The sequence below is a fragment of the Haliotis rubra genome, unplaced genomic scaffold, assembly GCF_003918875.1.
Source record: "Haliotis rubra isolate DU_JTF1 unplaced genomic scaffold, ASM391887v1 Scf52, whole genome shotgun sequence".
Classification (NCBI taxonomy): Eukaryota; Metazoa; Mollusca; class Gastropoda; order Lepetellida; family Haliotidae; genus Haliotis; species Haliotis rubra.
The window spans coordinates 173698-308526 of record NW_025767213.1 but is presented as its reverse complement, the minus strand read 5'-3'; the positions used below and the strand labels follow the sequence as shown (position 1 = coordinate 308526).

The 134829-nt window shown below is 43.4% G+C and overlaps 3 protein-coding genes across 15 annotated transcripts; 1 reads left to right on the top strand and 2 right to left on the bottom strand.

Moving 5' to 3' along the window:
- Nucleotides 1–29667: 29667 nt before the first annotated feature.
- LOC124292494 lies at nt 29668–103654 on the top strand. Of its 13 annotated transcripts, none has more exons than XM_046729587.1 (4): nt 29668–30052; nt 47599–47912; nt 80556–80813; nt 99160–103654. In XM_046729587.1, the coding sequence occupies exon 4, from the start codon at nt 99654–99656 to the stop codon at nt 100695–100697; it is 1044 nt and encodes a 347-aa protein (XP_046585543.1). In that variant the 5' UTR covers nt 29668–30052; nt 47599–47912; nt 80556–80813; nt 99160–99653; the 3' UTR covers nt 100698–103654. The 13 variants fall into 13 exon arrangements, with proteins under 13 accessions (XP_046585543.1, XP_046585542.1, XP_046585545.1 ...); XM_046729586.1 differs by lacking the exon at nt 29668–30052 and adding an exon at nt 45625–45680; XM_046729589.1 differs by lacking the exon at nt 29668–30052 and adding an exon at nt 45646–45676.
- Nucleotides 54281–55738, bottom strand: LOC124292561 (putative uncharacterized protein DDB_G0286901). Its single transcript, XM_046729701.1, has one exon. The coding sequence runs from the start codon at nt 55736–55738 to the stop codon at nt 54281–54283; it is 1458 nt and encodes a 485-aa protein (XP_046585657.1).
- A 5182-nt stretch (nt 103655–108836) lies between the features above and the next one.
- LOC124292542 (B-box type zinc finger protein ncl-1-like) lies at nt 108837–118915 on the bottom strand. Its single transcript, XM_046729665.1, has 2 exons — nt 118648–118915; nt 108837–112010 (listed from the first exon to the last, which is right to left on the bottom strand). The coding sequence occupies exon 2, from the start codon at nt 111964–111966 to the stop codon at nt 109723–109725; it is 2244 nt and encodes a 747-aa protein (XP_046585621.1). The 5' UTR covers nt 111967–112010; nt 118648–118915; the 3' UTR covers nt 108837–109722.
- Between the last annotated feature and the right edge of the window lie 15914 nt (nt 118916–134829).

Sequence of the window (134829 nt, the reverse complement as noted above, 5' to 3'; positions counted from 1 at the left end):
GGAAAGTGTCGTGCCGTTGTATTGTAGAGGGAGTGAGGCGGTCGTGCAGGAGTGATGTAGAGGAAGAAGGCTTTATAGAGGAAGGCGGTCTTTGTGGTGGAAAGGGTTTTGGAAGATAGAGTTATTATAGATGAAGGTGTCGGATTTGAGGATATGGTCTTGGCCATCTCATAGTCAGATACTATGCTACTCATTTTCGATAGTCACACAAGGTAACTGTGCAGTAGATAGAGTTGAGACATTTCCTGGACAAGCTGCTCATCCAGAAGGTATTTCTTTTCTTCCATCTTGCCATCCAACATGGTCGTTCTACAAAGTAGGCTGTAATACATTGATCAATCACACGCTATAGTTCATCTAGCCTCCACTAACCTCCGTACGTATCACATCTAAACTGGTTGTGTGTTCTCCATCACCTGTATGGTTCTGGGCATTATAATCCTGTATATTGGTGCCGTCGCCGAAATCGGGCGGAAACCAACGCCTCCAGCAGGATACTGGTTGATGTGGGCTCCAGGAGAGACGCTGATATGTTGTGTCACGCAACTCTCTCTTTCTGTGTATCGATTTGTGATAAAACTGCCAAACACATGGCACAGGCAAGTTTTCTATATCAATTATCTCTGTCTCTAATTGACATGTAAAACTGCAGATCTATATTTCCCACTCAGACAAGGGTAGTAAACTGTTTTGATGACAGAATAATGTGCGGGATGGAATGTGAACTACACGACTCTCTTCTATTGTATTGTACAACGGATCCATTTTTACATACACAATGCCATGTACATGTTACGTATACGTGGCTTTTACTGGATCTAACAATCGCCATCGCCGCATCACAAGAACGTGTGTTCAGCGCTAGACTAACGCTTAGTCTCTGAATATGTATAATTTTGTATGTAACAAATAAACCCATTTAAATTGAAAAGGGGGCTTTAGCATTGCAGAGAGGGTAGTCTGTAAGGAAATCAATATGGTTCAGGGACTATGAGACAGACTAGTACAGCACGTGTGTATCATTCTGTGTAGGCAAATGCGAGTGATTGAGTGAGTGAGTGAGGTTGTACACCGTATTTAGCAATATTCCATCAGCATAAAGGCGGGTAACCCTCACTGTACCCATGTGGAGAATCGAACCAGGGCCTAGATTTTCGAAGCTCTCTTAGTGCTAAGATAGTCGTAAGTTAATGTTGATGTATGGCACTTACGACTATCTTAGCGCTAAGAGATCTTCAAATATCTAGGCCCTGGACCTTTGGCAAATATGAAGTAGTGATAACCAATTACAGTATAGTATAACCAATTGTATGTAACATGAATGAACATAATCCACGTTTAGTGTAATGTGGCATTCAACTCTTTATGTTTATTCATGAGAAAACTTGTTCACGTGAAGGGAGGGAGCTGTAAATACGCAGCTGTAAATATATTGAGTGAGTGAGTGAGTTTAGTTTTACGCCGCACTCAGCAATATTCCAGCTATATGGCGGCGGTCTGTAAACAATCGAGTCTGGACCAGACAATCCAGTGAGCATGAGCATCGATCTGCGCAATTGGGAACCGATGACATGTGTCAACCAAGTCAGCGAGCCTGACCACCCGATCCCGTTTGTCGCCTCTAATTACAAGCATAGTCGCCTTTTGTGGCAAGCATGGGTTGCTGAAGACATATTCTACCCCGGATCTTCACGGGTCTGTAAATATATAATGAATTATTATGATAATAAAGTATATTATAGACCCGTGAAGATGCGGGTTAGAATATTGGTCTTCAGCAACCCATGCTTGTCGTAAGAGGCGACGAACGGGATCGGTGGTCAGGCTCGCTGACTTGGTTGACACATCCATCGTATCCCAGTTGCGTAGACCGACGCTCATGATGTTAATCACTGGATTGTCTGGTCCAGACTCGATTATTTACAGGTCGCTACCATAGAGCTGGAATATTGCTGAGTGCGGCGTTAAACAACAAACAACAAACAAGCATATGGTTTTACCTCTTGCATGTAAGATATCTTTGACGTACATCTTAAAGTGATAGTTAAGTATGTTTATTGGTAGGAGAATCCTTTCCAAGTGTCACTGCCTACAGTTGAGGTGGTGATAAGTCACGACTGTTGGTTGTCTTAAATTGTATTTAGATTTCAATAATGAGATGCGTCACATGTATCAACATGTCAAGATATAAATCATGATGTCAAAAATATATATTTATATAAAAGTATTCGTCAACTGCGTGTGTTGTTTGTGCACGTAAACTTTCCCACGCTTTCACAGTCTCACAATATCATGTCTTTCTTAGGTAAACAACTAAAGTCAACTCTAATTAATGACCCAATGAATATTTTTGCATAAGCACTTAAAACTTCTGAATGACTTCCGATCCTGCCTATATAATTAGACAGACGGCAGGGAAATGCAATTTGAGCACCAATGAATTTAGCGGTATTATATGCCAGCCCAACGAACAAATATAGGAACACAATAGAAACCAGTAAGTTGATGAATGTTATTTGTTTGTCACAGTCAGCAATAGCCAGGCCTATTCATTAATCAGGTTGACAGCATGAAAGCCACCGGGGTATGGCGGTGCAAACCCAGCCATTGTAACCACCCAATCCATATTTGTGGATTCACAAACATCCGGGGCATAGGGATCGAATCCCTGACTTGAATAGCCACATGGTGACGGCGTATATGTTGGTGAATGTCCGTAAGTCGGTGGGCGTGAAGGTTGGCGATTGTTGGCGTGAGGGTTGGCGATTGTTGGCGTGAAGGTTGGAGATTGTAGGCGTGAAGATTGGCGATTGTTGGCGGGAAGGTTGACGATTGTTGGCGTGAAGGTTGGCGATTGTTGGCGTGAAGACGATTGACGATTGTTGGCTTGAAGGTTGGCGATTGTTGGCGTGAAGGTTGCGCGTTTTAGGCGAAAGGTTGGTTGTTGGCGATTGTTGGCGTGAAGGTTGACGATTGTTGGCGTGAAGGTTGCGATTGTTGATTATTGCGTGAAGGTTGACGATTGTTGGCGTGAAGGTTAGCGATTGTTGGCGGAAGGTTGGCGATTGTTGGCGTGAAGGTTGAAGGTTGAAAGGTTGGAGATTGTTGGCGTGAAGGTTAGCGATTCTTGGCGGCAAGGTTGACGATTGTTGGCGTGAAGGTTAGCGATTCTAGGCGTGAAGGAAAACTGGCGATTGTTGGCGAAGGTTGAAGGTTAGCGAGATTGCGGCGTGAAGGTTGGCGAGATTGTTGGCGTGAAGGTTGGCGATTGTTGGCCGTGAAGGTGAGCGATTGTAGGCGGGAAGGTTGGCGATTGTTGGCGTGAAGGTTGGCGATTGTGAGCGTGAAGGTTGACGATTGTTGGCTTGAAGGTTGGCGATTGTTAGCGTGAAGGTTGACGATTGTTGGCGTGAAGGTTGGCGATTGTTGGCGTGAAGGTTAGCGATTGTTGGCGGGAAGGTTGGCGATTGTTGGCGTGAAGGTTAGCGATTCTAGGCGGGAAGGTTGGCGATTGTTGGCGTGAAGGTTAGCGATTCTAGGCGGGAAGGTTGGCGATTGTTGGCGTGAAGGTTAGCGATTGTTGGCGTGAAGGTTAGCGATTCTAGACGGGAAGGTTAGCGATTCTTGGCGGAAAGGCTGGCGATTGTTGGCGGGAAGGTTGGCGATTGTTGGCGTGAAGGTTAGCGATTCTAGGCGGGAAGGTTAGCGATTGTGAGCGTGAAGGTTAGCGATTGTTGGCGTGAAGGTTGGCGATTGCTGGCATGTAAGATGTTGATTGTAGGCTTTTATGTTGAGATTGTTGGCGTGAAGGTTGGCGATTGTTGGCGTGAAGGTTGGCGATTGTTGGCGTGAAGGTTGGCGATTGTTGGAGTGAAGGTTGGCGATTGTTGGCATGTAAGTATTGATTGTAGGCTTTCATGTTGGCGATTGATGGCGTGAAGGTTAGCGATTGTTGGCATGTAAGATGTTGATTGTTGGCTTTTAAGGTGGCGATTGTTGGTGTGAAGGTTGGCGATTGTTGGCAAGTAAGATGTTGATTGTTGGCTTTTAAGTTGGCGAAGGTTGGTGATTGTTGGCGTGAAGGTTGGCGATTGTTGGCATGTAAGATGTTGCTTGGCGGCTTTTATGTTGGCGATTGATGGCGTGAAGTTTGGCCATTGTTGGTATGTAAGATGTTGGTTGTAGGCTTGTAAGTTGGCGATTGATGGCGTGAAGGTTGGCGATTGTAGGCGTAAAAATTGGCGATTAAATTGTTGGCGTGAAGATTGGCGATTGTTAGCATGTAGGATGTTGATTGTAGGCATGAAGGCTGGCGATTGTTGGCATATAAGATGTTGATTGTAAGCTTTCATGTTGGCGATTGTAGGCGTGAAGGTTGGCGTGAAGGTTGGCGATTGTTGGCATGTAAGATGTTGATTGGTGGCTTTTATGTTGGCGATTGATGGCGTGAAGGTTGGCGATTGTTGGCATGTAAGATGTTGATTGTAGGCTTGTAAGTTGGCGATTGATGGCGTGAAGGTTGGCGATTTTAGGCATGTAAGATGTTGATTGTAGGCATGAAGGTTGGGGATTGGATTGTTGGCATGAAGATTGGCGATTGTTAGCATGTAAGATGTTGATTGTAGGCATGAAGGTTGGCGATTGTTGGCATGAAGGTTGGCGATTGTTGGCGTGAAGGTTGGCGATTGTAGGCGTGAAGGTTGGCGTGTGTTGGCGTGAAGATTGGCGATTGTTGGCATGTAAGATGTTGAGGCTTTTAAGTTGGCGATTGTAGACAAAGATGTCTGTTCAGGATTGAAAATATGTGAGTGTAGACAGGCTGGCTGGCTAGTGGGCAGTTGACGGGTTGGTTGGTGAATGAAGACAGGCTGGTTGGCTAGTGGACAGTTGACGGGTTGGTTGGTGAATGAAGACAGGCTGGTTGGCTAGTAGGCAGTTGACGGGTTGGTTGGTGAATGAAGACAGGCTGGTTGGCTAGTGGGCAGTTGACGGGTTGGTTGGTGAATGAAGACAGGCTGGTTGGCTAGTGGACAGTTGACGGGTTGGTTGGTGAATGAAGACAGGCTGGTTGGCTAGTGGGCAGTTGACGGGTTGGTTGGTGAATGAAGACAGGTTGGTTGGCTTGTAGGCAGGCGACGGTTTGATTGGCTAGTAGGCAGTTGACGGGTTGGTAGGTGAATGAAGACAGGCTGGTTGGCTAGTAGGCAGTTGACGGTTTGGTTGGTGAATGAAGACAGGTCAGTTGGCTAGTAGGCAGTTGACAGGTTGATTCGTGAATGAAGACAGGCTGGTTGGCTAGTAGGCAGGTGATGGTTTGGTTGGCTAGTAGACAGTTGACGGGTTGGTTGGCGAGTGTAGACAGGTTGGTTGGCTAGTAGGCAGGTGACGGTTTGGTGAGTGTAGACAGGTTGGCTAGTAGACAGTTGACGGGTTGGTTGGCGAGTGTAGACAGGTTGGTTGGCTAGTAGGCAGGTGGCAGGTTGCATGGTGAGTGAATAGCCAAGAGGCAGTTATGAGCGGGGGTGGGGTGTTGGCATATATAGTATGACCAGAAATTATTGAGAATTTAGGAATATGTTTAATTGGATTTCTTGTATAAACAACCTTGACCAGCTATCAAGTGCTTGGTTTCATTCAAGAGAGACAACTCCGTTAATCATTTTTCATTAGTTTGTAAAGAGTTATCCCCCTTTGTTTACTTGCTAGCAGGCGACATTTTCAGTGATCCTCAGTATGGATGATTTAGAGAAGATGAAGTTGATTTTAGAGTATTATAACAAGGACTTCAGATCAGCTAAAGTGATTTCAAGTAGAACAGGCATCCCTTAGTCCACTGTTTATCGTGTTTTGAAAAATAGTGCAAATGGATATGGCACTGAGCACCAGGGAGGCGCAGGTAGGCCCAGAAAATTGACTGTCGGTTACAGGAGGCGGCTTGGTATTCTTGTTTCTAAAAACAAACGCAGGAGTTTAGAAAACTTAAGGCTGGATATGATTGATAGAACTGTGGCTGTCTGTAACGAGACAATTAGAACTGAGCTGCATGCAATGGGTTGGCAGAATAGTCGAGGAATTCCATCACCGATCATGAAACGCCCCTCTGTGTATTTGAAGGGAATATGGACAATGAGCGGTACACAGATATTCTCGAGGGACATTTACTTCCATCTGCTCACGTGCTCTATGGACATTTTCGGATTTTCCAGCAGGACAACGACCCAAAACATCGTTCAAAGCATTCACAGGCCTGGTTTCGGACCCAAAATATGACATTATTAGATTAGCCAAGCTATAGCCCTGACCTAAATCCAATAGAAAATGTTTGGGGACTTATGAAGGGAAGTGTCAATAAGAAAAATCTGACAAATATTGCTGAAATGAAAAGAAGTGGTCCGATATTGTGACTTCTTTGATCAGTAGTATGCCCCGCCGCATTGAAGCCTGCATTGCTGCCCATGGTGATTTGACAAACTGTTCACCTGTCTTTGAATCTGGAGTTATGTTCTGCTAATATTCACATTTAATACGTGAGTAATGAGTGAATTTTTAACAAAAAATTACAATCTTTAAATTCTCAATAATTTCTGGTTGTACTGTAGGTTCGCGTTTGGCTGTTGGCAGGGGTGTATTCTCATGAAGTCACCAGTAGGGTGAACACTATTCGCACAAGGTCACTGGCGATTTTGCTTTGCAGTTTTTAATCCAATCCTTGGCAGGTAAGATAGTGAGTTAAAGCTTGTAGGTTATTACGATTAGCTAGATTGGTTGGCTAATGAAAAGTCCGCGTTTGTTTAGCCAATAACGTCCAGTTCCTGTCTTTCAGCCCGGCTAACGGATGTGCACTGATCACGGTATTAATGTTTCACTTTATCACCCTCTCCCGCATAGAGACACCAACGCCCCAAGCACTATACTGGAAGGGTTACAAGCCTCGTTGTGACACAGGAAGTTGGCAGAGAGAAATGGCGGCCCCCATAACCTTCCATCTTCACATTATCTGCCCGCCCGCTGATCAGCGTCATAATTTCATTTAAGTAAAGTAGTCATGGCATAACTACATGCAAAAGGCGTGACTTTAATGTGGTTGTTATTCTATGGGATGAAATGATGTCTACACGCTCTTTCAGTTGCTCATTTGGCGAGCCGATAAATCGCTTAGAATTAAGTGATAATTTATCGCAGAATTAGTAGGAGCAGAAACCATATAATAATCTTTATGATTACGGCCAACACAGCATTGATCATTCGTACAGTTACAGCGCCACAGACCATGTAGTATCAGAGATGCCGATGTCGTAAATATAAACGCTAACGACCGACGGAAGACACGGACAACGCGCCACATCATACGTCAACTCAGAGACCATATTATATATAATAATCTATCATATGGTCTCTGGTAAACTTGACCACCAGTCAGGTAAGCTAAAGTTAGCAGTTTCTGTTCTTGTCTCCACCCCTCTTAGGGAGTCCGGAACAGAAAAGATCCCTATCTACATCATTCCTACCGTTAGAGCCAAGTACGACTTGGACAAGTGCTCAGGCTCAGTGACTTGTCTGAATGTACGCTGTCGTTGTCGTTGCTCATGATGTAACCAGTATTTTACCTGCACATGCTGCTGACTCGATTACATACATCCCCTAGCTTGAATATTATAGCTGGAATATATCGGAGCAATATTTAGTTGAGCCCTCATCTGACCGTTTCCACTATTTGTTATATACTGTGCACACAGAAAATTCCTTCAGAATTGGAATACAATACAGAAAAGACGACTCGATGTAGACACTTTATAAGCTGAAGTATCGGGCCTCAACAGCATGTCAAAAGAACAATATCCGTAACGATGACGTCAGAAGTTCAAAATTGAGTCGGAGGTCACACACGTCGAAGTCACAAAGTCAATAACGGGTATGACCATCATGCGCGCGAAGCACAGCAGTGCATCGACGACGCATAGGGGCTACCAAATTTTCCAAATGAAGGCCTGAGGAATGGTTTGGGACGTGGTCACTGCCGTCTGGAACCTGTGTCTGATATGAGTCACCCGTATCCATCTGTCCTGTCTTGGCGTCGTTACTCGGGGACGCCCAGAACGTGGGTGGTCGGCGATGTCATAACTGTTTCCCTAACGCCTGACCAATGCAGATATCGTGTTACGATGGCATTGGAAATGTGCTGCCACCTGTTGTTGGCTCATACCTGCTCGAACCATTCCAATGGCTTCATGACGTTGAGCACATGTTAATCTTGGCATGATGTGCATGTGACTTTTCATGTGAATTTGTGAACGTTTGAATGACCAAAGATCAAGCTTTCGACAGTGACATCAATTTCTGAGTTTCACATGTTGTGTGCAGCTGCACAGACTGCGCCTGTAGTAACACATTGCAAGTCCATAGGCCACCATCAATGACGTCACGTTGCCTGGCACCTGCATGAGCGTTTGATTGTCTCCAATACTTGCTATGTTCACACCTTTATTTATGCATAAATACGCTGTCTGCCTATCTTTATATTTTCTGTGTGCACAGTTTCTTTATTATGTGGCGAGTATAGCTTGAATCTATCGGAACAATATTTAGTTGAGTCCTCATCTGACCGTTTCCACTATTTGTTATATAAACCAACACAGATACTTCACAACGATAATGCCCACGTGGGGTGTAGACAGCAGCTAAATGGTCCCCAGGCTGGTCTGAATCTGCACCAGTGAAAGGTTCCATAGCTAGTTGATCCTGTGCATTCACCATGACATTTACAGACCATCTCCCGACATTTCGTGTCAGTCATCAATCGGGGATCCCCTGTCGGGCTGTAGTGGAGCGGGACACTGAGGCCTACTGCACACACAACTTCCATTTCAGGGATTCAGGTGATCAACTGGTCAGGGCGATGCTGCCCGTCGAGATGACGTACCCATCGCTAAACAGGGGGTAGAGAAGGAGGCAGATTTGTTTTGCATGCAGATGAGCAAGTACAATACAATATTTCACGAAATAGACTTAAGCAAAACAAAACAAAACAAAAAAGAAACAAAAACAACAACAACAGAAGAACAAGAAGGATCCTCAAGGTAAAAACTGTTTTTGCGTGTTGTGCCCAGGAAGGACAAGTGGTAAATTGGGAGTGTTGTGCCAAGGAAAGGCATGTAGTAAAGTGGGCGTGTTGTGCCCAGGAAGGACAAGTAGTAAAGTGGGAGTGTTGTGCCTAGGAAAGGCATGTAGTAAAGTGGGCGTGTTGTGCCAAGGAAAGGCATGTAGTAAAGTGGGCGTGTTGTTCCAGGAGTAAAGTGGGAGTGTTGTGCCTAGGAAAGGCATGTAGTAAAGTGGGCGTGTTGTGCCCAGGAAGGACAAGTAATAAAGTGGGAGTGTTGTGCCTAGGAAAGGCATGTAGTAAAGTGGGCGTGTTGCGCCAAGGAAAGGCATGTAGTAAAGTGGGCGTGTTGTGCCCAGGAAGGACAAAAAAAAAGTGGGCGTGTTGTGCCCAGGAAGGACACAACAACAACAGAAGAACAAGAAGGATCCTCAAGGTAAAAACTGTTTTCGCGTGTTGTGCCCAGGAAGGACAAGTAGTAAATTGGGAGTGTTGTGCCAAGGAAAGGCATGTAGTAAAGTGGGCGTGTTGTGCCCAGGAAGGACAAGTAGTAAAGTGGGCGTGTTGTGCCTAGGAAGGTAAAGTAAAGGCGTGTTGTGCCCAGGAAGGACAAGTAGTAAAGTGGGCGTGTTGTGCCCAGGAAGGACAAGTAGTAAAGTGGGCGTGTTGTGCCAAGGAAAGGCAAGTAGTAAAGTGGGCGTGTTGTGCCAAGGAAGGACAAGTAGTAAAGTGGGCGTGTTGTGCCCAAGGAAAGGCATGTAGTAAAGTGGGCGTGTTGTGCCAAGGAAGGCATGTAGTAAAGTGGGCGTGTTGTGCCCAGGAAGGACAAGTAGTAAAGTGGGCGTGTTGTGCCAAGGAAAGGCATGTAGTAAAGTGGGCGTGTTGTGCCCAGGAAAGGCATGTAGTAAAGTGGGCGTGTTGTGCCCAGGAAGGACAAGTAGTAAAGTGGGCGTGTTGTGCCCAGGAAAGGCAAGTAGTAAAGTGGGCGTGTTGTGCCAAGGAAAGGCATGTAGTAAAGTGGGCGTGTTGTGCCCAGGAAGGACAAGTACATGTAGTAAAGTGGGCGTGTTGTGCCAAGGAAGGACAAGTAGTAAAGTGGGCGTGTTGTGCCAAGGAAGGACAAGTAGTAAAGTGGGCGTGTTGTGCCCAGGAAGGACAAGTAGTAAAGTGGGCGTGTTGTGCCAAGGAAGGACAAGTAGTAAAGTGGGGCGTGTGTAAAGTGTAGTAGTAAAGTGGGCGTGTTGTGCCCAGGAAGGACAAGTAGTAAAGTGGGCGTGTTGTGCCAAGGAAGGACAAGTAGTAAAGTGGGCGTGTTGTGCCTAGGAAAGGCATGTAGTAAAGTGGGCGTGTTGTGCCCAGGAAAGGCAAGTAGTAAAGTGGGCGTGCTGTGCCCTGGAAACTCCAAAACGGTAACGAGGCCGTAAAACATCGGTATAGTAAAACTACTTTAAATGTGCACTCCCATCAAAAAACAACACCCATTATCTTCAAAATGAATAAATCCACAAAGCAATTACATCTGTGTCCGAATACAAAATAGACAATAAGCATAAAGTATACCGAAATTGCAACCAAGAAAACAAAATCCCACGCTATAACGCAAACCATTGCCAATGGGTAAATCACATTATAATCAGACAGTTTATGAAAAGCATATGATGAAATGAGCTATTAGTGTAACTTAATGAAACTCAATTCTCTTTACGTGTCAGGCGAGTAGACATTCATCTTTCGTTTTCAGCGCTGTGATATTTTTACATGAAACATCAGCCCGGAAACAAACGACAGCACAGTTTATTGCTCGTATTTCTTAATTAAATACAGATCCGCGGTAATCAAGGTTGACATGGCTATCAGCGTGTTTCTTGGGTCACACAATTAGCCCCAACATCTTCCCTTAAAGTGATCATGATCGTGTTATAGCGACATTATACACACAATTAGCACTGCAAAAATGATTTAATACGGGTTGGAAACTATCACGTTTCTAACTGCCCTTCTAATTTGACACGTTGCTTGCGTCAGCATCATGAGTCACAATTTTGCTGGAGACGTTGACGGGGACGAGGAAACGTGCAGCGCTACACACGTTGCGTGGCGGGTAGTCTGTAGCGGATTATGGATTCCGGCTTCCGGCTTCAGCTCTTCAGGTGTAGGGATGCTGGAGCTGTAAGGATTGGAGATTGGATGCTGGAGCTGTAAGGAGTGGAGAATGGATGCTAGTGCTGCAAGGGGTGTAGATGGGATGCTGGAGCTGTAAGGAGTGGAGATTGGATGCTGGAGCTGTGAGGAGTGTAGATGGGATGCTGGAGCTGTAAGGAGTGGAGATTGGATGCTGGAGCTGTGAGGAGTATAGATGGGATGCTAGTGCTGCAAGGGGTGTAGATGGGATGCTGGAGCTGTAAGGAGTGGAGATTGGATGCTCGAGCTGTGAGGAGTGTAGATGGGATGCTGGAGCTGTAAGGAGTGGAGATTGGATGCTGGAGCTGTGAGGAGTGTAGATGGGATGCTAGTGCTGCAAGGGGTGTAGATGGGATGCTGGAGCTGTAAGGAGTGGAGATGGATGCTCGAGCTGAGGAGTGTAGATGGGATGCTGGAGCTGTAGGAGTGTAGATGGGATGCTGGAGCTGTGAGGGAGTGTAGATGGGATGCTAGTGCTGCAGCTGAGGGATGGAGTGTAGATGGAGATGCTAGAGCTGCAAGGGGTGTAGATGGGATGCTGGAGCTGTAAGGAGTGGAGATTGGATGCTGGAGCTGTGAGGAGTGTAGATGGGATACTAGTGCTGCAAGGGGTGTAGATGCTGAGTGTAGATGGGATGCTGGAGCTGTAAGGAGTGGAGATTGGATGCTGGAGCTGTGAGGAGTGTAGATGGGATGCTAGTGCTGCAAGGGGTGTAGATGGGATGCTGGAGCTGTGAAGGGGATGCTGGAGCCAGGATGCAGATGCTGGAGAGCTGGAGGGAGTGTGTAGATGGGATGCTGTGAGGGATGCAAGGGGTGTAGATGGGATGCTGGAGCTGCAAGGGGTAGATGGATGCTCAGAGCTGCAAGGGGTGTAGATGGGATGCTGGAGCTGCAAGGGTGGAGATGGATGCTGGAGCTGTGAGATGGGGTGCTGCTAGAGCTGCAATGGGGTGTAGATGGGATGCTATGGGATGCTGGAGCTGTAAGGAGTGTAGATGGGATGCTAGAGCTGCAAGGGGTGTAGATGGGATGCTAGAGCTGCAAGGGGTGGAAATGGAATCCTGGAGCTGTAAGAAGTCGAGACGGGATGCTAGAGCTGTAAGGGTGTATGAATGGGATGCTCGAGCCCTAAGGATGTGGAAATGGGATGCTAGAGCTATTCATTTTGCGTGGGAATAAGATGTGAGTTGTGAGGGGTGCTGTAGGGTTGTGAGAATGCTGTAAATAGAAAATACATGCTTTAAGACCTTCGTCTGAGAAAGCGGTAGATCGTCTAACTGTATCCATCTCGTTAGTGGGCACCGCCTTGGTTATTGCGGAATATGCATAATGGCCGAAGCCCAGATAACAGAAACTGTTTTCGCGATTAAAACATAATAAACCATATTTTTGAAATAGAAATTGGGGTACATGTTTCTGATGACTTTATCTTTCACCCAGCAAATTATTGCAATTGTCTAGTGTTCTCCTTTAACGTTCCAAATATACTCACTCAAGCACAAACAGTTATGAAACATCGGTACTTTTATCACTATGGCGTACACACCGTTAAACCTGGGCAGCCCCGTCTGCATTAGGTTACCTGAAAATAGCAGTCAATGTTACATAAACAACGAATAACTAGCTTTTGCAATTCATTCGGAAAATACCAGCGACGATAAAGCCGCAACAGATTGATCCCTGGCTGCTGAGATTGTGCTTTGACAGAGATGTAGAGGAAGAAGCGACCTTTTGGTCTGCAGACGTTAATGCTACAGAAGTAGACGCACGGTTAGCATCAGATCCTCATTAGTATCAGGTTCCATAGATATGTAGCAATTGTCGCTCGATATAGAGCAGGATAGAATTGCAGTAGGGTCTGAACTAAGAAGAAAATAACGTTTAATGTCGCTGACAACAGACAAGTATATTTATTGTAAGGGGAAACTTCAAACATCAACAACGTTCGAGACATCCATGAATTTGGTTGTTCATCGTGAGTGAGTCGGATCAGGGCTCCAGATAAGGGTCGTATCGGCGTATGTACGGATATAAAATAAGCACGATACGGTAGTAAATAATTTAGAAAACGTAGCAGATACGCACCACAGCAATGGTGTACGGTCTTAGAATCCTTTATAGACGTATTTATCTGAAAATGTCTTGTTCTATTGATTATTGCACTGTTGTGGTGCATATATGAAACGAAACACAAGATTACTGATACTCCATTAAATTCCATTCAGTACTCTAAATGTATTCTTAAGGTTTTCCAGTACTCCTGAATTGGAAAAATAAGGAGTATACGTACCCCTGATGTTGAAAAATTGTCTGAAGCCCTGCGGATTAACGCCCATGGAATAGTTTTTCGGGTTTTTTAACTTTGAATCAGATTGCCGTGTAAAAGTACAACACGTCATTAAGGCAGGTGTCCAGATTCGCAAGGTTCTTCACGTCTTAGCAGCGGCTGTCAGTGCTGAAGTACAACAGGAATATGCTTGGTACAATTTCGTCATTAACGCAGGTTTCCAGATTCGCAAGGTCCTTCACGTCTTAGTTGTCAGAGCCTATTACTCTGTTTGCTATTTTGCCCCACCCTCTAATCAGCCTTTGTGTTTCCATGTGTTATATCGTTATATTCACTGGTTAGAGGAATCGTGTAACAACTAGACCGCTGTTGACGTCAACACCCTTCCCAGCAACCCTAGTACACTTCCGGGGCTTGGCTGCCGCCTCGTGATGAGGTGCAAATAAGTTCAGAGGCCTCAATAGTGGTATCCTGTAGTTATGATAAGGAAAACACGATTACTGTACAAACTGACCTTGGTGGACATTTGTCAACCGGGTCCACTCGACCTATGTCTCTGACAGCAAGTATGATTACACTGAAAACCGTCTTGTACCGACCGATCCCTCCGCAAGTAGTTCGTACAACATAAACGTCTTTATAAATGTGAACAGGAATTAGTTATACAGTTTGATATACGTAATTTATTAAGGGTCGCCACTGCCTCAAGCGTGAGTTGTGTTAGGTTAAAATCACGGAACAAGTGAAACTAATGAATCCAGTTCTAATACAAATAAAAACAAAACCCAGGTCTTGATGGCCTTGGGGAATGAGTGAGTGAGTTTAATTATTTTTTTGCCGCACTCCGCAATGTTCCAGCTATATGGCGGCGGCGTGTAAAGTCTGGACCAGACAATCCAGTGATCAACAGAATGAGCATCGATTTACGCATATTGGGAACCGATGACATGTGTCAACCAAATCAGAGAGCCTGACCACCATATCCCGTCAATCGCCTCTTGGGTCCCTTGGGGAATGAGGTGTGTTGAACGTGTGGGAGTGCTGAATGCGTGAAAAGGATTATCTCCCTTTGTTTGAGCTGACATTGTAAATGTAACACGTGTTACCGTGGCCCGTGTCAGTGTGCCACATTGTCAGCTGGTGTGCAAAAATAACATAGAAATCTATGCATATTGTTGAAGCAACGCATTACTCACCAGACATGACAGATTACGCCGTGTAATAATTATTGTTAACGCAGCTGTTTCCGTTAGCAAGACGAGGTCCCGACACACTCTATAAGGAATTGAACGCGGACCTATTTCCCCGGTGACATGGCAAACAACACCAACCCCGATTTCAGACTATACAGTCTGGACAGGGAAGGTATCTGTGTATATGATGCTGAAACTGATCGTGGGATACATATGGCGTGTAGAGACGGTCCCAGTTGCGTAGATCGATACTCATGGTGTTAATCACTGGATTGTTATTAACAGACCGCCGTCATAGCTGGAAAATTGCTGAGTGTGGCGTTATACAACAACTAAACTAAACCAAACCAAACATATTTGCTCACTTTGAGAAACAAAATTTTATTCAAGAACATTTGGGTGACTTGTTTATTGTTGCGGTTATTTGGACATTATGACATTTCAAACAAACAAACAAATCAACAATGTAGAGACGGCGGCAGGGCTTCCTCATGGTGATGCACTGACGTAGAGATGTTGCGCAACTCGTGGAAATTACCCCGCCGGGCCTGTCGATAAGATAAACACTTTACATGACAAAATGTTTATTTATTGTTTTCTTTCTTATCTTTGTCCGAAAACCATCGTGGCATTGAGGCAGGCTGTAATTACACTCACAAGCAAAAGAAGCAAAGCCCCTAAACAGTTATGGTTAAACTTAGGCTCGAACAGGAAATAAACAGTGTACATGATGCTGAAAATGTTCCCAAGTCATGCACAACCAGGCGCAATTTTAAAAATTCCTTGTTCAGTTCACTGAATGCGTTGTGCAATGGTTTCAATGGAAATTGGAAATTGTGTGCGCAGCATGACCGCGGGGTGCAATATGGGTATAAAAACAGCTTGTTCACAGTTGTTCAGTGCGTAATGAGCCTAGACATCATCATGCCACGATTATCGCCATTGATGTGGGGGCAGACCAATCCAGTGACCAGTCGTTAGACAGTCATGCAACATTCCACATCGTGCTTGATGAAAGTTTGTTTGTTGTAATGTTTAACGTCGCTTTAAGCAATATTCCGTCTATAATTAGAGTCTGGAACAGACAATACAGTGAGGTGTAAGTGTCTCCGAAAGAAGGGCGACTTAGCGTTGACAGGTGCCATCAGTTCAACATGTTTTGCTGCATGTCGTTTGTGTATACTGTGAAATAAACAAGAAAATCGGTGAGTTACCGCTACAAATTCTGAGCAGGGATTTTGGCTCGGAATCGAGAAATTACGATTTTTCGAGCTTCAGAAGACCCTAGCTCCTAAAGTACTGCTTCGATTTTTGTGCTGTATGTCCTATTTTGTAGGTAAGTCTATTGGCTTGGAATGTGTTCATACTTTATATGGGATAAATACAGTGAAGTTTATTGAATTCGCCCTGAAACGAACTTGGTGTGTTGACCTCGTTACATCCCTTTCCTTTTATATAGTGCTGTGTCCCCGTTAGTGACAGTACATACCTTGATGGCGGTTTTTAGCGTTACAAGCCCCTGTGTACTGTACATCCATGGGCTCAGCATACAGTACAGCCTTGGGGCAAGGCTATATGTGCCATAGACTCGCACAAGTCTCTCAGGTAAAAATAATAGCTTAAATAATAATTGATAATATATATACATGTATATAACAGACTAGCGTCCTTAGACCTCTAGACTCTCCTGTTTGAAGGATAGAATTTCTATACACCCATGTACTCAGCATACAGTACAGCATTAGAGCAAGGCTAGATGTGGTATTGCTCACTGTTTATTTTAATGATAAAGCCCTTCATTTGGAATGTATTCCCTGAATGTCATCAGAGTTTCAGTTCAGTTGTCGTCATACATACCGTGTCATATGCAAACGATGACTAATAACGTTACGCATTTTAAAAATTTCCCCATAATTTATCGTATCATATTTAGCTGTTGAACGTGATCGTCAAAGTCAACCCCATCTACGAAAAATACACACCACATCGTGATATGTAAACTGCCGGGGAAAAGAAAGTATGCACTTCAAAACTGGACTTGATCCAGAAAGATTCAAAAGAATTAAAAAAGGTTTTCAGGTTAATATATATGTATAATAATGTTATGTTGTCCTTGGTGTAATAATGACAAATAATATAAAAACTACGTACAAACCATAATGATCTATTTTTATAAATAGAGATTTTTTTCTGATGGAATATTATGACTTAAAATATGAAGTCCGTATTGGCGTATTACTGACAAATGCACACAATATCTGTTTTGCCAAAACATATTTAAAGTAAACGCCCAAGAACAACCAGTTCCCTTATTCAAATATAAACGTATGACTTTCTTAGCACTACGATGACCATGTACCTGAAAACACTCCGCTGGTCACGAGAGACAAAATAGTGGTGAAACGTTTGAGAATGGATAACTGAAAGTCAGTGATGACAGGAGAGTAAACACGAACTGCCCATTGATAGCACTCGCCATTGACTGACAATGAAGACTCGTGGCTATATGGCCAAACACTAAGGGACCGTTCATAATTTATGGCTAGTGTGTGTGTGTGTGTGTGCGTGGGTGTGTGTGTGTGATGATGATGATTTTTATGGAGAAGCATGTACAATGTGAATGACCCCCCCCTAAAATCTATGTACAAAATAAGTGACCCCCTGCTTGTCATGTACAAAATCTATATATGACCTTCCCACTCACCTTCCCATAATTTCTAAGCATAATTTTAAAATATTTTCATGTACAAAATTGCTGACACCCCTGTACATGTGTACCAAATTGATGACCCCCTAGCTCCCCAGAACAGAATGGGTGACAACCTCCCCCAAAATCCCTCCATCAAAAAATCACCTCATCACCCCCAGCATAAATTATGAACGGTCCCTAACCATGCTAAATGTTGTCCCACTCACAAGGAGTTGTTTCGTTTGTGTGTGGACAAACATCTTACTGATATTGCGAACGTCATACTAGGTATGGCGATGACACGCAGTCAGCCAAGTGACCTGGTGCAACTACCTACGATCCAGTCACCTAGTGCAACTACCCGATCCAGTCACCTACCCGTCAACCTCACCTAGTGCATTAGTCACCTGGCGCAACTACCCGATCTAGTCACCTGGTGCAACTACCCGATCTAGTCACCTAGTGCGACCACCCGATCCAGTCACCTAGTGCAACTACCCGATCTAGTCACCTAGTGCAACTACCCGATCCAGTCACCTAGTGCAACTACCCGATCCAGTCACCTAGTGCAACTACCTGATCCACTCACCTAGTGCAACTACCTGATCCACTCACCTAGTGCATCTACCCGATCCAGTCAGTCGCCTCGTTGTTTGTATGACGTCACTGACATGTTGCTTCACGTTCAGAATAAGTCAGTAAACATTGAACCCTTGCCACTTCATCCATCATGCTGTGTATATGCACTCACTGTTTATACATGTATCGTAACCCTCGTAACAGCTCTCTCTGTATTAATGTAAATAAAGTTTGGTTTTGTTCTGTTTCGGTTAAGGAGGGCGACCGCTGTCAGTGCTTATGATAGTGTTTGTTTAAACCGTTGGTTATGTAATCGTGAAAGTGTCAGCATCTTAGTTCTATCCATCGGAAACATCTTAAGGGCGCCCATTATTTTATATTCGTGAAGGGTCGGGGCAGGTATTTTTTTATTTTTGTCGGTGACAGATTATGTTCTCACTCACTGCATGAAGACAGTCAGATATTTTCCATTTCAGGGGGAAACAAGACAAATTTATGGACAAAACATACCCCCCCAAAAAAACCAAAACAGAAAAAAAAACAAAAAAAACAAAACAAAAAAAACACAAAAAAAAACAAACAAAAAAACAAAACAAAAAAACCCCCGAAAAACAACAATACAAAACAAAACACCCCCCAAAACAAAACAAAACAACAAAACAACAACAACAAACAACAACAAAAAAAAACCCCCAAAACAAACCCAACCAAACCCAAAAACAAAACCCAAGACAACAACAAAACCCCCAAAAAACAACAACAAACAAAACAAAACAAAACTAAAAACTAAAATAACCACCAAAAACAACCCCTTGCACAAAAGTCTTACACGCCGAAAGTGACCGAAACACCGTTCAAAGCAGCGTTCAACAAAAGTCACTCACTCACCCCATGCTGTGACCTCCGTATTGAAGGATCGTAAAATCATATGTTTCTCTGTCACGATCACAGATGACCCCTCACCTTAAACGCCCATACTGACCGTGGTGAACGGATTCCCATGACACGTAAACACATCTGTCACACGTTCCGCCCAGTTTCTCTATCTGAAAGGATTATTGATAGCATCATTATGAATTGCCAGTTTTCAGCTGTATTAAGTTATCCACGTCAAAGGAGCGGCAGGTCGACCCGGTATTCCTGTAGGACATTCCGTTCCCACTCCCTAACCTTTCCGAGAACGAGGTCGGCGTGATATTCTGGAGAATATAGACATATGACGAACATCAATGATGTAGACAAACAGTTCGGATTAAACAAACCCAATACGTCAATGCGTACTGTTTTTGCAGGATCTTCCCCAGTGTGTTGCATGCTGGGAATTGACCGGAAGTGGATATGGGGTAGGGCGATCGGCGGCCTGTGACTATTTAGGGAACACTTGCCATGGAGAGTTGCTAAACTGAAATTTTGTCCCAGAAATATCATATATCAAAATAATTTTTAAAGAAAATCAAATATAAGGAACGATCATTCGTTAATTTGAAGCTGAGAGCTGAAGAAATCTAAATGGCCCAATCATTCTAGACTTGAATTACTTCCTTTTCAAATATATTCTCTTGATTCTTGGTGGTAGACTCGATTTAGAGAGTTGCCTCCCTTAGCTGTTCGATGAAGGTGGGTTCAAGTCTAAACCAGAGACCATATCTGTAAATGGTCTGTCTAAACGATTTATGTTCTTTGTTCTGTCAACACCGTGTTCGTGCGGGTCACCAAAGTATTCCAGTTTACAACCGGGTTCGGCCTTCCTCCACAATAAAAATGACAGGTCGTGATACCACTCACATTCTGTAAAGGGGCCATAAACTCAGCCCCTGCTGATGTTATTCTTGCAACACCTATCATAACACATACTCAGACTGCCTAGGTATACAATATCCCATGTTGCGGTTTCAGCAAAAACTGCATGTGATGGATTTCCGATATCACCACCTGGAGAGACGCCTACGCAATATCGATTAGTAAGATATAGAACTTTTTCACGTTATTTATCACGTCAAAATATCTATCGCCGTTTCCTCTCGATCACTTTGATCATCAACATTAACTCTAAGAATTTGAATGTTCCACATTATTTTCTAAAGCTTAAGGATCTGGTTTATTCTTAAACTTCATAATGCATCTCATCAATGCAACTGGATTATAACCTGGGAGTAGCTTGACGGTAAGAGAAGAAATACAACATACAAGCAGTGTCCGGTCACTTGTAGATAGGGAGCGTGGTTATAACTGCTTGCGGGCGATGTACACCTCAATTCTTAGTCTGTCTCACAGTCCCTGAACCACATTATTTCCCCAATTACCTAGTCTAAAGCCCTAAATGAAGTAAGTTTAGATTCCCCCAGGTTCTGAATATCCCATCTGAGTGTGGCTCCTTTTCAAGTTAAATGAGTTTATTTATTCAGTATATTAAGAGATAAAGCGTTAGTTTACGCACCTCTGACACAGAGGTAGTGCGTGTTATAGTGTGAGGGCACACAGAGGTAGTGTGTGTTATAGTGTGAGGATGCACAGAGGTAGTGTGTGTTACAGTGTCAGGCTACACAGAGGTAGTGTGTGTTACAGTGTCAGGCTACACAGAGGTAGTGTGTGTTATAGTGCCAGGCTACACAGAGGTAGTGTGTGTTATAGTGTCAGGCTACAGTGAGAGGTAGTGTGTGTTACAGTGTCAGGCTACACAGAGGTAGTGTGTGTTACAGTGTCAGGCTCAACAGAGGTAGTGTGTGTTATAGTGTCAGGCTACACAGAGGTAGTGTGTGTTATAGTGTCAGGCTACACAGAGGTAGTGTGTGTTATAGTGTCAGGCTACACAGAGGTAGTGTGTGTTATAGTGTCAGGCTCAACAGAGGTAGTGTGTGTTAAAGTGTCAGGCAACAGAGGTAGTGTGTGTAACAGAGGTAGTGTGTGTTATAGTGTCAGGCTCACACAGAGGTAGTGTGTGTTATAGTGTCAGGCTACACAGAGTGTGTGTTATAGTGTCAGGCTACACAGTGGTAGTGTGTGTTATAGTGTCAGGCTACACAGAGGTAGTAGTGTGTTGTATAGTGTCAGGCTAGTGTCACACAGAGGTAGTGTGTGTTATAGTGTCAGGCTACACAGAGGTAGTGTGTGTTATAGTGTCAGGCTACACAGAGGTAGTGTGTGTTATAGTGTCAGGCTCAACAGAGGTAGTGTGTGTTATAGTGTCAGGCTACACAGAGGTGTAGTGTGTTATAGTGTCAGGCTACACAGAGGTAGTGTGTGTTTAGTGTAGTGTGAGGCTACACAGAGGTAGTGTGTGTTATAGTGTCAGGCTACACAGAGGTAGTGTGTGTTATAGTGTCAGGCTACACAGAGGTAGTGTGTGTTATAGTGTCAGGCTACACAGAGGTAGTGTGTGTTATAGTGTCAGGCTACACAGAGGTAGTGTGTGTTATAGTGTCAGTGTGCTTATAGTGTCAGGCTACACAGAGGTAGTGTGTGTTATAGTGTCAGGCTACACAGAGGTAGTGTGTGTTATAGTGTCAGGCTAGTGTGTGTCAGGCTAGGCTACACAGAGGTAGTGTGTGTTATAGTGTCAGGCTACACAGAGGTAGTGTGTGTTATAGTGTCAGGCTACAGAGGTAGTGTGTGTTATAGTGTCAGGCTACACAGAGGTAGTGTGTGTTATAGTGTCAGGCTACACAGAGGTAGTGTGTGTTATAGTGTCAGGCTACACAGAGGTAGTGTGTGTTATAGTGTCAGGCTACACAGAGGTAGTGTGTTATAGTGTCAGGCTACACAGAGAGGCTACACAGAGGTAGTGTGTGTTATAGTGTCCAGGCTACACAGAGGTAGTGCGTGTTATAGTGTCAGGCTACACAGAGGTAGTGTGTGTTATAGTGTCAGGCTACACAGAGGTAGTGCGTGTCAGGCTGTAGTGTGTGTACAGTGTCAGGCTACACAGAGGTAGTGTGTGTTATAGTGTCAGGCTACACAGAGGGTAGTGTGTGTTATAGAGGTACACAGTGTGTGTGTTATAGTGTCAGGCTACACAGAGGTAGTGTGTGTTATAGTTTCAGGCTACACAGAGTAGTGTGTGTTAGTGTAGTGTGTATTTATAGTGTCAGGCTACACAGAGGTAGTGTGTGTTATAGTGTGTAGAGGTAGTGTGTGTTATAGTGTCAGGCTACACACAGAGGTAGTGTGTGTTACAGTGTCAGGCTACACAGAGGTAGTGTGTGTTATAGTAGTCCAGGCTACACAGAGGTAGTGTGTGTTATATCGTCAGGCTCAACAGAGGTAGTGTGTTACAGTGTCAGGCTCAACAGAGGTAGTGTGTGTTATAGTGTCAGGATAAAAGTAGTTACAGCTACAGGTAGTGTACTTTATATTGTCTAACCATGCAGACCCAGTGTTTGTGTTACCCCAGGCCGCAGAGAGTGTGTAGGCGACAGAGAAAGGATGTGCTTATGAATTCCTATTGATTTCCTATTATTCTGCCATCAATTGTACATTATTCCAGCGTGTAGCAGAAAGTGTAATTATGTCCGTGTTATAGACCAGCAAATAACCGCCTCCTTGTGTACGTGTCGGATGTACTTCGCCAGGCACTTTGTTGGCAAGTTAGTAATTGACATCGTCAGAAACACCTGATTGTTTCACTGCCACGTGTCAAGGAGAGTTTCATATCAACAAACAATCGTGTCATCCCAGGCTCTGACAACAAGACCCAGGTACGAGGACTTCAGCACTTCATCCTGGTGAACACCACGTTACTATGACTACCACACGGTCATCTATCTACACACACACACACACACACACACACACACACACACACACACACACACACACACACACACACACACACACACACACGCACGCACGCACGCACACGCACACACACACACACGCACGCACGCACGCACGCACACACACGTATATATATATGTGTGTGTGTCACACACACATATATACACACAAACACACAGGCACATGATGGGGAGATATATAGTTGTGATTACGTTTTATAACGAGCTCCCTTATAACATGCTGACCTTTATAACGACCTGTTTTTGTCCCCGTCTTTTTCTGTATATTTTACTCAAAATACATATAACGAACTACAGGTATAACTGATTTTCCTTTAGTTGTAACCGTTGTTGAATGAATGATACATGAATCATGATAAAACAATAAAAGAGGAGGAAATATCTATCAGTTGGAAATTATGACACATTCTTCTGAAATCTGCAACATCGGTGGCTATGGCCATGGGTCATAACAGTATTGGGAATGCTTTCGAGTACTTCCGGTTTGACAGGAAGCAAGCTGGATCCAGACACGTGATCACTTTTTCCTAGTCTGTCTCACATTCCCTAAACCACATTATTTTCCCCACTGCCATGCTCTCTCTGCAGTGCTAAAGCCCTAAATACAGTAAGTCTAGATTTCCTCAGGTTCTGAATCCCTGGTCTTCCTTGGGCTCCTTTTCAATTTAAATGGGCTTGTTTGTTACAATCAAAATTATATATATTCAGAGACTAAGCATTAGTCTATTGTTTCACCAGCAAGGCCCGGCTGCTAAAGCGTTGTTTTACACCACAACAACGGGACACTGAAATTGAATCATATATACTGGAAAAGAATAACTACGATCAATTTTTTATCATAAAGAGAGTTTTAGAAACGTCTAGCTGTACTCATGTTCAGCGTGTACGACAACGCCTGCTGCTGATGCAGGTGCGTTAAACGTACCTGGGTTATACACTGTTATATTCTGCCTTACGGATGACACCTATGACACCTACTGGATCCTATCAGCTATATATAATCACATCCAGTTTCCAGATCCTATTGTGTTGAGATCCTGTGAAAGCTGGTCCATGACAGCTGCATCAATTATATAGAAGTAGAAGCCACCCTATGCCACCCAATCAGTCACGTGATACGTTTAATGAGGCCCTCGAGAGTGGCTAATTTTCTCACAAATAATGTCATAATGAATGATTCAGAATCAGGTGAGAAATTAACCGATTAATTTAAAGCATAATCCTTGACATGGGGTCAGAAGGGCTGTCAACGACTTATGTACACAACCTATATTCAGTATGTCACGGTAGTAATGAGAATACCTTGCTAGAGGTGGGGAGGGAATGCGAATAGGCCGGAAGAGTTGAGAAAGGATGTGAATAGACTTCTTGAGGTGAAAAGCTGATGCGAATAGGCTGTTTGAAGTGAGAAAAGGAGAGAATAGGCTGCTAGGGGTGAGAAGGGACTGACAATAGGCATCTTGGGATGAGAATGAGGTGAGAACAGGCTGCATCAGGTGAGAAGGTGATGGAACAGTCTGCTTGAGGTGAGAAGGAATAAGATTAGGCTGCTCGAGGAGAGAAGGGATGCGAATAGGCTGCTTGAGGTGAGAAAAACTACATGAGAATAGGCTGTTTGAGGTGAGACGGGGATGAACGTAGTAGCCTGATAGATCTGGTATATTTTCTCTGATCTGACTAAGGGATAGGACGGGAACTGGGGTGAGCGTGGTATTTAATAATAACTCTGAAGTTTGTAGCAGATATGGATTTTCAGAACATTAGTAGAATAAGCGGGTGCCTCAATAAAGCTTTCAAAAAGTTTCATGTGGGTGACATTTTAAAATGTGATGCATCATTGACAAACATATGTTTGATGGATACGCTCACCTTTTCGCTAACATCTGGTTTCACCAGGTATTTGATAGTGATTCATATACACTTGTTCTGTTATCGTCTTTCGTGATGTCGATCTCTGCATTGTCTCGTTTATTTACAGACCGCCGCGATACAGCTGTATCGCTAAGTAAAGTCTTAAACGAATAAACAAAAACACATGCTCGTAATATAGTCGGAATTGTGCAATCGACACTGCTTTCAGCTTTCAAGGATGCGGAAGGGATTTTGTCATTTTTTTCACGACTTCAATTATATTTCAAACCTAAAATGAACATTAGAGACCTTCCCTAAGTCGGAGGACACAGGCCTCGCATGTTTTCGGAACCGAGCAAGGTAAAATTAGATATCAAGTTTCCAATTTCATTCACAGTGGCATATAAATTAGAAACATTTTTTATATTAAAGTTTATTGAACTAATATTTGAGTCATAACGAATTAACGTGGATAAGACATCCATTGTCGACATCCAAAATACAAATCATGTGTCCTTTTAGCGACTCCCCGCCTTGTGTGCTTTTAACGACTCCTCAAGTTGTGTCCTGCTAGTGACTCCCCAACTTGTGTCCTGTTAAGGACTCCTCGTGTTGCGTCCTGATTGTGTCCTGCTATTGTCTCCCCGTGTTGTGTCCTGCTAGCGATTCCCTGAGTAGAGATTCCCCAAGTCGCGTCCTGCTAGTGACTCCCCAAGTTGTGTCCTGCTAGCGACTCCCCGAGTTGTGTCCTGCTAGCGACTCATCGAGTTGTGTCCTCCCAGCGACTTCCCGAGTTGTGTCCTGCTAGCAACTCCCCGAGTTGTGTCCTGCTAGCGACTCATCGAGTTGTGTCCTCCCAGCGACTTCCCGAGTTGTGTCCTGCTAGCGACTCCCCGAGTTGTGTCCTGCTAGCAACTCCCCGAGTTGTGTCCTGCTAGCGACTCCCCGAGTTGTGTCCTCCCAGCAACTCCCCGAGTTGTGTCCTGCTAGCGACTCATCGAGTTGTGTCCTCCCAGCAACTCCCCGAGTTGTGTCCTGCTAGCAACTCCCCGAGTTGTGTCCTCCCAGCGACTTCACGACTTCCCGAGTTGTGTCCTCCCAGCAACTCCCCGAGTTGTGTCCTGCCAGCGACTCCCTGCGAGTTGTGTCCTCTCCCCCGAGTTGTGTCCTCCCAGCGACTCCCCGAGTTGTGTCCTCCCAGCAACTCCCCGAGTTGTGTCCTGCTAGCAACTCCCCGAGTTGTGTCCTCCCAGCGACTCCCCGAGTTGTGTCCTCCCAGCGACTTCCCGAGTTGTGTCCTCCCAGCGAATTCCCGAGTTGTGACTCCCGGAGGGTTGTGACCCGTGAGGATCCGGGTTAGAATTGATCTTCAGTAACCCATGCTTGTCCTAAGAGGCGACTAACAGGATCGGGAGATCAGGTTCACTGACTTGGTTGACATATGTCATCGTATCCCAATTGTGTAGATCGATGCTTATGCTGTTGATCTCTGGATTGTCTGGTCCAGACTCGATTATTTACAGACCGCCGCCATATAGCTGGAATTTTGCTGAGTGCGGCGTTAACCAACAGCCAACCAACCGAGGGTGGTGTCCTGCTTGCGACTCCCCGAGTTGTGTCCTGCCAGCACACGTTGTACAACTCCATCGCGTCCTCTCCCTCACTGGGATATTGATCCGGCGCCTCTGTTAACTGTTGTTTGAGAAAGGCAATCATGGTATTGTGTCTTGTGATGTAACGTCTGTGACAGCCCCAGTGAATAATGTCCCTTGAGTCGTCGTTCCATATTCCAGTATCTAGGCCATGGATCTGCCTCCCGCTTCATCTGATTTGCCTTTTCGGAACTTCAAGCATCCTCCTTTACCATAACGTACGGACCATTAACTTCTGGTCTAAATGGAGGACCACAGCTGGGCTTTTGATGGCGATGTAGCTTTAGATGTGTGAATATGGGGTCAATGTGTACCACTTCTTTGCATATGACCACTGACCACGGACTTAGTGAACGCTCACCAGATTAACGTGTTTAAAGGATGACTGTTATCAGAGGTGGTTTATTTGGTTTCAGGTCTCCGCTGCTATCCACGATAAGGAGTCCATTTCCTCCAAGGTCTTGATAAGCGTGTAGTATGTGAAACTGGAGCATTGTCTCGCTGTTGTTCGGAAGTCATTAAGTGGTAGACTGATATACATCATAGAATGTTTGATAGTTGTCAATAAAACTAGTATTTGATCGACTACAATCAAATTGGCCTCACCGCACAGGACCGCAATAGTAATGCCGGGTCGCGTCCACTTCGGAATTCGTACCCAAACCTATTGAGGAAGACATCTATTCCCCATTCTGGGTGAGTTAACTTAGTGGGTTAGCAATTAGGTGGGTTACTCTCAGAGGTTCTGGTTGGAACTCCGAATGAATTTCCACCCGAAACAGTTCCTGTACTTTACTAGGGAAATGGAATCTCCATGTTACATGTGTTTTAGGTGAAATATTGTATTTTGAAAAGCAATATTTCGAATTTATCACAACGTGGTACTGAATTTGAAACTTGACATGATGAGGCTCGACGACGTCGACACTTATTTTGCATAATTTCCATCATAACTACTGATGGGTATCAAAGACTCATCCTATCTCTGAACATCAATGAATGTGATTTCTTTGGCACAAATATACTACAAACATGGTTGGTGTTATCTGGTTGCAGGTTCCCGTCTTACCCCAGGCTTCACTGAACCAATATAGTTTTCACTCTAAAATACCCAGACACAGATGACTTTGAATTTGTTTCAGGAATGAGTAATGGTTAAACAATCAAACTTTTCACAACAGTTTATTCTATTTTCACATCATAATAATAATAGTGTTCGCTCGTCACGCCTCAGGTCCGGGTTCGATTCCCCACATGGGTACAATGTGTGAAGCCCATTTCTGGTGTCTTCCGCCGTGATATTGCTCTAATATTGCTACAAGCGGCGTAAAACCATACTCACTCACTATCTCAAGAATATATAAACTTGGTATACTTTCTTTTGCCCTCCGTGTATATCGCCGATATAGAGACCAGGGATAGTGAGGTACATTCGTGACCAGTGTAATCTCCGAACTGTTGATACGTGTTAAGTTAGGTACAAGTTAGGTATTGAACTCTAGGTACATGTTGTGTATTGAACTATAGGTACAAGCTGGGTATTGAACTATAGGCACAAGTTGAGTATTGAACTGTAGGTTCATGTTGGGTATTGAACTATAGGAACAAGCTGGGTATTGAACTATAGGTACAAGTTGAGTATTGAACTATAGGTACAAGTTGAGTATTGAACTATAGGTACAAGTTGAGTATTGAACTATAGGTACATGTTGGGTATTGAACTATAGGTACAAGCTGGGTATTGAACTATAGGTACATGTTGGGTATTGAACTATAGGTACAAGCTGGGTATTGAACTATAGGTACCAGTTGAGTATTGAACTATAGGTACATGTTGGGTATTGAACTATAGGTACAAGCTGGGTATTGAACTATAGGTACCAGTTGAGTATTGAACTATAGGTACAAGTTGGGTATTGAACTATAGGTACATGTTGGGAATTGAACTATAGGTACAAGCTGGGTATTGAACTATAGGTACAAGTTGAGTATTGAACTATAGGTACAAGTTGAGTATTGAACTATAGGTACAAGTTAGGTATTGAGCTATATGTACAAGTTAGGTATTGAACTATAGGTACAAGTTAGGTATTGAGCTATATGTACAAGTTAGGTATTGAACTATAGGTATAAGTTAGGTATTGAACTAGAGGTACAAGTTAAGTATTGAACTATAGGTACAAGTTAGGTATTGAACTAGTGGTACACGTTAGGTATTGAACTATAGGTGCAAGTTAGGTTTTGAACTGCTATACAGGTTACGTACTATTTCACATGATGTTAGGGCCGGAATTACTAAAGCAAGCTACTGTAGAGGGAGAATGATTTCTGTTTTTGATTTATTTTTAAAGACAAGAGAAACATGTTTAGTTCAGTCAACAAGAGAAACATGTTTAGTTCACACAACAACAAGAGAAACATGTTTAGTTCAGTCAACAAGAGAAACATGTTTAGTTCACACAACAAGAGAAACATGCTCAGTTCACACAACAAGAGAAACATGTTTAGTTCACCCAACAAGAGAAACATGTTTAGTTCACCCAACAACAAGAGAAACATGCTCAGTTCACACAACATTGCTGAATAAGAATCTTATTCTTCACAGTCCATCAGTTTGTTGATACAGTGTAACCTGTTTTCGTGACTATTTCGCATCTCAATGTTCAATTTAACAAAATAGTTTAAATCGAATTTAGTTAATTTGAAAGAATACTCCTTTTAACACGCGAACGAACATGAACTAGTTCTTGTTGACATTACATCTCAGTAGGCACAGAAAATCAATAACTCTCTCACAATAAAGATCTCCAATGCATTGGGAAAAGAAATGTGTGAAAGTCAAATGATTTTAACGGTGTTGGACGTACACCGTTGAGTGACGGGCGCTTCAACGTTGGCACATGAATATTGCATAGGTGTAAACGTAACATACACCATGAATACAGGCAGATAGCAAGACCCTCATACAAGATTTAACCTCCACTGTTTTGAAATTTCCCCAATAGCATCTGTTGCTTGACAAGTGCGCTGCAGAATGCACCTTACTTCCAAAATGCTTTGACAATAAAATCAATAGTCACAACAGCGAGGGTCAGTGCATCTCTGAGATGGGACGGTCGACCTCATTTCCTTCATAACCAATGTGGCTAGAACAGGGTGAGTCATTCGGGGACGGCGTTCGTAATGGATTCTCCCTTTTCAGCTCGTGCATTTCGCGCCACCATGTTAACTTTACCACGCACGGTGACAAAATGCTGCATGGCGGAGGTTCCTTGTTATTTCTGTAAGCTACACCGTATTGAGGGATCGAGTTACCATTAAGCCAAGCCGTTGCTGGATAGTACCAGGTTGGTCAGGCTTTGCAAGGAATCCATCGACTGTCACCAGATTATGGCTGGGGTTCCGGCAGCGTCGTGAACGGTAATCTGAGTGTGCATGTCTGAAAGGGATGCAGCCGTGGATGTTTAGGACCATATTGGAACCACGTGCTGGTGCCAGCATCATGTGAAGATGGAATATATTGATGTCCTGTTTGTGTTGTGACCTAATGTGACAATACGCCTGGGCTTCCTTGGGCCATCATGAAACAAGGTTTTGCAGAAGATGGACTTCTCTGAGGCCTGTGTATTTTGTTCTAAGTGCACGCAGACTTGTTCTTTTAACTGTATGGGGAAATACAGCCAGGTGGGGGATTAACATTTCTCTTTGTTCACTGAAGATAGACGAGGTAAGTAAAATCCGAGCTGGACCAACACATATAGTACCTGGAAATACGCACTATTGAGTAGTAAGCAACCATCATGTCTCTTAATGTCAGAGAGCTAAAAAAGAGATGAATCGAGGCTGCAAAAGCTGAAAGGGGTATCAAAATGGAATAGTGGCAATTGTTTTTTATGACATATGTACTCTTTTGTCTGTAAATACATAAGGTCAAGGGCAAAGAATAACCCTGGGATCACTGAAAATTAGTGTTGACACCAGGTATTCACGAAAGAGAGATTACATGGCGCGTAGTGTCTCCCATCAGCTCAGTATGCAGTGTACAACGGCGTTGTTGATACTGGTTACCGTATGTGTTATGTGTCACTGAGATAATTACCGGCTACTTATTGGTACAGCATGTCTCCACCAGTGCACCACAGAGGCACACGGAACAAGATGTTTTCCACAGCGTACATAAGTTCCAAAATGTGTTGCCTGATGAGGTCAATCAATATCTGTCATCATGCGTTGTCTGCTGGAGATCGCATCACCTACTCGCTCTGAACCGGTCTGGTGAGCGAATAGTTGTAGGAAATACACGGAGCAGGATCTGGTTACGTACTGTTGTGAGAAATGACTGGTGCTGTGCGCGAATATTAGACGGCGCGAGAAGTGTAACCCAAAATATTAACATATGTTACATCGGACCACTTTGTAAAAGGCATTTTGCATTCAGTTTTCGGTCACGGAAGTTTTGCATTTTTCAGAGGTACACTTCAGTGGAAACCCCTCTGAGTGGATTAGATCGCTGGCTAGATCGCTGACTAGATCTCTGACTTCATCGCTGACTAGATCGCTGAGTCGATTAAGTGCCTCAACTTCCGATTGCGCATCTACCCAAGATATTTGAGAATACTGTTTTACTGAGAAAGGGTAACCTGAAATAAAGATCTACCATATCTTTGAACAGAGGTAGAGTTCATGACGGTAGACCGTGCTCTACTTTAGTCCCCGTCATACAGATGTGTGGATAGCTGTAGGAACTGGTTCTAAGTATCAAAACGGCAACCGTCAGCAAACGTGTGGATAAGGTTTATTATTCATATGCTATCTAGCTTTTGATATCATTCAGGCTAGCGTAGGTATTTAGATTCTTTACAACACTACACGCTTCTATAAGCTTAATTTGGTCCGCCTAGGACAGTTGCCTCTCAATATCCTTGACATTGGTCATAACAGTAGCACTTTGGTGTATGTACAAGACAGTGAGTGATTGAGTGAGTTGAGTTTTACGCCGCACTCAGCAATATTCCAGCTATATGGCGGCGGTCTGTAAATAATCCAGTCTGGACCAGACAATCCAGTAATCAGCAGAATGAGCATCGATCTGCGCAATTGGGAACCGATGACATGTGTCAACCGTGTCAGCGAGCCTGACGTCCCGATCCCGTTAGTCGCCACTTACGACAAGCATGGGTTACTAAAGGCCAATATTCTAACCGGGACCATCACGGGTTGTACAAGACAGAGGTATACAGTAGCAATGTGACGTAGGTACAAGACAGAGGTATACAGTAGCCGTGTGACGTGTGTACAAGACAGAAGTATACAATAGCAGTGTGACGTGTGTACAAGACAGGTATACAGTAGCACTGTGACATGAGTACAAGACAGAAGTATACAATAGCAGTGTGACGTGTGTACAAGACAGGTATACAGTAGTAGTGTGACGTGTGTACAAGACAGAGGTATACAGTAGCTGTGTGACGTGTGTACAAGACAGAGGTATACAGCAGCACTGTGACGTGTGTACAAGACAGAAGTATACAGTAGCTGTGTGACGTGTGTACAAGACAGAGGTATACAGTAGCTGTGTGACGTGTGTACAAGACAGAGGTATACAGTAGAAGTGAGACGTGTGTACAAGACAGGTATACAGTAGTAGTGTGACGTGTGTACAAGACAGAGGTATACAGTAGCTGTGTGACGTGTGTACAAGACAGAGGTATACAGTAGAAGTGAGACGTGTGTACAAGACAGGTATACAGTAGTAGTGTGACGTGACGATCTGTACAAGACAGAGGTATACAGTAGCTGTGTGACGTGTGTACAAGACAGAGGTATACAGCAGCACTGTGACGTGTGTACAAGACAGAGGTATACAGTAGCTGTGTGACGTGTGTACAAGACAGAAGTATACAGTAGCTGTGTGACGTGTGTACAAGACAGAGGTATACAGTAGCACTGTGACGTGTGTACAAGACAGAAGTATACAGTAGAAGTGAGACGTGTGTACAAGACAGGTATACAGTAGTAGTGTGACGTGTGTACAAGACAGGGGTATACAGTAGCAGTGTGACGTGTGTACAAGACAGAGGTATACAGTAGTAGTGTGACGTGTGTACAAGACAGAGGTATACAGTAGCAGTGTGACGTGAGTACAATACAGAAGTATACAGTAGTTGTGTGACGTGTGTACAAGACAGAGGCATACAGTAGCAGTGTGACGTGTGTACAAGACAGAGGTATACAGTAGCTGTGTGACGTGTGTACAAGACAGAGGTATACAGTAGAAGTGAGACGTGTGTACAAGACAGGTATACAGTAGTAGTGTGACGTGTGTACAAGACAGAAGTATACAGTAGCTGTGTGACGTGTGTACAAGACAAAGTATAAGTGACGTGTGTATACAGTAGCTGTGTGACGTGTGTACAAGACAGAGGTATACAGTAGCACTGTGACGTGTGTACAGGACAGAGGTATACAGTAGCTGTGTGACGTGTGTACAAGACAGAGGTATACAGTAGTAGTGTGACGTGTGTACAAGACAGAGGTATACAGTAGCAGTGTGACGTGTGTACAAGACAGAGGTATACAGTAGCACTGTGACGTGTGTACAAGACAGAGGTATACAGTAGCTGTGTGACGTGTGTACAAGACAGGGATATACAGTATCTGTGTGTCGTGTGTACAAGACAGAGGTATACAGTAGCACTGTGACGTGTGTACAAGACAGGTATACAGTAGCACTGTGACGTGTGTACAAGACAGAGGTATACAGTAGCTGTGTGACTTGTGTACAAGACAGGTATACAGTAGTTGTGTGACGTGTGTACAAGACAGAGGTTTACAGTAGCACTGTGACATGTGTACAAGACAGGGATATACAGTATCTGTGTGTCGTGTGTACAAGACAGAAGTATACGGTAGCACTGTGACGTGTGTACAAGACAGAGGTATACAGTAGCTGTGTGACTTGTGTACAAGACAGGTATACAGTAGTAGTGTGACGTGTGTACAAGACTGAAGTATACAGTAGCTGTGTGACGTGTGTACAAGACGGAGGTATACAGTAGGTGTGTTACGTGTGTACAGGACAGAGGTATACAGTAGCTGTGTGACGTGTGTACAAGACAGAGGTATATAGTAGGTGTGTTACGTGTGTACAAGACAGAGGTATACAGTAGGTGTGTTACGTGTGTACAGGACAGAGGTATACAGTAGGTGTGTGACGTGTGTACAGGACAGAAGTATACAGTAGCTGTGTGACGTGTGTACAAGACAGAGGTATACAGTTGGTGTGTTACGTGTGTACAGGACAGAGGTATACAGTAGGTGTGTGACGTGTGTACAGGACAGAGGTATACAGTAGCTGTGTGACGTGTGTACAGGACAGAAGTATACAGTAGCTGTGTGGCGTGTGTACAAGACAGGTATACAGTAGCTGTCTGACAGTGTGTACAAGACAGGTATACAGTAGCAGTGTGACGTGTGTACAAGACAGGTATACAGTAGCACTGTGACATGTGTACAAGACAGTGATATACCATTAGGTGTTGAAAGTAAACGTGAATGCGTCTGATCTTTTTCTCAGTGAATCTCACTAAAACAGTAAGGGAAAGGTCATCGTATGGTTCCATAATCCCCGGTGTTGTGAAGAGATCAGTCTTTGTGTTTGGAAAGGTCACAGTCTGTGCTTGAAAGTAACAAATCTTTGACAGACATTATCGGAGGTGACTGTAAGACGGCTTTTGCGAAAACAACCGACGAGAAAAACGTTATTTTCTGCATGAGGTTACAACGTCTAGAAGCTTGGCGACTTTCTGACATTTCATTTTGAATTCAATAATGGTGTTGTCACGTAATGATGGGAAACCTCCTGACAAGCTTCAGTTTTGACATTAACCAAGATATTTTAATATTTTACACTGTATAGATTGTGATTGTTTCTCTGATAATGCAGAACACGTGCTAATTAGCATGATTGGAGAGGGAGCGGTTGATGGAGTCTGGAGATTAATCTCCATATTGTCTCGATCCCTCAAATGCCGGCACGGCAATAACACATGGTGTTCAATACAGACATGGTGAGTTGGAACACTGACTCGAGGATGTTCCAGTAGGGAAGTGGCGTTAGGCTCGGTGAGGACTATACAGTCTGGTATATCATGAGACTCTCCATGCCAGGAAATCATAAAGGATATATAACACTTATATACTCCAGTCTGCCATCTGGTTGCGTTGTCTGGAACACTTCATTATCTATTTCGGCCTCCATGATTTTATTCTGCGCTGTTGGGCAGTGGAACATTAAAAGTCAATAACGTAATTTCCTCTGGGTCATACTGTAGTCAGGCTGTTGGCTATTTAAGTCACTCAAACCTGGAATCGATTCTTTAATTTGCCAAAAAGTTCGGAACTTCAAAGTGTGTGTTTCATATCACTCGACTACAAGCCCCATATCGTTTGATTTGACTCACTCGAGGGACATGAAACAATCTGTGCTCTTAAGTCTGGCTCGTCGTGTTGGATCACATGGTAGCAATGGCTCCCCAGTGTGGATTGTGCCAGATTTCAGATGATCGGTTTTAGATTTACTTTTATGTATACAGTTTCAGAAAGACAAAATCTGTCCACAGACTTTCGAATGGTCAACCTTTCACTTATACTGACCAATGTTTCAGCAGCTCCAGTCGGTGCTGTTTACAGATCACAAGTTTTGAGATACAACAATCTAACGCTTTGTCGTTGAAAAAATATTTATTGAGACAAAAAAATACATAAACGGGAAAGGAGCCTCGGTGGGCGTTGGTACTCAAAACCGGGGATGGGGTGGATGGGAATCAGTTGGTACTCAAAACCGGGGATGGGGTGGATGGGAATCAGTTGGTACTCAAAACCGGGGATGGGGTGGATGGGAATCAGTTGGTACTCAAAACCGGGGATGGGGTGGATGGGAATCAGTTGGTACTCAAAACCGGGGATGGGGTGGATGGGAATCAGTTGGTACTCAAAACCGGGGATGGGGTGGATGGGAATCAGTTGGTACTTTTGCATTGAAAAAGGTTAGATGGACCCAAATTGATATGGTTCTGTGTCTGTCGGACAGACAAGAGATACAGTCTTTGAATGGATTTAGAAGTGATACAAAAAGGTGAAATTGTATAAATGTCAGCTTCTTTAATTTGAGGAGCACGACGTTTCGGAGTATATTCATATGTCTTTATCAGTAAAACTATACTCCTAAACGTAGGGTTACTCATAATAATGAAGTTGAAATCCATAAAGTCTCACCTTTAAGACAAGAGATACGATCGAGCATGTTGTATCTACCAAGGTTTCAAAGAACGCCATTCAACTCTTGCTGGCTTGTTTGGTTAAGGTTATGACATTCAAGGTATCAGTAAAACTTTCAAAAGGTTGAAGGTAGCCATTGTGTTGACATTTCCAAATGTGACGCATCAGGGATAACATGATATCAGATGCATTTCTATATTTTGTCATAAACAATTTTTACCCTTTTTCCAAATGAACATTTGACTTGCCTTTGCGTGTGTTTGTGACAGGTACCTGCAGTGTGGCAGGATAAGCCCGCCTTTCGCAAACACCTGGAATAATAATTTAATATATTTATGGGCTTCTAGTATAGTATGGTGCTGCTATTGCGGTACTGACATACTTGCGTTGTGTTAACGTGGGAGGTTACAGTGGTAACTGAATTAGGTTAAATTAATAGTGTTATCGGGAGAGTAGTGCTATAGCGTCATTAAACGGCGTGATGCCATGTTATCAAGCAAGATTGATCATTGACAGTAAATGTGGTGATAGTAGGTCTTATTAAATGAAGTTGTAGAGTTAATAATTGAGGTGATGCCATGTTATTAACTGAGCGGGCGCTATATTGTGGTACCAAGTGAAAGGATGTACTGGTGTTATGGGAGGTGTTATTTAGTGTTATCAAATGAATGTATGTAGACTTAGTCATTATATATGATTATCTCAAGCCCTTATTAATTGGGATAAAGAATATTAAGGACGGTTATGAAAAACTCTTTATTTTGTGGTGATATTATGCTGTTATTATGTTGTATTGTTCAAACGGTTTACGACGAGAGTGGTGCAGTGGAGAAGCCTATGGTAAAAATGTTTGCTTTTGTGAAAGCTCTGGGATCCCCGTTGTGATATTGCCGGGAGGGTGTTAAACGGCGTTAAACTATACTCAGTGTCATACAACGCTGGTAACATTTCACACAGTTTATGTGATGTCTGTATCTGCTGGTAACATTTCACACAGTTTATGTGATGTCTGTATCTGCTGGTAACATTTCACACAGTTTATGTGATGTCTGTATCTGCTGGAAACATTTCACACAGTTTATGTGATGTCTGTATCTGCTGGTAACATTTCACACAGTTTATGTGTGATGTCTGTATGTGGTAACATTTCTGTATCTGCTGGTAACATTTCACACAGTTTATGTGATGTCTGTATCTGCTGGAAACATTTCACACAGTTTATGTGATGTCTGTATCTGCTGGAAACATTTCACACAGTTTATGTGATGTCTGTATCTGCTGGTAACATTTCACACAGTTTATGTGATGTCTGTATCTGCTGGAAACATTTCACACAGTTTATGTGATGTCTGTATCTGCTGGAAACATTTCACACAGTTTATGTGATGTCTGTATCTGCTGGGAAACATTTCACACAGTTTATGTGATGTCTGTATCTGCTGGAAACATTTCACACAGTTTATGTGATGTTTGTCTGGTATCTGCTGGGTAACATTTCACACAGTTTATGTGATGTCTGTATCTGCTGGTAACATTTCACACAGTTTATGTGATGTCTGTATCTGCTGGTAAACATTTCACACAGTTTATGTGATGTCTGTATCTGCTGGTAACATTTCACATTTCACACAGTTTATGTGATGTCTGTATCTGCTGGTAACATTTCACACAGTTTATGTGATGTCTGTGGTATCTGCTGGAAACATTTCACACAGTTTATGTGATGTCATTTCACACAGTTTATGTGATGTCTGTGGGTGATGTCTGTATCTGCTGGTAACATTTCACACAGTTTATGTGATGTCTGTATCTGCTGGAAACAAGGGGAGCTGGAAACAGTACAAGATCAGTCTGCGAGACAAGGGATTGTTGTTGTTGGTTGTTGACAGGGCCCATCAGCCAGATCCATCACATACCCTTAGCTAGTGCTGCGCTTGTTATGGACAGGTAGACATGACGGGAACCAGCGAACAGCGTGAGTGAGTATTGGTTTTACGCCGCTTTAAACAATATTCCGGCAATATCACCGCGAGGAACACCAAAAATAGGCTGCTGACTTTGTACCCATGTAGGAAATCGAACCCGGGTCTTCGGCGTGACGAAGGGCTGCTAAAACCACTAGGCCCCTCAAACAAGAGGACAGATCTGTTATCAGGACTATCTGTTATCAAGGAGTGCGTTCATCCATCCACTGAGGCAACCCCCACCGAGGCAACCTCCACCGAGGCAACCTTTGCTGAGGCAACCTCACCTCAGGAAACCTCCACAGATGCTACCGGTACTGAGGCAACCGGTATTGACGCCAGACATGGCTGAGCGAGTATGGTGTGTGATGAAAGAAACATTATACATTATAGTATATGTTGCTGTCAACAGCATCCAGCAATATTGCAGCGTAAACACCAACCTCCACCATTCAAACGTGTGGTTGATGTTTAAAGCAACGTCGATGTCGTCAGCATACAACCGAGTCACCTAGCCTGACCATCTGCTGGCCACTTATGACAAGAAATAGTGCTGGAGCCTATTCCTAATGGGTTCCCCTGATCAGTGTCGATATGGAATCTCTCTAATAGGATCAAGGACGATTGCATAATCTTGTTACAATTAGCGTTGTGTCGTAACGCCTCCCGTAAAATGAACTTGATATCATAACAAAGATTATTGCTGAGCAAGGCCAGAGACCATATACCGGTATATGGTTTCTGGCAGGGCCCAGTTGCACAAAGCGATCTTAGCGCCACGTTAATGGAAAGTGCCCTACTCTAATATAGACTTAACATAGTCGTAGCGCTAAGATAGCTTTATGCAAGTGGGCCATGGTTATTTAACAAACAGACAAACTAAAGACATTGTCTCACTGTATATTTCTATTTGGTCATCTCCGAATGTGACCTACACCCTCACTCATATCAGCTAAAGGTCAAGGACGCATCCAAGCGGTTGAAGATTCATGTATGTGGAGTCACCAGGTATCAACAACAGTGGCTTTAGGATTGTCACAAAATGTCAGGGTCTTAGGTCACGACATTTGTCACTTTACGGGTCGAGCCTGGGAACTGCCACCTGGCGGCAGTTGTGGACACTAGTTTAATGCTGAATTTAATGACTTTATGATTGTCACAAAGGAAGTACCAGTCTGTCTCGCAGTCCCTAAACCATACTATTGTCCCTGCTATCTTACCTTACTGAACTACAAAGAAAAACACTAAATGAAGCAAGTCTAGATTTCCTTCAGATTACGAATCTCGCTGGGGCTCCTTTTCAATGTTATTTGTTGCCAACTAAGCGTTACCTGTGTTGCGATTTCATAGACCGGACCCTATAGGAACTTCATTAGACTGGCACAAAGCTCTGTGCAATAATTATTAGTTTAAATCATAATTTCTAGATTATATAAATGATATTAGGAACAAATTGACTGTGGAAAAGACGTTCCTAGAGTGTACGATCAGCTTATCTAGACTTGTACATTATCAGGATAGAATTACGACACTGCCCTTGACATCTTCTTCAGTACAGCCTCGGAGCAAGGCTACACTTTCTACTAAGCCATCTGTGAAGTTGTCCGTACCACGATTTGGACATGGGGCCATACAACTATGGTCCTGGTACACGCGTCTACATGACATGAACCTGACAAGACCATGAGTCAGTCGATCCCCGGATGATCCAAGTGATTTATTGTTGTACAATGAGGATAGGCCATACAGTCAATGTCCAAGAGCGTGTTCAACATGGCGAGAGAAGACGGATCCGGTTGTTGATCCGGAAGTTTAGTTCCGGTTGTTGAAATGACCACGCGACCAACTCACATTGGTGTGAGGCCCTCGACCGCAGTTCAACTACTACCATAAATCTATGTCTTGGTTTAAAAGAGAAGGCTGTTTGCGATAGCGTTGTGAAATGTATAGGGTGTGTCACCGTGCCCTTACGGGTTGCCTTCGTCAGTTATTAAACAGTGCTTTGTTTGTCTATTTGTTGTTTTACTCAGCAATACTCCAGCTATATGTTGCGGTGCTCTGTAAATAAAAGAGTCTGGACCAGACAATCCAGTGATTGATATACATGTACGTATCGATCAACCGAGTCAGAGAGCCTGACCACCAGACAAGCATGGGTTGCCGAAGATCAAGTCCAACTTTTAGTTTCATGGTTGATGAAAAGAGGTACCAGGTCGAAGTGTGTGTGAGACTGGACCCTTCTACCAGCTGTACACTGTGACAAACCGACTCTCATTCAAGCTGACCCATTCTGACCCAGATTCTACATGGAAATGTTAGTCGAAAGAATCATCAGTGCAACAAAAAAGGTGGACAACAAAAGACGGAACCCAGTCATACATCAGGCGTTTTGCTCCACCAACCTCTGCAACACATTCTTCCTACAATAATTCCTAATTGAGAAAATAATACCCCGGTGAATAAGAACACGCCCTCAATTATCGTAATTAAGGAAAGACTCTTGTACTAGGTTCTACTAGTTAATTAGTTCCATTTCCTCGAGTAACTGTTTTACTTGATCACATGTAACATGTGACCTAAATAATATGAGGCCTAATTCTGACCTGGAACGAGATTTTCCAGATGCTGCCAATTCCGAAACATGAACTCTATCGATCCAGCTTTAGAAACTCTGCACCATAATTAAGTCAAGTAGAATATCATCACCTGACGAATAATTAATCGCTGTTACAAATGAAATATTTTCCCACAAATCAGAGCCGCGCGCATGGCAACATCAAACGTGGGAACTTAGAAACAGTATCGGCATCTCAAAGACCGAGTGTGGAGCTTAATTGGATCATTCATCACGTGTCAATAGAGTAATTAGATCTGCATTCCTCCAAACACCGCCGTGGCTTTTCTGACCAACAACAAAGCCGTGTAGTTTAGCTTGCCATATAGCCGCATACCCGGAAGTGGACGATCTGCAGGGGGCGTGGTTGTCCTTGAACTGAACCATTCTCGCACGCCATGTACGGATCTTTAGTGAGAAATGACAGCAGTTTACCGGAATATTTCGATGAAAAGAAGAATTCTTAAGAACTTTGTACCACCACGGACGTAAATTCCCGTGATAATTCTTAGAATACAGGAAAATACAAACAGACATGTTATCAATGTATTATGTATAGCGGGATATCATCAATTGTGCAGTTTCGTTTCGGCTAATATTTCAGTCTCCAACTGTAATAGTTTAGTATGTTAAATTGTGTTTAAATCATGTCTTCTATTATTGCAAACTAACCAGGGAAGCTTTTCATTTTAGATCATGTTCTTGATACTGAAGAAATCTACACTTGACAATCATTTAATCGTTTTAGATTTTTGTACATGCCGTCTGTATTATTGGCCGTTTCGTGATGCCGTCCCAGATTCACAAAAGCATCCTTCATGACCTTATCTTGTATAATAGACTCTTCACGTCTTCCACGTGTTTCTCACGTGTCGTGTTATCCTCTTGACTTCCACTTAGCCCCCCGTGACGACATGGCGTCCGTGTGTGTCACGTCACCTAGGGGACCGAACATCTGGTTGCTGGTACAGGTTCATATCCTCAACAACTTACATCCAGTACTCTCAGTCCCCAAATAGGGTGTTGATAAACTTGCACAAGTCTCGAAGGTAATAATCAAATACGTTTAAAGGATAATTTCGAAAAATTATCAATAAAAATTAACACATTGTCCATCTAATAGACTGGCGTCCTTAGAAATAAATACTATACATACATGGGCTTAGCATTCAGTATAGCCTCGGAGCAAGGCTAAGTGTTGATATGATTATAGGATTGTATAGTGTCGTGGCTACTTTGTTGTTGTTGTTTGTTTATTTTTTTATTAACGCCGCATTCAGTAATATTACAACTATATGAGTCGGTCTACAAATAATTGAATCTGGACCAGACAATCCAGTGATTGACATCATGAGCATCAATCCTCGCAATTGGGAACCGACGACATGTGTCAAATAAGTCAGTGAGCCTGACCACCCGATTCCGTTAGTCGCCTCTTACAACACGTGGCTGCTCGGTCGGTGACAACTGCAATCGTTGTATCATTAATAACATTGTTTATAACATATAAATAGATGTCTCGTTAGAGATTTATAAGAATGCTCCGCTTTACATGTTTCTAACATTAAGTGAATACATGCATGTTCAACACATACGGAATCATTTAAATATATACATTCCTTTCTGTTTGTGCGTATGTCACATGACCGTGTCTACTTAAATATCTAAACAATACACATTTGTACCAAAATGTATGTAAACATATAATTCTTCTGTTTTATAGACCTAATACACTAGACAAGCGTCACCGTTTGTTTGACCTTCGCTGTGTCTGTAAGCTGAAGATCTGATGAAAAGTAGATGGTTTGCCGTCGATGATATTGTTGCTCTTCCATTCAACCGCGGGCCGACATCTTGCATGCTAAAATGTAATTGACGCAATCACAAACATCTGTGAAAATAGACAGTGAACCCTTTAAACTGTGAGTGTAATGAGCGTGTAACCTCTCCTGGTAAATCGCCATCTTCACAGGATCTTATGTCACGGGGAAGGGTGTTTATTGGGACACGTGGCAAGTCTAAAGCCCAGCTGTAAAAGTTTTTATGTTGAAAACATGGTTGAGATGTAGGCCTGAATTACAAGGGGGAAATGGAGTGAGGTAACCCCATAAAAGCTAGCTTACAGTAGTGTGTATTCAGGTGTAACAACTTACTGTCAACTGGCTCCATCTATAATCGGGTCATGACGTCACGTGCTTAAGGGAATGACTGGTTACATTGTGGAACTGCGCATGCGATTTTATTGTTTGTAGATCATGCTCACGTTATGAACCGATTAACCTGATACTTTGTTTGGCGTTAACCTCTTTATACTGTTCGATTTCGAATAATGAGGTCTTGTATTCATTGTGTAGCTGGAGAGTTTCTGGGCAATGATCGCTTAAAGAAACAAACAGGTTTAGGAGCTATTTAGTTTTATTCTATTGTGGACATTGAAAAAGTGGCATAATATCTCCTTATCCCTAATCTTTATACAAAGTGTAAACACTTCACCCAATCATTATTTGTTCAGAACATCACTTGTTTTAGGGTCTCCGATCCCGGGTATTGAACAGCATCAATGACATAATCGTCAACATGTTTAATCTCTCTAGCACATGTAAACACTTAACCCAATCACCTGCTGTTGGAGTTGATCTTGTATACCCTACAACTGAAGTTTGCAGTGTTATACAGGACAAGAGGATATATGAATTGCTAACACGTGTTATATATGTATTGTTTATATATGTGATATACATGTTTACACATGTGATATATATTTTGTTTAGTTGTGTGATATATGTATTGTTTACACGTGTCATATATTTACCCAGCAAGAAAGATATCCATGTGTTTACCCTTCTGAAAATGACATATTCTCAGCACTCCTTCTTTCTCACGGGGGCGGTGGGTGGCCTTGTGGTTAAATCGTTGGCTCGTCACGCTGAAGACCAGGTTCGATTCCCTACATGGGAACCATGTGTAAAGCCCATTTCTGGTGTCCCCTGCCGTGATATTGCTGGAATATTGCTAAAAGCGGCGTAAAACTATACTTACTCACTCTTTTGCACATATTAGATATAATTTTAAAAAAATCTAAAAATGATTGTAATTTCAGAGATTGCGAGTAAATGTCGGTCCAACTCCAGATTGTCCGATTTGCAGTGTACCACTGAGGTTCAATAACAGTTTACTATCATCCGGGTCAGAATTGGTCATCAGCAACCCATGGTTTCGGAGGGGTCGGCTAAGAGTATGGGGTTGGCAAGACTTGTTTGTCAAGTTTGTCACCGTATCCTAAATGCGTAGATCGATGCTGATGATGCTAATCCCTAAATTGTCTGGTCCAGACCTGACTATTTTCAGATCGCCGCCATGTAGCTGGAATATAACTTAGTGAAACAAGAGACAAGCAAAGCGAGAAACAAACAAACAAACAAACAATACCCCTGTACTAGATTCCTTTCCCGAGACAAATTAAGACCGAAAACGAAACACGGACATAACGTGGACATGTAGCACATATATAGGTTTGGGGTTGAAAACCTGATTGTGCATGTTATTTATGCGGAAGCTTTTATGCATCATCCCGACGTAATGTAGATAGTTGTTATCACCACCACCGCCAGATCATCCAGATCATTATTATCCTCCTCCTCCTCCTCCTCCTCCTCATCATCATCATCATCATCACGAACCCGTGAAGATCCGGGTTAGAATTGGCCTTCAGTAACCCATGCTTGTCGTAAGAGGCGACTAACGGGATCGGGTGGTCAGGCTCGCCGACTTGGTTGACACTTGTCATCGGTTCCCAACTGCGCAGATCAATGCTCATGCTGTTGATCACTAAACTCACTCATCATCATCATCATCATCATCATCATCTTCATCACATCACCACCATCATCATCATCATCATCATCACCATTCTGAAAATGAAAAGGATTCTGAAAATGAAGAAAGTCTCTGGGCTCCTTTATATTGTGTTTTATTAACATTATTAGGTCACTGTATTTTCTGTAAAATATGTTCAATTCAGAGACTAGATGTTAGTGTATTCCCACTGCCTCTGTCGCCGATCTGATGGATCTGGATCTACTCACAGAGCGCGATGTGAGATGTACACTGCCGGGCAAAAGAAAGTATACACAGAAAGTATACAAAGTATACAAACATCAATGTTTGATGGTGGAAAATATACAGCAAACAAAAAACGGTTATACAATGGTGGTGTATGTGATGGGCATATCACTCATGTGGTACGGACTTATGTTTCGGTGACTGTTGTCAGTCTGTCACGCCTTCATAACGTTAAATCGATTAAAGATGACGTCATTAATCACATCACATTTTCAGGAGTATGCTTCTTTTGCCCTGCATTTAGTTGCAACAAAACAAGGCACGTCTGATTTTGTGCCAATGCAGCTTAAGAGTCCAGTCCAAGTATCAGCATCTTTAATTTTCAAGATGTTATTAATTATATAACCGTAATGGGGTTCATTGTAACAAACAGCATCAATATGCCTCACACTGCTGAATGGCGTAAACTTCGGTTGTACTCTTTTATTGTGTTTTTTTCGTTTACTATATTACGAGGAGTAGATTCAAGGCTTCTACTTAATTTAAACTATTTAGTTTTAACATTTCTCTTAAAAGGTGCGTTTCAGTACATTCAATTTTGTTGTCAGAGTGTACATTTATGTGTATAAATATCCATCGTACATGAACATACAGAACTGACACGCAGCGGTAACACGACCTACAATGGTTTGGAATATAACATGGGCGAAATAGTGCATGTGGAGTGAAATAGATCAATGGCGGCACAATCAGTTGTGTGTGACTGACACAAAATCTCGCTTGATAGAGACTCAAGATACCAAGCTTGAACTACTGAACAGAGGAGCATCCTGGGTCCACAAAGAATTTTAATTGAAAGATGTGTCTGCCTTTCACAACGTAACCTATTCATCATTGGTGAATAACGTCGCCCGCAGCACACAGGCAGTTCATTTGGGTAGACAGTCACGACCAGTTGCTTTATTGGGAAGACACACATCTATTAATGATACAAACCGACACAAAGGCAGGTGAAAATTATACATTATTGTGAAATATTTGAACCCAGTTTAGGTCACGAATGTACTCCCTTCAGACAATATTGACCGCAAAAGCCAAGCGACCGTCAATATTCACAGTATCACCCCGTGCGTTATAACTCAGCGGAACACTGGGCAGCACCATTGTCCGGCGTCCTAATTCAGCTAATCATCTCATATTGCGTGTAAGGACCACTGTGTAATACTGTTCCCTTCACCCGTCTTGTATTGAACGCCCGCGGAGCTTTGTAAACAGGTTTGAATACCGAGGGAATGTAGGCGTAGTGAGCATGACACAACACACGGCGACCAGCCAATCGCTGAGCCGCTACTTCAGGGGACTGAAATTATCGTCTGCTCATTTGGTATCGTCTGCAGTGTTGGGGAGATGCTCAGGCGAGTGATACACATATGTAGGTGAGTTTTGCTGTTTGATTTGAGTGGAGGTGACTCTCTGTGGTATGCCTGGAACACGCATATCTCGTCTGTGATACCAGAAACGTTCTGAGACGTACTACTTGGAGATGTCGTCTCGACCACGTGGTAGCTAGTTCCAGGAATGGTCAGTCGTTGTCTCCGAGGTGCTCGTCATCCGTTATAGCCGATATCATCAACATAGTGACTAAGACTGTATATATTCCGTACAGCATACATGGCAGTATATATTCTGTACATAGTATATAGTATTATATCTTCGGTATGGTATCTGTGACAGCATATATATTTTCTGCGATATCTGTGACAGTATATGATCTGTATGGTATCTGAGACAGTATATATTTGTTGTGGTATCTGTGGCAGTATATATGATTTGTATGGTATCTGTCTTTGTTTATATTCTGTATGGTATCTCTAACAGGATATATTCTCTGTGATATGTGTGTCAGTATATATCCTCTGTGATATTTGTGACAGTATATATTCTCGGTGATATTTGTGACAGTATAAATTCTCTGTGGTAGTTGTGTCAGTATATATCCTCTGTGATATTTGTGACAGTATATATTCTCGGTGATATTTGTGACAGTATAAATTCTCTGTGATATCTGTGTCAGTATATATCCTCTGTGATATTTGTGTCAGTATATATCCTCTGTGATATTTGTGACAGTATATGATCTGTATGGTATCTGTGACAGTATATATCGTCTGTGATATTTGTGACAGTATATATCCTCTGTGATATTTGTGACAGTATATATTCTCTGTGGTAGTTGTGTCAGTATATATTCTCTGTGATATCTGTGTTAGTATATATCCTCTGTGGTATCTGTGTCAGTATATATCCTCTGTGATATTTGTGACAGTATATATTCTCTGTGGTAGTTGTGTCAGTATATATTCTCTGTGGTAGTTGTGTCAGTATATATTCTCTGTGATATTTGTGACAGTATATATCCTCTGTGATATTTGTGACAGTATATATTCTCTGTGGTAGTTGTGTCAGTATATATTCTCTGTGGTATCTCTGTATATATTCTGTATAGTATCTGCCATTGCATATATTCTGTAAATGTCCTGTACATACACGCGATATGTGACGTGTGGGCGTGTCAGCAAAATCTCTCATATTTACCTTCACGATGTATTTGACATTGATTTGAAAGCTGTTACACCACGCGTATTCTGAAACCACCATGGTCGCACACTTAACGTGTGTGTAGCAGTCTAGTGTCGAGTGATATTGCTCTTGACGGTGATTTGGCAACACAACAGGTTAAAATGATGAAAATGATGATGATGATGATGATAGTGATGATACCTATTATTATAATGATTCTATTTGATCATAATGTGTGTACATCATCTAAGTCTATATACAAGACCACGCATGTTTGGTCGTACAGACATGTTAGACGAGTTCAGTAACGTAGGAATGTGTCTGTGTGTTGCTAACCCGGCAGTAACCCCCTCCCGTGTAGACGTCGTCATGGCGTAACAGCAGCGGAGTGTAGACGCCTGCATGTACAGGCACACATATAACCGTGATTACCCAACGCTATACAAGAATCATTATGTCCGTCAGTAACAAGGACAGTTTCAGCGTTGTGAGACGCGCAGGAGGGTATGACTTTGTGAAGACCATCCTTAGACAAACACAACCGCATATATGTCATATGAACTGACACGTGTATCGTTATAACACGATGGAGAACACTATCTAGACTCGATTTAATGTGAATGTCGTATAAGAGACACTGACATCAGCTAATGATTGAGCGTATACATGAATAAGCCTTGCACATACTGTGTTCAACTGAGCGTTAAAACGAAATCCAGATATAATGAGGTTAAATTTCTATGCATGTATGTAACCAGTTTCGTTTCCTTACAGATCCAGCATCAGGAGCCTCTAGTACAAGTGTTGTTTCCAAGTAAACCCTGTCCGTGAAGTACTTTAAGCGCATGAGTCGGCAGTTGTGGATGAGGATACTATTACCCTAACGACTGCTCACATTTGGAAAACGCGTGGAATTGTCAGTTGACGTGTGACGGGGAACGTAAAATCACACTAAGTGTAGAAGTTTCTTCCGCCTTCTCCTTGCAAACAGGAAGGCTTCACGTTGATGACTGCTGATAGGGAGGTTGTGTCACAAACACTGGATTAACGTGCGCAGCGGAGACTAGGTGCTACTTACCTAACACTGAGTAAGTATTGATTTTTCGTTCTGTTGTGCATAATACAGTGTCAACACATTGGAAAATGGGACATTCAGCTTTGGGCTATTATGTAAATAGTTATAACAGGGGTTTGTAAATAGGTTGTGTGACTGGGCCAGGTCCATAGAGCGACCCTAGCTGTACTAGTGCCGTAATTCAGGGTTAAGATGTGGGAGCTGGGATCGTCTTGGCACTAAGCTGGCTTTGAGAACGGGGCCCTGACATGCATTCATGTATGACACCGATATAACATTGCGATCAGGGGTTTCATATAGACTAACAACTAGTCTCTGAAATGAACCTATTTTACTGGAAAAAACGTTCATAGTAAAAAATATATATATAATGAAAAGGAGCCCTGAGACTTTCTTCTGAAGAAATCTAGACTTGCCACATTTTCTAGACTTGCATGGGCTTTCTTGGATATATTTGCTTCAGGGTCTGTACGAGAGACTAGGGTTTCATACAACTGAACAATGAAAGACATTTGAAGGTACATCACGTACAAGATGGTACATTCATTAGATGGGAACGGAAATTGATTTACAAGATTACTGCGCTTCTTAAGTGCTTTCATGTGTGCTGCTGTTTGTACTGGTATGGACAATGCCGGTTTCATAATGTTTGCCCACTCAAAATCCCATGCCGCAGTGAGTGAGTGAGTATGGTTTTACATCGTCTTTAGCAATTTTCCAGTAAAATAATGTCGGGTGACACCAAAAATAGGTTTAACGCATTGCACCAATGTGGGCATCGAACACGGGTCTTCGGCGAGACGAGCAAACGCTTTAACTACTAGGCTAAGTACTCCACCGTCCCGCTTTTGATACCACAGTCATAACATTAACTCCGAGTCCTTGTTTTATCTCCTTAACCTTGAACGTCAGGCAGGGAAATATTAAGTACCATATTTCAAGGTTTTTCGGTTTGACGCAGCCAGGGTATGAACCCCGACCTTCTGTTCTCTGGACAGATGGTTAATCCAGTAGGCCACAGAAGCCACCGTTACACTCAAGTTGAACGCCTGTATTAGACTTTCACAAGTCTCTAAGGTAATCACTAATAGTTTAAATGATAAAACCACAGACATAACAGACTGGCGTCCTCAGACTGTCCGCATGTCTAGACCTGCCTGGTTAAAGGATAGAATTACTATTCATCCATGGGCTTAGCGTTCAGTACAGCCTTAGAGCAAGGCTACTCCTGTATATACTTCAGCACCTATATCCGTCGGTAGCCAATCTTGCAATTTGTACGACCCGCATTCAATCAAGGATATACTGCGACAGACTGATGTGTTTATGGTCTGCACGTGATCGGTTAACAATGTGTTGCTGTAGTTTGTTGAGTAGATACAGCTTGAATAAGCGTGACATAAGGAGAACGACTGGAGTCAAACAGCTTTGTTGGTAATTTGGTACTTTAACACTGTGATGCTTGAACCAATGCCTCCAGGATTACATAGTCTAGGGCTTGATGACTATTGCTGGAGTGACTGGCCTGCCTGGTATTCTGATGACCGACTGAGTTTGGTTTTACGCCGCTTTTAGCAATATTCCAGCAACATCACGGCGGGGTACACCAGATATGGGCTTCACACATTGTACCCATGTGGGGATTCGAACCCGGGTCTTCGGCGTGACGAGCCAACGCTTTAACCATTAGGCTACCCCACCACCCCGGTATTCTGATGATGATGATGATGATGATGATTATGATGGTCACATTGATGTATCATAAATTGTTTTCCTCTTCTGACTAAACTGCGAGCCTCATCGCTGACACACGTAAGCATGACTCGAAGAATAATCATCTTCTTATATTTTTTAGGTTTTATTTCGGGAGCTTACTAATTTATAGACTGCCAGGCATAACGAAATATACACCCATGATGGCAGCTAAAATGAAACAAATTAGGAGTACATGTATTTGTGATACTAGTCTCACAGCTGTGTTTTCTACCTTAAGTCTGAACTGTTTCGGCGACTGTTGTCAGAGCACTAACGTTTTCATAACGCTTGTAATGATTTTGGTTAAGTCCAAATTCAAATGTATACTTTCATTTGTTGGGTATTTGAAAATATCTGGGCTCACAGTTTAGTTTTGGTTAAGAAATATCTGCTTTTACATCTATCCATGAAGAAATACATTGTAGATATCTCCATACCAAAGCACCCAACTCGGCCCCTTGTCAGTGCGTGATGTGGCGGTACGATTCTTAACTCCGAAATCAGAGCTCGTTTTTCATGCTGTCCCCCCTGGTTGTCCTCGACCAGAGGCAGTTAGTTACTAGTTACAATCACCAGTGACATAGCTGTACAGTGGTTGGTGACTGCAAATATAAACCCAGGTGTTCTTATGTGTTTTCTACATCTCCAGAGAGCTTAAATGGTCGTCGTCGGGCGAATGAGTGACATCAGAATGTGTCAGAACATTTATTTGTTGAAGTCATGTTCAGGGTTTGACAACAAGTCGTTCATTTTCCCGCAATGACAAAGTACACAATAAGTCGTGACGTCACAACGTGCACATTCCTCCAAGACCGAATCCTCGGCGTGTCACGTAAGGTTGTGTAACTGAGGAATAGTTACCTGGAAGAATGCACGACCTTAACGCTTGGCCTGGCTAGGACATCACGGCTTCGCTTCCAATCAACATTGTTTGCGATACAAAAGTAGTGGCTGAAGGTTACCTGTTTGAACTGATATGCTACTGTGAACTTTACACGTTGCAGACAGAATGTCCATATTGTGCTGTCACGCTCGGGGTGTGACGTCAGAGATTTGTGCGCCGTGACACCTTGTGTCATGATTCTCGTGAAACAGCAGTGTGTCGAGACGCACACTGATGTCACGCCTTGTACCAACGTCAGACTGTGACATACTGATGAAGAGACAAACAGAGACTGTCGGGCAAATACGTTCACCATTAAGCGGGCCCGGGCAATTCGACATGCAGAGTTGTGTCCCTTTAACGTGCAAGAAACCTATGGTCGTGGTTTCAAACTCCAGACAGTGACACACTGACTGTTCCAGGTTTGCCAGCACGTAGTCTGTCACCAAGCGAAAAAATATGTAGAGGAGCCCAACAGAAGTTTATAATGACTGGGCAATTCTAGACTACCTTAGTTCTAACTTGTTTGAGTGGCATTTTAGAAGTTGAGACGTACAATATATAACAAGTTTTATGGATAACAACTTCTTTATTTTCGTGAGTGCGACGTTTCGATACAGATTCTTGTACCGTTGTCAAGCAAGAGTGATACATGAAGTGTAGGAGCTGCATATATATACTGTATATAACAATGAAACAACATAATAGACAAAGGAAACAACATAATTGCCATGATTGGCTAAGCAGTAAGCTGATGAAGCCAGTAAGTACATAAAGGATAGTGAGTGGAAGCCAGAGATGTAGTTACAATGAGATGTTTATACAATGGATGCGATGTTTATACAATAGACTGGGCTTGGTGGAGGAGTGGATCATAAGCAGATGGAATGAAGTATCCTTGGTCACGGTTGATGGTAGGCTTGTGGCGTTTGATGTGAATGGCTTCTGTGAGCTTGCGTTTAGTGAAGTCCATTTGGTTGTTGGCGAGAATGGTAATGTCGGACCACTCTATTTGATGATTGGGGTTGGCTTTGATGTGGTCAGAGATAGCTGATTTGGTGTCGGAATTAGCAACAGAGGTGCGATGTTCTTTGACTCGGGTGTTGATGGGTCGGGATGTTTCACCTATGTAGCATTGTCCACAATCGCAGTCTATTTTGTAAATAACACATTTCGGGTTGTTGTTGTTGACGGTGGGTTGTTTTCTTCCGTTGGCATGGAGGAGGTTGTTGAGGCTGGAGGACGCTGAGAAGGTAGTGTCTATTCCTGCCTGTTGTTTCAGGAGTCGGCTGATTTGGTGTGATGGTTTACCAATGTAGGGAATGGATATCTTGATGGGGGCTGATTCTAGTTTAGACCTTTTGGCAGGAGGTGAAAGCGTTGCTTCGATGGTTCTGTTGACTATTTCAGGTGGGTAGTGGTTGCGTTCCACAAAGACTTTCCTCAGGTGTTCAATTTCTTCCTGTAGGTTTGTAGGTAAATCTGCCAACTCCTTCATCAATGATTCAACTGACTTCTGCTCCAAGATCCGTGACATCACCAACCCAGGTCCAATCATCAGCTACGACGTTGTGGACCTATTCACCAATGTACCTCGGGATGAAGCCCTTCAAGCACTACGTCACAGAATTGACAACCTCCAACAACCCCTCAACACCAGCCTCTCTACCGACTCTATCATCAGCCTCACCTCCGCCTGCATCAACTCCACCTACTTCACCTGGGGCGATGCCATCTATGAGCAAATCCACGGACTTCCCATGGGCTCCCCACTATCCCCCATCCTAACAGAAATTTACATGGCCGACCTGGAAGAGAAGGCCCTAGAAACTGCACCCTTCAAACCGTCCTGCTGGTACCGCAAAGTGGATGACACCTTCGTCGTCCTCCAACCTCAGCAAGATCCAAAGCAGCTCCTCGCCCATCTCAACAGCCAACATCCCCGCATCAAATTCACCATTGAAACAGAGCAGAACAACCAACTACCTTTCCTTGATGTCCTTGTGTCCCGCACCTCCTGCAACCAACTCCAGACCTCCGTGTACAGAAAACCAACTCATACGGATCAATACATCCACTACAACTCCAACCACCCACCTAAAGTCAAGACCGGCGTCATCTCTACATTGACCAGAAGAGCCAAAACATCTGCTCAACAAACCTACAGGAAGAAATTGAACACCTGAGGAAAGTCTTTGTGGAACGCAACCACTACCCACCTGAAATAGTCAACAGAACCATCGAAGCAACGCTTTCACCTCCTGCCAAAAGGTCTAAACTAGAATCAGCCCCCATCAAGATATCCATTCCCTACATTGGTAAACCATCACACCAAATCAGCCGACTCCTGAAACAACAGGCAGGAATAGACACTACCTTCTCAGCGTCCTCCAGCCTCAACAACCTCCTCCATGCCAACGGAAGAAAACAACCCACCGTCAACAACAACAACCCGAAATGTGTTATTTACAAAATAGACTGTGATTGTGGACAATGCTACATAGGTGAAACATCCCGACCCATCAACACCCGAGTCAAAGAACATCGCACCTCTGTTGCTAATTCCGACACCAAATCAGCTATCTCTGACCACATCAAAGCCAACCCCAATCATCAAATAGAGTGGTCCGACATTACCATTCTCGCCAACAACCAAACGGACTTCACTAAACGCAAGCTCACAGAAGCCATTCACATCAAACGCCACAAGCCTACCATCAACCGTGACCAAGGATACTTCATTCCATCTGCTTATGATCCACTCCTCCACCAAGCCCAGTCTATTGTATAAACATCGCATCCATTGTATAAACATCTCATTGTAACTACATCTCTGGCTTCCACTCACTATCCGTTATGTACTTACTGGCTTCATCAGCTTACTGCTTAGCCAATCATGGCAATTATGTTGTTTCCTTTGTCTATTATGTTGTTTCATTGTTATATACAGTATATATATGCAGCTCCTACACTTCATGTATCACTCTTGCTTGACAACGGTACAAGAATCTGTATCGAAACGTCGCACTCACGAAAATAAAGAAGTTGTTTCCATAAAACTTGTTATATATTGTACCTTAGTTCTAGGTTGAAATTAAGAACTGTTCTGACTTGCTTTTCGATCACATTTTATTTCTTTCTCTCCCCTCTCCTTCACGCACACACACACACACACACACGCGCGCGCACACACACACACGCACACGCACACACACAGAGAAGATAATTATACATTTCTGTGATTTTATTTCGGTCTTGTCAGCTCCATATTCGTTACATGGGTTTCACCACGGTTTATAAACCTTCCTTACATATCCGACTAACCATGATGTTACGAAACAAATCAGGCTCATTCACTCAATATTAACATTAACCCGTGGCCTATGTTAAAAAGAATGTCACTCGTATTCTTTACCACTAATCTCAAGTTCAAGCATCGCAGCCCTGATGGTTGATTGACGAACCAAGGAGCTACTGTGGTACGTTTCTAGTTTAGGTTTACGGTACGCTCTGCCACATCTAATCACCTAAACAATTAAATATTCATCTTGAAATCAGATACGGCTACTCTTGTAGAAATTATACACCTCAACAATCTTGAGGCTCTCTCTGATGATGAGGGCAAGGGTTGTCTCTTGTTCTTCTTGTGTTTGTTGTTGATGGTGGACCTGGTTTGGTGATGCTGTATAATCGATGGCCACTGGTGATGATGACCATGCAGTTTGTGATGCGGGCCATGTTGTTCACTCTTGTGCTGTTGTTTGGTGTGCTGTTATTGTTGTCAGTGTTGGTATTGATAAAGATGTTATTTGTGATTGTTTGGTATTGTTGGTTGTTTTGGTCACATAATGTTCGTGTTGACGTTGTTGGTGTCGTTGCTGTTGATGGCTGGGTATTGTTGTTATTGTTGATGCTGGCAGTGTTTTGGTGTGTTTTGTGCTGTCCATGATGTTGGTGCTGTTTGTGTTGACGCTGTCAGTGTTGTTGGTGTTCTTTGTGTTGACGCCATCCATGATGTTCATGCCGTTTGTGTTGACACTGTCAAATTTATTGGTGCTGTTTGTGTTGACGCCGACCATGTTGTTAGCGCTGTTTGTGTTGACGCTGACCATGTTGTTAACGCTGTTTGTGTTGGCGCCGACCATGTTGTTAACACTGTTTGTGTTGACCCCGACGATGTTGTTAGCGCTGTTTGTGTTGACGCCATCCATGATGTTCATGCCGTTTGTGTTGACACTGTCAAATTTATTGGTGCTGTTTGTGTTGACGCCGACCATGTTGTTAGCGCTGTTTGTGTTGACGCTGACCATGTTGTTAACGCTGTTTGTGTTGGCGCCGACCATGTTGTTAACAATGTTTGTGTTGACGCCGACGATGTTGTTAGCGCTGTTTGTGTTGACGCCGACCATGTTGTTAGCGCTGTTTGTGTTGATGCCGACCATGTTGTTAGCGCTGTTTGTGTTCACGCCGACTATGTTGTTAGCGCTGTTTGTGTTCACGCCGACCATGTTGTTAACACTGTTTGTGTTGACGCCGACCATGTTGTTAACGCTGTTTGTGTTGACGCCGACCATGTTGTTAACGCTGTTTGTGTTGACGCCGACTATGTTGTTAACGCTGTTTGTGTTGACGCTGACCATGTTATTGGTGCTGTTTGTGTTGACGCCGACCATGTTGTTAACGCTGTTTGTGTTGACGCCGTCCATGTTGTTAACGCTGTTTGTGTTGATGCCGACCATGTTGTTAGCGCTGTTTGTGTTGACGCCGACCATGTTGTTAACGCTGTTTGTGTTGATGCCGACCATGTTGTTAGCGCTGTTTGTGTTGATGCCGACCATGTTGTTAGCGCTGTTTGTGTTGACGCCGACCATGTTGTTAACGCTGTTTGTGTTGATGCCGACCATGTTGTTAGCGCTGTTTGTGTTGACGCCGACTATGTTGTTAGCGCTGTTTGTGTTGACGCTGTCAGTTTTATTGGTGCTGTGTGTGTTGACGCCGACCATGTTGTTAACGCTGTTTGTGTTGACGCCGACCATGTTGTTAACGCTGTTTGTGTTGACGCCGACCATGTTGTTAGCGCTGTTTGTGTTGACGCCGACCATGTTGTTAGCGCTGTTTGTGTAGACGCCGACTATGTTGTGGTTGCTGTTTGTGTTGACGCCGTCCATGTTGTTAACGCTGTTTGTGTTGATGCCGACCATGTTGTTAGCGCTGTTTGTGTTGACGCCCCAAACATGCTGTTAACGCTGTTTGTGTTGACGCCGACCATGTTGTTAACGCTGTTTGTGCTGACGCCGACCATGTTGTTAGCGCTGTTTGTGTTGATGCCGACCATGTTGTTAGCGCTGTTTGTGTTGACGCCGACCATGTTGTTAGCGCTGTTTGTGTTGACGCCGACCATGTTGTTATTGGTGCTGTTTGTGTTGACGCCGACCATGTTGTTAGCGCTGTTTGTGTTGACGCCGACCATGTTGTTAACGCTGTTTGTGTTGATGCCGACCATGTTGTTAGCGCTGTTTGTGTTGACGCCGACCATGTTGTTAGCGCTGTTTGTGTTGACGCTGACCATGTTGTTAACGCTGTGTGTGTTGACGCCGACCATGTTGTTAACGCTGTTTGTGTTGACGCCGACCATGTTGTTAACGCTGTGTGTGTTTACGCCGACCATGTTGTTAGCGCTGTTTGTGTTGATGCCGACCATGTTGTTAGCGCTGTTTGTGTTGACGCCGACCATGTTGTTAGCGCTGTTTGTGTTGACGCCGTCCATGTTGTTAACGCTGTTTGTGTTGATGCCGACCATGTTGTTAGCGCTGTTTGTGTTGACGCCCCAAACATGCTGTTAACGCTGTTTGTGTTGACGCCGACCATGTTGTTAACGCTGTTTGTGCTGACGCCGTCCATGTTGTTAACGCTGTTTGTGTTCACGCCGACCAAGTTGTTTACGCTGTTTGGGTTCACGCTGTCAATATTGTTGGTGCTGTTTGTGTTGACACCGACCATGTTGTCGACCATGTTGTTGATGTTTACCACATCAGTGAGTGTTGTTGATATGTTGGTAGTTGTGGCTCAGTTATCCCACCCTCGTGTTGGCAACACATTGAGTGACTAGCTGGAATCTGAAGGGAATCCTGTAGCGGGTTGAACCTATGTTAACTGCTCTATATTATGGCTTTTTTCCACCCAAGCGTAATAATTACAAAGACTTCTACAGCCAAATTCTCACAATTTCTGGCCATGAATAAGCCATCGCTTTCAAATCTGGTCGTGCGAAAGTACATACATAATTAAAGGGTATTCGCTTTGATGGGACACCGACCTCGAAACACAGCTAACATTCCAAGTGGGGACTTCAACATTATTTGCGTAGAATGTTCACAGCAAATCTCCCCATATAGCGGGCCATTATGTTCAATACCTCCTCATGGCGCTATGTGGCATATTTTGTAACGCTCTTCCACGGTCAGCGTGACTTTCGAATGAAACATGCCGCATTTTATTATCCGTGCGAGCATTACAAATTCAAATACCCTGAGCAGGATGGTAACTCTTAGCAAACAATGGCGAGTGGTGAGAACTTGAATTTTATATTTATGACAGCGTAGGCTTTCTCCTCGGTCGCGTCACCTCTGACCCTGTGTAACAGGTATCGGGGATGACGTGGACGGCCGTCTTCATCCCCACTATCGCAGTCGTAGTCTGCTGATTCATTGTGAAGTGGAGCAAAAAGGGCGCTCATCGGTTAGAAGAGGAGAAGAATGACATCGTGATTTGCGTTTAAACGAAACCTATGGAGAACGTTTATACAGTAAAAGTGAACAAGTCTGTGGGGATTCCAGGGGCTTGCACCAGGATGACAAAACAGAGTGAGTGAGTTTAGTTTTACACCGCACTCTTCAATATTCCAGCTATATGGCGAAGGTCTGTAAATAGTCGAGTCTGGAGCAGACAATCCAGTGATCAACAAGCATGCGCATCGGTCTGCGCAATTGGGATACGATGACATGTGTCAACAAAGTCAGCGAGCCTGACCACCCGATCCCGTTAGTCGCCTCTTACGACAAGCATGGGTTACCGAAGATCAATTCTAACCCGGATCTTCACGGGTGAAAAAACAGAGATGTAACTATGTTGATACCCTGTGTTGATATTCTTTTAAATTTGATGGGTGGGCATTAACCACTGTACTATATACTTCACAACGATGAAATGGCCTTGTTCGCACATGCGGATGGATCCGCTAGTTTTGGGTTCGAACCCAATGAGAGATATGGCAGGTAAGAAATAGAAGCCTCGGCTACATACGCAGTAGATCCGACCCCCACCCCACTCCACCGCTCCAATGTATGACCCTCGATCATTTGGGACATATCTCGCCGTGATATTGCTGAAATTTCTCAAAATGGAGAAAACCATCAATTCCAACTTCATATTTGTTTTTATTGGTAGCGTAACCTTCTGCCCCTTTTCCAAACGAACAAAGCCAGAATGAAGATGTCTCGCACATTTGTGTCTAAAACCAATTTTGTTTTTGCTGATGTATTCTTGAGACGAGTCATCGAATATATCACCGTCTGGCTACGTATTGCGGAGTTGTTGATAGGAATGAATCGCTTTGAGACTGTTCCTAGTCAATGCCCTTCCCTTCCTTCCCGCTTCAGTGTTGGGCAATGGGTGGTGAATTGATCTCTCGTGTCTTATAGTGATGTCTCATCAAGCACCTTGCAGCGGTCTTAAATTAGGATTTCACAACAGTAAGAGTGCACGGTGTCTGCTGATAACATTAGCATTACTGGCCAGGATCAACTCATTTGTTTCTCTTTCTAGCCCTGCATTTTCGCCCCATGAGTCAGATCCATTTAGTCAGGATTTTCAGGACAGTGGTCCTGTGGTTTGGTGTGTCACTCGGAGACCGGGTTCGAGTCCCTTGATATCGCATACCACACGTCATTTTGTGTGCACTGGTGATATTGTGAGAAGGTGTGTGTGTGAGACCTACAGTCACGACACAGTCTGGTCCAAATTGTGGTCACCATCATCACCACCGCTACAACCACCACCATCGCCGTCGTAACCACCACCACCCACCACCACCACCACCATCGTCGTCGTTATCATCATCATAAGGCCGGCTCCACACTACGACCGAAAATTTTGGCGCATGCGTTGATCCGTGCGATTTCATATGCACACTATACGCGTTTTTCCACAGCTTATGAACTGCGTTTTTATTCACGATTTAAAATGGAACCATGCAAGTTAGTATATCTTTTATCTTACCCTCTTGTACAGTAACACCCAAAGTTTGAGATATTGATGTCTTGATATTATTAATGACGTCAACATCTCGATAATCCTTACTCCTCTTATCATAAAGAGCAGGGTTTTCTCAACCATGTTTATGAGATTTCTTCACACTGATGATGTCTGAAAACATAACACTATCAACTATATATTTATTCACTAAGTGTATCAAATGAAATGCGCTGATATCAATGGAAACGCCAGAATAGAGAAGAGAGAACGTACCTGATTGCTGCCACGAGGTGGGGAAACACCCTTGAGCACATGTAAATATATTACGTCATCAAAGGAATTCCCATGCGTTTTCCAATGCGATGCGTACAAAATAGGTGCAGGAACTATTTTCATCGCATCGCATCGCAACGCATTCACAATTTGGACGTAATGTGAATGACATATGATAAAGTAACTTAATGCGTTTTTTTGGACGCAACGCATGACGCAACGCAAGAGTGAGTGAGTGAGTTTTATTTTTACGCCCCTTTTAGCAATATTCCAGCAATATCACTGCGGGGGACACCAGAAATGGGAATCACACATTGTACCCATGTGGGGAATCGAACCCGGATCTTCGGCGTGAGGGGCGAACGCCTTAACCACTAGGCTACCCCACCGCCCCGCCCCAATGAGAGATATGGCAGGTAAGAAATAGAAAGGCGTGAGGGGCGAACGCCTTAACCACTAGGCTACCCCACCGCCCCACGCAAGGAAAGAAAAATCGGATGTAGTGTGAAGCCCCCCTAACCATTTGTGTATTCATTGTAAAAGTGAGTGAGTGAGTTTACTTTTACTCCGCTTTTAGCAATATTCCAGCCATATCACAGCGGGGAACACCAGAAATGGGCTTCACACATTGTACCCATGTGGGGAATCGAACCCAGGTCTTCGGCGTGACGAGCGAACGCTTTAACCACTAGGCTACCCCACCGCCCCTCATTGTAAAAGTGTTCCTTGACCTTGGAGAGACGGTCGTTCAACCCCTTAATGTCGTCCTCAACTTTCGCTGTTTACTGACAGATAGTGTTGAACCCTATAACTGATATTACCCATCCAAGTACTGTGGGCTCTCAGCAGGACCAATGAACCCCACGCTGTTCACCTTTCACAAGAGACAATCCTATCCCACTCCCTAGACCAAGTGGAAACTGATGTGTTGCCGTGAAGATGTCTCGAATCGCATTCATACCACGCTATCAACTTCAGTCCTCTGTACACAGGTATTTTGTACTGCTCCAGAATGAAACCATCCAAATTATATCAATGCAATCTGTACACGCACACGGACACGCCTGACTGGTTCTTCAGTTGAACGCCATAACGTACAAACATGCCTCTCTGTTTGTTTGTATTGTATGTTGGGCCACGGCAACCCACAGCATCGCGCTCCTCAATAGACGGAAACTAGTCGTTATCTCCGCATCAGTGAACATAGACCTGAAGTAGAGATATTGAAGAGTGCGCGGACGCAACGGTTACATGGTTATTAACGATTGGGGTCTGGTATACTCTTTGATGTGAGCAACGGATACGAGAATTTGACACGTCACCCCATCAACATGTCTCTTACAAGTCAGTGATGTAGCACCAAACAGAACTGTAAGGTTAAATTCAGCCTTCATCAAGTTATCTATATGTATTGAAGGCCTGCCTGGTGTTCGTTGGGGATGATTCTGTGTCTGCGCTCACTGTGGCTTGTCTGAAAGACGCGTATGTCACAGTGCCAGTGACTTTAGTTTGACTGTCACACAATCAATATCTGTGTCCCAGTATCCATGAATGTAGTATGTCTGAAAGAGAATCTGGGCCCGGGTGTCTGCCAAGTCACTATGTCGCGTCCCCCTGTCTGGAGCGTGTCTGACAGTCAGGGCCTGCATCATAGTATCAGTCTGTGGTATGTCTGACAGAATCACGCAGATTTGACCCAGTATCCGTTTGAAAGAGTGACACGGTCTGGGCCACATGTATCTGCCAAAGTCACACTGTCCCAGTATCCCTGTCTGGAGCGTGTCTGACAGTCAGAGTCTTTGTCATAGTATCAGTCTGTAGCATGTTTGATAGAATCGTGCTGTCTGTGTCCCAGTATCCCTGTGCTGTCTGTGTCCCAGTATCCGTGTCTGAAGTATGTTCTGAAAGTGTCCGTGTCTGACAGTCAGAGTCTTTGTCGTAGTATCAGTCTGTCATGTTTGATAGAATCGTGCTGACCGTGTCTGAGTCAAAGTGTCCCACAGTCTGTGTCAGTCTTTCAGTCTCACAATGTCTGTTGCGTGTCGGCCAGTCAGGGCCTTTGTCAGCAGCCTGTTCCGGGGTCTGTAGTATGTCTGACAGAATCGTTTGCCCTGAATACAGTCTGTGTCTGACCCAGTGAGACCAGAGAAATCTTGCTTCATTTAGGGCTTTAGCATTGCAGGGAGGGCTAAGCATGGGGAAAATAATATGGTTCAGGGACTGTGAGACAGACTATATGTCTGACAGAATCTTGCAGTCTGTGTTCCAGGGTCTTTAGTATGGCTGACAGAATCACACAGTCTGTGTCTGACTTCATGGTAATTTCTGTTGCGTGTCTGGCATACACAGTGTTGGAACACTTCCTTTACAAGGGCCACTGAAGTCCGTGTCTTCACTCACTCGCTGTGTATGGTGAATGCAAACTTTGCTCACAATTACATTTGTACATCTGAATGCACCTATGCAGGTGCGTGGAATGAGGTCATTGGCTTCGTTGTATCATGTGTCGTGCACGACGTCCCTATTCACTGTATTACACAGCCAGCGTGGCGATGTAGGCAGACGAAGGTCTGACACAGCAATGGAATAAATTGATTACGCTCTCCCCGAGGATTAGTTTAAGAAGTAAAGCATATTGGTCCATATGTTTGTTAGCGAGGCACGCGTTGACGGACCTAATCCCCCAATTACATAAAAAGGTGCGATTCATTTGCTTGTCTGTCGCAAGTGGGCTGTCGGTGCTGTTTGTAGGAGACATTGATCACGGGGCCTGTAAACGTGGGGGCTGTTGTACATGTTCTTCACTAATATATAGCGAGTCGTGGGAGACCTGTCCACAATACCGGCCTTGTGACCAGGTGTCTGGCGCCGAGATACTGGACTGGACCATAGTCAAGGTGGGTCATATAGGACAGTGACATGGGTAGCTTGACGGAAGGTACGTGACACTAGATATTGAATTGTTGAGGGCATATGCATATGCATCAAGGCACTGACATGGGGAAGGTATATTCAGGCTGGCCTTGCCGAGTGTCATACTGAATATGAAAATATCAGTATGCATGTGCAGGGCTCCAGATAATTTTTCAACATCAAGAGTACGTACTCCTTATTTTTCAATACAGGAGTACTGGAAAACCTAAAGAGGACATTTAGAGTACTGAATGGAATTTAATGGAGTATCAGTAATCTTGTGTTTCGTTTCATATATGCACCACAACATTGCTACTCTTGTGTAAACAGGTCAATAAGCAATAAAACAGTAATTTTTCAGATAAATACGTCTGTAAATGATTCTAAGACCGTACACCATTGCTGTGGTGCGTATCTGCTACGTTTTCTAAATTATTTCCTACCGTATCGTGCATATTTTATATCCATACATACGCCGATACGGCCCTTATCTGGAGCACTGCATGTGTACTTCTTGTTATGAAACTCTTTTAAACAACTGCTCCATGAAATGAATATTGATTTAGAGGCACCCGGAAATTATTGCCAGTATCACTATCATTACAATCATCCTTGTGTAATGGCGACATTAGCCTCCGACCTCTGCAGTCATTTTGTTGTAATATATATTCCCCCTCACGTTAATCTTCCCAGGTCATGGGAGTATGATGGGACCCCCAGTGATTCTCTTTACTATCACTGAGACATGGTGTTTACAACGCGACGCAATGCATATTCTTGCTTCCAGGTCACGCTGAATGTTAGATACGTGTATTACATGTGCATTAACCTGACCTTGAGCTGAGGTCAGGTCTGATGACGTCATATACTTGTTTTTTTAGGCACTTTATGGGATCTCAAGATGGTTGATTTATGCAAATAGCTGAGCGTTATGTGGCCCTCCAGTTTCAGAAACCATGTCATGAGTAGCGTTTCAATTTCTACTTTATCACATAAATCTGTTTGTGTCGACGCTTTTGAAGAGACAACCATTGCGTGGAGTTGGTGGGATTGATAAGAACATGTTGCATGTTCTGCAAATATATCGTGAACGAAAAAACTAAATTGTCTGCCTCCCATTTGAGTGATTGAGTGAGAATAGTTTTACGGCGCTTTTAGCAATATTCCATCAATTTCACGGCGGGAGACACCAGAAATGGGTTTCACGTCTTCCTCCCCATTTGAGAGCAAAATACATGCATGTATTGAAGCGGTACTCCCATCGTGATTCTAAGAATGAAACCCCTCCTAAGCAGTGCCTGAACTTGTAGTTAATCCCAGGGACGTACCAGGAGATACTTCAACCAGCGTCTCTCACAAACAACTTCTTATCAATGCCTGCATAACTGTCACCGGATGCACGTGCGACCTACCCCAGCATATCCATGTGCAACCACTTCCGTGTCGCATATTCTACCTCCGCTACACATAGCTCTTATGTTACAATAACAATGCTTCAAGTATTGTGGGAACAAAGACGGTCTTGTTCCTGCCGCGTGCACTTTACATACAGACGTATACATCAAGACAAGCTAGGCATCCATCCACAGCTCTGTGTATGATGAAGGAGCTTGTACTTGACTCTGTCTGCACATGCGTGCCATCTGGTGCTGCATGTCACTAGAACCTGCTGTCAGGCAAACCCTATGTCGGAAGTCATATGACAACGCCCACTGGGTACCACGTGTAACACAATCAATCTCCATGTCTAATTATACCGGATAGAATCTGTAGGTGTAACAACAGACCTAGTCTGTCTTACAGTCCCTGAACCACATTATTTTCCCCACTGCCAAGCTCTCTCTGCAGTGCTAAAGCCCTAAATAAAGCAAGTCTAGATTTCTTCAGGTTCAGGAATTTCTGGTCTCCCAGGGGCTCCTTTTCAATTTAAATGGGCTTGTTTGTTACTATCAAAATTATATATATTCAGAGACTAAGCATTAGTCTACAACAGACCTTGCCCGAACCTCAGTATTCAAGCAATCTGCTCGTCGGCGTTCATTACACTGTTAGAAACGTGTCGTGTTGCTGTTTTGAATCCCGGTTTAAACCGATGATGTTTCTTGGGTTGACAACGCCATACCCATGCTTGTGGGGTTGGATGCAGTACATGTATCTCCCGTGTGGAATGTCAGTAGGCAGTGTCATGTTGTACACGATTACATAACGAGATTATCTCCCATTATTGTTATTCAAGCCGATTCCTAACTGTACTCAACAGAAAGTCGTTCAGTCCGGATTGGGATTTGGGAAATGAAGGCAAACACGTCAAATAGACATGTCGTAATCAGTTTCCCAGTTGCCGTTGACCACGATGAAGGTCTTGGCGGTGTTCATTCAGATATCATTCAGGGTAGGTAATATATCTGTTATATCCTGGAATTGTATCACTCTTCGGGAATGCAGTTCAAAGCGGCTATAACCCAACTCGCTCACTATATATGCCGTTATTTAGTTCTTCCATGGAACACCTGAACTGATTATGGCAGCTCCGTGTGTTTTGTTCTGGAGTAGGCAGACCGGTGGTTGATACTATGAACCTCGCATTTCAAGTTATTCAGGTTAGGTAATATATCCTGGAATTGTATCACTTCACCCACGTCGAAGCGACTATAACCGAACTCCTTCACTACATCGTCAGTAAGTTCTTCGATGGAATATCTGAACTGATTTTAGCAGCTCAGTGTGTTTTGTCTGGACTAGATAGATCAGTGGTTGGTACTATGAACATCTCTTTTCAAGTCACGATAGCAGTACTCGGTTCACATTAAACTGAGTAGGTGTAATGGGTTTAAGGCTCAGTATATGCATATATGTTTAACGTTAAATACTTTAAGAAAATCCAGGAGCACCTGGATGGTGCCGATAAACCATAAACAGTAACCGGGATGAATAGGAGATTTGAACCCAGGAACACCGATCAGGGTTAGGCAAGAAATAACGGCGCTAAATGTTTCTCACAGACCCCAGGGAATAAATCATGAAATGGTTCCAACACAAGTCTAGAAATGTTTTGCAACTCTATTCATTGTTCTGGGATCTAGTTGAATTTAAAATATTTTGTACATTTGTGTTTTTATATGAGATAACTTTGATTCTGCTCCCCATGCGACCAAGCTTGCAGTGACCATCACATTTCAAGACACGGTTCGTTCCATCTTCCCATAATCAGACACACCTAGCAGCCATTTGTGCCATTCAATCCTCATTTATTACGACAATAACGAACGACCACTTATACACAAACAATGTTCATTCTGACAAGTGATATCCAAGAGGAAACCCTCAGCTTACAATAACCATTGGTGTAGTGCTTCCGGGAGTTCAGGCCATAATCACTTGTTGCAAGAAGACCCTCCACCATCGGCACACGACAACGTACATCAAGTGCCTGTAATTTGCATGATTGCGTTTGTCACTTGTAGCACTTCATTAATTGTGATCATCGCTGACCGAGGATGACCGGGTAAGGTCACGTGGGTCAAGTGGTCCCTGGGGACTGGGGGTCATGGTTGTAATGACAGTGGCAGACAAGGATTATGGATCATTCACGACAGGCTGGAATAACGTTGTCTGAATACCCCCACAGCCGGGAGAGGAACTATACCGCCCCACAGACTCGGGAGATTAAACTGAGAAATCAATCAAACACAAGTCCAGAATGATTTAGCAAGTCTAGATTGTATAGGCACTGAATTAAAGTATTTTCTGGAGTGAATTTGGATTTATTTGGATACTATGTGTATACTTATTTGGGAATCAGAAAACATTATTTCTTAGACTCAGTGTTATTTATAGTCATGGAAAGAAACAGGCACCACGACGTTCTATCTCAACTCCGAGATGGTGTCAGACTAGTCTGTCTCACAGTCCCTGCAACGAATAATCTTCCCTACTGCCTTGCCCTTTCTGCAGTGCTAAAGTCCTAAATGAAGCAAGTCTAGATTTCCTCATGTTCTGGATCTCACTTCTGACTGGGACCTCTTTTCAATTTAAAAGGACTTGTTTGTTCTCTCAAAATTTATATTCAGAGACTAAATGTTATTCCACTGCCAGACACACACCATGCAGGCTGCTTTAAGTACTCGGGATTCCGGGCCTCTTAACGGGTATTCGGGACTCAGCATTGTAGTGCTGAGAACATGCATGTTTGTTCCAAATTTTAATATCTAAAAGTCGTACGTGAACATTACATTTATATCTATATAGTTTAGAGACATAACTTCGAATAGCACCCTTTAATGACCTGGAACATATTCCATAGGATTTCGATTTGCCAAACTGACGTTTGCCTTTATAATAACCATTCGTGATTCTGGGGGGAGCAAATGAATGACAAATTAGATTGTATTCAAGGATGGGTTCTGCATCATCATCCTGACAGGAACATATGCAAATATCGTTCTCTTCCTCCGCTCCTGGGGATCGATATTGATTGGGTCTGGATGCAGTACATGTATCTCCCGTGTGGAATGTCAGTAGGCATGGTGTCACGTGGTACACGATTATATAACGAGATTATCTCACATTATTGTTATTCAAGCCGAATCTTAACTGTACTCAACAGAAAGTCGTTCAATCCGGATTGGGATTTGGGAAATGAAGGCAAACACGTCAAATAGACATGTCGTAATCAGTTTCCCAGTTGCCGTTGACCACGATTCAGATATCATTCAGGGTAGGTAATATATCTGTTATATCATGCCCGATTTGATTGGTTGATCTATCATTGTTTCTGTGTACAGGCCAGTGGGTGAGCGAGCGAATATGGTTTTTCGCCGCTTTTAACTTTATTCCAGCAATATTACGGGTTGGGTGGGACACACGAAATTGGCTATACCTATTGCCACCTTGTGGGAATTGAGCCTTGGTCTTTGAAGTGACGAGGGGATGCTTTAACCATCAGGCTACGACACTCTCACTTCGTAAACACATCCTTGATAATCCAGTTTGATGAATATCCCAGAGCATTTCGCTACAGTAGCTTTGTCCGTTGGATGGCTGTGTCAACCACCGCCGCTCTGCGGAACAGTTTTAATCGTAGATGAGAGTGATATGATTTTTTTGCATGGTGCTCTTGGGAGAGGGTTCATATTGGCTAATGAATACATTATATTTATTATAGAAATCCAAGATATACACCTCACTGTCAAGTCAAGTAGCCTGTTCATCCAAACCTGTACTGCCTCTGTATTATGTGTTTGTTGGGAATATTACTGATTGGACGTGTTACTGGTTCAGTGACTGGTTCAAGAACATACAACTGTTGTCTTTGATTGGACTCGGGGTCATTGTTTTATCGCAAGATTATACTTGAAAGGCATAGGGTAATAATACCGTCAATTGGACATACTGGATTCCACCAGATGGTTTAATGTCGCCAATTGTGCAGACAGTGCAGCATCGGAGGACGCCGTCAGGGGAGTTTCCGGAAGTGTATATCACTACAGGGTCAGGTGTTCCTGTGCATTTCACAACACATGGGCGAGATAGTTGCGCAGTAGGAACAAGATTCGTTGTGCAACCTGAATTACGTCCGTAAATAAACTGTTTGCAATACGGACGCTAAAACACTGTAGCAACTGAGATGTACCTAGTAGATCACCAGCAGATCCTGTAGTTGTGAATATAGTTGCAGCATCACCTACATATGTTCCAGGTCACTTTGACCTCAGTAGCCACCTGCGTCTATATGGCAGATGCCTGTGGGTGTGTACCAGGGGAACCCCGTGACCAACTTCAGGTGCCTGTGGGTGTGTACCCGGGTAGCGCTGTGCCCTACTTCAGATGCCTGTGGGTGTGTACCAGGGTAACCCCGTGACCTACTTCAGGTGCCTGTGGGTGTGTACCCGGGTAGTGCTGTAACCTACTTCAGATGCCTGTGGGTGTGTACCAGGGTAACCCCGTGACCTACTTCAGATGCCTGTTGGTGTGTACCAGGGTAGCCCCGTGACCTACTTCAGGTGCCTGTGGGTGTGTACCAGGGTAGCCCCGTGACCTACTTCAGATGCCTGTGGTAGTGTACCAGGGTAGCCCCGTGACCTACTTCAGATGCCTGTGGGTGTGTACCAGGGTAGCCCCGTGACCTACTTCAGATGCCTGTGGGTGTGTACCAGGGTAGCCCCGTGCCTTTCAGATGCCTGTGAGTGTGTACCAGGGTAGCCCCGTGACCTACTTCAGATGCCTGTGAGTGTGTACCAGGGTAGCCCCGTGACCTACTTCAGATGCCTGTGGGTGTGTACCAGGGTAGCCCCGTGACCTACTTCAGATGCCTGTGGGTGTGTACCAGGGTAGCCCCGTGACCTACTTCAGATGCCTGTGGGTGTGTACCAGGGTAGCCCCGTGACCTACTTCTGATGCTTGTGGGTGTGTACCAGGGTAGCCCCGTGACCTACTTCAGATGCCTGTGAGTGTGTACCAGGGTAACCCCGTGACCTACTTCAGATGCCTGTGGGTGTGTACCAGGGTAGCGCTGTGCCCTACTTCAGATGCCTGTGGGTGTGTACCAGGGTAGCCCCGTGACCTACTTCAGATGCCTGTGAGTGTGTACCACTGTCACCCCGTGACCTACTTCAGATGCCATCAGTGCACCGCGGGTATCCGGATTGCCCTGTCATGGAGACACCCTTAGGCTTGTCGTAAAATGTCAATATACTTTCTGAGATGATAATCTTTTTAAGAGTGTATTTATAATCTACTATCAAACGTGCCGCTTAAGTCTTCTATCAGAACGTGTCGTTAGTGAATGACAGTGGTTACAGTGAGGATCTTTAGTACGTTGAAGTCTTACTGAAATTCTTCAGATGTCATGTAATACATCTTTTTCGAGCCGCTGGGCATAGTTTCGGAAGATATATTTAATGAGACATTGAAACGTTCATTTGCAAGGTATGATTTACGAATATTATTTTGAGCACTTGAATCGTACTGACATCTCGAGCTTTGGGTTCAAAGATCTGTGTGTACAATGCAACCACATCTGTTCATGTGTTGACAGTCCCCAGATGTCACATATTTAGATGATAAATAATTTGCGAGAGTGATTCCTACCATGTACAGCGGGTCTGATATTCGCTAACAGTGTATATTATGATATAAGTGCGCAAATATTATATGAACAGTTAAATATGAGTCATAACATGAACGCCGGGGGGAGCACAGGTAATTGTCTGAGCACCTGTCACGCGGATGGCACGCGGAGAATGATTAATTTCAGATAGCAGACGACAACCCCATATTATCAGATCCCGCCATCCAGGTCAGTAGACGACATTTAAATCTCGAAGATGCATCACTGAAACAGATTTCATAACGCCTTTCTGGAAAACCAATTTTATTTTATGACGAACTTGAGACACGGAAGGCCTCCTTGACCTCTGTTGAGGTTGGAGACGATTACAATTACATTACGCGGTTGAATCTTTTGTATCCGAACGTTATTGTGTTCGAGCAGCTCAGCTTGCAATGGATTGTCAGTTTCCTGGACTGGAGGACGTTTGCAAACAGTGGGGTATTTCTGCCATTGAAAGATGTCCCCGGAGTGTTACAGGTGCAAGTCTTCAGATGACAGACAGATTCAAGGAGGGAATCGTTCGGGTGGATGAAATCCCGACAATCGGATGAGATCCTGACGTTTGAATGAAATCCTAGCAGTTAGATGAAATCCTGATGGTTGGATTAAATCCTAACCTTTGGACGAGGCTCTGGTTGATGGACGAAGCTCTGACGGGTTGACTAGTTGTTGTTCAGATTATAGTATGTTGTTTGGTTGTCGATCTGGTTCATGTGTAGGTTCCAGCTGACGCACCTGTATGCGCCAACGCCTCCATACAATACATTTACGGTGTACTGTTGTGAGTCATGGATCTGGCGACCAGAACATAGATCTGTCATGATTGGATATGTACGACCTTTGAAGCGGAGCAAGAGTAAGAGATGAACTGACAGCAGGGCGTTATCTAGAGGTAGCCGTGGATGTGTCAGCCTCCCTCTGTGAAAGTACATCCTTCTTGTAAGGTGAGGCCAAGTGAAATTTAACGTTGCATTCAGCATTATTTCCCTTAATTGTAGCGAGCATACACGAATGTACTGGGCCAGACATTACTTGTTTTCAGCGCTAACCAACTGAAATACCAGTTTAGCATGGCTACACATACATAATATACTTAACCCCAGTGGACCGTTCAAACCGAGCACCAAGGAGGGTAATAAGTGAAAAAACTTTGGATTGGGATTGTTCTCTTACTGCGGAACCATGCAGTTGTGTAACATGGATATCCCACTCAAACGTAACATACCGACCCTGAACCCTGAAACAAGTGAAAGGAAGGGTAAAAACAAGTGCCATCTTTTATCGTGTGGTTTTGTAATGCTTGACTACTGAGGTACCATGCAATAGTTTGACATGGATACCCCACTCAGACACAGAATACGGGATTCCAGGCCGACCAAATGCTTGGCACCAGGAAGGGTAACAAGTGCCATCTTTTGCTGTTGCATGGTATGACACTGGTTTTTGTAGTTCTTCCAGACAGAGGGACCATCCAGTAGTTTAGCATTGATACCCTACTCAGCCTGAGTAACTCAGGCACTGTGTCTCGACTCAGAGCCGACCTATCCGTGTTTTATTCTCCACAGCGCCAGGAAGGTTAACAATAAGTGCCATCTTTTTGTATGGTTTTGTAATTCCTGTCCTACTGAGGTACCATGCTGCAGTTACTCAACCCATTCATTGTATACCTACTCCGAGCCGACCAGTCCGTGTTCTATCACCTAAATGCTCGATGCCAGGAAGGTTAACATCTCACGTTTTTGGATGACGCGGCCAGAGAATTGAACCATCGACCTCACGCTTATCGAGCATACGTTCTGGCCACCGGGCTGTTTTGATGTTTTGAAGGCACCCATTTATGTGTAAGGTTTGTTCAGTGCACGATCCTCGCAATCGAGACCTTTAGTGTTTATTATTTCCGTTTTCTATCACCTAAATGCTGGACGCCAGGAAGGTTAGCACGCCCATCTTCTCACGTTTTTTGGATGACGCGGCCAGAGGATTGACCCATCGACCTCACGCTTATCTAGCATATGCTCTGGCCACCAGATCAACGGGCTGTTTTGAAGGCACCCGTTTATGTGTAAGGTTTGTTCAGTGCACGATCCTCGCAATCGAGACCTTTAGTATTTTTTAACAGGTGTAAGTCTTCATCCACGCTGTTAGAGTGTAGCTCGGCAACCAGGTGTAAACAGCTCAAGGCTCCTCCACCAAATGATGACTTTGAGTGTGGGTTTGTACAGCCAGATCAATTTGTATATTCCCAGATTCCACCGCATGGAGAGTTACCCCAGTGCACCGTGCCTGCTCATTATCTCAAGAGATCGATGTTTGGCTAATGGGTAACATTGTGCTACAAATACAATAACCTACTCGAGATTCGGAACGAGGATATTTGTCCGGAGTTAAATTGGACTTTTGATTGATGCCCCCGGGGCAGGTAATCCCTTAATCGCTCTGTTCCCTTCCACTGAAGCTCTACAGTGGCAATAGCAGGGGAGGATCAGTACAGTCAACAGAAGGTGCATCAGAAGGTGCTGCCCCGCCATTACTGCAGCCTGTCGTGCTGGAACGGGGTGCACCCTGTAGGGATTCCTCATCATAATAAGGGGCGGTGGGGTAGCCTAGTGGTTTAAGCGTCCGCACGTCACACTGAAGACCCGGGTTCGATTCCACACATGGGTACAATGTGTGAAGCCCATTTCTGGTGTCCAGTGATATGGCTGGAATATTGCTAAAGGCGGCGTAAAAACCATACTCACTCACTAATCATAATAAATTCATAATAATCTAATCATAATATTAGTCAGGTCCAAGTGCATCGTAACCTGAAAAAGACTGAAAGGGCTTTTCTAAGTTGGACAATTTGTGTCCAATCCTTTTTTTCGGGAATACAAGATGTTTAAACTAAACTAGACCTTAAAATGAATAAAGGAATGCAGTGGTCAGTCTATTTGACTTGAATGTACGCCTTCGTTCCCCGATGGACGTTGATTATGCTTGCATATTTTTTCGCAGCACTTCGCTCTGATTATTTACAGGCAGCCATGATATCTGAGAAGGGCTGGCTGCAGCATGTCAACAAACATATTGTTATATAATGGGATGTATCTGCCAGTTGGAACTCGTTTCGATTCCAGTATAATATTGCGTGATGTAAGTTGAATGCTCCCCATTCGGTTCTGACAATGGCGTGTGATTGCACGTTATATGCTAGTTCAAGTGTGAGGGCGTGTTCCTCACCCTTAGGGTCCGAGTTCGACTCCCACGTGAGCGAGGGTGGTGGGGTAGCCTAGTGGTTATAGTGTTCGCTCGTCACGCCGAAGTCTCGAGTTCGATTCCTGACATGGGTACAATGTGTGAAGCCCTTTCCTGGTGTCCTCCGCCGTTATGTTGATGGAATATTGCGAAAGGTGGTGTAAAACCAAACTCAATCACTCACTCATCCTACGTGAGTGTAATATATTACGTAGTTGGTTTACTTCATTATCTAATTCTAAAATTGATGTAAGACGCCACATGTTTTGATGATCCGTTATCATCAGTACAAGCCTGTGTGACTGACAGCAATGCAGGTGTTACAAGCATTATACCCCAATATGTACCCACGTACTCCTTCCTACAAGCTTGGTGTCTTGTATTCCAAACAGACACCGTTCTCTTTGAATCCACGAGCGAATATCTTGTGTCCAATTTTGGCACTGGCTCCGGCGTCAGCTGATGCCGTGTCTCAGTGTTTCCTTAAGCGGAGTGAACCTCAGTTCACTCACATAGAAACATGATAAGACAATTAAAAGCTATTTTCTAAAAAATACCGCCAACCTGATGTCGATGTCAAACCAAACACGACATTTAGTGATTGAACTAGCAATAATACCAGCAGCGACAAGAGGAGTTCAGTCTTCCATGCTGACCCAATTGGTGCAGGCACACTGCCCACAATGTAGGTCAACCATGGAAAATATTTTATCGGAGTATAATAGAGAGTTGCTTTAAAGGAAATAGTGCTAGACATCAATTTATCCTGAATGAATCATACCTGCAGCTGTCACGAGTGACATAGGTAGTTAATGTAGATGTGTACCAGGCATGCTCGAATTATGTATGTGGCAATTGACGTCATACCATCACGAACTCTAATTAGTGCAGCAAGGTGGTGATGTTGGTCGCAAACTCACCCGTACTGGTGCAACAAGGTGATAACGTTGGTTCAAGGCTTACCTGAACAGGCTAAACAAGGTGGTGATGTTGGTTCAAGGCTTACCTGAACAGGCTAAACAAAGTGATGATGTTGGTTCAAGGCTTACCTGAACAGGCTAAACAAGGTGATGATGTTGGTTCAAGGCTTACCTGAACAGGCTAAACAAGGTGATGATGTTTGGTTCAAGGCTTACCAGGCTAAAACAAAGTGAACAGGCTAAACAAAGTGATGATGTTGGTTCAAGGCTTACCTGAACAGGCTAAACAAAGTGATGATGTTGGTTCAAGGCTTACCTGAACAGGCTAAACAAAGTGATGATGTTGGTTCAAGGCTTACCTGAACAGGCTAAACAAAGTGATGATGTTGTTTCAAGGCTTACCTGAACAGGCTAAACAAAGTGATAACGTTGGTTCAAGGCTTACCTGAACAGGCTTAAAGTGATGATGTTGGTTCAAGGCTTACCTGAACAGGCTAAACAAGGTGATGATGTTGGTTCAAGGCTTACCTGAACAGGCTAAACAAAGTGATAACGTTGGTTCAAGGCTTACCTGAACAGGCTAAACAAAGTGATGATGTTGGTTCAAGGCTTACCTGAACAGGCTAAACAAAGTGATGATGTTGGTTCAAGGCTTACCTGAACAGGCTAAACAAAGTGATGATGTTGGTTCAAGGCTTACCTGAACAGGCTAAACAAAGTGATAACGTTGGTTCAAGGCTTACCTGAACAGGCTAAACAAAGTGATGATGTTGGTTCAAGGCTTACCTGAACAGGCTAAACAAAGTGATGATGTTGTTTCAAGGCTTACAGGCTGAACAGGCTTAAACAGGCAAACAAGGTGATATGTTGGTTCAAGGCTTACCTGAACAGGCTAAACAAAGTGATGATGTTGGTTCAAGGCTTACCTGAACAGGCTAAACAAAGTGATGATGTTGTTTCAAGGCTTACCTGAACAGGCTAAACAAAGTGATGATGTTGGTTCAAGGCTTACCTGAACAGGCTAAACAAAGTGATGATGTTGGTTACCTGAACAGGCTGGCATGTTGGTTCAAGGCTTATCTGAACAGGCTAAACAAAGTGATAACGTTGGTTCAAGGCTTACCTGAACAGGCTAAACAAAGTGATGATGTTGGTTCAAGGCTTACCTGAACAGGCTAAACAAAGTGATGATGTTGGTTCAAGGCTTACCTGAACAGGCTAAACAAGGTGATAACGTTGGTTCAAGGCTTACCTGAACAGGCTAAACAAGGTGATAACGTTGGTTCAAGGCTTACCTGAACAGGCTAAACAAAGTGATAACGTTGGTTCAAGGCTTACCTGAACAGGCTAAACAAAGTGATAACGTTGGTCAAGGGTTCATCTGCGCGGGTGCAACAAGGTGATGACGTCGGTCACAGGCTCACCTGACCAGGCTAAGCAATGTGATGTTCTTGGTAGACTCACTTGTACATTTTTATCAAGGTGATGAAGTCGTTCACTTGTAAATTATATTCTAGGTTAGGTAAAAGAGTTTGATCTTTTTATGCAGATTTTGCCTATGATACACCAATCATGCCTAAAGTACACCGTCCTCTGATATTGTCCCAGCTGTCATCACAATAAATGTGATGGTGGCCAACTCTGGTGAGTTCAGCACACTTCCTCAACGTGGAGCTATTTATAAACCAAACGTTATTGTATTATACAAGATTCTGAACTATAAGTTGTTTAGTGATGACCAGCATGTGTATTTCTTCCCGTGCTTGACATTCACACGTGTAATTGTGACAAGGTTGATAGATCCGCCGTCTTCTGCCAAACAAAATTTATCTCAGCTTCAAAAACCAATCAGAGCAGAATGATAGACTGAGAATATATGCAAACACGTTGAACGTAATGAATTTTTGCTAAGTGTGAGTTCCTTCCCCCGCGGCTGTCGGCTGTGTGGACAGGTGCAACTGTTGCAGTGTTTCACAGCTTCTGAGGGGGGGGGGAGGGGGATGCAGCACAGCAAGTGAATTACTGACAACCATTTGCAACACCCAGCTTGCCCCAGGCTGCATCTCAAGTAGCCTCCTTCTCGTCATCAGATGCTAAGGGTCGCGTTCTCTCGACAAGTTCATGTTTCTCATCTTGCTTGTAATAGCCTGGCTTGACTCCTCATTCCGAGCAGTGATGGCTTGCACCGTGCATCTGTACAAGTCTTTATATAATGTTATCGTCATCACAGATGAAGCGTGAAACTAGTTTTAACCTGGCTGGGGTGTATTATTTGGAACAGCCATGGAAGAAACTCATATAATCGTACACGAACAATATTTTCGGTTTCAATTAATGTTTTCTTGTTCTGAAGTTGAAAGTTGATGATAGATGTTTTGTAAGGTTCGTCAGCAAATGACGTCAGAGATTGGCTTGTTGCCTCCATTGTTGCAAATGTAGTTGACTGGTTCCGGTTATCTCTGTGATGTTTTTTTTCAAAAGATTTATCCACGAATAATGCGCCTGAATACAATAGCAATGTAGCAACTTGTTTGTGTCTCCGGAATCAGGATGGTTTTATCTCACGTGTCATTTCTCACTCTCGATTTCCCCAATCCTTTGGTTGTCAGCACTACTAAGACAAACATCTAGTCTCTGAAATGAACATATGTTTACAGAAATACAGTTCCTAAATTATAATCATAAAATATAATAAAAAGGAGCCCAGAGTCTTTTTCAGAAACTGTGGAAATCTAGACTTCCCACATAATATAGACTTTCATGGGCTTTCTGGGATATATCTGTTTCATGGAGAATGATGACAATGTTTATGGATATAGAACTTCTTTTATTCTTTATATCCATAAAATTTTCATCATTCTTCATCAACTCAACTTCTAAAATGCCCATCAAAGAAATCTGTTTCATGGTCTATAGTCTGAGCACCACTATGCTGCCGTGTTACCACCAAAGTGGTAGGCCTTAGGGTTTCCAAGTGAGTGAGTTTAGTTCTACGCTGCTTTTAGCAATATTCCAGCAATATCGCGGCGGGGGGACACAACATGGGCTTCGCATATTGTATCCATGTGGGGAATCGAATCTGGGTCTTCAGCGTAATGAACGAACAAGGCTACTCTACCGCCCCAGGGATCAAGGGGGTTCCGGGTAAGAATATTGGTTCCCAGCTACCAGTGGTTGTCGGGAGGGTAGACTAAATGGATCAGATAATCAGGTTAGCATGATGTCAATCACTGGATTATCTGCTCAAGATTACATTATTGGCGCACCATATAGCTGCAATGCTGTTGTGTGTGGCTTTAAATAGCGAACAAAGAGACGTCGGGAAGTTTTTGAGCTTCCTGGCGTCGTGGCGTGACAGAAATACCGGACAATTGTTTTAAAACAATCTGGCTCCCAGCCAAGGAAGGTGCTGACTAGGAAGGTTGATATAGTAGCAAATAGATAGTTTTATCATTACGTCTTAATCTTTCCTTCTTCCTCCTTGTTAAAGATGTGACAACAAACACTGTTCAGCAAGCTTAGCCACTCATGACAAGTGTCTTTGACCGTATATCAGTCTTAACAAACAACCATATACATTAGCGAGTGAGTGAGTGAGAGGCTGTGTAGGCGGACGAGTGGGTGAGATTAAAAAATCACTTTGATAGGTCCCTTCATATTGCTGACATGTGGCTTTCAGCTGCTTATGAATCGTCCTCACTCTTCCTGTGCTCTATATCTAAATTATTTTATAGTGAGTGAGTGAGTCTAGTTTTACGTCGCTTTTAACACTATTCCAGCGATATCACGGCGGAGGACACCAGAAATGGGCTTCACACATCAAACCCGGGTCTTTAGCGTGACGAGCGAACGCTTTAACCACTAGGCTAAATTGTTTTATAATATATTTATTTTATTAAAATGGACAAGTATTACTATGGATCGGGGATTCGTGGTTGAAATTCAGGCAGGTATAGGAACAATTTTCTTGGCCGGATAAGTATAATGGATAAAGTTCCTCCAGGTATAGGCTTAAACGAATTTCTGGATCAAGTGTTTCTTTGCAAAAAGCCCGTTCAGTGATGAGCGTTAATTCGGTGATTCAGCCACAGAATCTGATCTATCCCTCTCCACATCTCAATACCCCTACAAATAAACGTATGTCCTAGAAGCAACATGTGCTGCTTGTTGACACAGGGTTACTCCGACAATCCCCACATTGAATCATGTTACCTGTGCGTGTTTACCCAACACCCACGTCCCCCTCGAGGGACCGCGTAACACTGACGGACGCTGGTCTCCATTATCACCCTGCTTTCTCTGTCCTTTGGCATCCGACTTGGCACTGCCCATCTACTTGTCCATTGTGGTTAGATGCTGAGGTGAGATGCGATAGCCGTGAGTGGTTGGAGTAGGCTATTCACATAGACAGGTACTTGGTTGGGATTTAGTAGACATGGGTGGGGTGTAGAAGGATGCATAGTGAAAGGACATAAGTCCTGAAGCTCTGTAATGAGTGGCCGAGCCTTTGGGAAACTGAACTAATTCTCAGTATCTCCTTTGCCTAACGACTGCTTGGGATCGAATGGTCAGAGAAGGTGACCTATTCACCTGATGATCAGGATTATATAGAGTGGTACATGTATACTCCACAGACAGGTGTGAATAAAAATCAACTTCATACGGATCCACTGAAGGGATGAACATAATATGGCACCATGGTCATTCACTTGAGAAGAATGGAGCGTTATAAATATACTGATTATTGTTGTTATTATTACCGAATAGATCGAATGGTGAGGTTGGGTAGAAAGTTCCAGATCGAATGGTGAGGCTGGATGACCAATTAAGTATCGAATGGTGAGGCTGGATGACCAATTAAGTATCGAATGGTGAGGCTGGGTGACCAATTAAGTATCGAATGGTGAGGCTGGGTGACCAATTAAGTATCGAATGGTGAGGCTGGGTGACCAATCAAGTATCGAATGGTGAGGCTGGGTGACCAATTAAGTATCGAATGGTGAGGCTGGGTGACCAATCAAGTATCGAATGGTGAGGCTGGGTGACCAATCAAGTATCGAATGGTGAGGCTGGGTGACCAATTAAGTATCGAATGGTGAGGCTGGGTGACCAATTAAGTATCGAATGGTGAGGCTGGGTGACCAATTAAGTATCGAATGGTGAGGCTGGGTGACCAATCAAGTCACTTTCGGTCGCTGATGTTCCTGGTCGGGATCAGTTACAGGATGTCGTGTTGAAGCAGATGCCTAGCTGGCTGCGGCATTTAGCGCTATTCGCTGATTCACGTTAGCTGAAAGGGTGTGTTGGCTGTTAGAGTGAACGGTTTTCTTTATTATACAGGCATATACTGTAACTTAGCAGAGTAGAGATACAGTTATATCCGGAGGGAAGATAACCCTTAACTTAAGGCTTAGTAATGCGTGCCTCAGTAGGGAGGGTGAGAAGGGGCTACACAGAGAAGGTACAGTAGGTCAGTATACCTATACATACCTACAGAGAGAAGTGAGTTTGCGAGATAGTCAAAGTAAACGGGTGACAAGTTCATACACGGACTAGAGTCGTGTACGGCTGAGAAGACGATTTGGATCCGTATCTAACCGTTCACATAAGGCACTTAACGTTCATTGATTGAGATATATATTGATTCGTTTGTTGTTTAATGCAGCACTCAGCAATATCCCAGCCATAAGACGGCGGTATGTAAATATTCGACTCTGGACCAGACAATGCAGTGATTTATATCACAAACATCGATCTACGGGATACGATGACATGTGTCAACCAAGTCAGCGAGCATGCCCATTCAATCCCGTTAGTCGCCTCTTACGAAAAGAAAGTTGCTAGAAACTAAACCTTACCCGGATCTTCTCTCGTTACCTAACGTTTATCTGCACGGTAACCCGGCGCATTGTTTATCGTACAACATAGGGATCGGATGGCAGCAAACGTGCCTCCGTACAAAGCTACTGTACCATATCCATATCTTGTCATAGCGTGTCAGCTTAATATTGGAGGAAGGGTGAAAGGGGTGTTTACCTTAGAGCTCTGTTTCGATGTCACATTACCAGATTACAGTACACCGTGGATTGGTTACTCACGCAACTTACGTGTAAATGTTGTGATAATTTGAATCATGACTACATGTGTTTTACATGGTGTGGGAAGTGTATGGAGGTGGGGAAACAACGCCCGTATAATATAACCATATATTCCCTGATTTCCTTGTATCGGGTGATAACAAGTGATAGTTTGTGCACGGAAGTGTTAATACAGCTATAACTAGTGTCTTTGTAATCACGCGACCTTTTCTTACGTAACACGTGATTTCTTTTTAACTTCATAACCCATCTCTAATGAACACATGGTTGGCTAATTAATTTTTGGGGTAAATTATTGACACCCAAATTATATATATTTTATATAGGTTTAAGGAAAGTATATATATATGTGTGTGTGTGTGTGTGTGTGTGTGTGTGTGTGTGTGTGTGTGTGTGTGTGTGTGTGTGTGTGTGTGTGTGTGTTGTGTGTTGTGTGTGCGGTCTTGTGCATAGGGCCCAGGACAAATCAGTTGAAATTAAGCAACGTTGGTCACTGATAGACCTTGGTTTGTAGCTTGACTCTAGCTTGACTGGCTCTACCTTGACTCTAGCTTGACTGGTGATAGTTTCTAGGACTTCTGTTCTCGCCAACAACGAAGCATACGTGACACATGTGGTCTCACCTTAGGCAAGTGAGTTTGTTCAAAATTGCCTCTGTTCAACCAGCAGAATATGGGTTCCCGGTGGGATAAATCTAGTCTGCCTCTTAGTCCTTGAACCACATTGTTTTCCGTATTGCCTAACTCTCCCTGCAATGCTGAATTGCTAAATGAAGCAAGTCTAGATTTCCTCAGGTTCAGGAATCTCCCATCTCACTGGGGCTCCTTTTCAATTTAAATGAGATTATTTGTCACTATCAGAATTACATATATTCAGAGACTAAGCGCTAGTCAGGAAAAGTCATATGACAATTAACCCTCCAGTGCCACACAGGCAGCATGGGTTATCCAGGGTAATAATGTCCATTATGTTGTGTGCACTTAGAGCATGCCCTTGTGGCGTGGAGTTCAGTGCTATGTAAGTGGCTAACTTTTAAAAGTAGTTTATCGATTTAATTTGTAACAAGTACCATCCCCCAACCAAATATCAAATCCGCCAAAAATCAGATAGGTCATCACGAAGAACATATTCAGCTGAAGCTATTAATAAAGCTACTGTTAATCAATGACCAGCCAATAAATAGTCACGGAAATACAACATATTTTCATCACAGGTGACTGGATCGATAGTTCCCGCTGATTGAGCAGGCCTTACTTTCCACACTGCGTAACGCTGCCAGGAGCTGTGAGCGAGCCTAGGCGACGCCTACAGCGCTACTTTCCTGCCGACAGAAGTTGTTGTACAGTGTGCTCCTGAGTCATTTAGAAGCGGTGTAGAGCAGAACAGTAGTCTAACCTTTCCTAACGCTCAGGATACAAATAATCTCAAGCTGTGAATGAAGCGAGTCCTCCAGAAGTGAAGCTCACACCAGGTATGTAGTTTTGCCTGTACATGCTATTTCAATCGATAGTATCGTCATGTCCCGTTCCTTGCAGGGAAGGCTCTATGACATGTGTAATAAGTATTAATTTATACGTACAATACGTTTATTGTTGTATATTAAGATGACGTCTAGCTGAAATGTGTTTTGAGTTTTTGAAAGTATAAAAGACTCGGCAGTATTCACACGGTTCAGTTATATTACATCGCAGTGCAGCTTTGACCTTTTTCCACTGATGAATGATGCTTCATCTGTCAGTGCAGCCTGTATCATTCCCGTGTTAAACGTGAACATTACATGACATAAGGATACGCATCGTGCAGTGTTGTAAGTACATGGCGGACAAGGGTTAATTTGTAACAGTTCAGACTGGCACTGTAACTACAATACCCAATATCTTGATTGATTACTTTGCACTATATGGCTGAGACCGAACCAAGTTTAGTATATGCATCTTTATACACCGACCAGGATATATAGAATTTATAGACAGTCACGCGTCATCGAACACGCATTGTGGGACCTATTCCTGTTGTGATAGACTAATCCACAGATATAAACTGAATATATCTTACATGGCCAGCCAGGACTGTCGCGTTCAGGTAGCTATTCAGGGTCGTAGTGACACATATCGATTGTGCTTGTTATTTACGCCGTTGTCGAAACTAGGTCACCGTCACGGTAATGGTTTTACAGTTATGAGACAGGAAATATTTCTCAAACCCCCGCGATATGTTCATCGTGATGAGAGACTCTGTATGCATGTAATTATAGAGTGCAGGGGGGTTGCCTGTCCCCCATCTAACACCGCGCTCTGATTGATACAGATGGAGAATTGGTGTTTTGGGAGTGATAACCAAAGGCTGAAGTGACAAGTGAAAGGACTTCATCAAGATTTTGTTCTCTAATGAAAATTCTATATTATTTTTTTTGCAAATCGTCCAAGGCCGTTTTATCCCAGTTCGTTTCGTAAAAGCACGATTTCACTCAAAGGGATTTAGCCCCGAACAGCCTTCTTGTTAATGCTTAACGTACGACTGAAATATGTTTAATGGTCCCCAGTTCGGTGTTTAATGGCATACCGACGAACAAGCCTTTAATCGTTTCAATTCCATAAAATCTTACACTGCAGTCTTTCATCAATTTATGGGAGGTTGAAACAAGTTTCTTCTTTTTTTTCCCGTCTCGAAATACAGCATCTAAAACAAACATTCATCAGACCAACATAAACAAAATAAAACTACTTAATCTAAATAAATATATTTTAGACGTTCTTCCCAAAACATAAAACTCTCATGAAAATGCAAGTTCAGCAGATTTTCGCTGATTGTAAGCCGTATCTGAAAACGCCACTGTGAAAGTTAAAGAACACAAAAAAATTGTGTTCTTTGAAAGAGGGTTCGTGTTACGGCCTATGGGTAAGGAATTCCTGTAGACTGGGTTCCTGGTCTCTGATATATCTGGTTTAATGTTCCCAGGCGGATCCGCAGTCTAACATAGGTAGCAGTTAAGACTTCCCTTCCTCGTTCTGCTTTGTTTGTTAACGTATACACACGGGATAACATTGTGATGCTGGGAAGGGGGTAAGGGAGCTGCAGTGATATGATTTGGACGGGGAGGGGGGTGGGGATGGTTGTTGATATGATATGAACAGATGTTCATCTCGTGTAGCCATCATAAGCTGATAACGCTTCGCCAGACTTGTGCCATTTGCTTTGTGATGGATAACATCTACCAAAGGATGCCTCAACGTGGGAGATGTTTAACGTCGTTACTACGCTTCTACACGCCAGATAATGGATATGGTAGTTAGGTAAATATGACGTATCGGAGTCTGCCAGACTACAGCTGTGGTACGTCGTTTGTAAGTCCAGTGTGGACCGGTATGGGTATGACCACCTCCGTACCAGGTGACACACGGTCAGGCGTGGTCAAGATGGTCCGTTCTTGTGACCATAGACTAAGGCTTAGTCTCTGAATATATATAATTTTGATAGTAACAAACAAGCCCATTTATATTGAAAAGGAGCCCTAGGGAGACCAGAGATTCAGAACCTGAGGAAATCTAGACTTGCTTTATTTGGGGCTTTAGCACTGCAGAGAGGGCTTGGCAGTAGGGAAATTCATGTGGTTCAGGGACTGTGAGACTGTGTGGCCACTGCCCTATGGGAATCGGTCAGGTTAGAATCGGTCCCTGACAACCACTGTTGGCAAAGGAGCGAAAACGTACATAGAACGTATTTACGTCTTTGGTATGAGGGGTCAGGGATCAGAGGTAGGCTCAGTGACTTTGTTGATAGAGTACCCTGCTGTTGTGGCTCGTGCTCGGATGTTGACACGCCGCTGTTATGTAGCCGGAGTATTGCTGAGAATGGGGAGACATTTTAAAGCATGGACTCTCTTTCCCCTTGGTGTGTATTTATCATGTTTTCCGTGACGTTGATACAGCAATATTCGGTTTCTCCCATACCAACATCCAGTCTCTGCCAACATTCACCTTATCTGATACCATCACTCCCCTCTCAGACCAACATCTTCAGCCACATACCAACATCCAACCCCTCATACCATCATCCGCTCTCTCATACCAGCACCAATTCTCTCTCATGCCGGGGCGGTGGGGTAGCCTAGTGGTTGAAGCGTTCGCTCGTCATGCCGAAGACCCGGGTTCGATTCCCCACATGGGTACAATGTGTGAAGCCCATTTCTGGTGTCCCCCGCCGTGATATTGCTGGAATGCTGCTAAAAGCGGCTTAAAACTAAACTCACTCTCTCATACCAAATTTCACTCTGATATACCAACACGATATACCACCATTCACTTTGATATATCACCATTCCCACTGATATACCACAATTCACTCTGATATAGCTCAATGATATACCACCATTCACTTTGATGTACCACCACGGTATATCACCATCCCTCTGATATAGCTCAATGATATACCACCATTCACTCTGATGTACCACCACGGTATATCACCATCCCTCTGATATACCTCAATGATATACCACCATTCACTTTGATGTACCTCCACGGTATATCACCATCCCTCTGATATACCTTGATAAACCACCATTCACCCTGATGTACCACCACGGTATATCACCATCCCTCTGATATACCTCAATGATATACCACAATTCACTCTGATATAGCTCAATGATATACCACCATTCACTCTGATGTACCACCACGGTATATCACCATCCCTCTGATATACCTCAATGATATACCACAATTCACTCTGATGTACCACCACGGTATATCACCATCCCTCTGATATACCTTGATAAACCACCATTCACTCTGATGTACCACCACGGTATATCACCATCCCTCTGATATACCTCAATGATATACCACAATTCACTCTGATATAGCTCAATGATATACCACCATTCACTCTGATGTACCACCACGGTATATCACCATCCCTCTGATATACCTCAATGATATACCACAATTCACTCTGATATAGCTCAATGATATACCACCATTCACTCTGATGTACCACCACGGTATATCACCATCCCTCTGATATACCTCAATGATATACCACCATTCACTTTGATATACTAATATGACATATCGCCCTTCACTCTGATATGCCAGCTTTCTCCAACCCACCCCTATTCACGATGATACACCACGATATTAAACTCAGAGGAGTAAATGAAAAGTACATTTCTTTTTCAAAGACTCTTCATCTACCAGTGTTTCCTGGCTGCACCTTGTACCCACATCTCCATTTGAAATATACGAGACACGTGACCCCCGAACCTCTGTTAATGTAACGGGTACTGGGAAGATTTACTGATATGGACAAGCTCTCATTGACTGAACCCGTAAAATCAATGACAGGGGTCATGAAATAGATTACCATTGTGACAATCTGTGAGGCGATCTGGAGATATATACAAGAAATACCACTCTGCCCTTTCATCCCGGGCTTGCGTTTCTTCAGAGGAAACAAATGATGGGGAATGTTTTGTGCTAGAAGAATGCGTCCATTATGTTGTCGAGTTCATTTTGACGCGGTGTCGTGTGTGAGAGAAAGGGCTCATGTTGTTGATAACTTGATAAGGGACATAGTTGCGGGTATATTTGTCTTATCAGACGAGTGGGGCAATTTTGAAGAGGTATGTTAGAGGTGTTATCAGTGGCGACTATAGGGTTCGGGGAGGGGGTGGGTGGGGAGCACAGTGGCGAAAATAGGGGACAGGTGTAGGGGTATGGCATCAACCTGGCCATGTATCTGATATCGAGTTTTAATGGTTTTGTATGATTGTCATATAGGTATGTTCGGTTTTGAGTCTGTTAATTACCACCAAGGTAACATTGCATACCATAAAGTAACCAGCAGTCAGGGTGCGATGCATTTGAGGTACGGTGTGTGTTTGACGGGTGGGGTGTACTTTCCTTATAAGACGGGTAGCCCCATACATAGAACCCGTACAACATGTGAATGATGGGTGGGAGCACGTGCTATGTTTGATAGGATGGGGTGTACAATATATATAGAGATGGTTGGGCTGTACGTGACATGCATGGTGTACGGTATACGTTTGACGGGTTGGTGTACGGTATATGTTTGACGGATGGGTATACGTGACATGTTTGACGAAAGGGGTGTAGGTATATGTTTGACGGGTGGGTGTACGGTATATGTTTGACGGGTATGTTTGACGGGTTGGGTGTACGGTATATGTTTGACGGACGGGTATACGTGGTGTTTGACGGTATATATGTTTGACGGGGTGTACGGGTATATGTTTGACGGGGGTGTTGACGGGTTGGTGTACGGTATTTGTGTTTGACGGGGTGTACGGTATACGGTCGGGTGGGTATATGTTTGACGGGTTGGTGTACGGTATATGTGTTTGACGGGTTTGACGGATGGTGTACGGTATATGACGGTTGGGTGACGGTATATGTTTGACGGGTGGGTGTATATATGTTTGACGGGTTGGTGTACGGTATATGTTTGACGGGTGGGTATATGTACGGATATGTTTGACGGGAGTGGAAGGTGTACGGTATATGTTTGACGGGTGTATATGTTTGACGGATATGGACGTGTATACGGGTGATATGTTTGACGAAATAGGGTGTAGGTATATGTTTGACGGGTTGGTGTACGGTATTTGTTTGACGGATGGGTGTACGGTATATGTTTGACGGGTGGGTGTACGGTATATGTTTGACGGGTGGTGTACGGTATATGTTTGACGGGTGTAGTGTACGGTCTATGTTTGACGGGTGGGTGTACGGTATATGTTTGACGGGTTGGTGTACGGTATATGTTTGACGGGTGGGTGTACGGTATATGTTTGACGGGGGGTGTACGGTATATGTTTGACGGGTGGGTTGTACGGTCTATGTTTGACGGGTGGGTGTACGGTATATGCTTGACGGGGGGTGTACGGTATATGTTTGACGGGTTGGTGTACGGTTTTTGTTTGACGGATGGGTGTACGGTATATGTTTGGCGGATGGGTATATGTGATATGCTTGACGAAAAGGGTGTAGGTATATGTTTGACGAGAGGGGTGTGCGGTATATGTTTGACGAGAGGGGTGTACGGTATATGTTTGACGGGTGGGTGTACGTTATATGCTTGTCGGGTGGAGCGTACGGTCTTTCTTTGACGGGTGGGTGTACGGTATATGTTTGACTGGTGGGTGTACGGTATATGCTTGACGGGTGGAGTGTACGGTATATGTTTAACGGGTGTGTGTATACGGTATATGCTTGACGGGTGGAGTGTACGGTCTATGTTTGACTGGTGGGTGTACGGTATATGTTTAACGGGTGTGTGTGTACGGTATATGCTTGACGGGTGGCGTGTACGGTCTATGTTTGACTGGTGGGTGTACGGTATATGCTTGACGGGTGGAGTGTACGGTATATGTTTGACTGGTGGGTTTACGTTATATGTTTGACTGGTGGGTGTACGTTATATGTTTGACTGGTGGAGTGTACGGTACATGTTTGACTGGTGGAGTGTACGGTATATGCTTGACGGGTGAAGTGTACGTATATGTTTGACTGGTGGGTGTACGATATGTACTGCTGAGTTCCGTGTATGATCAACGTGTGCAAGGAAGGATATACCAGTACACATAACTAACATTTGCACAGACATGTATGATTAATGTACACGTACACACGATACATGTATGACAGGTGCTGGGTGTAATACATTACAAAAGGTATGGTGTTCTGTACACGCCAGAGGGATGAGATGAACTTTACCTATTAACGCACGGTAAAATGCGCTGAATGACAAAACTGCCACACGAGCTTTTAAACATGGACTGTAAGTATAAATATAAGCAGAATCTATCCAACAGCTGGGCTAACGTAAGATCCCGTGTACGACTACAGCCGGTGATGTTTTTGTCGCAGAGGCTGATGAGAAAATACGGAATGAAATCCGCAACTCGCCTGTCGCGGCTGTGCCCTCCATATAAGGCGTCTTGAGGCGAAGTGTGTGTCATGGAGATAGTGGTAGGGAAATATGACTTAAAAATCACATTGCAGTGATGCATGCACAGCGACATGTGCAGTCGTGCGAAAGGGGCGTGGTCTTTCTGAACCAGCGCTGATAACGTCATTAAAATGACGGGATGAGGTCGAAACTGCTGCTGCTGCTGCTCAGCTTAATGTGCGGGTTCAGGAAAATGAAAATTTAAAACAGAAAAATTAATTTCTCTTGAGAAGACTCAATTCAGTACCCTAAATATCCTCTATAGTATACGTGTAAAGGTAGTCTAACAACTAGTCTCTGAAATGAACATATTTTACAGAAAAAACGGTTTATAAATAGTAATCAAAAATTATAATGAAAAGAAGCCCTGAGACTTGCTTCATTTTCAGAACCTGTGTAAATCTACACTTGCCACATATTCTAGACTTGCATGGACTATCTTGGATATATCTATTACAGGGTCTGTATGACAAGGGAACAGCTTCCTCGTCAGTTGCAACGATTCAGTGTTAGACTGAAGTAGTTTAGAATGCAATGAAATAGAAGCTGTTATGTCGGTGCATAGGTCATAGGTCAGATAATGTGAGGTCAGGGGTCACACAATGTGCAATGTGTTTAGAAAGCTATGTATCAGCGAGACATATCTTTGTTTGCCCTCCGGTGCCTGTAACATGTCATACTGACGCGAGTGTTTGTATAGATGCAAGGACCTACAATGGGCGTTCATCGCTACAAAAAACAACCAGTAACTCGTGAGAATCTTCCCGACTAACACTGAAAGCTGCTACCTTGAGCGTATCCAGCGTATGATAGGACTCAAGTTGTAGTCGGGTTGCTGTCTGTAAATATACTCAGATGCTGGGTTACAGCATAGGTTGTAAACAACGACTGAAACGGAAGTAATTATTTACAGAAATATGAACTAAGTTTCGATATGTTAAGATCTTATTGCGGCATCTTCAACATAGATATATCCTATGGCTCTCAGTGCTTCACACGCGCAGCTTGATCAGATAGTCACGATAACCTATCAAGGAGATTAACGAATTAACAAGGAATGTGAATACTTGTCTATTTTCCATTTTGATAAGTTCGATGAATTAGTGCTTGTAATTAATATGGATTCCAACACATTGCAATAGTTAGTATATGATGTATGCTTAGGCGCCATGGAACTATTGTACTCACTTTCACCATTAACAACTGCCTTTGTGAAAGGGTAGCCTAGTGGTTAAAGGTAGCCTAGTGGTTAAAGATCCGGGTTCGTTTCCAATGGGTACAATTCGTGAAGCCCATTTCTGGTGTCCCCACCGTAATATTGCTGGAATATTGCTAAAAGCGGAGTAAAATTAAACTCGCTCACTTTATGCGAGGAAGATAGTTAACACTATTTACTTGCTGCTACGTATGTTACTAACGCTTGGTCCGTTATTTGGTGATCCGTTTTTCAGTGATCCGAGTCAGTGTATACACAGGTATTGACATATCACTCTGTCGGGCATAAGGAAGGATGATTAAGTGAGTGAGTTTAGTTTTACGCCGCACTCAGCAATATTCCAGCTATATGACGGCGGTCTGTAAATAATCGAGTCTGGACCAGACAATCCAGTGATCAACATGATGAGCATCGATCTACGCAATTGTGAACCGATGACATGTGTCAACCAAGCCAGAGAGCCTGACCACCCGATCCCGTTAGTTGCCTCTTACGACAAGTATGGGTTACTGAAGATCAATATTCTAACCTGGACCTTCACGGGTATAACAATACATGGATGAACAACTTCTTTATTGCTGTGAGAGCGACGTATGTAGGTTCTAACACCGTTATCAAGCAAGTGATGAGTGTTCATCCATATATTGTTATCCTTCCTTACTGCTCCAACTTCTAAATGCCTCTCAAAGAAGGGCATAAGGAAGTATATACTTGAAAATTGGATTTCTCCAAAATTAGAAACTTTATCAAAACCTGTCTGTAATCAGTCGCTGAAACGCTGCAAACGTCCAAGACACAACTCTGACTCACGCATCAACTACATCACAATCGGAAAACCTAGTATGAAATTTCCTGTCTATTTCATTTTCGGCTACCATTAGTCATAACACCATGCTTGTCGTAAGAGGCGACTATATATGTAACGGGATGGGTGGTCAGGCACGCTGACGTGGAAGACACGGGTCATCGTATCCCAATTGCGTCGATCGATGTTCGTACTGTTGATCACTGAATTGTCTGGTCAGGCTCGCTGACTTGGTTGACACGTCATCATATCGCAATTGCGTAGATCAGTGGTCATGTTGTTGATCACTGGATTGTCTGGTCCAGATTCGATTATTTACAGACCGCCGCCATATAGCTGGAATATTGCTGAGTGCGGCGTTAAACAACACACAAACAAACCATTAGTCCTTGGCTGTATGCTTTCTATGCCCAGCACCGTAACATCCATCAGCATTAATGCCGATTATAAAGGAGTTCAGAAGCTTATGTCAAGAATATACCTATCTTTTAGGGTGGGTGGCTAACCCCGTGATCCGTCGTTCATATTTTTGCACCCGTTGTAGGTTTGACTCTGTACGCTAGTACGATTGACGTGGGAACGTCCTGCCGTTGTTGACCACTCCCCTCCATTGTATGTGAAACCAAGCCCCCTTCCCTCCCTGTCCCTAAATACACGCACAGATCAGGAGTGTACGTTGTTGCCGATTCATAACTGTAACACTGCGTGTTGTTTTAAGATCTCACTGTCACACTGATTCACTTCAACCGCAATAGTCGGTTGCGGACTTCGAGGAAGCTTACACCTTATATGCAGGCGTAGACAAAAGTCTAAATAGGTTTAATGTGAAGACGGATATCATACACACGGAAATAGCCACAGTTGATAATGTGCAACACTCCCAAAGAAACCGTACCCAACCGCTGCATGACTGTGATAATATTTCCTCGTGCACCAATGTCATCCTATATTTGGAATGTATTATATAACATCGTTATATCCCATTGTTGGTTGGAAAACGAGGGAGACCTGTTGGTAGTCTTTCTCCCAGACCTCGGAGTATTAAGGATACAGTCTAGACTTGCACAAGTCTCCAAGGTAAAAATTAATAGTTTAAATGATTATTTCTGAGAAAATAACAAATAATAAACTGGGGTCCTTAGATACTGTCCGTTTATCCAGACTTGCCTCTTCGAAGGATATACAACCATGGGTTCAGCATTCAGTACAGCCTCGGAGCAAGGCTAGATACAATCCAACTCAGGTCTACAATGATTTGGCAAGTTACATTGCCTCAGCTCTTGGCCGGTCTGTGGGGTAGCCTAGAGGTTAAAGCGTTCGCTCGTCACCGGTTCGATTCCCCATATAGGTACAAAATGTAAAGCCCATTTCTGGTCTCCCCCGTCGTAATATTGCTGGAATATTGCTAAAAGCTGCGTAAAACAAAACTCACTCACCCACTCAGCTCGAGGCCAGAAATCAGGATTGTTCTGGGCTCTTTTTTTTTTTATTTTTTAGATATATGTTTTATAACAGATAATTATTTCGGGACTCAACGTCAGTCTAGGTTATTGCCTCTAATGTGATTATTATGATGTCTATACGTGTATGTTGGCTGAACACTCCTGATGATACAGGTCGGAAACGAATCTGTTTCTCAGTCCCTGAACAATATTAATTCCCCTACAGCCCAGCCCTCCCTGTAATGCTGAAGCCCTAAATAAAGCTAGTCTAGATTTCCTCCTGGTCTCCCTGGGGCTCCTTTCAATTTAAATGGGTTTATTTGTTACAATAAAAATTATAGATATTCAGAGACTAAGCCTTAGTCGGAAACGTGTCCCGAGTGGTAACCGTAAAACCAAACACACTACTATGGTGGCGAATCAAGGATTCAAACTCCATTCAAAAAGTGAAGACACACACTGATAAATACCACGGTGGAGTGGCTCAGACACCTAGGCAATCCCCTCCTTATTTTAATTTTTTTAAACATAATGAACTGGATGAAGTTGAAATATGTTTTAACGACCAGTGTTGATATTCATTCCCGTATGTGTCTTGCACAGAGGCTAATATATGCGCATATCAGGTAGGGGACCAGTTTATGGAGAAATAAATTGAGAGTTTTAAACCACATTATATGTAAAACTCAATAAAACCGTAAATATGTATTCTTTGAGTACTGAATTTGCGCCATTACAGTTAACATTTTGTACAATATAGCTCACTTAAGATATTTTCAGATAAAAGTCAAACGTAACGTAATATCATCTGAAATGATGTGTATTTCTCACCAGTTTATAAAGAGACAAATATTTTTATTTGCTTTATGTCCCGTAAACAACTATTTAACGACATGGTGCAACTCTGGTCAAGACGCCTACTTCAAACGCACCTTGAACGTGAGGCAGAGCGCACCCTCTGTAAATTGTCTCTCGATGCACGTTTGGACGTTCTAATAATAGTATGACGTCACCCAGCATGTGCACTGACAACAGTGCATGTAACTTATTGTATGCTGCAAGGAGCTCTCTTGGTCCCTCGCGCCTCCATTTCCCGCCTTTGTAATGTAAATGCCCTGTCTCGCTGGAGAGTGACTGAACAGGGCTTGATGTGGGCACATTGTAACGGGTAGGTCTCGTTCACCATCTGCTGGGACAGGCAAGGCATCCCCGGGGGTAGGGAAGACAGATATTGGTTGTACCACAACAAGGCCCATGCCTGTAAGTATCTACCATGTATTCCCCCGTTTCTTGTCTTAAGTGGGCAGTTGTCAACGACGCGATGAACGCTGGTGTTGTGTTGTTGTTTAAGACGTTTATTCGCCCACACAATTATCTCTGTCGTGTGTATTTGTCTTTATTACTTTCAAGCGTGGTCGCAGATATTGTGGTATACATAGTGTTTGCTGGGGCAGAATAGGACGTACACTTATATATGCGTTGCTCAGCTGTTATATGTATTGGCGGATCGGGAAGTGTGTGTGTTTGCGTGTGTATGCCTGTGTGCGCGCGCGTGTGCGCATGTGTCCATGCGTGCGTGGTTGCGTGGGTGCGTATGTGTGTTTGGGATTGAGGGTGGGATGGTGGTGTGCAGCACAGCCCACCATCTTCGTTGACAACCCGCGTCAACTTTCTCTTGTGACACGGGTTCTATGATTCGAGTAGCTGAGTAGCTTTCTTATCTGTCCACGACACACAAACCTGATTACCATAAAACGTCAAGTATATATTTAGATAGAGTGAAATGACATCCGATGATCCCCAGCAAAACCTCAGTATAAAAAACAACAACACAGAACAGTCTTCAAATAATGGTCTGACCGCCTCCGTGGTGTAGTGGTTAGAGCGTCCGCCCGGAGAGCGGAAGGTCGCGGGCTCAATCCCCGACCGCGTCATACCAAAAGACGTTAAAATATGGTACTTGTTGGTGCCTGCCTGGCGCTCGGCATTAATGGGTACAACAAGGACTGGTCGGCTCGGAGTCAGTATACTGTGTCTGAGTGGGGTATCCATGCACATACACATACACACACACGCATGCACGTCGTCATATGAGCGAAATATTCTCAAGCACGACGTTAAACCCAATTTCACCTCACCTCACCACCTCAAATAATGGTCTTGTTTGAACATTTTGTTATTGGTATCACTGTCAGATGTACAGATTTATAGAATGTTCTTATGTAAACATATACTCATGCCAATAATGGTTGTGACCCCCTTCAATGTTTTTAATTGGAGAGGGGGTGGAGGTGTGTGTGGGGTGGGGAGGGGGGTGACAACCATTATTGGCATGAGTATATTTGATTTGTAGCCTGTTACTAGATGCATAGGTATAGAAGGAACTTATCTGAACATTTTGATTTGTTGTTAGATGTATAGATTCAACCTAGTGTCAGCTTGGCAATGAGTGTGAAGTATTGTGGCTTTCACTCGTATAGCCAGACAGGGTAGAGGTGTACATTCTGACTGTCAACGCCCCTAGCGCAAGGCGACTCTGCATAAGATATAAACTAGCGTTCTATCTCTAGTGTTCTCTGTATGTTTCAAACGTCAGAGGGAGAACAAATGTCCTTTCATCTGACGACATTGAACTCTTGCCTTTGAAGCGTATTCAAAGACCATGTAACACGTGGTCGCGAAGACAACACCAGCTGTGAGTGACCTAGCACTGTAGGTATGTGGCACGTGTTTTACTGGATGAGTTCCGATCAAGAAAAGAGTTAAAGTAACGATAGCCTACCTTTGAAAACTGTCTGATACTCTGACACTTAACGTCATGCGTCTGTGGATTATTGGTTACGCATTCGACCAGTTCTGTCTCAGTGCTTCTTTTCTGTCAAACAATGTCAACCACGCCCCCTTTCAGTCCAACGCTGATTATTAATTAACATGACACCAAAAATCACCGTTCCGTGAGATGGCAAGCATTGACGAGTTCGTCCAGGTATCGAACCGGGCGGCAGACAGGTGCAGGGTTCAGATTGCTGATGTTTAAATACGAACGATTGTGTGCAATGAGTGAGTATTGTTTTACGCCGCTTTTAGCAATATTCCAGCGATACAAAGGCGGGGGACACCAGAAATGGGCTTCATACATTGTACCCATGTGGGGAATAGAGCCCGGGTCTTCACTGTGACGAGCGGACGCTTTACCATTAGGTTACCCCACCGCCCCAATTGTGTGCAATGCCGTTACTTCGGGGGACCGACAACGGGGTATATGGTAACCGTACGTGAAGGTGTTGATAGAGAATGTACCCATCGTCCCCTTACTTCCCGTGGTGCCCACATGGTGACTCCGTGGACTGTGTTTAGATGGACGCATGCTGGAGGAACTAGTATGGCGTTGTACCCCGATGGCGTGGATCGATTCTGATCAATAATCCGCTGCTTTATCTCCTGGAGGGTATTACGATTGTGTGTTGGGCTGCGACAGCAACCCTTAACCCAAACTGATCAATATAACCGACCATTTGAAAGCTGTGTCTTACCCTGGTCATGGCGAATGACTTCATAACCCACTGGAACAGTAGATATAACTGCTGCTCTGCAGGAATAATATAAAATGTACTCTTTAGAATTTGCAAACGTTATCAACATGTTAAATGCTTAATATACTCCGATAAAAGATTTCCGCAAGAAAAAAACATGCAAAGAGCCACCGTGACCCCATCACAGGCCTTCCCAACCCTCAACTCTCATCGACCACTCAACCCTTTCCGGCATTTCCTCATCCTAGCTCTACAACCTTCCCTCACCCTCGCCAACTTCCTCCGCCTTCACTGGTCATACACACTTACCGGCCACTACACCCTCCCCGGTCACCCACAGGCATACCGACTACCCCAACCTCCACCCAGGCCGACATTTCCCCACCCTCATCGGCCTTCCGCTACCCTCAACAACCACACCTACCCTCGCCTTCGTCTCAACCACCTCGCTATTGGCGCCACTTCACCCGAACTGCTCACCTACACCCTCACCTACAACTTCTATCATCACCGGCCTTCACCCACACTCACCCGCCTCTCCATACCCTCAACGACTACACTCACCGACTATACATATCCTCAACGGCCTTTCATTACGCTCTCCGACCATCCCTACCCTCACCAACCATTCTCACCCTCTCCGACCACCCCTTACTACAAGGAAGTGTGCCCCTGTCGATTCGTCAGGTAATTCAAGATGGAATGACTCATTAATTTTCCGCGTCACGCAATCGGCCTTCAAACAAAGAGATCTTCAAAAGTTTTAAAGCTTCTAACAGTGTCGGAACCGTTGTTCGTGGCGCGGATGTGTGTGTATTGTGTCAAGGTTTTACGATTAATTAGTTTTCCGGTTAAGTTTGGTGTGAACCTACTGGCCGTGGCTTTCAAAGAACTTACACCGCGAGAAAGCTCGCACCGGACACTGATGCCGTGTATAAAATCATAAAGTGTGTCATACACGTTAGTATATCTCACAGAACTAGAACCGTTCTATTTCCTCATCCGCCTGACCCTTGCTGTAACGCCCTATCCGAAACAAGTCTAGACTGTCCACATTAGAATCTCATCTGTAGTATATCTGTATACAGTGTGATATAACCCCGCTATGTAAGCTAGAGTATATCTATATACAGTGTGATATAACCCCGCTATGTAAACTAGAGTATATCTATATACAGTGTGATATAACCCCGCTATGTAAACTAGAGTATATCTGTATACAGTGTGATATAACCCCGCTATGTAAGCTAGAGTATATCTGTATACAGTGTGATATAACCCCGCTATGTAAGCTAGAGTATATCTGTATACAGTGTGATATAACCCCGCTATGTAAGCTAGAGTATATCTGTATACAGTGTGATATAACCCCGCTATGTAAGCTAGAGTATATCTATATACAGTGTGATATAACCCCGCTATGTAAGCTAGACTATATATGTATACAGTGTGATATAACCCCGCTATGTAAGCTAGAGTATATCTGTAAACAGTGTGATATAACCCCGCTATGTAAGCTAGAGTATATCTGTATACAGTGTGATATAACCCCGCTATGTAAGCTAGAGTATATCTGTATACAGTGTGATATAACCCCGCTATGTAAGCTAGATTATATCTGTATACAGTGTGATATAACCCCGCTATGTAAGCTAGACTATATCTGTATACAGTGTGATATAACCCCGCTATGTAAGCTAGAGTATATCTGTATACAGTGTGATATAACCCCGCTATGTAACCTGGAGTATGTCAGTAAACAGTGTGATATAACCCCGCTATGTAAGCTAGATTATATCTGTATACAGTGTGATATAACCCCGCTATGTAAGCTAGACTATATATGTATACAGAGTGATATAACCCCGCTATGGACGCGAGAGTATATCTATATACAGTGTGATATAACCCCGCTATGTAAGCTAGAGTATATCTGTATACAGTGTGATATAACCCCGCTATGTAAGCTAGACTATATCTGTATACAGTGTGATATAACCCCGCTATGTAAGCTAGAGTATATCTGTATACAGTGTGATATAACCCCGCTATGTAAGCTAGAGTATATCTGTATACAGTGTGATATAACCCCGCTATGTAAGCTAGAGTATATCTGTATACAGTGTGATATAACCCCGCTATGTAAGCTAGAGTATATCTGTATACAGTGTGATATAACCCCGCTATGTAAGCTAGAGTATATCTGTATACAGTGTGATATAACCCCGCTATGTATATATATCTGTATACAGTGTGATATAACCCCGCTATGTAAGCTAGAGTATATCTGTATACAGTGTGATATAACCCCGCTATGTAAGCTAGAGTATATCTATATACAGTGTGATATAACCCCGCTATGTAAGCGTAGAGTATATACTGCTATACAGTGCGATATAACCCCGCTATGTCGCTATGTAAGAGAATATATCTGTATACAGTGTGATATAACCCCGCTATGTAAGCTAGAGTATATCTGTATACAGTGTGATATAACCCCGCTATATAAGCTAGAGTATATCTGTATACAGTGTGATATAACCCCGCTATGTAAGCTAGACTATATATGTATACAGTGTGATATAACCCCGCTATGTAAGCTGGAGTATATCTGTATACATCGTTATATAACCTCGCTATGTAAGCTAGAATATATCTGTATACAGTGTGATATAACCCCGCTATGTAAGCTAGAGTATTTCTGTATACAGTGTGATATAACACCGCTATGCAAGCTAGAGTATTTCTGTATACAGCGTAATATAACCTCGCTTTGTAAGCTGGAGTATATCTGTATACAGTGTGATATAACCCCGCTATGTAAGCTAGAGTATTTCTGTAAACAGTGTGATATAACCCCGCTATGTAAGCTAGAGTATATCTGTATACATCGTTATATAACCTCGCTATGTAAGCTAGAATATATCTGTATACAGTGTGATATAACCCCGCTATGTAAGCTAGAGTATTTCTGTAAACAGTGTGATATAACACCGCTATGCAAGCTAGAGTATTTCTGTATACAGCGTAATATAACCTCGCTTTGTAAGCTGGAGTATATCTGTATACAGTGTGATATAGCCCCGCTATGTAAGCTAGAATATATCTGTATACAGTGCGATATAACCTCGCTTTGTAAGCTGGAGTATATCTGTATACAGTGTGATATAACCCCGCTATATAAGCTAGATATCTATCTGTATACAGTGTGATATAACCCCGCTATGTAAGCTAGAATATATCTGTATACAGTGTGATATAACCCCGCTATATAGGCTAGTCTACACCTATATTGGACGAGATATTACCCGGCTATGTTAGCCATAGTTTATCCGTAATCAGTTGGTAATATCAGGGATAATCTACTATGTCTTATAGTCTCCCTGGTAATATTCAGCCCATTATAGCGCGAGTGACACACGTAGAAGGAATGTCGTATTCTTACTTTATTTTAAGGTTGACAAGTTTCTTTCACCTGTTTGTGATATACAAGGATTGAACAAGGGCAATGATAAAACTGCAGCTTAACATTTGACAGCGGGTGCGACATGTGTGCTTACGATACATAGCGACAGCGCGAGGAACCCAGTGCGGGCCAATCCATTCATCAGAGGTATATTTTGTCACACAGGTGTTGTGTGAATGTATTCAAAGACTTTGTACATAGGAGTCAGTTAACCCGAATTGTCGGCGGTTATGTATAATCAAGTTACGAGGGTTTACATGATTAGATTGGGGGTAGTTTGGGTGTTTAAGATTAAGTGGTCCGATTCATGGCCTGGTGGTCACAGCATATTACGCCCTCTGGCGGAGGGGAGATAATGATGTGATTTCTGGGGTAGCCCGACAAATTGTCCGAGCATTAACAAGGGATTTGTGCGATAACAAGGACTTCAGGGCTGGGTTAAGCTTGACTTACAAGATAAAGCAGACAGCATGACGTGTATAACTGGCTTGTTATATTGGCAATATGTTGAAATGGCGATGCAAAGTTATATCAAGTTATACAGTAATCAGTTCAGTGAATGTGACATGTTAGGGAACTACCATTAGGTATTATCTGGAGGGGCGGGGGATGGGGTGGGGTGGGGTGGGGGTGCGATTGTATCGATAGATATATTGTCTTTGAAAATATATGACAAAATATGATTGTCTGCCACCAAAAATACTTGATTGTTATGTTTAATTTAGGCTCACAACTTCAGCTAAAAAACTATCAGCTTTGGAATCCTACAGCTGAAAATATCAGGCCTTCATAAACAATACCACTCTAAAAATCTATTATTGAAAATTGAAATAGACTTGGCAAATAAAATAACATTTTTGTCTTTAGTGTTCCAAATATGAACATTAGAGGTATTCTATTTATACACCACTGTTATGTCATTAATTCCTACTGTATGTGTCCTTATGTTGGAATGTGTAACTGTGCAATCGGCCTGAGGTGTGTGAGAAACTCCGAGGCAGTGCGTCCACGCCTGTGGCTGTTGTGGTGATATTCGTCTGTACCAGGTAAACAACATTACCTGTCCTGTAGTATCCAACTCACAGCGTCAACCACACATGTACGTGATGTTGTGACCAGTGTCGTCCTCAGTCGCCAGCAGCAGGTGAAGGAAGGGTAGGGATGTGAGTGTGATCCCGACATGCAGAGATACCGAGAGCCTAACACACTGAGAACCTGCTGCTGATGTCGATCTTCATTTTGGGAAGGGAATGGGGAACGGAGACAAAGAAAACAGCGGGTCAGTGGGGCCATCCTTTCTTCACTGTGGGTACATGAGGCATGTAAACGAGTTAGCATCTTTGTGTACTCAACATAATGTTATGTTCTTTTCTTTCAGGTCTGAGGCGAACTTAAACGCCAGCCGCACAGCAGAACTGTAGAAGAGAACGTGTTGATGCGTGAAAGCTTTGAAGAGAAAACAATATTGGAAGGTGTTTAACACATCGAGGTTATCGACGGCGAAACATACCCGTGAGAGAAATCTGTCCATAATCCTTGATATAGCTTCCTCGGAAACCGCAGGTGAAAGGTATACTGTGTTCCGCGAGGGTCTCGTTGGATCAGTGTGTAAGAAGTGATCGGATCGGCGTGTCGTGAACAGTTACATTGCCATCCCGAACGAGCAGTTAAGTATCAGTACCGCCGTCTATAAACATACGTAACATTTTCCTGTGAGGCGTTATAAGCCGCTCAAGGGATTGAGTTGCCTCAGTGTAAAGCCAAGCTTCTCTGGAATTTATTTCGGTTTTAATTGCGAGTGGCGGCTCGGTTGAGCTGTGAGGTGTTTCTCTGTAATCCCTATGGGGAGAGTGGAGTGGGCAGTGTTGTGAGATGCATGCTAGGTCCGGAGAAGCCTCAAGGTCCAGCACTTTAGAGAGAGTTCACGGAGAGAAGGGCAGTGCGTCTATGTCCCGGATCACTGAGCTTAGACTATATGGTTCTCCTGATCATATTGTGAAAGGTCAACCCCCAGTTGACCCAACTAAGGACGGAATTCGTAGACTTGTTGGAAAATATGAGTCTCCGGAGAATCTTTGTATAAGTCCCACTGTCATTCGAACAAGTATGAATGGTCTGGATAAACCGGGAAGTGTCGTTGGCGGTCCTGCGATGTCCGATTGTTCTTCGGACATTTCCGACGCAACGCCGACCTGGCCGAGCACGGCCAACGTGGCCGCGACGAACTTTAGCGAAGGGGTAACGGAGCAGGATATTCTACAGGTGGAGATGTTTTATAAAAGTCATAAGACAGAGGTATGCGTGTGTCGGTGTCTAGCCAACCTCTACTTTGGTGGTGCCAAAAACGCAGCACAGGGGGACACGTGGGAGTTTCACAACACTGGCATTCCGGTGTTAGTTCTAGATTCCGGGGATCACCATAGAAACAGGAAGTTGCGCATAATCATGGCGGAGAAAGGGACCGGATTCACACTGTGGAAGGAAGGAATTGACCATTTGTCCAAATACAGCGTACCCTCTGCAAACTTCCACACCATGTATCTCACCACAGACCACACCAAACAAGCTGGCCTTAGCTTTGATGACAGCAACGCCGCTGTCGAGTTCTACTCCTTCATCTCGACCTTGACCTCTGATCCCAATGATGATCTGTTTAATCTGAGCAAGAAAAAGAACAAGAAAAAGAAGAAAGACAAGTCGAAACCGAAGTACAAGGCACCCAAGAAGACGGACATTTCACAGCCTTGTTGTTTTGTTCACGTGACCAAACTTGAACGACCAGATTTCCCTCCCCCTCCTTCAAGGCTAGGCGACCTATCTCATCTAATGGGTGCCAAGTTAGTAATACCACGAAGCACAAGTTCGGAAGTGTCCGACGATTCAACGTCACATTCAGCCGCTTCCGAACACTCGTAATGTCAACTGGTTGACATTATAATTGACTCCCAATGGTATGTGATAACGTCATATAACTCATTGCTACGTCACTATAGCATGGTGTGTGTCTTAACCCTTTATAACAACTATTTATTGACCCTATTGGAGGGATGGCTGTGTACAACTACGAGAATGGATATTCACCTGTCTTTGTGACGTAAACAACAGCATAAGAAGGCTTTGAGCCCGGGTTGAGGATTATACAATTGAACCATCGTTGTGGATACCACGTGTGCCAGATTCGACATTCAATGCAACATCAATGTTTTTGTGACGTCAAGATGACGTCACTTGTGTGTACGTTACTTGTTACTTATTCAATATGAGATGTGCAATGCAAGGGTTAATTAAGCACGTGCTTAAAGTGTTTGGCGTCTTCCGTTCGTTTGGATTATTTTGTGAAAATGTGTGTACGTCATCACTTTGTGTGGCGATACGATGTCAGCACAAAAAGCAACGTAATATGCAACTTTGCTCCATGGTGCTACAGATAAGGAAGTGACAGACAGATATTTCGAGCGGAGCGATACTGATCTCTTAGTGTTGTTAGCCGACATAGGTCTAGCACTAACAACCGTTGTTCAACACTCTTTGCATGGTCTGTATTATAGTAGTTGCCAACAGTGCTATTGTTACATTTTCCTGCATTTTTCAGCTTTATGAATATTACCCATCCTGCAATACTGAATATGAGCGATCAAGCATCATAGACATAGATCCGACCACCACAACAATCTCAGAGCACTGAACACGAGTAATGTATCGATACAGATATCGGTGCGATATATATCGCGATACAAACATATGTTAACGATACATACCTCGATATGTATGAATATATGAGATCCAAACATTTCTGCCATGACCAGTACCACGTTAATTATACAGATTTTACAAATTTATTTCTCTTAGTCACATTGCGATACAGTCGGTTTATCCTGTCGGAAACCGTATCGCCTTATCGTTACATCTCGACTCCACTGAACAAATCCCTTGTAGAAAGTAGTCCTGTAGTTGTATTACGTCTGCTTATGTATCATTCCGCGGAGTTGTAAAAGTTAAATATACCGTGGCCTGTGTCTAAATGTGTCCCTTTTGACTGATTTGGCTCTGGAAAAGTTTCAATTTTCCTGGCACGTACAATCTTGTTTATCCAGGAACTCACGTTTGAGAAACTTAATGTTATCACCGTGTTTACATTTGTATTTTCTCCAAGGGAAGCTGTTCAATCTGAAGCTATCTATTTTCGACCCTTTATTCAATATAGGTAAAAGACCCCAAACCGAGACAAGGAGAGATGCTATCGCTCCTTCAGAAGAGTATCACTCTCTCAGCTCACAATATGATATTATATAGGTGATCCCGACGAAAAAACCGTAACTTTACAAGCTCATTAAAATCAGTTATTTTACTCCTGTGCCAGCCCTTTCAGACTAATGCATGTCAGCCCTCTTAAACTAAAGTTGAGGTTTTGAAAATATGTAATTTCGATGGAAGCAAAATTCCATTTAAATTGAAAGGAAGCCCCATTGAGATAGGAGATTGAAAATCTGAGTTTGCTTCAGTTAGGGTGTCAGCGTTACAGTAAGGGTGGAAAAGGAGGGAGACGATATCATTAGGTACTGTGAGACCGATTACAGACCTCTCTGCTTTAGATCTGAAAACACCTCCAGAGAAGGTCGCGTCAGGTGACCTTTGACGGCCAACCAAAATGAACGAAGCACGGGTTCATACGCCAATCAGTTGACTCCTTTCAAGAACGATTTGGTATTATTTTTATAACCACCATATTCGCATATTTTAACAGCTATTCCATTGATCCTACCCCTCTTTCTGATTATTAAAAAGGACGGGGTTTACACAAACTCCAAGACAGCGTAATGGCGCCAAAACATTTATGACTTTTTGAGTACGCGGTGTTTAACGTTGGATTATAATTAAATGCATTGCTCACGGTTACCGAATGGTTTTAAAGCTTCGATGCTGACTGGTCATCGATAGTTCACCTGACGCGACCTCCTACAGAGCTGTCCACGGACGGAGAGATATGTACAGGTTTAAAATCAGATTTTAACTTTATGACTCATGGGTATTTGAAGACCAAATTACCAAATGCATTATAAACACATCCTAGTTTGGAGATGTTTTAATATTGGCTTCAAGTGCCCTCGTGATGACTAATGGTATAAGAAATTAGGGTACTGTCTTGTTACTGCACGTGCTGATCAGGCAATGTTTGTTTGTTTGTGATTGTCGAGTGTGTTCTTATCTGCTGGTCAGGCAGTCCAACACTTGGCGATCGCTTGCTTCGCCGTCAATGTAGCCGTTGCAGCCACGACCACAGCCACGACCACCACCCCGTCATTGCATCATCACGGTGTTATTACCACTGATATTACAAAGTCAAAACAACGGAAGTCTATTCGCCATCCCCGGTAACCAAGAGTATCATGTCTCATTTAAATTACGTAAAATATCCCGGACCCTATGGCCTAGTTCGAATCCGACATAAAGCGGTAGTGACCGTCTAAACAAAGTACCAAGAACATATTGCTGAGTTGGGTATATCCAGGGTATATATCGTAAAGAGATGATTGTAATACCCTTGATGAACGAGGATGACCTGTTCCATGAACGGTTAGTTATATTGGTGACTGTTGAGGGGAGAGGATTGGTGTCGCTTCAAAACCACAACGCCTTTTTACACAATGCTGGAAAGCAAGATAAATTGATTATTTAGAAAATACTCGCCAGTTAACATTACATGATTACCCAATTTTGCCTGTTGGTGGTAGGTGTGTCGGATATTGCTGGATCTGCCACGCCCATGTCACGTGGTCCTGGCTGTAACTGACAAGGTGTGTCACCGACGTAGCGTCTTATCATTATCATTTGTTTTCAAATGCTGGTATTTTTGGATAAATATCTCAGATATGCATTGTTTTGTGTTATTCTGTTACAGGGTAGGAAGACGCTGGTAGATAGTTGTTCAACGCATTTGTCTGTTTTGCATCACGATTTGACACACGCAATTTCTGTAATTATGGAGAACATCAGGGTATTCGGTGTAAGGAGACAACGACTACCTCCCAGTTGGACAATGTGTCAAGTCTCTATAGGAATGAATTGTGTTTTACGCCGCCCCTACAATACCCTATTGAATTCTTGGCTTAGTGCACACTTCATATCACTGCATCCATGAACCTGGACTTTCGTTACGCTGACTTTCACATTCTGATACTGTGACAGTGCTCACTCTGAATAGAACAAGAACCAATGCAGCCTAACTGACTCCCCATCTTGTCACGTATCAGATTAAGATAGTACGATATCACGCGGGTTCGATTCCCCACATGATTACAATGTGTGAAGCCCATTTCTGGTGTCCCCCGCCGTGATATTTTTTATGGCTAAAAGCGGCGTACAAACCAACTCACTCACTCACCCAACGGCACAATCCCACAGCATCACCCCATTCCTTCAGCACACCCTCCCCCTCGGCATCAATCCTGACCAGTGTCATCAATATCATGTAGTACGAGAGTAGTCTTCACTCACTCACACAATAAGTCTGACCGTTACTTGTAACTTGCAGTTGTGTATTGTGAGGCTGTGTATGATATAGTTATGTGTAGTGAGTGAGTGAATATGGTTATACGCCGCTTTTAGCAGTATTCCAGCAATATCACGGTGGGGGACACCAGAAATGGGCTTCACACATTGTACCCATGTAGGGAATCGAACCCGGATTTTGGGCGTGACGAGCTTTAACCACAAGGCTACCCCAATACCCCTATAGTTACGTGTAAGCACACTTATATACAACAGTACAGGGTATTTCGACAGACAAATCCCCACGTTTAACACTTATGGCGAAACATTCAACAGAAACGTGTGCTCAAGTGTGACTCTGTCTTCCTTTGTCATCTGATCATCTTTATTGATCAGGGATCTTCGTTTCTTCGATCAGTCTCTCCCAGCTACCATGATTCTGGTGTTTAACTGGTGCCAATTCAGCCAAGTGCAGACTCCTAAAATCAATATCTCAAGCTGGAAACTACACAAAAAACGAAATTGATTTGTTTTTGCCAATTTTCATTTTTTACGAAAACTCCTAACCTTGCAAAACATAATGCAGAACACGTGAGACGAACACTCAGTAATGCAGACAATTTGAGAGAATGAGAGTGCCGAGTAGTGCCGGGGGAGGGAGGAAGGGAGCGCTTGGTGTATTTACTTTGGGGAGAAGGAACCAGCAATTACATGGAATCAAACAATCAAAGAGTCTGCCCTGGTCGATTAAAGATTTTATCCTCCACGATCTCGCAAACCATAAAACCAGCATGCAGTTAGCTTTCTCTATCACTCTCCTGTAAAGCCAGCAGACTTCTACCTCCTTCTCCAATTCAACTCTCAAGCCCACAGACTACTTCCCACTTCCCCTCGAGAACTGTCAAGCCGGCAGGCTTCAACCTCCTTCCCGTATAGAACCGTCAAGCCGGCAGGCTTCAACCTCCTTCCCGTATAGAACCGTCAAGCCGGCAGGTTTCAACCTTCTTCCCGTCAAGCCGGCATTTCAGAAGAACCGTCAAGCCGGCAGGCTTCAACCTCCTTCCCGTATAGAACCGTCAAACCGGCAGGCTTCAACCTCCTTCCCGTATAGAACCGTCAAGCCAGCAGGCTTCAACCTCCTTCCCGTATAGAACCGTCAAGCCGGCAAGCTTCAACCTCCTTCCCGTATAGAACCGTCAAGCCGGCAAGCTTCAACCTCCTTCCCGTATAGAACCGTCAAGCCGGCAAGCTTAAACCTCCTTCCCGTATAGAACCGTCAAGCCCACAAGCTTCAACCTCCCTGACTGTCAAGGAACCGGGCTACTACGTGCTACCGCTATATAACTGTCAAGCAAGCTGGTTACTACCTTATTCCCCACTAGAACTGTCAAACAAGCTGGTTACTGACTACCCATTTCCCCATCAGATGCACCTTCACAAGCCCGACTCCCCATCCTCTCCCATTCCTGTTGAGCAATATGCAAGTACTCTAAACTTATTTGTCAAGCAACACCGACAACTGCCTCTCACTTATACATGGCAAGCAACATATTCAACTACCTGCTACTAATACATCACGTTATGCGCGCTTGACATAAGTGGTTCCCTTCTCTCACGCTCAGCTGTGCGTGCTCTCCATCAACTATTAGTCATGACTCAGCTCCCCAACTTTACTGAAAGAGTGAGCGAGTGGGTTTTGATTCCATATATTCCGACAGCGATGTGTCGAAAGGCAATCCCACAGTGGTGCAAGTTCGGAATGTATACTGGTATGTCAAAACCAAGGAGCACGGACTAGTGCTGAAAAACCAAGTGAGTGAGTGAGTGAGTGAGTTTAGTTTTACGCCGCTTTTAGCAATATTCCAGCAATATCACGACGGGGGACACCAGAAATGGACTTAACACATTGTGCCCATGTGGGGAATCGAACCCGGGTTTTCGGCGTGACGAGCGAACGCCTTAACCACTAGGCTACCCCACCGCCCCGAAAAACCAAGTATCATAATAAGGGCGCATCTGGGATTCGAACCCAGGATGATCTAATTCGGTACACATTGGAGTGTGCAAAAACACCCCATAAGCTTAAACCACGCAGATTCGCAACAACTTGAGCAGCCAACCACAAACTATGACCAGCATAGTGAGTGAGTTTAGTTTTACGCCGCACTCAGCAATATTCCAGCTATATGGCGGCGGTCTGTAAATAATCGAGTCTGGACCAGACAATCCAGGGATCAACAGCATGAACATCGATCTACGCAATTGGGATACGATGACACGTGACAACCCAGACAGCAAGTCTGACCACCCGATCCCGTTAGTCGCCTCTTACGACAAGCATGGGTTACTGAAGATCAATTCTAACCCGGATCTTCACGGGTGATCAGCTAAATACCTGCAGTGTTCGCTGTTTCGCACTTCCTACTATATACACTATTGAAATTATAGAGCGAGTCAGTTTAGCTTTACGCCGCTTTTAGCAATGTTCCAGCAATATCACAGCAAAAAGGCTTCACAAACTGTACCCATGTGGAAACTCGAACCTGGTCTTTCGGTTCCTGAAAACATTCGCTGTTTAACTGTTTTTGGATACTGGATGTAACGTGGAAATCTGACGGGCGCATGCATGTCAGAGAGGACGTTCCTGGGGTAAACACGGTTTACTACAGACCTACCTATACTCTCATTGGGGGAAATGTAATGGTGCACTGTGGTGGGATTTGTCATGGATAGACTGACAGTGAGTGAGTATTGTTGTACGCCGCTTTTAGCACTATTCCAGCAATATCACGGCGGGGGGATACCAGAAATTGGCTTCACACATTGTACACGTGGGGAATCCCCATATGCGGAATCGAACCCGGGTTCTTCGGTATGACGAACAAACCACAAGGCTACCCCACTGCCCCGATAGACCGACAGAAACTGGAGGCCAGTTAGTGCAGAGTTCCGGAAGACATACACGAGTGAGTGAGTGAGTTTAGTTTTACGCCGCACTCGGCAATATTCCAGCTATATGGCGGAGGTCTGTAAATGATCGAGTCTGGACCAGAAATTCCAGCATGAGCATCGATCTGCGCAGTTGGGAACCGATGACGTGTCAACCAAGTCAGCGAGCCTGACCACCCAATCCGTTAGTCGCCTAGACATACTCGAGGTATTGTTGGCAAAGTATGGAGTACTGTAGACAAAGTCTGCCATGTTATTCCCACGAAGGCCTGTGAAACATATGGTAGCGGTGAGAACAAACATATACCTCAAACTCGGAAACGTTGATGTTCTCAGTGATGTATTACTGTACATTTGTGTTACACAGATAACGTGATAGTACAGGCCCCCAAAATACACCACAATCATACATCACGCTCTAAAGAAAGAAGCTTGTCAAAACTACCAAACAGGGGTATCGAATGATCTGGCACAGACTAATTGCAGGATATTCGTGGTGGCAGCAGAGAGACAACAGCGATCACCAAGGGACAAATGACTCCATTGTTTAGGAAGGCACGGTGTTTACAGACGCGCCCCCTGCTGGCAATATGTCACTGGGTAAAGTCAGACATTGGTGATGGCGACCTGCACGTTCCTCGTGGATGCCTGCAGCCGCTGTGTGAGGTGAACTTGGTTTAACGCTGGTTTAAGCTACTGAGCAATATTCCAGCTATACGCAACCGCCTCCGTGGTGTAGTGGTTAGAGCGGAAGGTTGCGTGTTCGATCCCCGACCTCGTCATACCAAAAGAAGTTAAAATATGGTACTTGTTGGTTCCTGCCTGGCGCTCGGCATTAATGGGTACAACAAGGACTGGTACTGGATTTTTACCACTACAAAATCAGCTTAAGTCTGGGCTAGTACAAGCAGCCGCACATACACATACATGCACGACATACATACAAGCACGACGTTAAACCCAATTTCACCTCCAGCTATAAGCGACCTGTAAATCATCGGGTCGGACCAGACAAACCAATGATTGACAGCATGAGCACCGATCTACGCAAATGGGGTACGAAGACATGAATCAGTCAAGTCGGCGAGCCTGACCACCCAATCCATTAGCCGCTTTTTACAAGCATAGGTTGCTGAAGACCAGTTCAAACCCGGATCTTTGCTACTGGGTGTTTTACCATTTCGTATTACACAACCATTCGGTATTTCTTCATTAAGAGACGAGTGGAAGGAAATGTTATTGTAGATTGATAAGTGGTAAGTATCGACGTGGAGACTCGGAAGAGCAAAACGAAGGTGAAGGTTTCCAAACGTCGTTATCAGTACATGTCTTATCAAGTTAACGGTCCGTATATATTGGTCTCAACACAACCAACAGTATTTGTCTACGATTTTCAGGCAGGCAAACTGGGAAATATTTTCCCCACCTCAGAATAGTGATTTCATATTTTTTCAAGAAGGTAGGGTATACCGGTGCATTTATCTCACAATGATCTAATATTCGTTTTTCACTTGTTAAAAAGATTTGGAAATAAATGCGAGATATCTGTACAGTGGCTGCAGACCTGACGCCGAATATCGAGCTGAACAGGTATGTTCATCTTAATCCAACAATTGGTATCAGTATCATGAACGCTTTATTCTGAATGGCAAAATATGAACAAGAGATAATATGAACAAGAGATATGAACAAGAAATAATATAGAACATGCAATTGAGATCATGGAATGTGAACACATTTCTATCATTGCGAAACAATGGATCAAGATTATCAGAAAGATGTACAAACAGCTGCGATACATTCATCCTTTACACAGAAAGGGCAGTATCGGAGTAGAAAAATCAACAATAAACAACGTGTCAATGTCATAGTGTGGCGATGCTGTTATGGAGGAATAGCAGTATGTACAGTGAACGGTGTCAGGCATTAGTATGGGATTTCAATTCAAAGTTGGCCAGTTATAAAAACATGGACTCTTTTAGAAGGTTTTAATATAAGAAATACCGAGCCAGTGAATGGAGACGGGTTGTCATGGTGTTGCGACAGCACTTGAAAAATAACAAACTCAACAATGGAAAAACAATGAAAATATGATAAATAATATTGACGGAAATAAGGAAGTACTTAAACCTGGCAAAACCTGAGCTGATGTGGAAACAATCACAACTTATTTGCATATATACGGTAAGGCGGTTCAGTTGCACGAGTGTCTGCATATATACAGTAATGAGGTAGAAATTGCTTCAGTCGAGCGTGATGGAACCAATTTAAGGTCACATCAAGCAGATTATCAATAGTTTTACATATACTGGACTTGTTGTCTCGGTCACTGCGTACAAGTTCAAGACGCTCAAATACCGTAATAAACTAACAGAGGGCCAGCAAAATGTAAGTTTGTGCACCTCTCTTGCATATTTTCTCAAGTTTCTAATACTGAATTAACTGGGTTAAAACAAGCCATTACAACAAGGAACGTCCAGGGATTGAACAGTCTCCATGCTCACTACATGTACCTGTATATATACAGTTTGTAGTCTTTACTCGCCAGAACGACAGAGCCGTAGTCCATGAGGGTGACGTCAAAACACTGGGCATGCTTCACCTTGGATTCCAGAGCATTGACGAGCTGGCCACCCTGTGTGAAGATGGTGATGTTGAAGTTGTTATGGTTGTCGGCGACGACTACTTGGCCAGCTGCGTTGATACCGACACCAATGGGGTAATTTGTGATCCCTTCCCCGCCTATCTGGCGCAAGAGGACCCCATGGTAGCTGAACACCTTTACGCAGTGAGCGCGGTTGTCGCTGATGAAGATTTCCTCCTTTTCGTTGACCACGACGCTGTTGGGAAACTGCAGGTGTTTGGAACAGGAGAACATGTTGAGCACGTTGCCGACGTTGTCGAAGATGATGACCCGCATCACCTTGCACTCGACCACAATGATCCTGCCGGCGCTGTCGACCGCCACGCCACGAGGGTGTTGTAAGATGTTGGCGCCAAACTTCCGGAGGAACTGTCCGAACTGGTTGTAGACCTGTACCTGATGGGTAGGACTGCGCTCGGTCAGGACAATGTCTCCTGAAGACCCGACAACTGACACGCGGTTTGGGTACAACAGCTGGCCGTTGTGTTTGCCGCATTCCCCGAACTGGAACTTGAACCCTCCTTCCGTGTCAAAAATCTGGATACGATGGTTGTTGGTGTCGGCAACGATGATGTCGTTCTGTGCGTTAACGGTGACGCCACTCGGTTCGGTGAACTGTCCTTCCAGAACTCCAAACTCCCCGAACCTGCAGTGGTAGATCATCTTGTGACGTCGGACGTGGGAGGTCAGTGGGCAGAGAAGAGACACGTGACTTCCGGAACTGGGGGTCGGGGACAGGACGTCCAGACTTGACGACATGATATCCGAACCACTGGACCACGTGTTGTACTGGTCACTTGGAATCATGAGGTCATTGCTTCCGTACTTATACACGTTGATATTAGGAGGTTCGTCAAAGATGTTGCCAGTGGATGACAGTCTGGTGGTGGTTGAAAGTAGGTGCTCTATGGCCTGGCATGTAGGGATGCGATCAATCGTCGGACAGGCTGGGGCTAAGGTGGTCTTCCTGAAGAGCGAGTCGTTACCCTGACTCACATAACCGAAAGTATTGCGGACTCCTGTCTGAATGGCCTGGTAGTTGGATACGAACTCTATCTCAGAACAGTCCTGATTATCGAGGTTTGGTAAGAAGGTGAACATGTTATGGAACCTCCGTTCAACAAAAGTCTTCAGCATCAGACATTCTGTGACAGAAGCGTTATTTAGTAGTTTGTTAACGAAATGTATTCCCTGGCAGAGACTATTCAAACATTCCTGGATGTTCTGAGCTCTAGTTGTAATGGCAGCCTGCTTGTCGTTGAGAGCCTGATCCAGTTCTTTCAGGGTCTCTTCTTTCCGTTCTTCAAGCTTGGCCATGTAGAAGTCGTGAGTGTCGTTGATGTCATTCTGAGCCTTGTGATACTGCGTTTGGAGTGTTATTGAGCTCACGCCGATTCCTTTCGCCGTTGCCCTCAAGTCTTCAATCTTAATTCTAGCACAGTCCTCCAGGTTTTTCAACATCTGTATTTCTGATTCCGCAACTTCTGTCAGAAACTGACAGTCATGCCCGCGTCCATGGTCAAGCAGTACACACTCCTTACACACTGGTTCTGCGCACGTCTTGCAATACATCTTGAGTACGTCGATCTTATGTTTGGGGCAGTTAACTGGTTTCTCGGAACTGCAGGTCTCCTTGTTTATCTGAAGGTCCTCCAGGCTTATGACTCGGTGGCCTTCAAAACAGTGCATGAACTGATGAGCCATAACACAGTTGGCACACAGGAAGTTTGCACAGTCAAAACAACGCGCAACAACATTAGCTTCTTTGCTCTTGCAACCAGTACAGTGTATGGAACACGGGTCGAGAGTGGACAGTTCCATGATATTGCTGACAGTGTAATCCTGTCGGAGTCCACTCAGGCCATCGCTCCCGAGGTATGTATCGAAGTGGCATTCCGGACATGTCACTTTGTCGGTGACCTTGACCTTCTCAAGGCATGGCTGACAGAAGGTGTGGAAGCAGCCCAACAGTTTGGGGATCGAGAAGATGTCGTTACAGATGCTGCAGCGGGTGTTCAGGCCGGTGGAGTCCAAGTCGCTGTCGGAGGAGCTGGAGACGGTGGTGGACATGTCGACCTCCGATGGGGGAGAAGAGGACGTCATCCTTACACGGCGTCACGGCGGGGAACTTTGGTAGTAGGCGGAGTCTGGAGAATACGGGAAAGCCGATTAACAGTAATACAGCATAGAACGCATTAAGAAAGATTACTCGAAAAATTTCAATATAATATAATACAGCACTGCCATCAACAAGTAGGGGCTTAAACCACTACGTTTTCTAGAGTGGTGGATGTAAAACGCAGAATGATTTTGAGGTAAACAGGCATTACCGGCACCAATACAAAACCCAACAGAAAAAGTACATTATTCCCTTTACATAATGTAAGCAGGGTCTATTTCAGACGGACAATACTAAACACACCATTTTGGAGACATGTTACGAAAACATCTGTGTTCTTATCCAAAACAAACTGGGGAAAATGTTGACCAAATGGTGATTTTCAATACCTTAAGGCTTACTAAGTACACGTTGTGGGAGTGGAACTGTCCATTCTCGACCTGTGTTCCCTTCACAATGTTAAACATGATCAAGGAAGGAACACTGTTCGACAATCAGATTTTCCCCAAATTTGAAAAGAATCCATTTAATGTGTTCAAGTGATTGGTTGAACATGTTTTTTTAGTTCGAAATATGTAATTTGAGTATTTCTTGCAAATATTATATGTTCGGAATATATTCATTCGTTGATCTAACTTTTCTAAGTTTACATCTGCACATTGCTGTAATTCTTGAAAAGACTACCCGTATCAAAATTTGCACTGCATCTCGCCTTTAGAATTTCAAGGTGGTCCCTAAATTTGAAAATAATTCAACCAATAGTTCTCAAGTTATTGCTTGAACATTTTCCTTTTCGTACAGACGGATAGACGCACAGACGAAAGGACGGAAGGCATTCCTTGGAATTTCAAGACATTTATGTCGCAAATACTTCGTGTGGGATACTTCTTGCGAGACTAAATTTGGATAAGATATTCGCTTTGAAATTTACAATTTGATTAATTTCTACTAAATAAATATCACGGTTGATTATAAAATAAATATATCCAAAGTGTCCAAGGTAAATACTTATTTGTAAATGTATGTCACGATGAACTTACCACAGTACAATTAAACCTATATCATGAAGGTTCATGGTACAAGGGTAAATAAACTAGCAATAAAAATATCACTGTGGAGGCATAAATAAATTATCACACATTCAGGGTCCCACTGAAGTACTTGAAAACACTAAAAACAATGTGTTGAGGGGTTAGATAACACAACCTATTATCATATAAAGATCAATTTTAGAACAAAATTCTCGAACAAGTTCAATAAACATCTGTGCAACTATGAGATGCACACCTTTCGAGTCCCAATGAAACACATGTATAAGCTTAATCAATTCTGTTGAGCAGTTTTTGTGGAGAAGTGGATAGACTTAATCCCCTTTTTCACTATCATCAGAGAGAAATTCAACAAAATTTATCTAAGTTCAAATGTCTCTAAACATACATAAAATACAAAAACAAAATATGAGATGCACACGTGAGAGTCTTTATAAAAGACATATGTAAGCTAAATGAGTTTTGTGCAGTGGTTTTTGAGGAGAAGTGGATAAAGTACACCCCCTATGGTATGGGACGAACAGGATGAATAGAACCAAAGTTTAAACATCTGTAGAAGTGACAAAATTAAATAAATTGGATGAACAAGGTATGAGATGCACACCTTTAGAGTGCCAATGAAACACACGCAAAAGCTCAATCAATTATGTTGAGCATCTTCTGTGGAGAAGTGGACAGACTTGGATGTAACACACTGGAGAAGTGGATAGAGTACATTCCCTGTTTCGTACGGACGGACAGACCATGAGGTAGGTCTGTACATAGAGAATACTACACGAGGTCTCATTACACACGAATTATACGAAACAAGTGTCCTTCCTATGGTATCTGACCGAGCAAAAGCGAGGTCAGATAACATAGGAAGGTCACGAGTTTCGTATAATTCGTATGTAATGAGACCGAGTGTGGTATTTTATTTATTACCCACGTCTCACATGCATCAAATTGACAAAATAGCGTATTTTTGTTAAGTTTTTGGTTTCAAGCCAATCAAATCGTCAGAATCTCAGGTCAAGTCGTTACGACACAGGTCAACGCGACACGACACTCGTGTGACGTACGAGAATAGTATGCAGCTACCCATACGTTGACCACGTGGGTAATAAAACTCATATACTGCTGATAGATTCCACCATCTATGTAAATGCCATTGTGGTTCTCATTGAAACAATTTGCAATGATTATTCTGCGCCAAGTGTATTGAAATAAAGAGTTACATAGTGTACAGTCTAATAATCTAAATTGATTATTCTCACTGTCAATAAATCATGTATACCATACCCGTATCTGTGGGTCTGCCGTTTAAAGTGTGCAATAGTGTACATCGTTCTAGAGAGTCTATAAAGTGTGCTATTGAGTGAGTGAGTTTAGTTTTACGCCGCACTGAGCAATATTCCAGCTATATGGCAGCGGTCTGTAAATAATCGAGTCTGGACCAGATAATCCAGTCATCAACAGCATGAGCATCGATCTGCGCAACTAGGAACCGATGACATGTGTCAACCAAGTCAGCGAGCCTGACCACCAGATCCCGTTAGTCGCCTCTTACAAGCATAGTCGCCTTTTAGTGGCAAGCAGGGGTTGCTGAAGACCTATCCTACCCTGGATCTTCACGGGTCAAAGTGTGCTATTGTATCACCGTGGGTGGTTAACAGAATCGTAACTTGGCTGATCCGCTGCGTGTGCGTACACAATAATATCTGTCAATGTATCTCTCCATATAGGCGAGGTGAAACTGGGTTTTACTTCGTGCTTGAGAATATTTCGCTCATATGACGACGTGCATGCGTGTGTATGTGTATGTGCGGCTGCTTGTACTAAACCCAGACTGAAGCTGGTTTTATAGTGCTAGCCCTCTGAGATACCATACCGCAGTGAAGCATGAATACCCCACTCAGACACATTATACTGACTCCGAGCTGACCAGTCCTTGTTGTACCCAGTAATGCCGAGCGCCAGGTAGGGACCAACAAGTACCATATTTCAACGTCTTTTGTATAACGCGGTCGGGGTCGAACCCGCGACCTTCCGCTCTCCGGGCGGACGCTCTAACCACTACACCACGGAGGCGGTCCCTCTTCATATACACAACATCTGCCATTGATTTAAAACCAACATTTCTACCATAACAATCGTCACTGTCTCTTGTCCCAGCGTGCTTCATTTTATCAGATGGTATTTATGAAGAGGCGATATATAACCTCAGAAAACTACATGAATATTTCTTATCTACAACTATGTGATACAGCACTGCCATCAACAAGTAGGGGCTTAAACCACTACGTTTTCTAGAGTGGTGGATGTAAAACGCAGAATGATTTTGAGGTAAACAGGCATTACCGGCACCAATACAAAACCCAACAGAAAAGTACATTATTCCCAATTTTACATAATGTAAGCGGGGTCTATTTCAGACGGACAATACTAAACACACCATTTTGGAGACATGTTGCGAAAACATCTGTGTTCTTATCCAAAACAAACTGGGGAAAATGTTGACCAAATGGTGATTTTCAATACCTTAAGGCTTACTAAGTACACGTTGTGGGAGTGGAACTGTCCATTCTCGACCTGTGTTCCCTTCACAATGTTAAACATGATCAAGGAAGGAACACTGTTCGACAATCAGATTTTCCCCAAATTTGAAAAGAATCCATTTAATGTGTTCAAGTGATTGGTTGAACATGTTTTTAGTTCGAAATATGTAATTTGAGTATTTCTTGCAAATATTATATGTTCGAATATATTCATTCGTTGATCTAACTTTTCTAAGTTTACATCTGCACATTGCTGTAATTCTTGAAAAAGACTACCCGTATCAAAATTTGCACTGCATCTCGCCTTTTAGAATTTCAAGGTGGTCCCTAAATTTGAAAATAATTCAACCAATAGTTCTCAAGTTATTGTGAACATTTTCCTTTTCGTACAGACGGATAGACGCACAGACGAAAGGACGGAAGGCATTCCTTGGAATTTCAAGACATTTATGTCGCAAATACTTCGATGTGGGATACTTCTTGCGAGACTAAATTTGGATAAGATATTCGCTTTGAAATTTACAATTTGATTAATTTCTACTAAATAAATATCACGGTTGATTATAAAATAAATATATCCAAAGTGTCCAAGGTAAATACTTATTTGTAAATGTATGTCACGATGAACTTACCACAGTACAATTAAACCACATTGGTATATCATGAAGGTTCATGGTACAAGGGTAAATAAACTAGCAATAAAAATATCACTGTGGAGGCATAAATAAATTATCACACATTCAGGGTCCCACTGAAGTACTTGAAAACACTAAAAACAATGTGTTGAGGGGTTAGATAACACAACCTATTATCATATAAAGATCAATTTTAGAACAAAATTCTCGAACAAGTTCAATAAACATCTGTGCAACTATGAGATGCACACCTTTCGAGTCCCAATGAAACACATGTATAAGCTTAATCAATTCTGTTGAGCAGTTTTTTGTGGAGAAGTGGATAGACTTAATCCCCTTTTCACTATCATCAGAGAGAAATTCAACAAAAATTTATCTAAGTTCAAATGTCTCTAAACATACATAAAATACAAAAACAAAATATGAGATGCACACGTGAGAGCTCTTTATAAAAGACACATATGTAAGCTAAATGAGTTTTGTGCAGTGGTTTTGAGGAGAAGTGGATAAAGTACACCCCTATGGTATGGGACGAACAGGATGAATAGAACCAAAGTTTAAAACATCTGTAGAAGTGACAAAATTAAATAAATTGGATGAACAAGGTATGAGATGCACACCTTTAGAGTGCCAATGAAACACACGCAAAAGCTCAATCAATTATGTTGAGCATCTTCTGTGGAGAAGTGGACAGACTTGGATGTAACACACTGGAGAAGTGGATAGAGTACATTCCCTGTTTCGTACGGACGGACAGACCATGAGGTAGGTCTGTACATAGAGAATACTACACGAGGTCTCATTACACACGAATTATACGAAACAAGTGTCCTTCCTATGGTATCTGACCGAGCAAAAGCGAGGTCAGATAACATAGGAAGGTCACGAGTTTCGTATAATTCGTATGTATGTAATGAGACCGAGTGTGGTATTTTATTTATTACCCACGTCTCACATGCATCAAATTGACAAAATAGCGTATTTTGTTAAGTTTTTGGTTTCAAGCCAATCAAATCGTCAGAATCTCAGGTCAAGTCGTTACGACACAGGTCAACGCGATACGACACTCGTGTGACGTACGAGAATAGTATGCAACTACCCATACGTTGACCACGTGGGTAATAAAACTCATATATTGCTGATAGATTCCACCATCTATGTAAATGTCATTGTGGTTCTCATTGAAACAATTTGCAATGATTATTCTGCGCCAAGTGTATTGAAATAAAGAGTTACATAGTGTACAGTCTAATAATCTAAATTGATTATTCTCACTGTCAATAAATCATGTATACCATACCCGTATCTGTGGGTCTGCCGTTTAAAGTGTGCAATAGTGTACCTCGTTCTAGAGAGTCTATAAAGTGTGCTATTGAGTGAGTGAGTTTAGTTTTACGCCGCACCGAGCAATATTCCAGCTATATGGCGGCGGTCTGTAAATAATCGAGTCTGGACCAGATAATCCAGTCATCAACAGCATGAGCATCAATCTGCGCAATTGGGAACCGATGACATGTGTTAACCAAGTCAGCGAAACTGACCACCCGATCCCGTTAGTCGCCTCTTACAAGATAGTCGCCTTTTTTATGGCAAGCACATGGGTTGCTGAAGACCTATTCTACCCTGGATCTTCACGGGTCGGAGGGAATGGCATCAAGGCAGGTAGAGTTAAAGCCCATTTCAAGTAATATCTTTCACTTGAATTGTTGATTTGAAAGTTATATTCCAATTTTGAATAAAAGTTAAAAATTTAGTTTAAAATCTACAGTAATTTCTCATAATGAACATATAAAGATTTAAGATAAATGCATGCTAGACATTGTTGTGGACACTTCAAATAATCTGCTACTGAAAAGCTAAAAACAAAAGATTCGTTCATAAAAGTGATGTTTGCCATATGTATTCACAATATTCAAATATCATAATTGATGCACATTGAGATACTTCTAGAATACGTTGTTTGTATATCTCTTAAAAACCGTTGCGCAGTTTGTCGAAACTAAACCCATACTTCCTTGCAAAATAGCTTTGGTTTGTAATATCGATGCTATTGATGACACCTGTGTTGACAAGTTTTCAGGAAAGCTCATTTTAAAAGGACGTACGCGCGAAGACGAAGTCACGTGTCAATTTCACACGCGCCCGAGCACGCCTTTTGCATGCGAGTGACCAATTTGGTGGTGACGTCACAAGCTGTTTTGGCATGTCTTTGCAAATGGCTGCTAATATGAAAAAATCACCAATATCTAGAATCATTTTGTGTCATAAAACAGTTACATTCTGAACATGTAGTGAAAAAGGTGGAAATGGCGGCAACCTCAAGTGATAAGCGTTTCCATTTTTGAAAATTCAAGACGCAAATGTCGCCATTGTTACACAGACCGAGTAAATTAAATACTAGAGAAAGAATACGTATAATGAGTTTACAAAACATGCAGACAAACCTGCAAAGTTATCCAGGAATCCCACGTGGAGCTCAACAACAGGCTCAGGTTGAATATAGCGCACAAGTGTCAATCAACTCGCGAAGAGAAAAGCACACAAGTGCACTAGGTATGGTGTAACTGCGATTTTAGCGCCTCTGTATCCACCGGAGCCGTCCTTCTGTGATGCCTCGACTCAACCCCAGATGTCGACTGTCCTCAGCTTGTGAACAAGGACTGATTCTATCCCAATCGCTGTATCGTTGTCATTCATTTGTACCCACAGCATTAGCTGCACGTGAGACTCCTCGTGCAGATTACGTAATGCTGGTTTCGTGGAAAATAGTGAAAACGCTGTGCCCCGAACTGGGATTGTTATACGCATTGTCTGATTGAGAAAATGGCGCTGGCACGAGATGTTACACATTGTTGACAAACATAACTTCCGCATGCTATCTGGAGATAGGGTTGCTTTTTATGTATGCAAGCTATCGTCTTCGTTTGACTGGAAGATGCTTTTGACACATTAACAATTCTTTAAGAGTAGGAGTGAGTGAGTGAGTTGGGTTTACCGCCGCTGTCAACAGTATCCCAGCTGTATCGCAGCGTGTCAGCTTAATATGGGGTATGGCGGACCGGGACTTGAACCCACAATTAACGGGTTTTGATGTGCCCAAGGGATGCAACTCTGCAATTTGTATCACATCCTGAATTTCACAGATGCATCACTCTGCATATGTATCACACAGACAATGAAATTCTGTATCACATCCTGAACTATAATTACCGGTATCAGCTATAGTATCACCGGTAACACACACTGGATTATAATTACCTGTATCAACAGGACTATAATTACCTCACACACACTATAATTACCGGTATCACACACTGGACTATAGTTACCTGTATCACACACTGGACTATAATTACCGGTATCACACACTGGACTATAATTACCGGTATCACACACTGGACTATAATTACCTGTATCACACACTGGACTATAATTACCTGTATCACACACTGGACTATAATTACCACACTGGTATCCTGCACACTAGCTACCTGTATCTATAGTTACCTGTATCACACACTGGACTATAGTTACCTGTATCACACACTGGACTATAGTTACCGGTATCACACACTGGACTATAGTTACCTGTATCACACACTGGACTATAGTTACCTGTATCACACACTGGACTATAATTACCGGTATCACACACTGGACTATAATTACTGGTATCACACACTGGACTATAGCTACCTGTATCACACACTGGACTATAGTTACCCGTATCACACACTGGACTATAATTACCTGTACATACACTATAGTTACCGGTATCACATCGACTGGACCACTGGACTATAAAGTTACCGGTATCTGGACTGTAGTTACCTGTATCACACACTGGACTATAATTACCTGTATCACACACTGGACTATAGTTACCGGTATCACACACTGGACTATAATTACCTGCATCACACAGTGGACTATGATTACCGGTATCACACACTGGACTATAATTACCTGTATCACACACTGGACTATAGTTACCTGTATCACCTGCACACTGGACTATAATTACCTGCACCATAACAGTGCAGTATGATTACCGGTATCACACACTGGACTATAATTACCTGCATCACACACTGGACTATAATTACCGGTATCACACACTGGACTATAATTACCTGCATCACACAGTGGACTATGATTACCGGTATCACACACTGGACTATAATTACCTGCATCACACAGTGGAGTATGATTACCGGTATCACACACTGGACTATAATTACCTGCATCACACAGTGGAGTATGATTACCGGTATCACACACTGGACTATAATTACCTGCATCACACAGTGGAGTATGATTACCGGTTTCATCACACACTGGACTATAATTAACCTGCATCACACAGTGGATCATGATTACCGGTATCACACACTGGACTATAATTACCTGCATCACACAGTGGAGTATGATTACCGGTATCACACACTGGACTATAATTACCTGCATCACACAGTGGAGTATGATTACCGGTATCACACACTGGACTATAATTACCTGCATCACACAGTGGAGTATGATTACCGGTATCACACACTGGACTATAATTACCTGCATCACACAGTGGAGTATGATTACCGGTATCACACACTGGACTATAATTACCTGCATCACACAGTGGAGTATGATTACCGGTATCACACACTGGACTATAATTACCTGCATCACACACTGGACTATTATTACCTGTATCACACACTGGACTATAATTACCTGCATCACACAGTGGAGTATGATTACCGGTATCACACACTGGACATTAAACAACAGTTACTGTATCACACGCTGGACATTAAATTACTGAATGACACGCTGGGCATTAAATGAAAAGTATCTTCACTTGCCACTGCGGGTCAAATTAATACATGAGGAAAACCCGTAATTCAGCTGCTGTTAGATGTTTACTTCATGCAGAAAGCAGGACTGACAACTTCATTAAGGACGTCGGAGGTTGGGGAGTCAGGCCTGAGGAGGAGCCAAACACTGTGAAATTGAGTCAGATACAGGCTGATCTACTACAACCCCATCCTTAACTACCACTGACAGACTCAGCCAGTGTTTGTTGTGGTACTGGCAGTACACTTAAAAACATACCAGCTAGCCTGTCTCTCAGACCTTCGGACCCGTGAAGGTCCGGGTTAGAATATTGGCCTTCAGTAACCCATGCTTGTAGTAAGAGGCGACTAACGGGATCGGGTTTCAGGCTTGCTGACTTGGTTGACACATGTGAAAGGTTCCCAATTGCGCAGATCGATGCTCATGCTGTTGATCACTGGATTGTCTGGTCCAGACTCAATTATTTACAGACCGCCGCCATATAGCTGGAATATTGCGTAAAACTAAACTCACTCACTCACTCAGACCTTCTGGAATAAATTCACAAACGAACCTTACCCAAGTCTAGAATGATTGTGCAAGTGTAGATTGTTTTTTTTGTAGATATTTCTGGCTCTACGTCTTAGTCTACATATGAGACACTGCCCTGGACTATGTTAACAGTATCGGTTGTGGCAGATGTCCAGACTACTGTAGGCGCTTCTGTGGCAGTCACTTGTACTGTGCCAAGTTGAATATTCCTTGATAGACAGTCAGACGTTTGAAGAACACAAATATATGATGCTTCTGTGGGTGAGTGAGTGGTGAGTGAGTTCGGTTTTACGCCGATTTCAGCAATATCACGGCGGGGGATACCAGAAATGGGCTTCACACATTGAACCCATGTGGGGTGCTTCTGTGGAAAGTGCTGGAATACTGCTGAGCGTTAAACAACAACCAATCTGTGACAGTAACTTATTTATTGTCTGTAACGACGATTCTTGCCTTTCCCATATGTGAACACTGAGTAATTGTATTGATTTAATGCAATAACACCGCGATAGTTACATGAGGGGCAGGGTGACGAAGGGGCGAGAAGTAGGCGTAAAGGATGTTGTCAAAGGGAGTGAGTGAGTGAGTGAGTGAGTTTAGTTTTACGCCGCATTCAGGAATATCCCAGCTATATGGCAGCGGTCTGTAAATAATCGAGTCTGGACCAGACAATCCAGTGATCAACAGCATGAGCATCGATGCTTGGTGTTTAACGCCGCACTCAGCAATATTCCAGCTACATGGCGGCCGTCTGTAAAGGAGACAATCCTGAGATCAACATCATGAGCATCGATCTGCACAATTGGGATACGATAGCGTGTCGTCCAAGTCAGCGAGCCTGACCGACCGACCCGTTAGTCGCCTCTTACGATAAGCATTGGTTACTGAAGACCAATTCTAACCCGGATCTTCAGGGTCTCATAGGTGTGGGGATCGAGTTAGTCCCGATGAAGATCCTCACCAGTACCACATCCCCAGAGCTCGTGGGATCCAACCACGCACTCGACGTCAATGACGTGATCTATACAACTTAGACAAAGGATGATCATGCCAGGTATTCACTGGAGTATCGAACATAAAATATTACCCCAAGTTGTTCTCGTACCATAAATGTCAGTAGTTATTTGAAGACGTTTCAAGTTTGTAATGGTTGATTCAAATACTGGTCGGTAGGCCCGGTTACCGGTCACCCATTGGACAGTTTCATATCAAACAAGCAACTAAGTCGTTAAACTAGTAGGGAAACAACTTTCGTCACCTTGATTTCTGGTCAGGCTACACAGGTATTTGGCCCCGAGGTGAATCACGTACGGCCCGATCCATGGTATTTTGTCAAGTCGCCCCGAAAGTGCACCCGCACATCTTGAAGATCACACACTATTTGAGGAGCTCGTGTCCTTAAAAGGAGGTTATCATGTTTCAGCACAAACTATTTCTTCAATATGATTTCTTGATCTGATCTAAAGAGATTGTTTTTAGAATTGTTGAGGCCACTCGACGGTTGTCTGGTTTATAAACATCTAAACTAACAACTAGTCTCTGCAATGAACATATTTTACAGATAAAACAGTTCATAATAAAAACGTAAAATATAATGAAAAGGAGGCCAGAGACTTTCTTCATTAATGTTTCAGAAACAGTGGTAATCTAGACTTGCCACATATTCTAGACTTGCATGGGCTTTCTTGGATATATTTGTATATATGACAGACTAATAAACATCACGCGGTAGAGTGGAGCACTGAATAAACAGCGTCAGATACGTATTTTAGATGGTGTGTTATATTCCCGGCGACTATACCTACTGATACCTTGTCTCCGAATGAACATATTTTACTAAAACATATATTAGTAAGATAGAAGAACCACGAGATTTTCTTCGTTTTTCTGAAACTGTAACAATCTAGACTTGCGTAAAAACTTTCTTGGATATATTTGTTTCAGGGTTAGTCTGTCTCACAGTCCCTGAACCGCATTATTGTCTCTTCTGCCCAGCCCTTTCTGCAATGCTAAATCTCTAGATGAAACAAGTCTAGATTTCCTCAGGTTCAGGTCCCTTCTCTTTAGTCCCTGAATATATATAATTTTGATAGTAGCAAATAAACCCATTTAAATTGAAAAGGAGCCCCGACCAGAGATTCAGGAACCTGAGGAAATCTAGACTTGCTTCATTTAGGGCTTCAGCATTGCAGGGAGGGCTAAGCATTGGGGAAAATAATGTGGTTCAGGGACTGTGAGACAGACTAGTCCCTTCTCATTAGGCCTTCTTTTCAATGAATTGCTTGTTTCTATCACAATTATATGTATTCCGAGACTAAGCTTTAGTCTATTTCAGGGTCTGTGTGGCAGCCTAATAGCAATATTTCCATGGCGCCTTTTATCCTCGGGGGCAACTTACCATGAATCGTCTTATACCAATACCCTTCTCTACTTTCAGTAATCTTAACAACTTGGTAAGTTCGCTCCAAGACGCCGTTTAGTATTACCGATCAGCCTCCAGCCCTCTTTAATTAGCCTCAAGAAGCCCTGGTACGGCTTGTTTACAGACTGATGAACAGACAAGAGGCTATCAGATCAAGCGCTGCTGTTGTCCATCAGTGACCAGTGTCCACCGGAGCAGAGAGGTACATGGACGTCAAATTGCCGTACCACTCACTGGACATGTAACAACGGTATCATACACTGGACGTATAATAACAGTACCTTTTCTAAGTATCATCCAATTCATGATGAAACCATTTCTGTGCATCTCTTTGTCTGTCTGAGGTGAGAGGTGAGGTGAGGTGAGGTGAGGTGAGGTGAGTAGTCTGTCTCACAGTCCCTGAATCACATCATTTTCCCTATTGCCTAGCCCTCTCTGCAGTACTAAAGCCCTAAATAAAGCAAGTCTAGATTCCCTCAGGTTCTGAAACTCTGGTCTTTCTAGGGCTCCTTTCAATATATATGGGCTTGTTTGTTACTATCAAAATTATATATATTCAGAGACTAAGCATTAGTCAATGAGGTGAGGTGAAATGGGATTTAACGTCTTACTTGAGAATATTTCGCTCATATGACGACGTGCAATGTGTATGTGTGGTTGCTTGTACTAGCCCAGACTTAAGCTGTTTTTATAGTGCTAGCCCACCATGCTGCAGTTAGGATGAATACCCCACTCAGACACATTATACTGACTCCGGGCCGACCAGTCTTTGTTGTACCCATTAATGCCGAGCGCCAGGCAAGGACCAACAAGTACCACATTTTAACGTCTTTTGGTATGACTATCTGAACAGTTTTATAGACCGCTTTGCGGTTAAAGGTTTAGCTCTTCACGCTGAATGGTTCTATTCCCAACAGAGATTGCAGGGTGTGAAGCTTACCTCTGGTGTCTGGCGTCAGGATATTTCTGTGATGATCTCGCAAAACCACACTCACTCACTCACCCTTGTTGACTTCCTACGTGTATACATGTTATGAAGCAGTTACAGGGAACGCTCCTCGTGGTTGTAGAACATGTCCAAAGTAGTACTGTGTCATACTGGGCTAAATCCATACCCGAATACATGCCCACAACTCTATATAATTACACGGACAATTAACAGTGTGTACTCGATTCATCCTGACAACCAAAGCTATGCATGAAGGGCTAGTAGGTGACAGTCTAATGACATTGACCATATTGCCCTTCCGGGTACCCACTGACTGCCATGGAAACAGATTTCGAAAAATGTTACCTGTCCGCGGAAAATATGCCACATATAGAGAATAACACTTAGTGTCTGAGTATATATTATAATTTTGAAAGAAACATTTCCTTTTTACTGAAAAAGAACCCCAGTGAGGAGGAACGTGAACCTGGGGAATTCTGGACTTGCTTCATTTAGACTTTAGCTATGCAGAAAGGGCTTGGCAGAAAGGCTAAATAATGCGGTCCAGGGACTGTGAGGTGAGGTGAGGTGAAATTGGGTTTAACGTCGTGCTTGAGAATATTTCGCGTGTGTATGTGTATGTGCGGCTGCTTGTACTAGCCCAGACTGAAGCTGGTTTTATAGTGCTAGCCCACTGAGATACCATGCCGCAGTGAAGCATGAATACCCCACTCAGACACATTATACTGACTCCAAGCCGACCAGTCCTTGTTGTACCCATTAATGCCGAGCGCCAGGCAGGGACCAACAAGTACCATATTTTAACGTCTTTGGGAATGACGCGGTCGGGGATCGAACCCGCGACCTTCCGCTCTCCGGGCGGACGCTCTAACCACTACACCACGGAGGCGGTCTCCAGGGACTGTGAGTGAGTTTAGTTTTATGCCGCTTTTAAGCAATATTTCAGCAATTTCACGACGAGGAACTCCAGATATGTGCTTCACACATTGTGCCCATGTGGGGAATCGAACCCGGTCTTCGGCGTGACGCGCGAACTCCTTAACCACTAGGCTACCCCACCGCCCCCAGGGACTGTGAGACAAACTAGCCACATATGCTTCAGTGTAGAGGTAGGCAGGCCCTCAGTCCCAGACATTCTCAAGAGTCAAGTTCCCGACCACGTTCACCGATCCATATACTCTCCCCAAACCACTTTGCTTAATTTCACCTGATTTATGACTCGTGCACTGTAATCTGTGTTTTCGGACGAGCAGACTGAACGGATCGTATGGTCATGATCTTGATTTGCATGCCACTGTACCCCAATAATATCAGTCCTTTGTTTACAGAACCGGAGGTGTTTTTTTTACAATCGCCCTCATTAATTTGGAATATTGCGGAACGCGGCAATAAACAACGAACAAACAACAGTGAGCGAGTTTAATCTTACGCAGCACTCACTAATATTCCAGCTATATGAAGACTATCTGTAAATAATCTAGTCTGGACCAGACAATCCAGTGATCAACAGCACGATCATCGATCTATGCATATTGGGATACGATGACATGTGTGAACCATGTCAGCAAGCCTGAAACCCGAACCTGTTAGTCGCCTCTTACGACAAGTATGGGTTGCTGAAGACCAATTCTAACCCTGATCTTCACGGGTAAGGACAAACAAACAACATGTGTCCTGGGCAAGAAGCTGGATACCTACAGTGGGTGTCTTTCCGTGTCCTTGTTGAAATATCGTATTGGGATGTTTCAAAATTTCCAAAAATCGAGATTTGAAACATTTGCACTCGAAACCCGGACTTTTGTGGCCTTTGATGTTTGAAGAGTTTTCCTGTTGATGCCTCTTAAAGCAATATGCCAGTTATTTTTTTTATTTTGTTATAGTGTGTACTGCGTTGAGATGGAAGCCAAATCCAAAGTGACGTGGAGCGGTGGGGTAGCGTAGTGGTTAGAACGATCGCTCATCACGCCGAAGACCCGTGTTCGATTCCCCACATGGGTACAATATGTGAAGCCCATTTGGTGTCCCCGCCGTGATATTGCTGGAATATTGCGTAAAGCTCACTCACTCAATGCAAAGTGACGTAGGACCTAGTTGTTCATGAGGGCACAGTGCTGATAACGAATGTAATTCATGACGCATCCAACATCGGCAGATCCTAGCACAACCAAGGGAGGTAACTCGTTTGTATGTTTATTGTTTAACGCCGCACTCAGCAATATTCCAGTTATATGGCGACGGTCTGTAAATAACTGGGCAGCTGGGACATGTGTCAAACAAGTCGGCTAGCCTGGCCACCCGATCCCGTTAGTGGCCTCTTATGACAGGAATGGGTTGCTGAAGACCAATTCTAACCCGGATCTTTACGGGTAGGAGGTAACTCGTCATGACCGGCTTTTGAGTAAGCGCATGATAGCTCCACATCAGCTACTGCCGCAACAATGAATGCATCCATGTCATGCCACGTATTCTACTGCCGCAACAATGAATGCATCCATGTCATGCCACGTATTCTACTGCCGCAACAATGAATGCATCCATGTCATGCCACGTATTCTACTGCCGCAACAATGAATGCATCCATGTCATGCCACGTATTCTACTGCCGCAACAATGAATGCATCCATGTCATGCCACGTATTCTACTGCCGCAACAATGAATGCATCCATGTCATGCCACGTATTCTACTGCCGCAACAATGAATGCATCCATGTCATGCCACGTATTCTACTGCCGCAACAATGAATGCATCCATGTCATGCCACGTATTCTACTGCCGCAACAATGAATGCATCCATGTCATGCCACCTATTCTACTGCCGCAACAATGAATGCATCCATGTCATGCCACGTATTCTACTGCCGCAACAATGAATGCATCCATGTCATGCCACGTATTCTACTGCCGCAACAATGAATGCATCCATGTCATGCCACCTATTCTACTGCCGCAACAATGAATGCATCCATGTCATGCCACGTATTCTACTGCCGCAACAATGAATGCATCCATGTCATGCCACGTATTCTACTGCCGCAACAATGAATGCATCCATGTCATGCCACGTATTCTACTGCCGCAACAATGAATGCAGCCGTATTCTATGCCGCGCAATCATGCCATGTCATGCCACGTATTCTACTGCCGCAACAATGAATGCATCCATGTCATGCCACGTATTCTACTGCCGCAACAATGAATGCATCCATGTCATGCCACGTATTCTCTATGTAAGTCTGGCCTACATGGTATCTTGGGAATTCAATGCGTCTGTCTCATGAGTCTCATGAGCCAATTCAGACAATGACCTACTTTTCAGCCGATCCGAATTGTCTCGTGTGAAAGTTAAAAGAGACACTACAAACAACTATGGTAACACGAAATTCCAATTCCTTGTTTCATAAGAAAATGGTATTTACAAATGCATTTTAATTTTAAACTTTAAAAAGATCGTATTACTATATTTTATGGCGAGGTTTAGGCAGCATGTCGTTGACTAAGACGTCACCGACTGCCCCTGTTTGATGAGGTCGTAAAATGATTCATAATGCATTTGGCTCACTGGTTACACCTGTTACATGTTCTTTGCACTTATTTAGTGTATTTTCCTAACGTACAATGTGATTGATATAATATCAAGTCCGTATAAGACCGCCACACTTTTCTAGCGGCCGAGCCTCGATTTGAGATTTCCAGATTTCCGTTTGAGCACGCCGCACGACGTGTTGTTAGGATTAGAAGGAGCGTAGTGTTGCAACATACAAATGATGAGATGTATCAAATAATACTGATTATATATATCCAGTTGAATGAGGTGGTCTCAAAGTTCTGGACTGATTTTTGTACTAAGTTGCGCAATAGGACTGAACCCAGTCAGCAGGAAACGAGACTGTTGTGTAATCAATGTTTTGACTTGACAGACTCCAAAAGTCGGCATGAATTTTGCATGTTGAATTCGTCGTTACGAATTTCCTTTTAACTATTACCTTCCTGAAGTTGTTTATGTAACCCTTACATACTGACCACAATTTCCTTTGTGATTTTGAAAATATGAGAGTGCTACAAGATTTTGAAGCATCGTAAACAGAAATAACATTGATATCAAAATTCAAACTGCATTCACCCACTTTTTAAACAAAAAGTAAGAGATTTCTTAAGTGATCTGTTGTGTAGTCTGTTGGAGTAGATACACATCTATGTGTCTTCCTTCATTAAACTAGGTATACAACAAGTCTTTTTCATCAAAGCTTATCTTATTATTCCCGGCGTACGGTGCACGCAGATACGACCTTCTCCGACCCAGCTAATATGACAGCCATTGGGAAGGTGGAATTGTCTGACACACAATATACGCCGGCTGTCTGATAGCCAGCTGCCGCATAAACACGTGCATCTGGCCCTTATCATAAGATATGCACGTGCATCATGCGTACGGAGAAGGCAGCGTGTTGCTGGGAGATTACATAAGGCTCGTGCATGTCATGCAAGAAATGCTTGCAATTTAACACGGGCATTCTCTCTGACTTTTTTTTTTACAAAGATTTGTTGGAGATATTCACGTCGGTTTCGACCGACGACGAATTTCATTAAGGAAATTGACATCCAGGTTGATCGTGTCACACTTCAAACGAAGTTCTTAATTAAAGTCACGATTAAAACAAACACACTGTCGAGCTCTGTCTTATCGTAGTATCGGGTGTTCCCGTAAACGTTCAATCTGTTTAACATCTACTCGTTCTTTACGTGTGTAATTATTTATAAGTTGTTTTAGAAAAGAATATTATGTTTAGACCCACGCTTATGGCATGGCACAATATATACAAATATCAATATAAATATTATATAAAACACTAGATAGAGTGATAGTAAGGCTGATAGAGGAGACGTATCTCGGGTTTCAGCTCGTCAGTCTGTAGGGTTTTTTCCTCCAAATTCTCTTCATATGAATCATACAGTGGTATCTATAAAATGACATGCTGAAGTGTTTCTCTCTTATCATTTAATAATAAATTAATAGCTCCTTACTTTAAAAATGTGCACCAAATATACTACCCATCAAAAGTTTAGACTCACTAGTGCAAATGTAGCCACTTACTTCAGTCAACTGTTCTAAACTAGATTTTGCAAAATATTCCATACTGTTTAAAGGTACTGTTACACATGAACTGATGTATCGTAAAACAGATTCGTAACGTTGAAAAGGTTATTGTCATGAGTTCAATAAATGATGAAACTCAGTGAAAATTGGCGAATTCATAACAAAACTTTACACCAAATCGCAGCCGTTCACATGCACGATATTTGCACATGTTTTCAGCAATTTGATGCATGATCCTCGTGCAATTCATCTGCATAACGTTTGCAGTTGGTTCCCCCAAGATAGGGGAGAAATTCATCTTCGATATAACCACATATATATACATAACATATAGTGAATGCTTTAAGTGAGTCTAAACTTTTGATGGGTAGTATATATATGTGTTTTATTTAGCCATGTATCGTGAAACCCCATTAATCTGGACCGTACCCTGGAATAACACATTTATTTTAATTTTCCAGATTTAGGAATACTTAGCTCTAGTGACTCTCTGATCATATATTGATCGTCCTAAGGGTGTCCGAAATAACAACTTTCACTGAATACAAGCCTTTGTGAAAAAACAACCAAACAAAACACAAATGTTACACAGAAGCTTCCACTGGCATTAACTTCGCACAATAACTAAAATGATATGCATACCCATAAAAAGCCCCCGTGTGTTTTTGCTTGCAGTTGACTGTTGTTGGTTGGTTGGTGCTTAGCGGTCTGTAAATAATCAAGTCTGAACCAGACAATCCAGTGATCAACAGCATGGGCATCGATCTACGCATTTCGGATACGATGATATGTGTCAACCAAGTCAGCGAGACTCACTCACTCATTCACTCACTGTTATCCTTCCTTACTGCTCCAACTCCTGAATGCCTCTAAAAGAACTTGGGGCTATACTTTCTTTTGTCCAGTACTGTATGTAGTGTTTGATAGTTCGTCACGTTGTACCTTCAATGCACTTACTTCCTTCAACACAAGTACATTTCAATGTGAGGCTATTTGCCAATGCTTGGGTCTGTTAGTATTGATGTTAGTCACAAAGCTTGTCGTCGAGCGCAAGACATTCACCTTTGAGGTCTACAATAGCTCATATCAATACAACTTTATTTCCCTGAAGCTCATTATGCTGAGAACAGGATATTTTTTCATGTCAGTTATACTTGGTACACAAAGGTTGAGACTAAACGTGTACACGTGTAGGCATGGCGCGGTGGTGACGTCCCTGGCGCTCGCTGTTTGAGGTTAGATAATGGCATTATGGGGAATGTGATTATCGTTGTGCGGTTTGTTGATGTTCCAGTTCAAAAGAAATCCAGGACAGTAATCCGATTTACTCCCATGCTGTCTACATGCGGTTTCTCATGACACTTGGCTAGTCTGGAGTAGATTACTATGGAATAAACAGTCCAGTATTCGTGGTTTATAGAGTGAAGTAGAGCTCAGGGCTACCCTGGAGTAGAACCTTTAGTTTAAGATAGATCTCAACGCGTGACTTGTTTAGTTTGTTTGTTGTTTGACGTCAGACTCAGCAGTATTCCAGCTATATGGTAGTTGTCTGTAAATAATCGAGTCTGGACCAGGCAATCCAGTGATCAACAGCACGAGCATCGATTTAGGCAATTTGGATACGATGACATGTGCCAACCAAGTCAGTGAGCCTGACCACCGGATCCCGTTAGTCGCCTCTTATGACAGGCATGGGTTGCTGAAGACCAATTCTCACCTGGCTGGTGACTGACTGACTGACTGAGTTTGGTTTTACGCCGCTTTTAGCAATATTCCAGCAACATCACGGCGGGGACTCCAGAAATGGGCTTCACACATTGTACCCATGTGGGGATTCGAACCGGCGTGACGAGCCAACGCTTTAACCATTAGGCTACCCCACCGCCCCACCTGGCTGGTGAAGACGCAAGGAGAGGTTACATTTACAGGAGCATTATCCAATGGTTTTGATAGTCCCAAACACGTGGCTTGTGAATAGACACCCTCACCTCAGGACCATTCTGGACACGTGGTTTGTGGCGTGGATGGCAGTGTTTAGGGTAGTCCAGTACACATGGCTCGTGAACAGACACCCTCACCTCAGGACCATTCTGGACACGTGGTTTGTGGAGTGGATGGCAGTGTTTAGGGTAGTCCAGTACACATGGCTTGTGAATAGACACCCTCACCTCAGGACCATTCTGGACACGTGGTTTGTGGAGTGGATGGCAGTGTTTAGGGTAGTCCAGTACACATGGCTTGTGAATAGATACCCTCACCTCAGGACCATTCTGGACACGTGGTTTGTGGAGTGGATGGCAGTGTTTAGGGTAGTCCAGTACACATGGCTTGTGAATAGACACGCTCACCTCACCATTCTGGACACGTGGTTTGTGGAGTGGATGGCAGTGTTTAGGGTAGTCCAGTACACATGGCTTGTGAATAGCTAGACACGCTCACCTCACCATTCTAGACAGTGGTTTGTAGAGTGGATGACAGTGTTTGTCCAGTACACATGGCTTGTGAATAGACACGCTCACCTCAGGACCATTCTGGACACGTGGTTTGTGGAGTGGATGACAGTGTTTAGGGTAGTCCAGTACACATGGCTTGTGAAGACTGAGTTTGGGCGCTCAGCTGTAGTCTGGAGTAGATTCGCTCGATGTACTTGCTTAAGTTCTGGTATCATGACCGAAACCTCTCTGCTATAAAGGTACCATTTGTAATAACACTAAAAGCCATCTGGGTCAGAAAATGAGTATTGCTTTAAGCCGCTTTCAGCAATATTCCCGCAATATCAAGGCGGGAGACACCAGAAATGGGCTTCACATATTGTACCCATGTTGGGAATGGAACACGGGTCCTCGGCGTGGAACTTTACTAAGGCCAATTTGGCCATTATTCCAAACTCTCTGCTCTGAAAAACTTAAACCTGACAATTTCAGGAATGTTCCTGATCCCATGGAACTATTTTCAGACGTCCTAAATGCAATTGGCGACAAAACCATTCCTAACCCGCACATACGCAAACCATGGCTTGATACAAATTGTAAACAAGCTAGGAAAAATAGGAAGAAGGCGGAAAAATACTTCCGACAACATCCTACTGTGCATAACCTGTGCATACTGTTATAATGACAAATGCCAAGGCAAAACGTACATTTAAACAAACTAAACGCCGGTCATGGAGGAAATATGTGTCCAATTCAACTCCCGCACACCCATGTCCAAGGTGTGGAACATGATTCAAAAGATTAAGGGCAAAAGATCCAAATCTGGTGTTCGCCATTTCAAAGATGGTGACTCTCTTTTAACAAATAAATTTGAAATTGCAAATAAACTTGGCGACATTTTGGCAAACCACTCCTCCTCGACAAATTATAACCCCAAGTTCCAGAAATACCAAACGCAACAAGAAAAGAAACCAGTCAATTTTAACTCGGATAATGGTGAGGATTACAATGAAACGTTTTCTCTCCATGAATTACGTACTGCTCTGGGGCAGGCTCATGACACTGCGGCAGGAGCTGATGATATTCATTATCAGCTTCTCAAACACCTCCCTGATTCAAGTTTGGAAACACTACTCAATATATTTGATGACATTTGGACAACCGGCAACTTTCCTCCTTCGTGGCACAATGCCATTATCATCCCTATACCAAAACCTGGCTGGGATCATACTGAACCTCAAACTACCGTCCTATATCACTAACTAGCTGTGTTTGTAAAACCATGGAGCGCATGGTCAACAATCGATTAATCTGGTACTTGGAGACCAATAACCTCCTTAGTGAGCTCCAATGTGGTTTCCGAAAGAACCGAAGTACCATTGACCATCTGGTGCGTCTGGAATCTTTTATAAAAAATTCGATTGTCAACAAACAGCATACCGTAACTATCTTTTTCGATTTAGAAAAAGCATACGATACAACGTGGAAACATGGTATCTTAAAAGATTTACATGAATTTGGATTGAGGGGCAGATTACCTCAGTTCATATCTCAGTTTTTAAACAACAGACAATTTCAAGTACGGGTAGGTTCCACATTGTCTGATTATTTCCAACAAGACCAGGGCGTCCCTCAAGGCAGCATCCTGTCTGTCACCCGTTTTAGCATCAAAATTAACAGCCTCACTAACGTCTTGAACAGTTGTGTTTATGGGTAAGAACATGCACGCAATAGAAAGGCAGCTACAACTCTGCCTTAACAAAATCCAAAAATGGGCCAATGAAAATGGCTTTAAGGTTTCAAAATCCGAAACAAATTGTCACTTTTGTCGTAAATACAAACCACACACGGATCCAGACCTATCTTTAGATGGTACTCCCAAGAAGGTAGTAGAAGAGGCCAAATTCCTGGGACTCATATTCGACCGTCACTTGACATTCTTACCACACATAAAATATTTGAAAACCAAGTGCTTGAAGGCTCTGGACTTACTAAAAGTCGTTTCAAATACAGAGTGGGGAGGGGATCAGACTACCCTCCTTCACTTGTACAGATCTTTGGTTCGCTCTAAACTAGACTACGGCTCCATTGTTTATGGTGGAGCCTGCAAAAGCAATTTAGAAAAATTAGATTCTATCCCCCACCAAGGCCTGAGGCTCTGCCTGGGAGCTTTTAGGACCTCTCCGGTAGACAGTCTATATGCAGAGGCTAACGAACCTTCCCTTGAACAACGCCGCATTAAACTTTCACTGCAGTATATCACTAAATTTTCAACCCTCTCTATGAAAACCTGTTTCCTAAACTGCCAAGCCTGGTTCCACCCCTTGGAATCAGAATTCAA

What these genes read in the sequence shown, in the direction of transcription:
- LOC124292542 (XM_046729665.1), bottom strand. Translation starts at nt 111,966, where the DNA reads ATGACGTCCTCTTCTCCCCCATCGGAGGTCGACATGTCCACCACCGTC.
- LOC124292561 (XM_046729701.1), bottom strand. Translation starts at nt 55,738, where the DNA reads ATGGTCGGCATCAACACAAACAGCGTTAACAACATGGACGGCGTCAAC.
- LOC124292494 (XM_046729587.1), top strand. Translation starts at nt 99,654, where the DNA reads ATGCATGCTAGGTCCGGAGAAGCCTCAAGGTCCAGCACTTTAGAGAGA.